The 124,731-nt window shown below is 37.6% G+C and overlaps 3 protein-coding genes across 4 annotated transcripts; 2 read left to right on the plus strand and 1 right to left on the minus strand.

Moving 5' to 3' along the window:
- Nucleotides 1–602: 602 nt before the first annotated feature.
- GOPC (golgi associated PDZ and coiled-coil motif containing) lies at nt 603–39,469 on the minus strand (the record flags this gene model as incomplete). 2 transcript variants are annotated; one of them, XM_079716593.1, is made up of 9 exons in its annotated part: nt 603–797; nt 3,528–3,708; nt 5,909–6,073; nt 7,211–7,306; nt 9,676–9,841; nt 10,832–11,007; nt 14,616–14,639; nt 16,205–16,369; nt 39,182–39,469. In XM_079716593.1, 9 exons carry the CDS (start codon nt 39,467–39,469, stop codon nt 667–669), a joined length of 1,392 nt encoding a protein of 463 aa, XP_079572719.1. In that variant the 3' UTR covers nt 603–666. The 2 variants fall into 2 exon arrangements, with proteins under 2 accessions (XP_079572719.1, XP_079572720.1); XM_079716594.1 differs by lacking the exon at nt 14,616–14,639.
- A 9,905-nt stretch (nt 39,470–49,374) lies between these two features.
- Nucleotides 49,375–65,880, plus strand: LOC307061635 (nephrocan-like; the record flags this gene model as incomplete). The annotated part of the gene is made up of 3 exons (XM_079716844.1): nt 49,375–49,563; nt 56,003–56,904; nt 65,433–65,880. The coding sequence occupies 3 exons, from the start codon at nt 49,375–49,377 to the stop codon at nt 65,878–65,880; spliced, it is 1,539 nt and encodes a 512-aa protein (XP_079572970.1).
- A 15,950-nt stretch (nt 65,881–81,830) lies between these two features.
- NUS1 (NUS1 dehydrodolichyl diphosphate synthase subunit) lies at nt 81,831–107,108 on the plus strand (the record flags this gene model as incomplete). The annotated part of the gene is made up of 5 exons (XM_079716535.1): nt 81,831–82,269; nt 96,831–96,956; nt 98,240–98,389; nt 102,460–102,559; nt 107,018–107,108. Exons 1-5 carry the CDS (start codon nt 81,846–81,848, stop codon nt 107,106–107,108), a joined length of 891 nt encoding a protein of 296 aa, XP_079572661.1. The 5' UTR covers nt 81,831–81,845.
- Nucleotides 107,109–124,731: the final 17,623 nt, after the last annotated feature.

The following is a 124,731-nucleotide window of genomic DNA, read 5'->3' on the forward strand; positions in this document are numbered from 1 at the left end:
AATAACTTTTCTGAAACTATTTCTAGTGCAGCACTGATTGATAAAGGATTGCTTAAAGAAAACTATTTTGTACTGAATGAATAACACTGAAAAGCAAACTCATAATAAATGATCATTAAGAACTGATTTAGATATCAGGAAGCATATTAAATTAAAAAAAAGAAAACACTAAAACCATTCTTTCAGTTAAAAAAATAGTTAAGTCAAGCCTACGTTTCTGCAATTCAAGTTCTGTCCTTTGAAACACCACACTTAACATTCTGGAATATACAATACGAATTCATTTATTCTCTTATATTTAAAGGCTATTTCTTAAAAAAATTCCAGTTAGCACTGTCCTTCTACTAAATGGAAAAGGAATCAAATAAAACAGTAGTGCTTCATTTAGTACTTAAGAGCCTAGTACTATCCTTTTGGGAAACACATGCTTTGGTGCTTTACAATATTAAGAAAATCAAAATTACTTTACATGCAATAGCTAATTATGGTATACCAGAGAAAATAGGGAGTTTTATGCATTTAGAATTGTTCATGTGAAGCCCTGAGGTACCCGCCTTTCATTTAGGCAACAGCCTCCCTTGATCTTGTACAGTCTTTGTCACCGTCTTCCCTAGTGCCCCAAATTCAGAATAGTCTGATTAACAATCTTGTCTGGAGATAGTCAGTTTAGTAAGATTTTTTATGATACAGACTGTGCAGATCATCTAATTTAGAAGCACCATCTTCGAGTGGAGTTTCACTTGAAGTTCCTAGGTCTCCATTTTCATGTCCATCAGTTACTGCTTTCTTATTAAATCCTGAAAGAAAGAGAAAAAAAACAGATACTTTCTAGTTAAAAAAAAAAAAAAGTCATACTTTTATTGAGCTATAACAAAGGAATGCCCACTGTAATTAATAATAATAATATGGAGCAAATAATGGGACCCTAGATTAATCAAGTCAGCAATCTCTGACAAAGGAATTCTTCCTTCTTATAGCAGATATCAAACACTGTACAGATTTTTTAATATTATCTATTGGACCTATCTAAAAATTATATAAAATTTCCTACCAAATTTTCTATGAAACTTAGAACTGATACACACAATCCCAAAATTCAGTAAGTTCTACTCACACAAATACCTGTTGAACTGTAAAGTGTATTTTTCTTTTACATTTTGCTTTCATATTATTTAACTTCAGTTCACTGAGGCACATACTAGTTTATCATTACATCTAATTTGTCCAATGTCCAGATAAAATTTAAAACTAATTTTGGTTAATCTACAAATAGTACACATATTTGAGTCACATTTTAAGTGGTTTGCAATTTACACAGGTGATAGAGAACCTTTTAGCCTCAGCTGCAAAAAGAAAGGGACAAGACCTCTAATCCTGTCAGAAAATAGAAGAAAGGGTGAAAGACAACAAAAGCAAAGGAAAAGCAGCTCAACAGTGCAAGGTTTTGACATGGTGCCACAATCGTTTTGTTCAAGATGCACGGGGAGAACGACACTGGGGAGACAGCTACTGCTGTCTTTGTATAGATAATTCACAACATATAGATTTACCAAAAGGGCAACAGTTCATCAGTTCACTATAAAACTATATGCCAGAAGTTCTCAAACTTTTTGGTCTCAGGATGCCTTTACACTCTTAATAAGTACTGAGAATTGCAAAGAGCTTTTGTTCATGTGGGTTATTAATGTTATGTGAGGTACTGAGGTTTACCATATTAGTGATTAAAACTGAGAAATCTAAAAAAAAATTACCACTTTATTAAATATGATAAACTCCATAAATGTTAACATAAATAACATATTTGTTTAGTGGAAATAATTCTACTTTCCAAAAAATTTAGTCAGAAGAATATCATTATTTTACAATTTTGCAAATATCCTTAATGTCTGGCTTTACAGCAGATAGCTGGATTCTCATATTTGCTTCTACTCAATGAGTTACAAGTATATGAAGAAAGTTCACCCTCACACAGATATATAGTTAGAAGAGGGAAGAGTAACTTAGCTTTTTCAGATAACTGTCAATATTCTTCTTTGATCATATACCAAAATTTTACAGTATAGAATCTAAAACCATATCAATGAACTTTCACACTCTGCTACATTAAAATCATTTGTCTATCTTGCACTTTGAATGGCTCTTTTACCCATGCAGGATTTAGTAACATCACGCACTGGTCATTTGAAAAATATTAGATCACTGAGTTACGTAGCAATTGCAAAAGCTGACACACTTCGTTTTACTGTATCAAAAAAATCACATTCGTTAATACCACCACCAATCTTATTAGAAAAGTTCTTTAAGTGTCAGGAAGCTGTTGAGCTCATGGTGGTTGATGCGTGTTTTACAAAATTCTAATTTTCACTTGAAAGCTCACGTTTTATCACTGGCAATAAATAGTCAGTTGTTCTCTTTGAAGTGATGGATTCACTTTGTTCATTTTAAAGAAAATGGCTGCCAAATAGTCTGAACAACCATAATTTGTCAGTCATTCTCTCAAGTAAAAATTGTCATGTTGTCATCCATGAAAAAAATGACTAGTTCAGCTAGCAAATTAATCATTTAAGTACTTTTCCTCAAGACCAGCATCTTTGTTCAGCATACACTCAGTAATACAATGCATACTTCCCATTTCATCACACAGAGTATTAAAAAGTCATATACTCAAGATTTAATAAAATTAGCAGTTTTTACTATTTCATCAAGGATATTCTTAAGAGAAACTGGCATTTTCTTCTTCTTCTTTTTCATTCTGAGTGGATGGCAAGGAAGAACACAGTGATCACTAGTAAAGTGGTGCTACTGCTTTGACTTGCACTAAACTATCAATAGTTTTACCCCCATTGCTTTTGTACCATCAGTGCAAATATCAACACAGCAAAAAAAGACAAACAATGCCTTAGTATTATTATGAAAAGTTTTGACCTCAAGAACCCCTTGAAAGGTCTCAGGGTCCCCCAAAGATCCATGTATCACAATTTAAGAACCACTGCTCCAGGTAAAAGAAAGTGCTAGAATTTTTCTTTAAAATATGTATAAATGATAGCAAAGGAACTAAACCAAAAATCCTCAAGATCACATACCCTATTCTATTAATAACAACCATAAGATAACAGTCTAATCACTTATTCATATTTAGCCTGTAAAATCATTGCATTATGAGAGAAGAATGCACATTAAAACAGCAAGATGACATTAAGATTTATCTACTCTAAAAGGCATGTTGGTCTTTGTTTCAGAGTCTAGAAAACTTGAATTTTATTTATCTTTCAAGGATCAGTTATAGTTTAGTAATTGGTCACGTACTTGTCCAAGATGACTCCAGAACAACTTACATGTAAATAAAATTTTGGCATAGTTACTGGTGTACAATAAAACTATAATTTAGCAAGGGAAAGCTATCTATTTTGTTAATGATGGTTTCCCCATCATTAAAACAGTGTTACTAAAGAACAGCTAAGGCTTTTATATTTTTAAAGTTTATTAATAATAAATACATTAATTATAACTTTTAGAGTAATTTTTACCTTGTAACCCTTTGATTTCCCCACTTGTGTCTTTGCAACTAGCACCAGGATTACTACTTCCCTCTAACTCATCAAGGTACAAACGGTAACGATGTCCACTCTCATCTTCATATTCCACATTTTCATCATCAGAATCCACTTCAGGAGCCACATAAACTACTTCAAATTCAATCTCTCCTCTCTAAAATGGGGAAAGAAAATGAGGAAACCAAGTTACTGTAATTATCATTTTAAAAGATTTCCAAATTCTTTGCAGTGAGAAGTAGTAGTTGGACCTCAGATGTATCTCCTTTCAAGACAACAAATAATGAAATTTTAGAATCTCAAGAGGTAAAAGTAATTTCCTTTTAATATTATAGATTTTTCTACTGATCAAAATATTTTTGTTAACAGACCTAAAATAAAAAAGGATGTTTATGCAATTTACAGAATTTTGGAACAAATGTTCAGTTTAAAAGTCATTTTGCCATTTTATACTTTCCATAATAGCAATTCAGCAAATCCATCTAAATAGTCAGATATTAAAGTTGCACCTAAGGGTACCACACAAACTTTTCTCTAATTCAAGAAACCTCTACACAATGATTTCTTGTTTCTTACTCAATAGGTCTTGAGCCTTTCCTTAACTTTCACCCAGTGCCAAAGTGTTAAGGTATTCTGTTCAGTAGTAATAGTAATTACTGTATTTATTGTACAAAATTATTATCTTTCAATCCTCAGAATAACACTATTATAGTCCCTTGTACATGAATGAGAAACCTGAGTTAGTCCTGGAGAGAGCAGGTAACTCTCTCAATAAGATGAACAAGTAAAACAGAAAAACAGAAATTTGACTCCAAAGTCCTTGCTTTTTCTACTATACTAGACTAAATGTGTAGTATTTATATTGTAATTCTTTAATAACAACTTTATGTTCAGGTAAAAAGTTACAGATTATTTCATGTTAAAAAAATTACAAGCTACAACTGTCATTTAATAAGAGACTACAATCACTATACCCAAGTCTGGTATTTATAATTCTCTGAAAATTATAGCCTGTCTTTGCTCAAAAGAAAGCATGCCTTTTTTTTTTTTTTATTGCTACTCACTAAGTTAGTCTCTGCTGCTCCTCTTTCCCAGCAGTTTAAGGTTATACTTCAGAATTTTAACATGCGCTTAGTGTTTCCATACAACTTTGTATCTCATGAACTGCATCTCATGCACTGCCTGTTTACATCTCCTTTACCACAGCTGCTGTTCATCTCACTCTTATGCTACTGGATGACAGCCAAGTTGGGCTGAGAAAACACCAACTTAAAGAGACTAGCACTGCATTCTTAGATCTCCCTCATCAGGCAATGCTTTAAAAATACCATTTTGGGGGAGATGGTAAATGCAGTGGTCTTCAGTAAAGTTCTCTAGATGACAGAATCCGGTCTGTGGGTAGTTGTCATGAAGAAACAGATTTTGCGCTTAATATGAGGAAGAGCTTTCTAAAAATCAGCAACGTACAACAATGAAATGGACTGTTTTATCAGCAACAAATCCTCCCTTTAATACAATTATTTAATTAGTGATATTGTAGATATTTATGCATCATGTAAAGTTGAACTAAATGAGCTATAAATTCACTTGCAACTCTGAGATTCAATTCTACCCTGGCATACTACGCTGATGATCCAACAAATATCTCAATGTACTAACCAACACCTCTCTAATTCCCTCAACCTTATTCTTGAAGGAAAAAAACAAAATAAAACAAAACAAAAAAACATTGTAAGTACTCTGGATAACAAATATGACTCCTGGATATGACTCTCAACTCTTTATATATTCTGCAACCTTAAGCAAATCATTTAATTTCTAAGAACCTTAGTTCACTCATTTTAAATAAGGGGGTTGGGCTAAATGATTTCTAAGGACCCTTGAGTGCTAATATTTATGACTGTAAAATCAATCCACTTCTAACATTGTTTTTTCTATAGTACTTCATATTTGTATAGCGTTTTAGTCATGAATAATGTTTTGCCTTCTAAGAGCCAAGTCCTGTTCTGAACACTTTATATGTATTAGCATACTTAATCCTTACAGCTCTCAGATGAGGACACTGCAGCATAAAGGACTTAAGTAACTTGCTCAAAACTATACAGCTGTGAAGAAGAGCAAATCTTTTTCAGTAAATCTGGCTGAATGTCTTCTGTAATAGGAAACTATATATATATATATATATATATATATATATGTCTTCTGTAATAGGAAACTATATATATATATATATATATATATATATATATATATACACTTTACTACTTGAGAAACCTCCTAGGGAAGTATAAAATATTCAACAGATTCAAAAAGGAACAATCAACAGATCCAGTTTTAGTTACATAAGGGGAACTTACCTGCTGGGAAAGAATGGTTACAGCTTCTTTATGCTTTGTGTCCCTTAGGTTAACTCCATTAACAGCCAGAATAGCATCTCCAACATGCAGCCCTCCACATCTATCAGCAGGTTGCCCTGGGTGGATCTCAGAAATGAGGATTGGAACACCATGTTCCTTTCCACCCTAACCGAAAAAAGCAGTAAATTAGTTTACCTTTGTATAGTCACAGACTATTCTACTGGTATTTTCCTAAAAACATTTCAGTAAGCACCTGTACTATCTCTTATTATAAATACTGAGTGAAATCCTATTTGCTATTATATTTAGGTAATGGTAAATCAAATTATTATGAGTATCAAAGTTATTTCTAAATAAAACAATTAATAATATACATGTGCTTTTTCTTTTTCTTTTTTTTTTTTTTTGCAGCACGCAGGCCTCTCACTGCTGTGGCCTCTCCCGTTGAGGAGCACAGGCTCCAGATGCGCAGGCTCAGCGGCCATAGCTCACAGGCCCAGCCACTCCACGGCACGTGGGATCCTCCCAGACCAGGGCATGATCCTGTGTCCCCTGCATCAGCAGGCAGACTCTCAACCACTGCGCCACCAGGGAAGCCCTACATGTGCTTTTTATTTATTTATTTTTTTTTTTGCGGTACGCGGGCCTCTCACTGTTGTGGCCTCTCCCGTTGTGGAGCACAGGCTCCGGACGCTCAGGCCCAGCGGCCATGGCTCACGGGCCCAGCCGCTCTGCGGCATGTGGGATCTTCCCGGACCAGGGCACAAACCCGTGTCCCCTGCATCGGCAGGCGGACTCTCAACCACTGCGCCACCAGGGAAGCCCTACATGTGCTTTTTAAAACGCATTCTAGAGCCAAAAAAAAAAAAAAAAGAACCCTAAAAAACCAAAAAAAAAAAAACAATTAGCTATTCTCGTAAATAAATAAATAAATAAATAAATAAAAATATTTTATGTATTAGTAGTCCGCAGCACTATTAGATTTTATCAAATCTGAGTCACCATGAACGGTAAGACAAATCATTATTTTATGTTCCACAAAAATAATTATAAGATGAATCTCAATTTCACAGATGTTAAAATGTGAAAAAATATGCAACACAAAGTTGATGAAATGCAATATTTGGTACATTTCACCTTGTAGCTTTTAATCATAATTGTGTGTGTGTTGTTACCCATGGGGATAAATTTAGTTATTTAGAAGATATATTCAGAATACTTTATTTCCCAATGATGTCCAACAAAGGAGGATGATTATACTAGACAACTGTAGAAAAGAAGACTGGAAGCACTACTTCTTACTGTAATTGAAATGCCAAGGCCTTCATGATCTTCCTTAAGGAGGAGAACTTTTCTAATTGGACCAACACCTTGGCTTTTCTTTAAAGAGTCTTGATCCTTATTGAAGGAAAAAAAGAAGAAAAATTAGTACTACTTAAATAATATACCATATAGAATAAACCCATACTATTATAACTTGCTTTTAGGAATCTTTATTAGTTGCCTGTAATGGATACACAGTATAGTGTTAAGAAACTAATTAATAAATAGATAAAATGGGAAAGCAAAAATAGTTCTTCTGTTAACATGGTGAAATACAGATGATTTTCTCACGCTCTTATTAACTTCTTTAATACATCTGGTACATCTCTTTTTAAATTGTAGGACATTACAAAAGAAATCACTGCCAGGAACTGATAAACAAATATCTTCAAAAAATGAAAGGAGGTACCTTTATCTTAACTGGAAAAATACCTTAAAGATCTATATCCACTTTAACTGATTGTAGAACTGAAAAACATAATGCCAACTGGATCATTAATTACTTTTTCATTTCTTTGCGTTCTGGAGTCTACCTCTTAACTAAAGGACCTTGTTCCATTAATAATTCTTTTTCTGGTACCTTTACTCTTTCCCTCTCTCTAAAAGCTCCTTCCCTAATTCAGCACATGAAAAAACTACAGGTCTCATCCAGCTTTAAAATACTGACCATGTACAAACACAAAACAACACAGATAAAAACCCTTCAATCACCCACTATCTTCTTTACCTACTATCCTCCCTCATCTTTCCTGAACTGGCACACACAGTTAATCCTAACTGTAGTTACTTCCTTGCCTCCTACATTCAGTACTCCAACCACCATAATTAGGGTTTTGCCCCCACTTGCTCCAATGAAACTGTCTTCTCTACAGTCACTGGTAACGAATGTGGCTACTTCCAATGAATACGTTTGTTAGTCACTGCCCTTCTGAACCTTGCAGAAAGTTGATACTGTTCACTATCCCCTCCTTGAAACCTTCTCTTTTCTTTGGTGTCTATTATACTAGTACTTTCCTAGATGGCCTATATCTGACAGCTCCACCTCAGGCTCCTTCCTTTGGTGATCCATTTCCGTCCCTCACTCCATAAAAGTCTCCTTCCATCTTTTTACTTTCTATATATTTCCCCTGGGTGACTTAATCAATTCCATGGTTCAGAGGATGATTTACCTAATAATCTTCAACTCAGAATTCTCTCTATAATTCCAGAGCCATATGTCTAATTGGATATAACTTGGCCGTCCCACTGGCACCTCAAACACTACATGTCTAAAACTGATATCATCTTTCTGCCAATATCTTCCTTTCCCTCTATTTGCTTTATCAATGCATGCCATCTCACTGTTTCCCAAACCAAAAATCCACACTTCCTTCTCACTTACCTACTTAACCAAAAGCAGTTAGTCACCAAATCCTCTTGACTGTACTTCTCTCAAACCTGTTCTTCCTCTAACCACTTTCTCCTTATTTTATTATCTTTCTAAATGTAACTCTCCGACTTCAATTAGGCCCTCTTCCAATATATCCTCTTCACTATACCAAAGTAATTGTCAAACAAATATTAAATCTTATTAGTCCACTATTTTATTGAAAAACCTCATGATTATCAGGTTAAGGTTCAAATTCCTTTATTTAGCATAAAATAACATTTATGATCTGGCCACTGCCTAGAAGTTAATGGGGACCAACAGTGTCCCAAAGAAGACAATGGCATAAGTGCTTATTGCAATCGCCACTCCTCTCCCACCAACTAGACGTACATATCAATTTTTCTTGCAGTAATCTTTTCAGAGGCAACAAATAATTTTACTATTCAAGGTCAGGCTTTATGTGATACTAAGATATGTGATCCACTGGGTAGGAGTTAGATATGATTTTATTATATTAAGGTTTCTATCATTAGGCTGCTGTTGTAGTGAAATTTAATAAATTTTTATCCAGGTAGAAAGAAAACCTCCTGTACGGTGGTGGCTACAGAAGCAGATAGTTGGACACAGATCTCAAATTCCATCTTAATGCAAGACCAAACTGTTATAAATGTTAGTTCAGAAACTACAAATAAATCTAGTTACTAAAAGTCCCCCTGTAAAGAACTATCCAAAAATAATTTGCCAATTTATCAATAGGATCACACACTCTCTGCTTAGCTTAAAATATTTGTAAACATGCCTAATCAAGATTCAGGAAAATTCTGAAATATGAGCCAAAGCAACATGCATTTGCTAGCAATAGTTCACTGTCTTCAGAAATATCATTTTCGGGCATTAGTAAATCTGTAAAGAGCTATATGGGTTGCTGAAACTTTAAATATGTACCTATTTTAAATAAGTTTAATTCACTTCTAAATAAAGGTTTTAAACACTAGTAGAATTTTTTTAAATGCAAAGGACTTGTGATTAAAGAAAGGGCAAGGCTGAGTGAGAAACAGCAGCGAAGCAAACATACATGGCCTGGTGGTGCATGCATTGGTCGCTTCAGGTCATTACGCCCTCTACAGGCTCTGATAACAGTTTTGTGACGATGCAAATGTATTTCAGCTTCCAACTGGTTCCAAAGCTTATCATGAGCAGGTCCCTTCATATCTCGTCCTAGTAATTGTATTTGTTGGACCCTTCATATTGGGAAAAGAATTAATTCAGTTAGTTTTTCATTATACATACTATAGAAAGAATTCAGAAGAATTACTGAACACAAGTAGTTTTTGCATAAATCTAATTCAGTAATAAAACTAATACTCAGGAACCTCCTGATGTGTCTCAGATTTAGAGACATGAAAATTCTGAAAGAGACAGGTGTCTTCAAGGGAAAAGCAGTTTAAAAAAAAAGGATGACTGAGACCTTCTTTAGTCACATACTTAATTCATATACATCTTAGAAACAATTTATGAGACTAATGTCAATTAACATGTTTCATGTCTTGCATGCAATCACACTAGTCTTTAGGTGAGGCTAACTGTACAAAACATTTTTTCCAATGACAGTATCTTTTTACAAAATGATTATTTCTTTAAATGTGGTAAAATTATTAGAAAATGTGCACTTCAAGATGATATAAATTATTTTTATTTGTTCCACATCAGTCCTTAATATGACATTAGAACAATAAGCAGAAAATTACTTAGTAATAATAATGAATCACTAAAGTTTGTGAATAATTTACCATAAAAAATTAATGCAAGCAGAACTCTGTATTATTATGATAAAATCACTGTCATTCCAACATGTTTTTGAGGGGCAAGAAAGACTGGGTTTCAATGATCACGGAAAGTATTCTTACGGAAGTCCTGCCGTACATGGGAACATCATCTGTTACGGTGTCAAGGCAGGAAATGGTAAAAAGTGCAGCTCTAAGAGTTGTTAGCATTTCACAGTAATTTACTAGCAGTGTGTGTGTGTAAACCAGAAATACTTATTTAGTATGGCTAAATAAATCTGCAACATGTAATGCTATCAATATTAAGTTAACAGTAAGCTACAGTCAATGATAAAATCACTCTTAGGACAAAGATTAATATTTCATTTACCAAAAGAGATAAGAGTCAACCTCTTTAACTATGCAGTTGGTCACCTAAGAGCACAGGGGTACCCATTTTCCACGCACCTTCCTGCCAGTTCCTTATCCAAGTACTTGGCAGCTAGTCTTGCCCCATAAACTTCAGCCTGGAGAACAGCTATATGTCTACGAAGGGCTTCATTCTCTTTTCTCAGCAACTTCACTTCAGCTTCAAGTTGAGCTTCCTTCATTTTCTCTTTTTTGTTTGCTTCAAGCTCTCTTTCCTATTGCAATTAAAAAAAAATAATGCAATAAATATATTTTTAAGACTCTTTAGCAATAGACCATGTTCCTTAAAATACACAAAAGCACACAATCTATGATACCAACAATGAAAGCATATGATAAAAATTACCACTTCATTTCTATAAAATGGAACACAAAGATTTGGATCCAGTTTTTTTTAACTAGTACCAGAAGGTGTTGGAACCACTTCTAGGTAAGATAATAACATGGCTTGGGGCACCTTGATCCTGAGGATACTAAGATTAGTAGCCTTCTCTAAGCTCATGTTATCACATACTAATAGTAACGGCTTCAATGGATAATTAAATCTACTCCCTACTTCCTAAAAATGACTTTAAAACTAGACCAAAGTAATCACTCTGGTGGTTGTGCCCAAACATTTAATGAACTTTAATGCAGCAATTCTATAAACAGGTCAAAGCCATTCAGTGACACAGAGATACATTCTATGACCAATTTATCTTACAGCATTATAAGAAACTGACAATGCTTAAATTAGAACAGATATTCCAATTCTTTTAAAACATTTTATGGTCATGGAGAAATGCTGGTAACAACTGCATTAAAATATTTACACATTAAAAAATGTCTATACAGAGAACAGACTTGTGGTCACCAAGTGGGAGGGAGGGAGAGGGATGGAATGGGAGTTTGGGGTTAGTAGGTGCAAACTATCATGTACAGGATGGATAAACAACAAGGTCCTACTGTAGAGCACAGGGAACTATATCCAATCTCCTGGGATAAACCATAATGGAAAAGAATATAAAAAAAGAAGATATATGTGTGTATAACTGAGTCACTTTGCTGTACAGCAGAAATTAGCACATTGTAAATCAACTATACTTCAATTAAAAAAATATAGCTTATGGTAAAAAATATCTATAGCATAGATATCTATAGTATAGGATCTATGTATATATATCTATGGTATAGATTATCACTGAACTTTGGGATCTGGATCATCTATTTGTCCATATGTTAAAGTGACTGAAGAACTGTTTTCTGAGGAAAAATACTGGCCTCACTTGCCTACTATGAGATTGGATGGATATCCATTTTTACTCTCAAAAAAGGATGCCATCCTATGCTCCACTTGGTAGATAACCCATATATATGAATTTATAGGTGTTAGCCAGAGAATATAACTTTAAGATCTTTGCCATCAAATTTTTATCACCAGCTCAAATGTGAGAGAAATAATTTTCAATATACCTTCAAAGTGTAAAGTACAGTGTACCTATACATCAAGGGTTACAAATGTAAATACCTTTGGAATTCAAGCACAGAACAGATAGGCAGGTACAAGACAAAGTGGAGGGGAAAACAGAAGGTACAAAATCCTGACTAAAGGGAGTCAAATTCAAACACACACACACAGACTGTGTGGCAAAATAAAACCCTTCTGAGAGTTGGACAAGGGTCCTGAAAGATCTTTTAAGTGTTATTTTTGGATCAAGAGAACCACCCCAAGTTTGAGTGGAAGTGTTTTTACTGACTTAGAGAACTGCTTTCACTGACTCACTAATTTACAGAATCTATAAATCCTGTGAAAATGCAGTTATATTTATTGATGAGATGTGGATGACACTGTTCACTACACCATGTCCCCTTCAGGAGATTTAAATAAAGATTTACATCTCAGCACAAGAAGAATGTTTCTCTTGAGTGAATGGCAAATGATATTGTTCCTAATGTATGAGTAGTGATTATTATAATTATTTCCCTTTTTATCGTGACTATTAAGCTGAGAAACAAATGTAAGCAAACTTTTAACAATTAATGGAATGTATTTGGTAGTAATTTCAGTGTCTGCTTTGATCTACTGTTTTGACAACAGCATATCAATATATGACATATTTAAATACCAATATATGATATACTCAAATACAAGGCAGTGAGTACCACAATCATAAAAACAATAACAAAAAAATACAAACTAAAATGAATGATAACTACCAAATGTTGAATATATTTATCACTTCCTTGATTAAAAGATCTGTCATTATATATGTGATAAACAAAAGGAAGATTAATTAGCACACTTTTTCAACTTCTGTAAAAAACCAAATATAACCATTAGAACACAATTTGTAGATTTTTTTAAAAATTATTTTATTTTACATTTTTTGGCTGCACCCCACAGCCTGTGGGATCTCAGTGCCCCGACCAGGGATTGAACCCATGCCCCCTGCACTGGAAGCACGGAATCTTAACCACTGGAACACCAGGGAAGTCCCTAGATTTTTTTTTTTTTAATCTGAAGAACTAATAATCTAGAATCCTCTTTTTACAACAACTTTGGAATTCTTAACATCTCAATTTACTTCAGAATCTCTTTCCTAAAAGGGCAGGTATCAGTTCCAAAAGAAACCACAGTTTGGACAACATGAACAAAAATCTTTTTTTATGACATTTACTGAGGTTAATGCTGTTTGTTTCATAAAAAGAGTTCCTAGAAGACCAAGAATTTTTTCTTTATGGGCTAAATAAATTTTATGTTGAGGATTATCTACTTACAATCACTTTAATGAGCTATTTATATAATATTTATGAAATCTGAGAAACATATTAAGACACTACTTTGCTTTAATGATTTAAACCCCTAATGAATCTGACAAACTTGCAGACCTGAAATTAACAGATGCAAGCAAGAATAGGACTACGAACACTGAAGTTAATCACTTTTAGGTTTTTTTTTTTTTTTTTTTTTTTTTTTTCTGTACGCGGGCCTCTCACTGTTGTGGCCTCTCCCCTTGCGGAGCACAGGCTCTGGACGCGCAGGCTCGGCGGCCATGGCTCACGGGCCTAGCCGCTCCGCGGCATGTGGGATCTTCCCGGACTGGGGCACAAACCCGTGTCCCCTGCATCGGCAGGCGGACCCTCAACCACTGCGCCACCAGGGAAGCCCTTTTAGATTTAAAGGAAAAAACCTTTTTGTTTTAGTTAACCTGTTCATCATTAGGTAACAACAAAGAAGTTAATTTTGTATTCCAATATCCAAACAGTATATTTCCAAAGAAGAAATGTCATATGACAACTTAGAACCTGATTAGGTTGAGGTAGTGGGAAAAATATTAAGAATTTATATATTGTTATTTTCCAAAATAAATTCTAATAAAAGGTTTCAAAATTCAATTGTTTCAAAGGCCACACAATTATTCTCAAGACTGATGAAAAGTTATAACACATGCAGTGGATAAATAAGAAACCAACATGCACATTCGTTCTCTGGGAATAAATTCAAACAGAAAAGGAGGAAAGAGCTAGGCCTGCATAAGGAAAACCAATTGTTCTTTTGAAGTAGCATATGAGCAAGTTACAAAGCTCAGAAGTTGTCAAACACTGATGGGTTCTGCAAATAATGGCAACAAATCACAAACAAAAGAAAAATCTTTTAACAGCACAAGGTGAGAAAAGAGCAATGGGCTACTCACTGAACTCTTCACATATTGGCACATTAAAAAATTACCATCATTAATATCACTTTCAAATACATACAAAGTGACAACGTGTACTATGCAAATAAAGCGCTAAGAACATTTCAGCGTAACATATTAAAGCAAAACGGAAATGGCATACTTACCAGCTCCTCCACAGAGGGGACAGACTTGAGATATAAGAAAAAAGTTTTGTAATTAGAAAAACATCAAACAAATGAATTTACTTAGTGGTACAATCATTACAAGGAAAATTCCCATATGTTGAATATCACTTGGGTAAAGTTCATTAGAACAAATATATGTGCAAATCCATAAGCAATAGTAACTGCACAGGATTAGATTAAAAATGTTTGTTTTATCCAAATTAGTTAACACACCTGGTTCAGTGCCTTTCCACTAGAGCACCATGTTTCAAATCTAATGTTAAAATGTCAGGTGAATTCTTTTCTAGTGAAAATGTACATTGTTTCTCAATGTTAGTATCAAACATTCCAAAGAAGCAGTTATGAATCTGACTCATTTCAGTTAAATAAAATAACACTAATAATTTATATTTATAGAATTTCAGAATTTAAAAGGACTTTAGGAGAATGTAAATATTCATTTAAATAAATTCTAACATATCCGTATTAGAAACTAACCAATCAAACAGAATTAACTGAAAATGAGTAAAACTTTGAACTGTATTACTCTCATCATCAACATCATTTCATCTTCTGCCTCTCCCAAGCTTTATCTGTCTTATTTACTGCTGTGTCCCCTATAGTTAACAAAGTGCCTGGTACATAGTACACAATACATATGAGGCTAAACAGAAATGAGACTTAAAAAAAATTCTATTTAAACAACCTACATTGATTAAGAGGGCAATAGTTAATTATAGAACATTTATACAATGAACATTATGCAAACATGACAAAGCACTCAGTGAAAGGGAAAATACTTATATTAAGAGCAAAAGAAAAAATGTGCCACCGGTTGGCACCCCATTCCATTTTCTTCTTCTTCCTTATTAACAGAACTCCAATTTTACTGGAGGTGGTCATGTGACCAACTAAGGGCCTGACATGCAGCTAGGGATAGCCAGTGAGACGGCTAAATGATTGGCAAAAAGCTGAGGAGGATTTTGTGAAAAGGTCTTTAAAGAAAACTAATGCAGCTGGGAAGCATCGTTTTGCCCTTAGATCTTCCTTCTTCCTACCTGGAATGCAGATATGAAGAAATCCTGAAGACAGAAACCATGAGCTAAAGATGGCAGAGCAGAACAACAAAAGGAAACTGGATCCCTGATATCTGTGGAGCTGCCATATCAGCTCTCAATGCCTGTCTCAGGGCTTCTTTAACTGGGAGAAAATAATTTGTACTATTTAAGAATATTTCCAACGTTACTTGGGATTTCTGTTACATGTAACTGAACTTAATCTTAACTGATACAGTAGGACAAAAAAAAAGTTTATATGTTATAATCACAAATATCTTTTAAGTGTATTTATATAGATCTTTTTAAATAGGAAGAAGATACTATTCTAAGTACCAAATGGTTATTGATGTTATCACTGATCATCTCCAGGTGATAAGATTGTGGATGATTATGATGACCTTCACATTTCCTGTATTTTCTAAATTTCCCAGGAGCACATATTAACTTTTATAATTAAAAAGCCTCATTAAAGATTGTCCTTTTCACCCTCTAAAACACATATAAATATATGTTACCCTCTAAACTACTTACCAATTTTGCCTTAATGGTACCAGAGTCAACACTTTGACCAGTTTTAGCATGAAGCTGAAGCTGAATAGAGTGCAATTGTAAAAGCTGATCGTGTACTTCTTTCTCCAATACAACTTTCTCTGCTTGGGTCTCTGTCAGTTCAGATTTCAGATCCACCAACTGTGCCTTATAAAAACAGCAACAATAGCAGAAATTAACACAGCGTTGTAAATCAACTATACATCAATAAAAAAATTTTTTTAATAAAACAACTACAATAAAAAACATTAAGTATGCTTAATTTTCTTTATCTTGACTCTAATAATTATTATTCAAGAATGACATAGGCTATCTTTGAAATGAATAGATGAACACTATAAGTCCATTATTAACTGTAAGCTACAGCTAACTGTTACACTGTAGTAGAACAACTCATCAGAGCCACTCAGCCATTCAATCTGAAGCTTTTCATTTTTCACAATCGATACATTGGTTTACAATTGCAAACAGGACATATCCCTTGCGTGTGTTTGATCTTCCCAACTAACAAGTGGGTTAAAGACCAAGGCAAGGCCTTAGTTTTCTATTGAACATAATTTTACTAATACGTATCTATGGAGCCAACAAGTATGCTGGTTCAATGAGGGGGAAAAAAATTGTGGGGAATACTTTCTAAATTATAGGTGATAATTACTTATGTCCTTGAGAAGCTTTCTTATCAACTGAGGTAATAAATATGTATTCGAACCAACTAAAGAAAAATGTGTGGCAAGTTACAGATATATTTAGAATCGGTCCGGTCCCAAGAAATTCAAAGTAAAGGAAGGTTTAAAGAAGGTTAGTGAGGAAAAGAGAGTTTAGAAGGGCTTTGAAGTTAAATGACAACAAGGACAAATAGGAGCAGTAAAGCAGTCAAGAGATGAGAAGACTAGCAAGGGCAGACAGAGACTAGAAGCAACGTAGGTAAATTCCCTGAGTAGAGAGACCAGAGAATTAGAATCTACCTAAATCTCCCAACTGCACCAACTAGTGTCTACTACATAAAAGATGTTCAATAAGTATCTTGAAGTTGAAACAAATTCTAATACTAGCCCTGTGATTCCAGATAAATCACTCTGTGTCCATTCAAGTTTCCCTGATTTTAAAATAGGATAGTATCTACTAGGTATAAAATAAATAAGATACAAGGATGTAATATACAGCAACAAGGAATATAGATAATATTTTATAACTTTATATGGAGTATAATCTATAAAAATATCAAATCACTCTGTTGTTCATCTGAAATTAATGTAATATTGTAAGTCAACCATACTTCAAATAAGATGTTTTTTAATAAATAAAATAAAATAGGGATAACACCCATGGCTTTGACTATTTTCATATTATTAATCTTATATATGAAAGCACTTACTAGAATATGAAGATGTTATTAGCAAGGAGATTAGACTACTGAGAGGGGCTGTACATTGACAGACTGCACAAGACTGGATAGGAAAGTGAGGCTAGATACAACAAATGGCTTTGGATGATAAACCAAAACTGAGATTAAATCTGGTAGGAAATCACTACATGCTCTCAATGACATTTTTGGTTTTGTTTTTAATAACAGCTTTATTGAGATATAATTCACATACCATTAAAACACACTCTTTTAAAGTGTACCGTTCAGTGACTTTTAGTATAATCATAGAATTGTGCAACCATCAACACCATATAACCGTGGAATATTTTCTCTCAATGACATTTTAGCCACATGATATGTGCAGGTCAGGAGGTGAACACAGGTACACTAGCAACACCCTACATAGCTTTCTATGGAATACAGTTCTGGTGAGTATATATCTAGGAAGGAAACTTCTCGTTTACAGAGTATGAATATGTTAAACCTCAGCAGAAAAGGCCAGTCTTCCAAATGATTGTAGCAACTGACATGCCCACCATATATGAGAACTCTGATACTTTCACAACCTTGCCTTCATTTGGTATTGTGAGTTTTTTTAATTTTAGCCATTCTGGTAGGAATGTAGTGGCATTTCATTTTGGTTTTAATGAAAACTTCTTGATTACTAATTAGGTTGTCCATCTTTTCATATGTTTATTGACCATTTGGATATTCTCTTTTGTGAACTGCCTATTCAAGTCTCTTGCCTATTTTTCTACAGCATTATATACATTTTTTCTTATTGATTTATAGTTCTCTCTCTCTCTCGACACACACATACACACACAGATATACACACATATTATTATGAATATAAAGTCCTTTATTGGGTATGAGTTACAATTGCTTTCTTCCATTCTGTGGCTTGTCTTTTAACTTTCTGAAAGGTGTCTTTTGATGAACAGAGTGCTTAACTTCAATGTAGCTCAATATGTCAGTAGTTTCCTCCCCCACATTAAATGCTTTTTGACCTGAACTCTACCTTATCTGTTATCAAGTTTGCAACTCCTACTTTCATTTTATTTGCATCTACCTGGTATAATTTTGTCTCTTTTAACTTTTCATCGTATTTTTCATTTTATAGTTGTAAATAGCACATACACATGTAAGGTCTTAACTGCTTATTGCTAGATTTTAAAATATATATATTTTTTAGTATTCTGGAAGCTCTGTAACTTTGTTTCAATAATTACTTTTAGATAATATCCTTAATTTCCTCTTTAGATTATATTTAAGATAACATCCTTGCTATGAACAGTCACGAAACTATTAGCATTTTCTTCCCCCTTTTCTTACTCTTCTCCAGCATCTTAATAAAGCGTTATCTTGCTATTTCAGCTAATAACTATGAGCATTCATCAAGCTTATACTACTTTCAAGATACTCTTTTCTCCCATTTTCGGTAGTTGCACTATATTTATATTGCAGAGCATACAATATGTAATGTTTAAATATTTTCTCATCCTTAACACTGATAGTCTTAGTTCCACTATTAAATAAATTCTATGCTGACCACTAGACCTTTTACCAGAGCTGCTCCTATGAATTCAACTCATTCTCTAGCCTTGTAGATTTCTCAGAAAGCTCTCATAACAGTATTCCCTGATTTCTGGCATGTTCATAACTATTTATTTGTGGTCTTTATATCCGAAGTCAGTTTGGCTGGATATAAAATCTTTGGCTCATATTTTCTTTCCTTGAGTATTTTAAATATGTTGCTCCTTTGGCTTCTGGTATGAAATACTTCTATTTAAATGTCCAAAATCCTAATCTTTTCTGTCTCTTATAAGTGACTTGATCTTGTGTCTGCTTTATTTTTAGTCCCATATTTTACTAAAATGTAGCATGGTGTTAATCATTCTAGGTCCATGTGTACTCTTCTCAACATGCAGATTCAATGCTCTGTTATAGTTTTTAAGAGTGAATTGGTTGGTAATTTTTTTATTTTTTATTGAGGCAAAATTCATGTAACATTAAATTAACCATTTAAAGTGAACAATTCAGTGGCATTTATTATAATCACAATGTTGTGCCGTCACCATCTGTATCTAGTTCCAAAACATTTTCATCACGCCCAAAGAAAGCCTCGTACCTGTTAAGCAGTCACTCCCCACTCTCTCTGTCCCCAGCTTCTGGAAACCACCAATCCACATTTTGTCTCTATGGATTTAACTATTCCAGATATTTCACATAAATGGAAGCATTCAATATGTGACCTTTTGTGTCTGCCTTCTTTCACTCGGCATGTTTTCAAGGTTTATCCATATTATAGCATGTATCAGTACTTCTTCACTCCTTTTTAGAGCTGAATAATATATTTAACTATAAAAATTCAGCTATAATATATATAGTCCACTGTATGTATATACCACAACTTGTTTATCCATTCGTCAGTTGATGGACATTGGGCTCTTTCCATCTTTTGGCAATTATGTTCAGTGCTGCTATGAACATATGTGTACATACGTTTGTGTACGTGTGTTCAATTCTTTTGGGTATATACCTAGGAGTGGAATTGCTGAGTCATATGATAATTCTGTGTTTAACTTTTTAAGGAACCATCAAACTGTTTTCCATGGTGGCTGAACCATTTTACATTCCTACCAGCAATAAATGAGAGTTTGTTGATAGAAGTTTTAAATATTTGTTTTGTTTCATGCTTCTTCAGGGACTCCAATTATACTAATATTAATTATTCTTTCCCTATCTTTTATATTTGCAATTTCCTCTCAAATCCTTTCTGTTTTCCCCTTGTATATCCTCTTTCTCTTGCTGTACTTACAGCATTGCCTATTTTTTATGCTTCGTCCAAATTAGGGTCCCTTCTGAAATGATTTTTTTTCCTATTTTTTTCCCAAAGTTCTGCAAGTATTCTTTTTATTTATTACTTTACTTCTCAGTTTTCCTATTTCCAAATTATTCTGTTTTATTCATAGGTGAATAACATTATTAATTTCCTTTATTTTATAATACAGTTTACAGTTTCCAACTGCTTTGCAGCCTTATTTTTCTGATATGCCTTCGTTGCCTGTTGTCACATTATTCTATTAATTTTTTGCCTTTTCTGATTACAGTACATTTATATGGGGTTTAAATAAAATCCTTTTCTGTTACTCATGTTTAAATGAAATGGGTTTTCATGTAGTACATGTTAGGTAGGAGGAGACTTCCATGGAGGGGTTTGAGGTGAGCATAGGGAGCTTTCCTAGCTTCAGGCTAGCGGGCTCCCACCCCTGGCCTTAAACTGAACTATTTAAAACAATGGCCTGTCTGTAGGCAGAACTACTGTTTTGCAATCAACCTCCTATGTATGTATTCCTCCCCTATCTTGAATACAAACTCTCCTCACTTCAAACTTCATGTTTCTGCCCTGCTGAATTTGGATTCTATTTCTAGCGGTGTTTCTTTAGAATTGGACTGTCTTTCTCAAAAGCAGTTTTGTTAGAAATTTCTGAGATTCTGAAAGTCCACCCCCAGTACTTTCTAATCTTCCTGCTGCTGCTTAGTGTGTCCCCATGGTTGTTTTGCATTCTCCTGCAACCTGGTGGCAGTTTTGCCAGTTGTTCTTAGATTATTTGCTCAAGTTTCCCATCCAAAGTGATGTCTTCGCCTTTGGGGCTCTGTTAGTGATTTCTGTGCCTGGGTCCCCTTGCTATTATTTATTTCTTCTGCCCCACAGGTGCTCATCCACATGTAATCTGTGTTGGTCCTGCTACCCTGACCAACCCATGTTCTGGGGTGAGGATATGCCCTCCTCATCTAGTTTTGCTGAAGAGGCTATCACTGGGTTTTGTGGGGTGTTTTTGTTATTCTAGTTTTTCTGTTTTTACACAAGATTTTTTAAAAGTTAAAACTATCAATCCACTGTGATCCTTCTCAGACCAGAAATCCTCAGCTCATGTTTTCATTGCAATAGAAAAGCTGTGATATTCTAGTATAGCGCTCTGCCTAACAGAAATTCAATATGAACCACATATGTAACTAAAAATTTTCTAGTAGCCACATTTTATTTATTTATTATTTTATTTTGCTTTATTGTTTTGGCTGTGCCGCACAGCATGCAGAATCTTAGTTTCCCCACCAGGGACTGAACCCATGCTCCCTGCAATGGAAGCACAGAGACTTAACCACTGGACCTCCAGGGAAGTCCCCTAGCAGCCACATTTTAAAAAGTAAAATTAGGGACCTCCCTGGTGGTCCAGTGGTTAAGACTCCGTGCTCCCAATGCAGGGGAACTGGGTTCAATCCCTGGTCAGGGAATTAGGTCCTGCATGCCACAACTGAAGATCCCGCACACCACAAAAAGATCCCGCCTGCTGCAACTAAGACTTGGCACAGCCAAATAAATAAATAAATATTTTTTAAAGTGAAATTAAACAGGTGAAATCAATTTTTATAATATATTCTACTTAAGCCAACACATCTAAAATGTCATTCAAGCATATAATAATATAAAACAATGATTAAAATATTACATTCTTTTTTTGATACTCAGGCTTCAAACCCATTATGTATATTATACATACAGCACATCTGAATTTGGACCAGCCATATTTCAAACACACAATAGCCACATCAGGCTAGTAGCTGATGTATTGGGCTGGCCCTTTTATTATGAATCTGAAGCAGTAACAAATTTCATTAAGATTTAAATGCTAAAATAAATAATAATACTAGTACTTGACTCTGTTCTTTAAATATAATAAACATATGCAAGAGATTAAATAAAGCAGAACTTCACTTCTATTGCCTTCCAGAAAAGAATGTTAGTTTAACAGTTTTTACACATCTTTCACAAATACACCTAACCAAAAACCTTAGAAAAGAAAGAAAAAAAAAAGTTACATGTATGATAAAAATGTATTATAGACATGCATCAATTTAACAAATTGCCCACCAAAAAAAAAATTATAAAAATTTAAAATCACCTATTACTAGAATGTTCAGTATTCCCTGAAGACTGCACCTTTAAAGTACAAATGAGCCTGGTCTAGACAGTCCTTCTTAGTCAAAAAAACACCTATTGAGTTTTATAATCTTTGAAATAAAATAATCACAAAAGGAAAATACGTATTTGAATAATATGTACTTTTTGAGAATTATGAAGCTTATGCTAAAGTAAACCTACCCAGAAATAGTTTAAAATAAGCCATTTAATCTATAACAACCCTTACCTTTTTTTTTCATTACACTGACTTTCATTCTGTATCTGTCTTACTGTTTCTTTGCAGTGTTGTCTAATATATTCTTCTATTCCTTATATTTCCTATAAACTAGAAGTAGATCTAAAGGTTTAATTAGATTTACGGTCAGCCCTCCATACCTATGCAATCTGCATCCACAGATTCAACCAACTGTGGATCAAAAATATTCAGAAGAGAAAACTCCAGAAAGTTCCAAAAGGCAAAACTTAATTTGCCTCACGCTGGCAACTATTTACATAGCATTTACATTGTATTAGGTATTATAAGTTATCTAGGGATGATTTAAAATATACAGGAAGATGTGTGTTGCTTACATGCAAACACTATGCCATTTATAAAGGGGACTTTAGCTTCCATGGATTTTGGCATCTGCAGGGGTATGGGTGGGGAGGCCCAGAACCAATCCCCTGCAAATACTGAGGAACTATGGTACTTAAATGTCTGTGGCAAGAAGTACACTGTGTGTTTCAAGAGGTATATATTGTCTGGTTGTCCCACTATGATTTATGTTTCAAACCAAAAATCTCATGATTTACTAATAACTGGGTAAAACTGGCATTAAGAAAGATGCTAAAGAGGCACAAGTGGTATTCATTAATTAATCTGGCAGACTAATATTCAAATCAGAAGTGACTGTATTCTAAAAAGGCAAGGAAAAACAGGGTAGTATGGAGGTTTTCTGAAAGTGGCCTACTAGAAACAGGGACTCTTCATTAAGTGAAATGATTTCTCAAGAAGTCGCTCAAATTTTAAAAACTTAAGTAAAAATTCTTTACAAAGCAAGGATGCAGGTATCAAAATTCAAAGCCCAATTTAATTATTTTGGAACAAAACAAGTGTTTCAAGTTTACTCTAAACTTCATAATATTTAAATAACTCTTTTCTTGTCTATGGTATAAGCATTTTAGCTGCTAAGAAAAGTTAGTGAATGGTAAATTTTATGTGAAGATTAGAAATTTCCATATTTTATTCAATGGATAACCTCCTAATATCACAGAATTTTATAATCAAAGAGATCTTAGAGAACATAAAAACTATGATTATGACGATTACTATTTAGATAATAAAACCAAGGCCCATCAAAGCTGCTTTTATTTCTAGGGCTACGCAAATGGTCAGTAGCAAAACAGCACTTTGAACCCAATTCTTACTCCCAGGGCAAGGTAGTAAAAGTATTATCAAGCAGTTAGCCATAAGGAAAAATGTGTTTCTACAGCTACAATACCTATGTTTGACTTACTAGCAATATTCACAGCTACCATAAAGCAAGCATTTACCTACCATATGGCAAGCATTCACATACCATGCGCCATCTGTTAATTCTTATCATCATACTCTCTTTTTTTTTAATAGCTAAGGAAACTGGAAATCAGAGTTTAAGCAATTTGCCCAAGATCACACAGCTAGTAAATAACAGACTAAAAACTAGCTTGACCATAAAAAAAGGCGAGCATCTTTCACCTCACTGTCTTACCTTGGCAACACTATAATGAGCAAAGAGTGAAAATTAATAAACAGTTAATTTCAACCTTCAACTCTTAAATTTTCAAGTGATATCCAAAAAAATCTTTTAAAAAGCAAAATCAAAACCAGTTAATCAGCCAGTTAACCCAATCTCTTCACTTTCCTACATTTGATCGTGGATTCATTTACAGAAAAAATAAAATAAAATAAAATAAAACAAAGCTGACCATCAGGATATTCTTTCCCTAGAACTCATCAAGGACAAAATGACCTCACTCTAGGAGGATCTCTGAGCCTTAAGACCATGGCCGTCATTTAAAGGCCATTAAACAACCAATGGTGAGATTTTCTAAGGTAGTGATTCTCAAAATGTGGTCCCTGGGGACCTCCCTGGTGGTCCAGTGGGTAAGACTCTGAGCTCCCAATGCAGGGGGCCCTGGTTCGATCCCTGGTCAGGGAACTAGAGCCCATGTGCATGCTGCAACTAAGAGTCCGTATGCCACAACTAAGAGTCCGCATGCCACAACTAAGAAGTCTGCATGCCGCAACTAAGAGTCTGCATGCTGCAACTAAGACCCGGCACAGCCTAAGTAAAGTAAATAAATATTTTTTTAAAAAATTAGTTAAAAAAAAAATGTGGTCCCTGGATCTCCACCATCAGCTGGAATGGAGTGGGGAGATATATGAAACTTCAGGGCATATTCTGCAACATAGGAATGAAGTATTCCCAGGAATGAAAAAGACAGATAGAGAGGCAATGTATTTAAACAAATTTTGAGGATTATCATTACCATTTATTTGTAAATGCAGTCATTACTATTCTATTTCTTCTCTCAAACTCTTTTCCATCAGGATAATTCCTTTCTAATATAATTCTTAACTTCTGGATTCCACTCTGTGGCACCAAAATCTAAGTAATTTTTTATTCAGAGTTTCCTATTATTCTACTCTGTCTAGACCTTAATCCTCTGTCCATATAATCTTCTAAAAATACACAACAGGACTTCCCTGGTGGTGCAGTGGTTAAAGGTCCACCTGCCAATGCAGGGGACATGGGTTCGAGCCCTGGTTTGGGAAGATCCCACATGCCACAGAGCAGCTAAGCCCGTGTGCCACAATTACTGAGCTCGCGTGCTACAACTACTGAAGCCCACATGCCTCCGAAACAAGAGAGGCCACGGCAATGAGAAGCATGCGCGCCACAACGAAGAGTAGCCCCCGCTCGCTGCAACTAGAGAAAACCCGTGCATAGCAACAAAGACCCAACACAGCCAAAAATAAAATATAAATAAATTTATTTAAAAAACTACACAACAGCTGCACTTTTTCTTTCTAAACGAAGGCTAGTTTTTTTTCTCCCATTGCGGAGCACAGGCTCCAGATGCGCAGGCTCAGTGGCCATGGCTCACGGGCCCAGCCGCTCCGCGGCATGTGGGATCTTCCCGGACCGGGGCACGAACCCGTGTCCCCTGCATCGGCAGGTGGACTCTCAACCACTGCGCCACCAGGGAAGTCCGAAGGCTAGTTTTTATTTAACTGTCGTATAGATAAAAATGCCAATTACTTCACGTTAAGCACCCCTCAAAAACCTCTTGTTCTGGGGAGGATTAAACTAAGACAAGAAATTAGCAAACATCATACAGCAGGGAACTTGGATCTAGCTCACTCATTGGTTTTGGCATTTCATATAGCTCTTTTGATAACATTTTAGAAGATCTAAGAACCTAAATTAAAAATCTGGCAAAACATCTTTATTTTGCACATGAAGAATTGAGGCCCAAAGAGATTAGGTGAGTTGTCCTAAATTACAAATTGCATGGGATTAAAACTCAGACCTCCTGACATCCTTTATAATTCTGGCAGTAATAGGAAAAATGGAAAGGAAGGTGTCCATGAGTTCTGAATGAGATCACATTCCCAAATCTCAGAACTAGACAGGGCTCTAAGCAAGAGACAACTCTGAACATCACTCACCTAGCCAGCCCCACCCTTCACACACCCAAGTGCATGCACATACACATACACACACACACACACACACACTGTAACTCACGTGCATACAGACACACGTGTAGGCATGCACACGCATGCACACAAAAGCACACATACTCCAAGTTGTATTCTCTGTAAGAATTACAAAGAAAATAGTTGACTTCAAATAGCAGTTTAACTGTTATGAACCATAGCACAGAAAGCTGCTGATAAAGATGTAAATATTATCTCACATTTACCTACAAATTGCTTCCACACCTTTTGTTTTAAAATAGTGTACAGGGCTTCCCTGGTGGCGCAGTGGTTGAGAATCTGCCTGCCAATGCAGGGGACATGGGTTCGAGCCCTGGTCTGGGAGGATCCCACATGCCACAGAGCAACTAGGCCCGTGAGCCACAACTACCGAGCCTGCGCGTCTGGAGCCTGTGCTCCGCAACAAGAGGGGCCGCAAAAGTGAGAGGCCCGCGCACCGCGATGAAGAGTGGCCCCCGCTTGCCACAACTAGAGAAAGCCCTCACACAGAAATGAAGACGCAACATAGCAAAAATAAATAAATAAATAAATAAATAAACTCTTATCCCCAACATCTTCTAAAAATAAATAAAATAAAATAGTGTACAAAAGGTAATCACATCATTAAAAAGAAACAATTATGCTTTTAAATGTCTGTATGTTATTAATATTTGCAAATGCAGTTTAGGATGAAAAGTACAGACTGGAATTTAATCTCTAGCAATTATACCATTTAATGCCAATACCTAAAATTTATCATCTACACCCACCTACTTACCAAAAGGTTTTAAAGCTCATAAGAGCAATAAAACAAATGTAAAAAATAAAAATCATACAGAGATGGCAAGATATGACTGTAAAAAAAAAAGACATCTTATTACAGTTGAGTATTAAATACTGAGTCTCCTATTAATAGGAGAACCTTTACAGACTATAGAATTCTCCTTGCCTCATTTAAAGAAGCAACGCCATTTTACCTGATGAGACTGTCTTTTTTTTCTTCGATCGAAACTTTTAAAAGAATCTATTATAGAGATTCTTTTTTTTTTTTTTTTTTTTTGTGGTACGCGGGCTTCTCACTGCTGTGGCCTCTCCCGTTGCGGAGCACAGGCTCCGGATGCGCAGGCTCAGCGGCCATGGCTCACGGACCCAGCCGCTCCGCGGCATGTGGGATCTTCCCAGACCCGGGCACGAGCCTGCGTCCCCTGCATCGGCAGGCGGACTCGCAACCACTGCGCCACCAGGGAAGCCCTATTATAGAGATTCTTATATAAAAGATCCTAAGCTATTTATACCTGACAGACAGCAGAGGCAGAACCATTCTTCAAGGTGATAATGTAACTAATGAAAGCATTTTGATCCATTCTCTTTCTTTCTTCTACTTCTTCAAAATAGCTGAACAAAGTCTTAGAGCTCATTTAATTTAACCAACTCCTTTATAAAGAATCTTCCTCGGGCTTCCCTGGTGGCGCAGTGGTTGAGGGTCCGCCTGCCGATGCAGGGGACATGGGTTCGTGCCCCGGTCCAGGAAGATCCCACATGCTGCGGAGCGGCTGGGCCCGTGAGCCATGGCTGCTGAGCCTGCGCGTCCGGAGCCTGTGCTCCGCAACGGGAGAGGCCACAACAGTGAGAGGCCCGCATACCGCAAAAAAAAAAAAAAAAAAAAAAGAATCTTCCTCTATTTTGTCTTTTCTTCCTGTGCCCAGGATGGTTAGTGCTGCCCTACTATCGAAGATCATAAAAAGCCAATGAGCCTGTTCTAAAGCAAAGACTGCGACCAAACAGAAAATATATTCAAAGGTCAAAGATAAAAATCTCTGTCATCCCTCAAGATAAGAAATAATATTCTTTTTTATTACATGTCAGCTCTTGAAACAGTCTGTTCATTTGGCTTATGAAAGTTCTGTGAGAAAACTCCACCTATTTGCTCCAATTTCCAATCCGAGCATAAAGACCGCAAACTTCATCTGTCATTATTTCTCCCCAAAGTGTTCTACAGTTCAAGACAAGCAAACATATTTTTAGTTTTAGTCTCCCACACTATCACACATTCATTCAACATGTATTTATTAAGCACCAATGTATGCCAAGCAGGGTTCTGGGTTCTAGGGTTCTAGGCTGGGTTCTAGGGATACACTGGTAGACAAAACAAATGTGGATCCTGCCCTGCAGAGTTTCAGTGGCCTTGTGCAGGAGGCAGCTCATAAAGAAAATGAATGGCATATATAATAATAGTATTAACCGTGTGCCAGGCACTGTTTTGAACATATTCATGTTTTAATTGTCCTAATCCTCGCAATAATCCTCAAAGATACTTTTTGTATTGAGAAGGAAAGTGAAGCACAGAGGTTAGGTAACATGCCCGAGGTCATTACAAAGCCAGTAGTAATATACATAACTACAAACCATAATAAGCTATAGGAAAGCAAAGAGAATCAGAATTAGTGGGGTGGGAGTGTATGGCTATTCTTCTGGGAAGTGTTTCGGTTATTATCAGAGCAGCAGTTCTCACAGGTCTATGGGACCATTTCAGGGCATCCACAAGGTCAAAACTATTTTCATAATAATAAAATATTAATTGCCTTTTCCATTATAATAAAATATTAATTGCCTTTTTCATTGTGTTGACATTGTACTGAAGGTACAAAAGCAACTATGAATAGAATGCTTACAACACAAGTCAATGCAGTGGCACCAAACTACCAGCAGTCACTGTACTCTTCACTCTCATGCACTCGCAGTCAAAACAAAACAAAGACAAAAAACAAGGACTTCCCTGGTGGCACTGTGGTTAAGAATCCACCTGCCAATGCAGGGGACATGGGTTTGAGCCCTAGTCCGGGAAGATCCCACATGCTGCGGAGCAACTAAGCCCTTGCACCACAGCTACTGAGCCTGCACTCTAGAGCCCATGCGCCACAACTACTGAGCCCACGTGCTGCAACTACTGAAGTGCGTGCCTAAAGCCCGTGCTCCACAACAAGAGAAGCCACTGCTGGGCCTCCCTGGTGGCGCAGTGGTTGAGAGTCCGCCTGCCGATGCAGGGGATACGGGTTCGTGCCCCGGTCCGGGAGGATCCCATATGCCGCGGAGCGGCTGGGCCCATGAGCCATGGCCGCTGAGCCTGCGCATCCGGAGCCTGTGCTCCGCAACGGGAGAGGCCACAACAGTGAGAGGCCCGCATACCGCAAAAAAAAAAAAAAAAAAAAAAAAAAAAAGAGAGAAGCCACTGCAATGAGAAGCCCACCCACCGCAATGAAGAGTAGCCCCCGTTCACCGCAACTAGAGAAAGCCCAAGCGCAGCACTGAAGACCCAACACAGGCAAAAATAAATAAATAAATAAATTTATAAAAAACAAATAAACAAAAACAAACCCCAAAAAATCACTTAAGAATGTCCTTGATAAAGCAATAAAATTATTAATTTCTAAAAATCTCAACCTTGAGTAAGTCTTTTTAATATTCTGTGTGATGAAATGGGAAGCATACATAAAGCATACCTGCTGAATATCAAACTATGTTGTCTCAGGAAAAGCACTTATGCAACTGCTGGAGATGCAAAACGGAACATTTTTTTCTTGGAACACCATAATTATTTGAAAGAAGAACTGTGGTTATTAAGATTAATATATTTGGCAGACATGTTCTTGAGAATAAAGTGAATCTGTTATTTCAAGGAAAACAACTGAGAGCATTTGTTGGCAATGATAAGAACTTATACTTTCAAAGTGAAAATTAGAATTTTGGAAAATTGGAATCCATCACCATAAGCTTGACAGCTTCTTAATACTTGCAGATTTTTCTCATGAGACTGCAGATATTAACAAATGTGATTTTTTGATATTGTATAATGCGATGTGTCCACATTTGGAAGATCTGGATAACTCAGAAAACCACTATTTTCAAAATGACCAATGCACAATGTTAAAATCATGCCTTGGTAAAAGATCCATTCAAAGGCTACAAAGATAGACCAATGTATTTTAATGTAACGGTGTATGAAAAGTTCATTGATAGGGTTTCAGACTCCACATTGTAACTAACCTTTAAGAAACTACCTTTTACTATCAAAGAAGAATATCCACAGTTATCTGAAATGGCTACTAAAATACTCCTCCCTGATCGAGCTACTTCTCTGTGAGGTCAAATTTTCTTCCTATAACCAAAACCACATACCATAACTGTTTGAAAGCAGATGTGAGAGTCCAGCTATCTTCTATTAAACCAGATATATATTTTTTAATTTTTAATATAAAATAATACTACTCAGGGGCTTCCCTGGTGGCGCAGTGGTTGAGAGTCTGCCTGCCAATCCAGGGGACGCAGGTTCATGCCCTGGTCCGGGAAGATCCCACGTGCCGCGGAGCGGCTAGGCCCATGAGCCATGGCTGCTGAGCCTGCATGTCCGGAGCCTGTGCTCCGCAACGGGAGAGGCCCGTGTACCGCAAAAAATAAATAAATAAATAAATAAATAAATAAATAAATAAATAAATAAATAAATAAATAAAAATACTCATAATTTTTTGGAAAGTGTAGTTATTTTTTCACTAATAATGATATTAACATGTAATGGGTTTATTGGGTTTATTTATGGGTTTATTGTTGCCTTTTTTTTTTTTTTTGCGGTACATGGGCCTCTCACTGTTGTGGCCTCTCTTGCTGCGGAACACAGGCTCCGGACGCGCAGGCTCAGCGGCCATGGCTCACGGGCCTAGCCGCTCCGCGGCACATGGTATCTTCCTGGACCGGGGCACGAACCCGTGTCCCCTGCATCAGCAGGCGGACTCTCAACCACTGCGCCACCAGGGAAGCCCTACTGTTGCTATTTTTAACTGATGTAATATTTACAGTTTTCTCAGTTGTAATTTCTAACACAGTAAATACCAGTAGATACAACCCATATTTAGGGAAAAAAAAAAAAAAAAAAAAGCTCTTTGGGGATCTTATAATTTGTAGAATGTAAAGGGGTCCTAAGACCAAAAAGTTTAAGAATTATTTTCTTAGAGTTTCTGAAAGGAGACCCATGTGGCCTGGGCCATACAGAGTAAGAGGAAATAAGATATGTCATTGGAGGGCTATCCAGAGGTCAGATCACACAGAGCTTATCAGTGATAAGGAGCCTGAATTTATTCAAAGTACAATTGAGGAATTTAAAGCAGAATGACACGATCAACTTTATGTTTTAAAAACGGCAGCTGGACTTCCCTGCTGGCGCAGTGGTTAAGAATCCGCCTGCCAACGCAGGGGACACAGGTTTGAGCCCTGGTCCGGGAAGATCCCAGATGCCACGGAGCAACTAAGCCCATGTGCCACAACTACTGAGTCTGCGCTCTACAGCCCGTGAGCCACAACTACTGAGCCCACGTGCTGCAACTACTGAAGCCGTGCTCTGCAACGAGAAGCCACAGCAATGAGAAGCCCGCGTGCCGCAATGAAGAGTAGCCCCCACTCACAGCAACTAGAGGAAAGCCCACGTACAGCAATGAAGACCCAACACAGCCAAAAAAAAAAAAGGCAGCTGTGTGTAACATGGGAGACAATGTGACTGAACTAGAGTTGGGGAATTTGAAATGGAGACAAGTAGATAAGTCTATGATGTATTTTTAAAAGTTAAAGTACTTTAAACCTCAAAATGAAGTTCCAAACAAGATAAAATGTTTTCTGTTTTCATTTTAATGTTAAAGAATTCAGCTGCTCTATAATCAAACTCGAGGTGGGATGAGGAGAATCAAACTCGAGGTGGGATGAGGAGAATCAACCTACCAAATGTACTAGAAATGTCAAAAGTACACTAAATCCATACTCAATACTCTAATGTAATGATGTTTAAAGTTATTTTTAGTCAGTTTCAAATTTTTCTTAAAATGGAATACCATGAATATTAACTACCAAACCATATCTTTGTGATTGATTCAGTCTTTCACTAATATGGTGGGCCCTATGTTAGACAAAATGGATAGTAAAGTCAACAAGATAGACACCATCCCAGCTCTCATGAAACTTGTATTACAGAATGATTATTGATAAACTTTGAGGACTCATGGCAGAATGAGGCAACTAAAGTTGTTTCAAATAATTTATTCATTCAAATAAACATTTATTGAATATACACAGTGTGCCAGGATCTGGAGACAAAATGATGAATAAGACATGGATTCTGCCCTTGAGGATTTTACTGTCTAGTAGAAAGAGATAAAAAATAAATTTCCAATTATGATGTAAAGTGTTGTAAACACTAGTGTACAGGCATGTGTGATGAACCAATTCAAAAAGAAACAAAGGGAGTCAGAAAGGAGAAGTCTACCTGAATGTTGAACGGAGATCAGCTAATACATGGAGTAGGGAAAGGGAAAGGTCTGAGATGTGAAAACCCCTAGCAAGTGAGATAAGAATGTAAGTGGGTCAAAAAGGTTGGTGTTTAATGTGTGAGTTCCAAATTTCCAAAAATTGGCCCCTTTTTAAAAGTAATCCACATATAAATCAACTTGATATCATGGAGAAAAAAACTACCAACCAATTCTTAGAAACCAAAATGGGTTCACAAACAGATAATGCTACCACCAAAAGTCAGCTTTCACAAGCACTTGATAGTTCAGATTATTTCACTTATGACAAAGTCTTGGCCTTCAAAGAGCTTACCTTCTAGATGTAGAGAAATGTGGCAACCACAAGTTATAGTACAATATATAATAACAAATCTTGTAACAGCCCAAGCAAGTTCAAGGTGTTAAGACAGCCTCTGCCTATAGAGAGCAGAGAGGAGTTGGGTGAGGAAAGCCTTCACAGAGATGGTGATGTAAGTGGTGTGCTGAAAGATGAGTGGGTGTTTGACACTGTAGACAAAGGGGACAGAGAAGGTATTATACACAAAAGCCTGTGCCAAAGTAGAGATGCCATGAAAGAGCAGGCCTATTTAGAGAAATGCAAATAAACCAGTTTTATTTGAGGCAAAAGCAGCTAAGAAGGGGTGACAAGAGATGAGGACAGACAGACTGGACACTGATCAACACACTACAGAGTTTGAATTTTAGCCAGTAAGTAATAGGGAGGTATACAAAGAAGAGTGACATAGTCAGACTTGCCTTTTGATATGAACCATTAATATGAATCACTTTAGAATGATTTTGGCAATGAGAGGATGATTTGGAGGGGGTAAGAAGCAATTAGGAAGCTATGTTAGGAATATGCAAAAAAGGGATAAGGACCTTAACCATGCCTAACCTCCTAAACTCAACCCATTATCTTTCCTGCCAGACCCAGTCCTTCTCCTGGATTCCTTACTTCAGTGAATGGTGTAAGTCTCCTAGGGTTGTCATAACAAATTACCACAAACTTGGTGGCTTAAAAGAACAAAAATTTACTCTCTCACAGTTCAGGATGCAGGAGCCCCAAATCAAGGCACTGGCAGGGTTGGTGCCTTCTGGAGACCCTGAAGGAGAACTGTCCCATGCCTGTCTCCTAACACTGTGGTTGCCAGCAATCCTTGGCATTTCTTGGCTTGTAGACATGTCACTCCAATCTCTTATTCCATCCTCACAGAGCCTTCTTCTCTGTGTCCCTGTGTATCCTCGGAGGATACTCTCACTGGATTTAGGACCCACTGTAATCTGCTATGACCTCATCTCCATCCTTATATTAATTACATTTGTAAAGACCCTATTTCCAAATAAGGTCACATTCTGAGGTTCTGTGTAGACACAAATTTGGGCGGGGGAGCACTATTCAAGCCACTGTAGGTATCAACCAACATATTTCCCAAACAGAAATGTGGTATCATCCTTAACCATTCCTCTTCCTTTGCATCTAGATAATAATCAAATACTATTTCTACTCCTTTAAAGATTATCTCCTTTTCTTCATCCCCAATACCATTTTCATTTCAATAACACTCTTGTCTATATAGCAAACTCCTTGCCACAGCACTGGTTGAACTCAATTATTACTCTCATTACTGTGCCTGTATTGCCAGAGAAAGTCATACGACAGGGCAGACTGGTTGTACCATGAATTTATGATAACTCCAAATTAGTCCTCAGCATTGTCTGGCAGTCCTTCTATTTCTCTGGCTGACTTGCTCTCCCACTCTTCCATTACTATTTCAAATCTTTTTCACTCTCCTCGAGCTCTTACTTTCACCCACTTTCTGCAGTTGTCCCAGGCTCCTATTCTACAGAGAATAAAGAAGCCGTCACACAAAACACTCCCGCTTCTGTGCTTATCATCTCTCCTTTCCCTTTAAGTATAATAGCTGTCCTTTCAATATAAAGCCATTCTCTCTACATGTATTTTGGATTTTATCTTCACTCAGAAATCTTACTAATTATCCTCTCTTTCTCTAGAATATTCAGATTTTCCCTCAACTAGATGCTTCTCATTGGCTTGTAAACATGTTTAAGTTTATTTTTCCATTAAAAAAAAGAAGAAAACAATACCTCACTTGAACTCCCCCTCCCCCTCCTGGCTATCCAGCCACACTCAACTTTTCCTGCTTGTTTTTTTTCTCTCCACCTCCTCCTTCCCCAGCCAGACATAAATGTGTCTTTGGAGAGCTTGGTTTCTCTAGTTCTGTAGTCTTGGGCCCCTTACTTAATCCCTGTAAAATGGGAATAACAATACTAAACCTACCCCACAGGACTATTTTGAGAATTGGGTGAATCAATATATATAAAAGACCTAGCACAGAGCCTGGCCCATAGTAATTGATCAACAGTTAGCAATATAGTATTGCTAGCAATATATAATATCCATCCATTTATCCAGCCAACTGACACCTTGGAGTCATCCTGAATTCCCTCATCCCTCTGTTCCAACCCATCCCTAGATTTTATTTTTACTTCTCAAATCTCTCTTGTTCTGAACACTTTCCTCCACCTCTGCTATCCTACTCCCCTCATCTCACATGGATCAGAATTAAGAGCCCCCTAAATGGTTTTCTGCATTTATTCTTGTTATTTCCCCAAATTCTCTCTTATCATAGCCAGAGTAAACTATTCTAATCTCCTATCTGAGGTTACCACCTAATTTAAAACATTTCCCATTGTTATGATAAAGTCCTCAAATCTACTACATGGTCTAGAAAATCATGTAGATATTGTCCCTACCTACCTGTTCAAACTTATTTTGCATCTCACTTCTTTTGCCCTAAGCTCTTATAACACATACCAACTCTCAGTTCTTCAAATGCATTAGCACTCGCCCATCACAGGTGCCTTCTACATCGTGTTCTCTCTCTACCAGAATGTTGAACGATGCTCCTATTTCTCTTGGCCTAATTAATTCCTACTCATCCTTTATGTCTTAACTCAATAGTCTTCCTCAAAGAAGACTTTCTTGATGCCCCAGAATAGGTTCTCATTACTCTATGTACCTCAAAGTTGGAATTTCACATTTATATGATAATTATTTCAACAAATTCCAATAAAATCCAAAAACAGTGATGATTATGTCCGTTTTTGCTCTCCATTGTAACTCAAGTGTCCAACACAGCATATGGTGCATAATTAGCACTCAATAAATACATATTGGAGCAATATTAAACTTCAAGTTCAATGCTGCAAAACAGCCTCATCGCTTGTTTAAAAACAGAATAGCTTTCCTATACTAGTCTAGAATGCTGCCCAGTTCATCCAAGTACGAAACTAAATATGAATAGCCTTGGTATAAGTAAGTAAGTAGAAGGGCAAAGGGAAATCGATGTAGTAATTATTGAAAAAAAGAGCAAGGATGGGGAATTCCCTGGCGGTTCAGTGGTTAGGATTAGGAGCTGTTACTGCCAGGGGCCCAGGTTCGATCGATCCCTGGTTGGGGAACTAATATCCCACAAACCGAGTGGCCAAGAAAAAAAAAAACCAAGGATGGACAGGTGAGAATGGGGGCAGATTATGGGGGGGGGATACTATTTTTGAAACCTACCATTTTATGGCACTGAAACTGTTCAATGAGCGGTTAACAGCCAATGTTAAACAAATTGCAATAAAACTGATACACTAAAAAAAAAAAAAAACCAAAATCAGAATAGCTTTAAAGCAGTAAAAGGGTAGTATATCATTAGTTCTTTTTCAATGTGGCTCTAGATGGCTGTGAACAGTAAATCACTTTTAAAAAAGATACTTATTCAGCAATTGCTGAGGGAAAGGAGGACATGACAGAAGATATATTGTTTTGCTGTTATTTTGAAGAAGGGGTGAACAGGCAGAAAACCGTACTTCAAGGAAGAGAGGTGAGTTTTTCTAAAGCACTGGTTCTCATCCTTTGTTCTACTCCAACACACCTACTACTGCTACTATTACTATTACTGCTACTACTTTCCCAATCAGTACCTGTGACTCCAGCACAGCTATCACCAAGTGGCTCATCATAGCAGGGATTCTCAAGCAGGTGGGAAGTATAAAAGAGATGTGAGTAATTTGAAATGCACTACCTCAAAACATTCTGAATTCTCTGCCTTCCCCTTCCCCTTATAGATATCCCTCTCCCAAAATATAATTTATGGAAAAAAGCAGTCACATAGATGTCACTTATATGTAATTTTTTAATGTAACCTTTGACTTTTTTTGTAGCAAAATTGTTTTCCTAACTACTATATTAATATTAAATTAACTACCTAAAGACAATGAGCAGAAGAAGGGCAATCTGGAAGGATACTCAAGACCAATTTAAATATATCATAAGTTACTCATACTGGAGGTACCTCTCTTGATTATAAAAATATTTTATTATGGTAATATGGTTTAAGGTATTAATCTCTAAAACCACCAAACTTTGGTGCACATCTGCTATATCAAACTGTAAGTGACCTCAAATATTATGTCTTAATGTCCATATCCTTAAAACAATAGAACTAATTCAATTCACTTACTAAGAAATAAAACAGGGCAAGAAAGTATGGAAATCTTTTCTAAAATTTCAGGATCTCAAAAGATTGCTAACAGTACACAGGGCAACCTCTGAAATTCTGCAGATGATACAATGGCAGATCTACTTTGAAAAGCACTACTGACAATGAACCTCTCTCCTCAGCAATACACACAAATTCCATGAAAACTGTAGAAACTGCTAAATATAGAAAGAATAACCCCACAGACAGAGAAGTCAACTGTAACTGAAAAAACACACAAACAATCCCCATTTCCTAAGATCTTTAAATCAAAGGCTTCAAGCATGTTCAAAAAACATGCTCACATTGTGATAGGCTAGCATTTATTTTGAGAAATAATGCCACCTTCTAAGCCAGGACATGGAATCAGAATATGTAATTATAATTTCTAAAAAAGAACATGCATAATTTATTATAGCTCTGAGTACTCATTTAAAATATTTAAAGATGATAAAAACTGAGCATCACCTCCTGCTCATAGAACAATCATTTCTCCAAAATTAGGTTTTATATCTGACATCCAAATAGCACTTTAAAGTTTCCTTAAGTCATTTAAAAAATGAATTAGATCTTGTTTCACTTTTTAAAATCTGTTTATCTCCGTAAATACTCTCAGTTGTAGAGTAGCAAAAGCTACTCTTGCTCTGTTATTTAAAGCTGAAGTACTATTTCTAAAGACCAACAAATGCAATTTCACTACATGAATAACCATCTTCTAGAAACTACCACTAAAGCAAGAATTCAAGAGGCATTTTCATATACCTAGATTAAGAAGTGATTAGCTTCATATCAACACTTCCAACCTTTTCAGAAAGGATGAAAGAAATTAACAGTCCTTTCAGTGAACAAAAGTCACAAAATCTCCCATATGCAATTCTATGCTAATCAAAGCTAAATTATACCACCTTTTTCAGGACTGACAGGAAAGAGAAAGAATGCTACCCACTAAGCAAGGAGAGGATGCATTTCTGATATTCATATTGATTTGGATCCAATGGGCATTCTCAATCACCACAACTGATAGTAACGATGATTTCTCACAAAGTCTAATGTTCAAAGAGCTGTGCACATCATTTATTATCCTATTTTTACCTACTTTAAAATGAAAGACCCATTCTCTTATTTAAATTATCTAGTTAGAAAATGATCTTTATGTAATAATGGTAATCTATCATGATTTCTAAATACTGTAAAAATTTACTTTTCTGCAAAAATGGTAGGTTTGGGGTTTTTTTTGGAAGCACCACCACTGCACTCACACCCACAACCAAGATTAGAGACTAAAGCAAATGATCATCCTTCACACACTCTCAAAAATAAACCCAGACTTTGGGAAAGATAGTAAAGTACAGACAAAATCTCAATGTTAGAAGTCAGCTGAATAATTGTAGGGCGCTCTGGAGGGATGTGCCTGTAACTTAAGGACCAACTAACTGTAAACTGAAATAGACACTGATATCGTCTTGCTTATCCCACTAACTTTTCTTAAGAGCTTTGATCATATTCCCCTAAATAGTTCGTGCAGGCAAGGAACAGTACGTCTGTGTACAACAACAGAAATTGACCTGAAATAGTTAAAAATAAACAGGACTGTGTCTGTCTGGTGACATACAAACCTAGTTTACCAATGTGAAAGTAGATCTAAAAACTCAAATGTTAAAAGGTGAGCTGAAGTATTCTTATGACAGAATCTCTGAGCTTCAGTTAAGTCTGAGATCTGTTAACGTAACAGGCACAAGTAGGCTGGAGTAATTAGTTCCTGCTTCCTCCTCACAGAGATATAAGGAAGGTGGACGACAGGATCCCGGGAGACCCACACGTCAGTCCACACACCTTTTTCTGCTCTAACCTCACCTCACTCCTTTCCTGCGCGCGCGCGCACTCCCCCGTCACGTAGGAAGCCCAGGTGCGCCGGCTGGCAGTTTTCTAGGGTCGTTTCACAGGTGCGTTAAATGAGGTCTGATGACTGGAGTTGAATGCCACCCCCTCCAGCGCCCACAGCTCACCTCTAGCTTGTGGTTGATTTGGGACACAGTCTGGGCTTTGTGGCAAAGCTGCGCAAAGCAGGAGCTCAGGCTGGTCATCTTCTGTCTCCCCTCATAAGTGATGTCCGCCTGGTCCGGATCGATCTCGCCCAGGAGCAGATCCACATCCACGAAGGCCTTGTCGAACTCCTTCTCCAGCACCTCCAGCCACCGGAACATGGATACCCCGCCGGGGGAGACCCCCACGGCGCATGAGGCGCCTCCTGGGCCCCCGCCGGCTCCTGCCGGGCATGGGCCGCCCGCCGACATGGCGCCGTCTATGGCCTCCCCCGACTGCTGCTGACCTCGCAGTCCACCCGCGAGAGGAACTGATGGGCCTGCGGGAACCCCCGCGCACGCACGCTCCGTCGGTCCCCTCTCTTAACCCTTGCGCGGCTATGCAGCCCCGGAGGGGAAGGAGCGGCGAAGCTGAGGCGGCGGCGGTGGCGGCGGCACACGGAAGACGCGGGCCGTCCCACCTCTCGGCCCGCCTTCGCCGCGCATGCGTATCGAAGGCCTCGGCGGACGCAGCCAGGAGGGATGAAATGGGCGGGGCTGGGGTGCGACCTTGGCCTATGAAAAGCCTCTGCTTGGGACCGCTTGTCAGCGGCCATATTGACATCTGGCAAATTCCTGCTTGAATCCCCGAGAAACCGAGGCGCGTGGTGTTGGGTTTCAAGTTGGAAAGGCCCTAGGAAGAGAAGGTTGTCCACGTCGCAGAGAGGAACAGCTTCCACCCGTTTGACTTAATAGTGGGTGGGAGCCGTTCTAGAGTCGTCCGGGAAAGTTGCCGCGGTGACGTCCGGGAGCAGGGAAGGAAGAGTGAGGAAGGGATGTTTGAGCCTGCGCAGTGGCCACGTTTTACCTTGTCCAGTCCAGTTCTTGTTTAGGGTGAGGTGCGTAGGGTGTGTGGACACACTCGTTCTTCTCGGTAAACCAGGCCTTAAATTCCGGGTGGAACCTGCCTAGAACTGCAAGTTGAAGGGCAGCGGCTCACCAAGTTTTGCTGAATTAATATGAGGTCTTTTCTCTTGTGATTAAAAGTCAGGCAGCCTTGGGTTCAAGTTTTAAACTCTGTCCCCTATTAGCTGTGCCATCTTAGTTGTATTCTTTGTGTGTGTGTGTGGTACGTGGGCCTCTCACTGTTGTGGCCTCTCCCGTTGCGGAGCACAGGCTCCAGACACGCAGGCTCAGTGGCCATGGCTTACGGGCCCAGCCGCTCCGCGGCATGTGGGCTCTTCCCGGACCGGGGCGCGAACCTGTGTCCCCTGCATCGGCAGACGGACTCTCAACCACTGCGCCACCAGGGAGGCCCCCTAGTTGTATTCTTTAATGTCGAAGCCTCAGTTTCCATAATTTACTTCACTCAGTAGTAAGGTAAAATGCTTAGCTCCAGTGATTGGCACTTGGTGTGCCTCATTATTCACACCACAGGTCATACATTTCCAAAACAACTATCTAAAAAGGTGTACTTATTTTAAAAACTGGAGTAGTGTTCCTACACGTGACAATTAGGTAAAAAAAAATTATGAGGATTCATATATTCATAATTATATTGAATGCAGAACCCTGTTGAGGCATCGGGGGCACAAAAATGAATGAGGCATGACCCTTAGCAGAACTCATAGGCTACTGAGTCTAACCCTTATAGCTGCAACTTTAATTTGAATACTCACTCTCAGCCCCCTTCCACTTCAATAGTAGCCCAGTCTTGAAAACAGAAGGAGAACCCAGTCTGATAGAGTAGAAACTGCCCCTCCTAGGAGACTTGCCTAAGGGAATATTTTACTGGCTGACGACAGGCTCTTCCCGTTAATCTCCACCAAAGCCTGCACTGTGGGCCCCTCACTAATGCTATGCCAATGAGGAATAAGAAATCATAGCTTTAGTTTGCTCTCTGGGTCAGGGCAGACTGTTTAGCATAAAGTCCTTTGGCTTCAACAAACTTAGCTAAGCAAAACTACTCAGAGATCCTTGCCTTGAGCTTAAGTAGGCACATTCACACAGGTTTTACCCAGAAATAATATAAAACTAAGATTTGCATCTTCCCCCTGCTCCCTTCCAAATTAACTTTTTTTTATCCGCAGTATTTGCAAGAACATCATTACTACAGCTACTAAGCTCCCACCACTTTCTCTATTCATAATATAGTTAGCAATTCCATTTTCAGGAATTTAAAGTCCGAAAATAATTTAAAGTTGGGGTTGAGGGGCCCACGTACATATGGAATCACAATAATAGCTTTCAGTTATTGAATACATACTATGTGCTAAACATTGTGCTATCTGCTTTACTTCTTTGACTCTCACAAAATCCTGTCAGTTAGCTGTGGTCAGTTTTTTATAGACGAGTCACAGAGAATTTAAGTATCTTGATAAGCTTGGTATACAGCTAAAGATGCACTGAGGTGAGATTTCGATCTAGGTGTCTTTTTCTCCCAAGTCTTAGCTGTTAATCACGGGGTATAGAAGGATGAGGAAATCCATTTCTTCATGTTTAAGTTACCAGTGTAATAAATTGGCAAATTTATTACAAATAAAAGTTTTTTTCAAAAAATAATTTTTTCCCAATTATAAGCCATATACAAATCTATTAATATATAAGAACTATTATCCAAAAAATTAACTGTAATACTCATTTTCTATTACTTAGCACTTTCTTTTGTTTATATGAACTACATTTGAAAACAAATTTCATTTCTTTAAAAAAATATATCATTCAACTTCCTGCTATATTGTGTGGGTACAACTGAAATGCATTTTAAGTGTTTATATGTATCCAGTGCTCTGATCCTTGGTGAATACCCCCATTTTCGGGATTGAAGAGCCCGAGTCCATTTCTGTGTACAATTTTTACAACTCCCAAGTCACACCCTCTATCTCAGAACACTTTCATCTCATATTGTCCCTTCTCATTACCATGCGATGTAACAACTTCCGCATCCCTGTGTGCTTGCTGCTTGGTGCTATGTGACTATTTCAAATGCTCATGAGGAACCCTCTAGGTATACATTATCTTTTGCCCACCTTGACTGGGGTTCTGCATTTTTGCAAGTCACAGCCTAACATGGAAGTGAAAGGCAGGGTTTGATGTTCTAGTGCTGCCATCTGTTGTCAGTGTGCTCTATCTACACTTATTGCCTTGTTTTGGTCTACTTTGGAATTTGGAATAGTATGTAATCTCAATACTTGTGGGACTTATTTTCCTAGGGATAATAAAATCTTGATACTTCTGTTTGCAATTGCACTGGCAGAAGCCTCCAAAAACTGTTTCATGAATCATGTTTGTGTGATTAAAAATTTCTTGTATAACTTAAATGTGACAGTCTTGTTTTAAGAATTTAAGGGTTTTACCATAAGGTATTACTAAGAATACAGTGGGGGACTGAGGAAACTGGGAAAAAAAGGAAGATGCTAAAGATTTCTTTGGTGGGTAGTGGTAATTAGCTGTGAGGTTAGTGTAGAGTTCAAACATTTATTAGCACATCGTTAATTGCAAAGGCACTGTAGTGAATGGGCATAGAAGTCTCCCTCTCCTTGGACTGGAGAGGGAGATTATCACTTACTGAACGCTACTGTGTGCCAGGCCCTGCACTAAGCTTCACATGTTTCATTTACTCTCCGGTAATCCTACAAGGAAAAGGAAAAGATATTAAGTAAGTATTATACCATTGGTCACTAGAAACAATTGTATAAAGAGGGCCAGGGAAAACCTGCTACCATTTTATTTGGGCAATGTGGGGAAAGTCTTGGAATATCATAGTCATATGTATTATTTATATTTATTCATATTTGCTAACAATCTGAAATTCTGTGATACACATGCTGAAGAAGTTTGGGCATTCCAAGGTGATTTATTAGCTTCATTCTCCTGATTATTTCTCTTGCATACACATATGGAACAACTGTTTGCCCTCTTGTTCTTAGAACTTGAGAATTTTGGTGCAGTGATGTAGGATTAGCTAAGAAACCTCTTCCAAGAGGCCTTCCTTTATTCTCATTTGGAACTATTGACTCCATCCCTGTTCAGTTTCCTGCAAATACCTGCTATAGTATTTATCATACATTTTTTGGAGCCCCTTGGACTGTGAGCTCCTTGGCAATAATAATGGTATCTTGCTTATCTTTGAATCCCAGGTCCTAACACAAGATCTTGAATATAGTAGGAATGCTGAAAATATTTGTGCGGTCAGTTAAAAAATTAAGACATTACAACAGTCTACCTAGGAAATTCTAAAGAATTAGAATTTGCTGCTAGAGAGCATAGCTAAACATATTTTTTTATATTGGCTCAGGAGTTAGGAATATCTATAAAATATATGTTAAATATCTATAAAATACATATTCCTTTAAAATCCAAGGAATATTTTTCCCAACCTAAAGAGAAAGGTTCATTTAACAGTGATGGTTGATTTGACCAATAAATCCAGTATAATTTAGGCATCAAAAATTATTTTACCTATTCCATAGTTAAAATTTATAAGATACTACATTTGGTATGGTGTACCCAAACGTAAAAACAAAACACAGCAAAAAACAATTTGAAAAAGTCCTATTACTTATTGTTAAAATTGTCATATTACTCAAAGCAATCTACAGATTTAACGCAATCCCTATCAAATTTCCCACGACATTTTCCCCAGAACTAGAATAAATAATCCTAAAATTTATATGGAACCATAAAAGACCCAGAATTGCCAAAGCAATCTTGAGGAAAAAGAACACAGCAGGAGGCGTAACCCTCCCAGACTTCAGACAATACTACAAAGCTACAATAATCAAAACAGCATGGTATTGGCACAAAAACAGACATATGGATCAATGGAATAGAACAAAGAGCCCAGAAATAAACCCACATGTCTATGGTCAATTAATTTTCAACAAAGGAGGCAAGAATATACAATGTGGAGAAGACAATCTCTTTAGCAAGTGGTGTTGGGAAGTTGGACAGCTGCATGTAAATCAATGAAGTTAGAACACACCCTCACACCATACACAAAAATAAACTCAAAATGGCTTAAAGACTTAAATATAAGACATGACCCCATAAAACTCCTGGAAGAGAACATAGGCAAAACATTGTCTGACACAAATTTTGGCAATGTTTTCTTAGGTCAGTCTCCCAAGGCAATAGAAATAAAAGCAAAAGTAAACAAATGGGATCAAATCAAACTTACAAGCTTTTGCACAGCAAAGGAAATCATAAATAAAATGAAAAGACAGCCTACAGACTAGGAGAAAATATCTGCAAATGATGTGACTGACAACGGATTAATCTCCAAAATATACAAACAGCTCATACAATTCAATAACAAAAAACAACCCAATCAAAAAATGGGCAGAAGATCCACATGAAAAGATGCCCATCATCGCTAATTATTAGAGAAATGCAAATCAAAACTACAATGAGGTACCACCTCACACCACAGGATGGCCATCATTAAAAAGTCTACAAATAATAAATGATGGAGAGGGTGTGGAGAAAAGGGAACCCTCTTACACTGTTGGTGGGAATGTAAATTGGTGCAGTCACTATGGAAAACAGTATGGACAATATGGAGTTTCCTCAAAAGACTAAAAATAGAGTTGCCGTATGATCCAGCAGTCCCATTCCTGGGCATATATCCAGACAAAACTATAATTTGAAAAGATACTTGCAGCCCTATGTTCATAGCAGCACTATTTACAATAGCCAAGACACGGAAACAATCTAAATGTCCATCGATAGATAAATGGATAAAGAAGATATGGTATATATACACAATGGAATACTACTTAGCCATAAAAAAGAATGAAATCATGCCATTTTACAGCAACATGGGTGGACCTAGAGATTATCATACTAAGTCAGACAGAGAAAGACAAATATCATATAATATCACTTATATGTGGAATCTAAAAAAAGTGATCCAAATGAACATATCTACGAAACAGAAACAGACTCACAGACATAGAGAACAGGCCTATGGTTGACAAGGGGGAAGGGGGGTGGGGGAGGGAAGAATTGGGAGTTTGGTATTAGCAGATGCAAACTAATGTACAGGATGGATAAACAACAAGGTCCTACTGTATAGCATAGGGAATTATATTCAATATCCTGTGATAAACCATAATGGAAAAGGATATGAAAAATAATATATATATAGGTATAACTGAATCACTTTGTTGTACAGCAGAAATTAACACAACATTGTAAATAAATTATACTTAAATAAAAATTTTTTTAAATCCCTATTACTATATTTTTATTCCCTAACACTCTCAGACTGCCTATAACTGCTTTTCCACTGTTACCTGAGCTACATTCTTCATTTACCCTTTCCCACAGCTCCAGGTTTGGGTCAGCACTATCTAAAACCACCATTTATCAACCACGCTATCAGAGTTTACTGATCATTGATGCTTCCTCTTTCATCCACTGTCAAGTTACTGTTTACTTCTCAGATTATCAGACCTTACAGATCAAACAGACTCCCCCTCATTAGCCTCTGTCATTTATTATATTTCTTCCACATTAGTTCTAAAAGGGGCCCAAAACAATTGCATTCTGAACGCCATTTAACATTAATTATCTTTTCTTTGCATGTATATTTAAAAGTATAAAAATATTTTAAATGATTGCATTAGAATTTTTGTAGTCTTCTAAATGAACAAATCAGAAAAGTATAGTGAAACAATTACACAAAAAGCCATGTCACAACCATTGTTAGAAATATAATTTGTTTGGTCCTTGGTTGCAACTCGCTCAAATCTCATTTGGCTTTTGTGGTCATGATGAGCAGGAGTGAGGGTGAAAAGATTTCTATAGTGGACATTTGTCACTACAAATAGGGGACTGTCCATATTTGAACCCCTTTCCTTTGTTTAGGGAATTCCCTTCCTTATGTGACTGGAATATCGGAAATAGTGTCCTCCTCCCATAATGAACTGAAAACATAAGATAATCACTTGCCCAGCTCTGTGACAGATAGAGCACAGGTATATGACCTGGGTTCACCTGACCAAAATCATCCACCTAAAATTTTTAACGTGGAGATAGTGAGGCAGGGATTGAAAGAATTCTTGTTGGTAGGGAGTAGAGAGAGATGGGGTGGGGGTTAGCTGCATCCTTTCTCAGTAGCCAACAGTGCAGACAACGGTATCCAATTTCCAGTTCAATGGTGGAGGCCAGGGCATCCATGTTGTGCGGTGACACTCACTGAAGTGTGTGATTCTGGCTATACAGCCTTCCTTTATCCTTGTCCATTTCCAAATCTGGTTCTCCAGGTTTTCCTACAATTCTGTGTGCTACCCAATTTTCTTTCAATAATTCCTTTTCTTCTTAAGTCGGCCAGAAATTCGTTTCCATTGCTTGCAACTAATAACCCAAACCCAAACTGATACAGCCATCCTTTTTTTTTTTTTTTTTTGCCACACCACATGGCTTCCAGGATCTTAGTTCCCCAACCAGGGATGGAACCCGTGCCCCCTGCAGTGGAAGTGCAGAGTCCTAACCACTGGACCACCAGGGAATTCCCACAACTATCATTTACTGAGACCCTATTTTTGCCTATGGACTTGACATGTCTTAGTACATTTCCTCTCTTTCTTCTGTAAAATTGAAATTATTTCCCCCATTTAATCTTCATTCTACAGAAGAAAACACTGAGGTGTAGAGAGGTTAAGTAGTAGAAAATTTTATTTTTTCTTTTATTTTAAATGTATGCTGTTTTTGCAAAGAAGAAGCAAACAAGTTAAAAAAATCATATTCACGATTATTTTATTCTTTAAAATTTATTTTGTCTCAGAAAGAGATTTTAATAAATTAAAGTCTTCCGTTTAGCTCTTGGTTGATCAGTTTTATAATAAGAATCGCAAGCTAATCTAAAGTCAGGGAGAATTTGGGTTAGTCAGTTTCTTCTCTGGAATTCAGTTGCCCTTTGCTTTTAATACACCAAGGAAGGCCAATATCTAGTGCATAGAAGCACACATTTGTGTTTATTGCAGGGTTTCTTAACAATGACACTACTGACATTTTGGACTGCATGATTCCTTGTGGTGCGGGCCGTCCTGTGTGTTGTAGGGTGTTCAGTAGCATCCCGGCCATTACCTTCTAGATGTCAGTAGCACTGCCTACCAACCCACTCCCATCCTTTTATTGTCATCAAAAATGTTTCCAGGGCTTCCCTGGTGGCACAGTGGTTGAGAGTCCGCCTTCCAATGCAGGGGACACGGGTTCGTGCCCCGGGTCCGGGAGGATCCCACATACCGCGGAGCGGCTAGGCCCGTGAGCCATGGCCGCTGAGCCTGCGCGTCCGGAGCCTGTGCTCCGCAACGGGAGAGGCCACAACAGTGAGAGGCCCGCGTACTGCAAAAAAAAAAAAAAAAAAAAAAAAAATGTTTCCAGATATTGCCAAATTGCCCCTGGTTAAGAACCACTGGGTTATAGGAGGGAAGAAAGGATTATAACTATTGGGTTATAGGAGGGAAGAAACCTGACAAAACTATTCACATTGTAAAGGAGTAATATATTAGAGATAATGCCAAAATTGCAGGAAAGCTATAGAAATACCATGGAAAAGAAGAAAAATATATTACACAGTATAATTTCAAGGATTAATCAAAGACAAGGGAATCCCATGGCTACCAACAGAGGATAGAAAGTGAAATTCATCGCTATGCTGCATAACAGAAAAATTAGCTGTCATTAATGGTAGATGAAAGGTTAGGATTTTATAGGCATTTCATTTCAAGTAACTAAATATGAACTTACCTTCTTAGCAACACAGGAAGTAAGTGTTCAATGAGTATTTCTCTTTACCGTTTCAAAGTCTAGGCTGAGAAAAAAATTGTCTGATTTGGAGAAAAGGTTTGATTTGGAGACAGGACTGAAGTTTTTTTTTCCCGTCCTTGCTCCTTTTTCCAAATTTTCTTTTATTGAGCATTACTTTGCTATTTGAAAATTCTAAAAACTAAAAAATAATTCTATTAGTGGACAAAAGAAATAAATAATAAAGCTTCTTAAAAATCAGAATATTGACAGAAAAGAAATCTCTTATCACTTCTTGTCTCTGATAGGAAAAGAAAACAGAAGGTAAACAATCAGAAAAGAGGAGTAGACAAGTCTTTTGGGAAAAGCACACAAAAATCCTTTCTCTGGAAATAGAATGAATTGATTACTAAAGTAAAGAAACTTTTGCCTTCAAAATGAAAATTGTAGCAAAGAGAGGTAAGGTTGAAGAGGAGATCTGAGAAGCTTTTCAATATTAGAAAGGGTTTCTTTAGAGCAATCTGCTGAGGCCAACCAGCATGGGGAAATTTAGGTCTTCCATTTACGGGGAAAGAGCTTCTCTATATAATCTTTTGCTTAAAATGCTTTTAAATTCCTTCAGCAGGGATGATCACAGCAAGACAAAAAGCCACAACAAAGGGGCACCCAGGACAAGGGAAACCTTCCCTCGCTGGTAGGAATTCACAGCCAAGTTCCTCTGAAGAAACTAGAATCCTTTTCTTCCATTATTACAAATAAATAAAGATAATAGACCTAGTTTTATGTTTTATTCTCATTTGAGTCAACAATATTTTTGAATGACAAAATATTTTCTATATATGATATTTGAGTGATCAAGTGACAGATGAATTGAACAAGTTATCTGTGGCTCTAAATATCTCTCCATTGTACCCCCATTGTTTTACTAGCAATAAAATGTTACTGAAACAACAATAATAAATAGAAAACCTGCCTATTTTCCCATACTAGTTAATGTGAGAAGAAAACACCTGCCCGTTGCAGTTCCACAAAAATGGTTTTAATATAGGGTCACAGAAAATTCAAAGGTTTTATAGCCCACTATAAAACAGCCCTTTGTCTTTTCCCACTAATTCCTTAGTGTCACATTTAACAAAACAAGGAAACTACAGATAATAGAGGTGTTTGCAGATTAGCCTTCCAAGCCATAAATAACATAGGGTTTTGCTCACCTACAAATATTAAGGCAGCTTATCAATGTTTAAGCGCTTTCCTCTTTGTAATGGTCGCTAACATTTTAACCCAGGCAAATTGAGAATTTTTTCTTTCCTGTCTTCTTACATTGACAGAGTACACATTCATAAGATTCTATAATCAGATTTCACAGTATAAAGAGTGAGACATCACCTAAACACTCGCCTGCGACCTGAAAGGCCCTGTTTTGGAAGATGTGTCTGCTTTATGCTTTCTTTGTTTTGCTCTCTCTTAGCTATGGTTTCGATCCTAACTGTCCTGGAAGATGCAGCTGTGATTCAGAGCAGTCGGTGCAATGCTACAGGCTAACGGAGGTGCCGTCAGGTATTCCTTCCACCACCAAGAAGCTCTACGTCAGTCATAGCAAAATTCAGCACCTTCAGGTAATTACCCATTCTACACTCAAGTTACTGCAATTTTATTTTGTGAGATAGGGTGAGGGGCAAGTGTGGGTTTGTTAAACTTGATTTAAATAATCAAAACCTAAAGTGATGGTTATGAAGTCAGGTAGTTGCACTAGCTACCTGTTTGCTCTGTATACTGAGATGGGTATATGCTTCTGGATATTGCTTTTTAGGAAAGTAGCCCCCCAAAAATCGGAGTCTATAATTAATTTTTTATTTTCGAAAATTCTAATTATGTTGTTGCAGAGTAAAAGTAAAGAAATGACTCTTTTTTAACAAAAAGAGTTTGAGATCATATGGCCCCTTTGTCTCCCCATATTGAAAAGAAGTCCTTTTAGGGGAAAAGTAGTTTTGTATGTGCCATAGAAGGCAGATGATACTTAGAACATTATAAGACTATCAAGGTGAATGCAGCATATGAGAATTATTCATACAAACTCTACAAACCAGCCAGGCATCAGTGTCTTTGTGGAAACCTATACAGAAGAAATACGTGTTTTTGTTTTGCCACATTACTGCAATTCTCATTCTATGTGCTTTTAATTATGATGTCTATTTTCATGCTTACCTATTCAGAGGGCACTGAAAAGAGTGCTATAGATTTGTCTGACTTGTATAACACAAAGAAACTTTTAAAAAATTTTTACTTATTTATTTTTGGCTGCGTTGGGTCTTCGTTGCTGCGCGCAGGCTTCCTCTAGTTGCAGCGAGCAGGGGTCGCTCTTTGTTGCGGTGCGTGGGCTTCTCAGCGCGGTGGCTTCTTTTGTTGCCAAGCACAGGCTCTAGGCACGCGGGATTCAGTAGCTGTGGTGCACGGGCTTAGTTGCTCCATGGCATGTGGGATCCTCCAGGACCAGGGTTCAAACCCGTATCCCCTGCATTGGCAGGCGGATTCTTAACCACTGCGCCACCAGGGAAGCCCGAAACTTTTGTTTTTGACCTTTGGTATTTTGAAAGGCATCAAGAGACTAGAGTTCTCATTCTAGTTTTCTCATTAACTAGAGATAGAACTACCTTAGACAAGCAGTTAAAAAAATCTGCAGACCTCATTTGTTACCTTTATGACATGAGAAGGCTGGATTAGATTGGGGATCCCAGGAACTTTCTAGATGGAAAATTCTATGACTCTGAGTTTGCCTTTACTGGTCACTGCTTCTCCCTCATTGACCCAAATCTTAAGATAAGGAAATGCCTGCCTGTGATCCAGGTGCAGAGAGTCAGCTGGTGAATGTACTTTTCCTTCAAACAGAGACACTCCCCCCTCCCTTTTTATTTGGTTAAGAAATTTTAATGTAGGTGCACATAAACACAGGGAGTTTAAAGTATGTGGCATGGTATTTATTTCGAGGCTCAATAAGTACAATTGCCTGGTCATCATCTGTTTACCTTCCTCTTCCAATCCAGTAGTGCCTAATGCCAGAGAGCAGGTCTGACCCTGTCAGTTCTCAGCATTCAAGCAAGACACCTGGTTAAAGGGCAAGATGCTTAAATATTTGTCCTGAGGACTTGAGATACCGAGAGCTGGAGTATCAACTAAGCCTGGTAATGATCCCACACTGCTGCTTTGCAGCCAATAAGATGAAATTATGCCTCTCGTCACTTATTGGATGAGTTCATTTGTCATTGGTTTAAGTTCACTGAACAGCAATACTGCCACTTCCCTGACTTTAACCCAGTTAATTATCTCTAGGAAGCACAGTTCACAGCAGAAAGGTTGGTGAAAGAGAGGATTGTTTTGTGAAGGAAGTAGAAAGCTCTGACCAATAATCCTTCTCTTTTCTCTTTTAAAAATCCTTAGGCTTTAAATGACCATAGTTTACTTGCATTTGGTGAATGCAATGTATATTCTGTTTATTTGGTTTGAACTACAGAATTGGGTGCCTATATTTAAAGTAAAAAGTCTTAAAATGGATCTTCAGATTAATAGCGATAGAAATTATATATATACACACACACATATATGTGCACATATATACACATACATCACATATATGCACATATGCACAACATATATATATATATATATACACACACACACATATGTGTATATACACCACAATTTTAAATGTTTCAGTTACTTGTTTATATAATTCAACTGTCTTTGGGTCTGTGAATGCTGTGTTTGAGACTGGGGATAAAAGATGAAAAATTCAGTTCTAGGAGTTCCCTGGTGGCCTAGTGGTTAGGATTCTGGGCTTTCACTGCCATGGCCCAGGTTCAATCTCTGGTCAGGGAATTAAGATCCTGCAAGCCATGCAGCACAGCTGGGAAAAAAAATAAAAATTCATAGTTCCTACCCTCAAGAGGGACTTTATTTTCCATTTATCTGCAAAAATCCCTACTTCTTTGAGGTGCATGCCATCAGACTGTAACACTCTGTTCCTCTGTGTGTCTTATACTGTGCCCCTGGTCCCTTCCATACTGGCTCCTACTCTTCCTCTCCATCTTAAGTCCTGCATCTTTTGGTGTGCCTTCAGTGTCCAATATCCTAGTCCCATTCCTTGAACTCATAAAAAAGTATCTATCTACATTTCCACTTCACCACAGCCGTCTACTCTCTTGCTTATATCATAATCCTCATTATACCTGAAACTTCTGCACTCAAAAATCTTGAATTCCCATACCCACTCTCTGGTCATCATGTCCTTTCCCTTCAGCTGCCATACTCTGCACTTATCTTTCCACTTCACGGAGACATCTAATCCTAGATCTACCCACTTTCTCTCAGATAATCAGTTCATTTCTTATCTATCTTCTTTCCCTACCCCTTCCCTCTTTGCATCCCACAATTAATTATCTCAACACCTATTCAGCAAAGCCTCAGTCTTAGGGTGATCATTTTCCTTTGTTTCTCCTATATCTGGACAGCTGGGTGCTGCTGGAGAGGATTACACCTGGTGTCATATCCAAGATAGCTTTTACCAAACCCAAGGTCATGAAAATGTATGCCTATATTTTCTTCTAAGAGTTTTATAGTTTTAGCTCTAATGTTTAGAGGACAAATAGAAATGTCTTTATGGTGGCAGTCAATTAAAATAATTGCACTTTACATCTTTTGTGGAGAAAAGAAGCTACTTCAAATTCCTCTTGGGTAAGAAATATATAGTTTATCAACAAGTGGGGGAGGATTACAGATTCTTTTTATATTCTCTCCATACTTTCCAGATTTTTTAATTGTTTACAGAGAACAAGTGTTGCTTTGATCATCAGGAAAAAAATTCCAACATAGTTTACAAACTCCTTGCTGGCTTGGTTCACACATGTCTGAGGCAGTCACTGTGAGGGTGTGTGAGTTTCCTGTGTGCATTGGACCTATAAGGTGACTAAGAAAGGCAGGTAACCTTCTAATGCTTGAAGTAGGGCCTGCCCAGCATTAAAACCTGAAACAAAGCCTTTTCATGGGGAAACCAGCAGAAGTTGCCCCTCTACTCTATTTCATTTTACTTGGTTTGCTTTTTTTTTCCTTTTTAAACTTTTCTTATTATATAGTAACTTTTATTTACATAAGTATTAGGCTTACTAAACTGTACAACTGTGATGGCAGGAATTTTACTTAGCTGAGCTTCCTAAGCCTAATTGTTAACACCAAGCCATACTTGCCTTGCTTTTTAAGCAATGTTGAAAAACTGCCAGCAGCCCCAGGGTTAGCTGCAGGGCAAAAGCATCTCTTTCTACATCTCTTGAGTAAAACCCTGCTTAGGCCATGGAAATGGAAAAACAGGTCTGGCAGAATTTTTTTCCCTTTGTCAGCTCTGCAAACTCAACTGATAAGTTGAAAATCATTGGGTGTCTTCCTCACTGTTTGTGGCACCAGAACTCTATACTCTTCAGCTAAATGCATGTTATAAACACTAAGGTTAAAAATATATGTGTTGGGGTAAGGTAAACCTGGGTTGGAAGCCCAACTTTTCCACTTACTAGCAAGACATACTTGGACATTTTGTTTTGCCTTCTTGAGTTTACCTCATTGAAAAGGGAATAATCATGCTTACACATAGATCTTTGTAAAGATAAGGATAGTAAATACTTAGAAAATGGTGGCCATTTTAACTAATAATAATCAAAAGTAATCTGCATTGACCTGATAAAGAGCACAGGTTCTCTATGCTTAATAATAGGAAACAACTATTCATTGGATTCAGTTAAGAAAATGACCTATATTTACTATTAGCTAGTCTATATACTTTACAAATAGAAATGAAGACCAAGTGAAGCTCTAACACCACTCTTTGTCTAGTCCCCATAGAAATTGCCCATTCAGATCCATGTCTTCTCTGAGACTTGCTACATAGTCAGCAATCTTTTAAGGTCTGTGGTCACTCAGATAGAAGTAGAAGCATTTGCAACACCAAGGTCTTTTTGGGGGGAGATCAACAGTGCCAAAGGTGAAGAGCTATGTGTAGAGTCAAATATGACTTTACATGAAAGAAAGCCTAGAAAAAGGTACTTCAGAATGAAGAATAGATTAAACAACACTGAATCTTGGACAGGTCATTTAATTTTTTTTTTTTGGCCTCATTCCTTGTATGGAAGATTTGGACTAGATAATCTCTAAAATTTCTGCTTTTCTAAAACTCTATGATCTGTGTCCAGATCTTGAGTCTTTTTTGAAAAACATTAATTATAGACCACAGGCAATGGAAAGTGTATTAGAAAATGATGAGTTGAGGAAGAAAGGGCTTTGGAGTCCAATGGACTTTGTTGAAATTCTCAACTCTTTCAAGTTTGACGATACCAAACTTTCAGGGTTATTAGGAGAATTAATGATAACACATAAAAAAGTACTTGGGGGGCTTCCCTGGTGGCGCAGTAGTTGAGAGTCCGCCTGCCGGTGCAGGAGAAACGGGTTCGTGCCCCGGTCTGGGAGGATCCCACATGCCGCGGAGCGGCTGGGCCCGTGAGCCATGGCCGCTGGGCCTGTGCGTCCGGAGCCTGTGCTCCGCAACGGGAGAGGCCACAACAGTGAGAGGCCCACATACCGCAAAAAAAAAAAAAAAAGTACTTGGAACTTGTAGATGCTCAACAAATGCAAAAAAAAAAAGCTATTGATCTTGGGATTAAGACTAATTAATACATCTGATTAATCATTAAGAAAATATCAAATGTTAGTAGCAATATATAAGCCAAGGCAGCTATCAAAACTATTATAATTAAAAACATCTGTTTATGGAGTTTTTAACATGAGATTCTTCAACTAGAATATCATATATAGGAGATACTTTAAAATATACCATAATTCACATCACGTGTCTTCCCAGAATATAAATACCTGTAACAAATATGTGATGCAAAATTAACCCACTTTTAAGGTATTAATCATGTATTGATGTTACAAAAGAGCTCAACTTCACAATTAAATCAAACATTTAGAAACTGTAGATAGTAAGACATAAAAGTGTGCACTGAAAATTCCAGCTTAATTGAATTCTAAAGCAGGTTGAAAGTTTTGTGAAGATTTATCAAGCTCAGGAAAATCTGGAACAATTCCTCTTTTTGCCTAAACATGATTTTATTCTGAGAACCAAATACCAAATTACATCATCCTAGAAAAGAGGTGGATGTCCACCTAGGAGGAGTTTGGAGGATATGTGGAGAGATGGGGTGCTTGAACTTGCAAACCATGGAGAAAGTACAGCAGATTTGGTAATTTCTAAAATCTAGGAGAGGAATAGCATTAGGTCTGGGATATATGCATGAATGGACTCCTTGCTCTACAGAGATGGAGACACATGTATCCTGTTTGTTTCTTCATGAACCTGTTTCATCAGTGAAGCATAAATTGGCCGGTAGGAACAACGAGGCTAGTTTTCCAAACTATTATACAGTTGAAAATGTTTTTCTGATAGGCCCATTCTACTGATAGCAGTATCTAGGACATTAAATTTTTTTTACTTTTAATGCTTAAATCGTTAAAAAGGTAATTTATAATTTTAAAAAATCTAAACATTGCAAAATGTAGATAGATAATGAAAATTCCTTATAATTTTATCCCCTAGAGTTAGAAGCTCTAGTTAATAGTTTGGTGAAATATTTCCAGATTGTTTCTTTTTTGGCTATTACATGATGATGCAACCAAGAACACCCTATTGCATAAATCATTGTGCAATTTGTAAGTACTTCTACCTAGAAGTAAATTTGCTGGGTCAAAGAATACGCAGCAAAAGTTGGCCAACTTTATGGCTACCAATAGTGTGTGAAAGTGCTTAAAATATTTTAGACATTTTATACTGTTAACAAGTGAATAAAAATGGTCAGAATCTGAGTTTCTATCCTCTTCCAAGAGATTTTTATATAGATCCTGAAGGGAAATCTGAAGTATCATTAGTATTGAATGATAATGTATATGGCTTTTTTTTTCTTACAATAATCCTAACTTACTGCTTTTCTCCCCCATTCCCCATCCCTGCATTTTTTGTAGCTGTCTAACTTCACCCAAATGTCAGCTCTAGAAGATTTTATTCTGCTGGCCAGTGGAACAGAGTCGGTAGAAAATGACACTTTCAAGACTTTGAGTACTTTGAAGACCTTGGAACTCTGGAAAAATAAGTTAAGACAGGTCCCCAGTGCTCTCCCAGCCAGTCTTGAAGTGTTAAAACTAAATGATAATTCAATATATGCCCTTCACGGATCTGATTTTGAAGGACTGAAGAAATTAAAAATCCTTGAACTGAAAAACAATCTGATCTCTTCTCTCCCTCCCAGCATGCTCTCCTCTCTTGTCAGTTTGCAAAGCTTGGCGTTGGACAGCAACAATATCGAGTCTGTGAATGGACCACTGGCACTTCCCCATCTGAAACATCTGAGCATGGAGAATAATAAGCTACATCTCATACCAGCTAGCTTCTTCACTTCTCTTCAGTCTTTGCAGTTTCTCAGTTTCAGTAGTAACTTTCTGACTAAAATTCCTATTAACCTGCCTAAATCCTTGCTCTCACTAAAAATGGAGAGAAACCGGCTCAAAGTGGTAAGGTTTCGAGATATGAAACATTTGGAGAATCTTTCGCATCTTTACCTGTCAGAAAACTCACTCTCTTCCATCGATGGGGCACAGCTCCTTGCCAATTTAACTACCCTTGAGCTGTCCCGAAACCAACTTCAAACGTTGCCCCTCAGACTACCAGCAAGGCTACAAAAGCTTGATATCAGCAACAATCTGATTCAGAAAGTTACAGCACAAGACTTCCAGGACGTCCGAGATTTGAAACATTTGTTTCTGGACAACAACATTGTCAGCTTGTTTGAAGCTGGAGCCCTGCAAAGGTGTTCCCAGCTCTCCAACCTGGCCCTGGAGCAGAACCTGCTCTTGTCTATACCTCTACGGTAAGTAAGCGTTTTCATTTACAGTAACAACTAAAAAAGTTTTCCAAAAACTGGGACAACTAAGTACATTATACAAGCAAGAAAAGTCATCCAAGCAAACATAAAGTATCTGATCAAGGCTATCCAAGGGTTCAGGGGTGGAAGATTTAAACAGGGGTTTGGAATCTCCAGCCCTCAAGCTGACCCCTGCACTAACTTAACTTATCTTGCCTGTAGGACAAGACACCAACAGGGGACATCTGTATTTGAAAATATGCAATGTCACTTTGGGGACGTATGGTAACAAACATCGTAGGGGGATGTTACTTGTAAAACTGTGTTCTGGTTTCTAAGTATATGGCCTGGATCTAGCAACAGGCTGATTAGGCATGTGCTTAACCATTAGCAAAGCAGGACACCAGGAAAAAATGAGGTGGGGCGGGGTGGGGGGGAATGTAGTAAGACATTTATGTTTTAAAAAAGCATTGAAGTAGTATTTATGGGGAAAAAATCAAAACTCTGTAATCTAACATTGTATTTATTTTGAATTATGTATTGGGAACCTCATGTTCTTCTCAGTGCTGTGATTTTTAAAGGGCTTAAGGGATGCTGCTTATTTCTCTGGGTGTCTGTCTGTGAGTGTGTGAGACAATTTGTGTCCATCTTACTTTCTGTTTTTGGTTGTTTCTTCTGTTCTCTTTCTCTCTCACACAAACACACACACCCTCATACTCTGACACTTAATTTCTCTTCCAAATATCCCTCCTTCTATACCCAACCCACTGTACCTGTTCCCCCTAACCAGTCATAATCTATAACTAATGTACATGCTTACATTAATTGATCCTATTTATTTAAACTTTATCACATGTTCCACATTTTAAAGTAGAATTAAAAAACAGTAGAATAAGTACTATTATTCTCCTAAAAAAGATATTATGTTGCTTATTAAATGTGTCTATCAGTGGATTTTTTTCCTTTCAGCACTATAGAAAAAAAGGCTTCCTGCCCTATTATTATCATCAAATTTCTCATAATTAATGTACCAGCTTCTGGCTTCTGTAGAATCCTGTGGTGCTTGATTTACTTATTATCAGTGTTCATTATGATAATTTTTCTTATCAATGAGAAAGGAAAAAATTATCTGATATGGACAGATGTTCATTTTTTTTGCACTGTACCCAATGCAAAACATCAAAAGGTGATTTTTCGAACTGAAATCAGTATTTTAAATTATATATTGAGGATGATTTGAAAGTAATCAATTTCTCTTAATGCCTAAGCATGTGCATACAATTAATTTAATTCAACAAGTATGTTTTGAGCATTCACCATGTGCCAGGTACTTTACCAGGCACTTGGGATACATCAGTGTAACAAAAGAGGTAAAACTTCTTGTTCTGTACAGCTTAAATTCTAGCAGGGAAAGAGTGACAACATAATATGTAAGTAAAGTATATAATATTTAGATAGTGTTAGGTGTTATAATTAACAACAAAAAGGGGCAGGATTACCAGGTTCAGGACTACAGTGAACGAGGGTGGCTGGTTGCAATTTTCAATAAGGTAGCATGGTAACCCTCCTGAAAAGGTAAGCTCTGAGCAAAGACTGGAAGGAGGTGAGGGATTTAGCTGTGAAGCTGTCTGGGGGAAAAAGTGTTCTAGACAGAACAGCCCTGAAGGCAAGAACATGCGGGCAGTATTTCAGGACTCTAATTCTTGTTGTTATTTAAATAATTTCTCTACTATGTTCAAGCCTTATTTTCTATTACTACATGCTCCTCCTCCAAACAAAAAATCGTGTATAAAAAAAAACTCATGGGGCTTCCCTGGTGGTGCAGTGGTTGAGACTCCGCCTGCCGATGCTGGGGACATGGGTTCATGCCCCGGTCTGGAAAGATCCCAGATGCCGCGGAGCGGCTGGGCCCGTGAGCCATGGCCGCTGAGCCTGCGCGTCTGGAGCCTGTGCTCCGCAACGGGAGAGACCACAACAGTGAGAGGCCCGCGTACCGCAAAAAAACAAAACAAACAAACAAACAAAAACAAAACAAAACAAACAAACAAAACTCATCAAACAGGTTAGGGAGTGACTGTATCACAGAAGGGTTCTCAGCAGGCTATGACAGCCACGGACAAAACTGTGAACTCGGTGGGCTTTTCTATTCGGGTGACCTTTAGAAAGCATTTGGTGAAGTAATCCTGCTAAGTTTAATGAGTGAAAAATAGCTTAATTATTTACTCCTGCCAGGGTATTTGTGTTTTAATAAGTGACTACAGAAAGCACAAAGTTTCTACCCAACAGAGTGTATAATGGAATTGCAAGCCTGAGCTAACCCTAATTTTCAAGTCTGACTTTACGATGGATTATCTGGAGAACTTTTAAAAAGCCTACCCATGCCTAGACCTCATTTCAAACCAATTAAATCAGACACCCTAGGGTTGTGGCCCAGGCATCGGTATTTTTTAAAAGCTCCCCAGATGAATTTAATGTGTAGCCAGGTTTGAGAACTACTGGGAAAGGACAATGGGGCAAGAAACAAGATACCAGGGGTCTTTTCCTATGAGGCTTAAATGAAACAACACAACTGTCTGCTTTGTCAAAGAACCTGGCCTGTTATGAGGCCCACATACCGCAAAAAAAAAAAAAAAAATATATATATATATATATATAGCCCATTTGCCTAAATATGCTAACTGAGATAGAAACAATACCTAACATTTATTAAGTGCTTACTAAGCTCAGCAGTGAATGAATATACATGTTATTCCCTGTTACTCCCTTACAACAATCCTGTGAAGGTAGGTACGCTGTTTTACCTATTATTTTACAGATTAGAAATTAAGGTTAAGAGGTATCAAGAAACTTGCTGGAAGTCACATGGTCAATAAATTTTGGAGTCAGGGTTAAACACAGTAGTCTAACCCCAGGACCTGGGAATTTTAGGCACTGCACCCTCGCCCTCTGAGGTTTACTCTGCTATCAACAATACACTCCACTACTTGGAATTTAGTCTACCCAAGACCTGGGTCTTGCTTCTTGCTGCTTCTCATTTCACCAAGCTGCAGCTCGGGGAACAAATATAAGTTACATCACCCCTTCTTTATTCACAATCTGGATAATTGAAATCCAGAATAGCTTTCTACAACCTGATGAAGCCAGTCAGCATTTTCTCTTACTCAAGTGCCATCTACAGACAAAATGGGGGTGTGCCCCTTTTTTACTATAAAAAGCGACACTGCCGAAAGAAGAAATAGCATTTCTAGACACATGTTTGTCTTAAAATCAGGGCTACCTTTTTGTATAAATCAGACTTATAAAGATAAATTATATGAAAGCAATAAATGACTACCCAAAGGTCACAGAAGGAGGAAATTACTGATTTCTCTTACAGTGCCATTTTGGTTATCCATAGAAACATGAAAGAAAAAAAAAGGTACTCCTAAGACCAGGTACAGTTTTTGGCTGCCCAGCCCAGAACTGAATAACTGTATTTGTTTAAAAGAAAGCTTGGCTTGCTCATTTTCATTACTAACATTTTTATATAACTTCTGTGTACTGAGCACTTTCATCTATATAGTGGAAAATCAGAAGCTTTAAAGAGCTAAATAACTTACCTAAAGTCACATGCTGGTGAATAGAATAGCCAAAGTTAGAACTCGAGTCTTAATAAGTAGACTTGACTCTTTGGTTTACTCCGCCGTATCTTTCATCCGCTGTACTCCCTGTACTCTCAATAGTTACAGAGTCCCGCTTACCGCCTCACCACCTATTAACAGGCCATTTTTCCTTGAAAAAAAAAAAAGATATGCATAAGAGATTTTCTGTATAACTTTAAGAGATGTACCTTGTATAAGCTGGTGTGTGCACAAAATTACATTGTCTTAGGGATTAACTTCAAATTCAATTTAAACTGTGGATACCAATTTGAAAATTGTTAGTGGTATTCACAGTAAACCAACTGAGAGAAATGTCTTTGCAGAAGCTTTTATCAAACTGTTGAAATGTGTGAAGTGATTTTCTCTGGTAAATTAATCTGCTTTGTTAGGTAAATTTAATTCCAATGAAAAAGAAAGCACTTTAAACAAGTAAGACTTTAAAATACTCAAAAGCACAAGTACTTATGTATGTATATGTATTATATGGTTTAGGAGAGGAATACAAATATAAAATACATGAACATAAATATATATAAATATAAAATGTAAGTATCAAAGAAAAAAAACAAGGGCAAAATTTAGGTTAAGTGCCAATAACCTAAAAGATTAACGTTTCAGGGGTTTCCCTGGTGGCGCAGTGGTTGAGAGAGCGCCTGCCGATGCAGGGGACGTGGGTTCGTGCCCCGGTCCAGGAAGATCCCACATGCCACGGACCGGCTGGGCCCGTGAGCCATTGCCGCTGAGCCTGCGCATCTGGAGCCTGTGCTCCGCAATGGGAGAGGCCACAACAGTGAGAGGCCCGAGTACCGCAAAAAAAAAAAAAAAAAAGATTAACGTTTCAGAATGAAATTCATATAAGAATAATACTATAACAAACAAAAGGTAATATTGTCATAAAATATGTTTAAATTCATTTGCTTTTTTCTCTTTGACATAGCAATCATGTGACGGGGACCACCACAAAAAAAATCACTAAATACTAAAAAGAATGAAATGTACATCTAATATGTTCACACTGTATGAAGATAGCATTCAGATGGTATTTCAAGGGACTTTTTTTCCTATAAAGCTTTCTCACTTCTTGTACTTCACAAAGAGAATAGCACTTAATATAAAGTTGTTGACTAGCAGAAAGATTTTCAGTTCACAATTGTGATTATTATTTATTTTTTATCAACAGGTGTTAGCATGACATTTTTCAAATTGGTATCCACAGTTAAAAATTTTTTTCCTGATTATAAAGAAATAACTGTTCAAGTTGAAAACTTAGTGTGCTGAAAAATAAAAAAGTCACCCATAACTGTTCAACCAGAACCTATGCCTAGCGATAATTTGTTTTTATGTATTTGAGATCAGTCAACTTTTTTTCTATTTTTTCCATTTAACATTATAGTGTGGTTTTTCTCTCCATTTTCCCTTTTCTATTTTTTCCAAGTATCACTATGGACCCAGGGATCTTAATTCATTCAGTGTGTTATGATCATTTATAGTTGCTAGTCTCTTTTGATGCTCAAATTTCCCCAAATTTGGCTAGTGGGAGCCCCTCCAAGCTGGTTCTTATGTTCATGAGACATGATTCCATTACCTCTCTTTTTTAAAAATTGTGGTAAAATACACATAACATAAAATTTATGTGTACAATTATTAATTTTTACGTGTACAATTCAATATTGTTAAGTATCTTCACATTGTTGTGCAACCAGTCTCCAGAACTTTTTCATCTTGCAAAACCGAAACTCTGCACCCATTAAACAACTCCTCATTTCTCTCCTCCCCTCACCCCCTGACAACCACCATTCTACTTCCTGTTTCTATGAATCTGACTACTCTAGATATCTTATGTAATAAGTAATCATATCTTATGTAATAAGGAATCATACAGTAGTTACCTTTTTGTGACAGGCTTTTTTCATTTAGCATAATATCCTTATTCATGTTGTAGCATGCGTCAGAATTTCCTTCCTTTCAAGGCTGAATAATATTCCATTGTATGTACTTGTATTTTGTATTTTGCTTATTCATTCATCCATCAGTGGGCACTTGGATTGCTTCCACATTTTAACTATTGTGAATTCAATATGGTAGTATAACATGGGTGTATAAATGTCTCTTTGAGACCTTGCTTTCAATTCTTTTGGGTATATATGCAGAAGTGTAATTGCTGGATCATATGCAAGTATAGTTTTAATTTTGGGGGGAACCACCCATATTGTGTTCCATATTGACTGTACCATTTTACACTCCCATCAACAGGGTACAAAGCTTCCAATTTCTCCACATTCTTGTTAACACTTGTTATTTTCTGGATTTTTGATAGCAACCATCATGATAGGTGTTACACTAATCTTTGAACACTTCATTGCATTCCAGTTCAGACATTTCACCTTACCTTGCCCCAGACATGGAATTAGCCATTTTTCCAAGAAGTCTTGCTTCTTTTTTTTTTTAATTTTATCGAAGTATAGTTGATTTATAATGTTGTGTTAATTTCTGCTGTCCTGCAAAGTGATTCAGTTATACATATATATATTCCTTTCCATATTTTTTCCATTATAGTTTATCACAGGATATTGATTATAGTTCCCTGTGTTAAACAGTAGGAACTTGTTGTTTATTGAAGCCTTGCTTCTTTTAAGTAGAGACTGGAATTCTGAAACTAGGATGTGTGTGTTCAGTGAGCTTATGCTATTGGGATCACATTGCTACTAGTGTGTAATATTGCTTTTAGGTTCTTTCAGTATACAGAGATAGAAGATATATATTTTTTTAAATCATAAATTCACATTGGTATTTCCAATTCATATTAACATTAGAGAGAGCTTTTTCTTCTCTTATTTTATATTTGTATCTTTTTCTCTTACAATGAAAATCTTGGCTCCTAATAAGATTGATATGTTTATTTATTTTCTTTATCTTACAGTATTCATTAAAAAGTTTCGAAATTGTATTACTAAGAAATATACTGCGAGAAATTTCTTTGCAGATCCTTTTGTCTTTAGAGTCTAAGGCTTAGCTATCTCTACTAATGCTATTCAGAGTACATTTTCCTTATTTTATATGGCTACATTACCAACATAAACATTCGATTAGTTAATTAGATTTGTTTGTTTTGGCTTGTGTTCAATTTTAGGGCTTGGTTTTGTTTTTATTTGTTTTAAGTAAAACGTTAACATGATTCAAAAGTTAAAACCATAAGGAACCAAACACTCCCTATAAGTAAATATTTTAATTCACTTCTGGTTTATCTTTTTTCTTTTTTTCAAAGACAAGCAAAATGTGTACATGTATTCTTATTTCCCTCTTACACAAAAACTAAGATACTACATACACTATTCCACTTCTTTTTTTTTTCCCCCTTTAACAATACTTTCTAGAAATCATTTTATGGGTAATTCATAGAGACCAGCCTCTTTCTTTTTCAAGGCTGCATAGTAGTTCTTTACTGTTGTACTGGGTTGTTTACAGTCTTTTGCTATTATAAATAATACCATAAGAAATACACATGTGCTGTTTTATGTTTGTGGATATAAAATATGGATATGTTTGTGGATATAAAATATCACATCTTCAGAGATTTTACCTAGAAATGAAATTGCTGGGTCGAAGGGTAAATGCACGTTATTTTGTTAGGCTTTGCTAAATTCTCCACAGGAGCTGTGCCATTTTCAGCTCCCACCGAGCTATGTATGAGATTGTCTGCTTCTTCATGGCTTTGCCCACAGAATGTTTTGCTAGGGATTAAGATTTTTTACCAATCTGATAGGTGAGAAATGGAATCTCTGTGTGGTTTTTTTCTTCATTTCTCTATTCTGAGTATGGCTGAAGACTTAAAGGCTTTGCTTTTATGTGGATTTCCATTCATACTTTATGCTCACTTTCAGACTTATTTTAAAACCTTTTCTTCTCAACTTGTAAGAGTCCTTTACATATTAGGGAGATTGGCTCTTTCTCTGGGATATAAAGTGCAGATATTTCCCCCAGTTTATCATTTGTTTTTTGACCTTGCATATGTCTTTTGCCATACACAATTTCTTTTTCTATGATTTTTAATGTAGTTGATTTATTGATCTTTTATAGCTTCTGGATTTTTAAGCCAGGCTTAAAAGGCTTTATATAGAACTGGTATTTTTAAAATTATTTGAAAATATGGTTTTTATGATCACATAATAGTCCATTATCTCTTAATTTCCATATTAGTGGACATTAGCCCTTTATCATTTTTTTGCTGTTATAAATATGATCAAATATATGACAAACATATTTTAAAATAAATCTCTATTCACTTCTATTATCTCCTACACTGAAAGGCATGACGTTATTTAAATTCGATACATGTTACCAAATTGTTTCCAAAATGGTACCACTTTATACTCCCACTAGCAGAGTTTAAGTTCTTACCTCACTACACCCTCATCAGAAATGAATTTTAAAATGTAAATTCAAAATGATGCTCTAATTTCTAACATTGCATCATTTTTCATTACCTTTTATATTCATGAAGAACAACGTTTTTCATATTTTTATTCAATATTTTTACCTTTCCTATAAATTATTGATTCATGGCATCTGCCAACTAAAAAGTTGGAAACTTACTATTTTCCTTATCAATTTGTTACATGATCCAATTTGAAATGAAAAATTAAAGAGTTTTATGGCTAGGAACCAGAAAAATCAGAGGGCTAGAAAATAAGACCTATGAGAAAGTGTTAAGGACCTATAGACACGACTGAGGTTTGCACTTTTAATTAACTTTACAAAATAAAGCTAGTTTTCTAGCTTCAGAGGGAACAGAATGGTACAGAAAAGGTGGGTGTTGCTCAATCTGAGTTGCCTAGGCAGTTATGGAATGATGGTCACAGCCTCCTCTCACATCCTGTTTCCATGCTTTTGCAGGCTCCCAGCAACCTTAGCAAGGCTGGACCTAAAAGGCAATGCCATCCAGGATATTGCTGAGAGGGAGCTCAAGGATCTGAAGCAGCTTCAAGTTCTAAACCTTAGGAACAACAAGATCTCTGCCTTAGACCTCAAAGCCTTGGAGGTGTTGCCTCGCCTCAGGCACCTGTATCTGGATGGAAATCCGTGGAATTGCACCTGCAGTCTCCTGAGAGCCAGGGAGGTCCTGAAGGCCAAGGGCACAGATGTGAGGGGAGGACAATGTGCAGCACCAGCTGAACGACAAGGGGAGAGCTGGATGTCTTCCAAGAAGATAATGAGGCAATGTGAGCATCACTTGCATCTGACCGAGAAAAGCAAAGAGACCAAAAAGAAACCAAAGCCTGAAGAGCACTCCAGCATCAGAATCAATGTGGATGATGATTATTATGATTATGAGATAGATTAAGGATGAGCTTAGTTTACAGTTTAGAAAAAGGTTTTGTTTCTTTCTTTTTTTAAAATAGACTTCATTTTTAGAGCAGTTTTAGGTTCATAGCAGAATTGAGAGGAAGGTACAGAGATTTCCTATATACCTCCTACCCCTACACAAACATAGCCTCCCCCATTACAACATGTCCCACCAGAATGGAACATTTGTTACAGCTGATGGATCTCTATTGACAGGTCATAATCACCTAAAGTCCATAGTTTACATTAGGGTTCACTCTTGGTGTTGTACATACTCTGGGTTTGGACAAATATATAATGACATGTATTTACCACTATAATATCACACAGAGTAGTTTCACTGCCCTAAAAATCCTCTGTGCTCCAGAAAAAAAGTTTTTTAATGTTCAATATCTTAAGCAGAAATATATAATACATTTAGATATACAAGATTCTTTTTATCAGTTTTTCTCTTTCTTTTTAAGAATGAAGTGAGGGTTAAGACAAGTTGAGGTGGGGGGGAAGTAGAAACGAATGGTCAGAAGATGTAAGATTCCTTCCATGTTAAAAGTAATTTGTTTGTATTTTATACTGAAACCTAGACAAATAGTAATGCCCAATAAAATCTCTATCTAACTAACTTCCTGCAAATAGAGTAGTTCATTTTATCAAATAAAAAGTGATGATTTTGTGTATGAAGCTGGTACCTATAGACCTACACTACAGGCTTTTGTTTATAAGTAATAAAAACTGACTCCAACTTAAGCAAGAAAGAATTTATTGGAAAGGTTGGGAATAGCTCACAGAATCAAAGGAAAATCTGGAGAATCTGGAAAGGATGGGGATCAGACCTGCTCCTGGGCCCCAGGCAGAAGAAGTCATGAAGAGTCCCTAAGCTTCTTCAGGGTTCTCTGCAGAATGAAGTGTTCCCGCTATTAGCAGCCTTAGCTTCCCTCTTCTCAAGAGTCACATCCCCAGAGGGAAAGGCTAATTGTTCCAGCTTGAGTCACATGTTTGCCTTTGGCTAAGGGACAGTAGCCAAGGCTACTCTTTGACAGTCTCACCAAGACCAAAGAGAAACCAGAAGGGGAAATGTAAACTGGCACTGTAATTATCACAGATGTCCCTACAATAGCCTTCCTGAAAAGAGCTGTGCTCTGGTTACATTCAGTTTTCTCCAAGGACCAGAATCCCTGCAGTGCCTTTCTTTTGATTAACTGCATGCTTTTGAGAGTTGCCTGATTGGGGACAGAGGTGTGACTGTAGAATAATTTTTTTTCCTCTCTATCAATCTACTTGTGAAAATGATCTACTTGCAAATAAATCTAAAACCCCATCCAAATCAGTTGCTGTTCTAATTAGTAAGACTTATCAGCTGTAGTATTTTACAAGGCTTTTCATCAAAATATCCCCAATGGCAGAGAAAGAAACAGTAGAGATTTGAGTGGATGAGCAAAGATGCCCATCAGAAACTAAAACTTTCTCCAGAGTGCCATGTTTTAGCTTAAACTTCTGTGCAAATTTTACATTACTTGCTTTATGTCCATATTTTCTTCTCCCCAAATCTTTATAACATTGATAATCCTTGGAGAAAAGCCTGTTAATATTGTGGTTTCTAGTACTTCTTGGCATATTGACAGATATCCCAAGTATGTATGCACAGATGCACAGAAATAAGGGAACTCATGTGATTTTCCTTGCTATCGTGTGGGGCTTCAATTCTTCTAATGTGTTAGACCACAGTTCTCTCTAACAAAGATTAATGATGCTTGATGTGTAATCATTTACACCCACTGACATTGCCTGGCTATTTATAATCAGAATTCTCAAGCTGTGAGTGCCCTGAGACAGAATCTAGTCTTTTACAGGTGAGGGAGCTCAGGCTTATAGGGGTGAAGTGACTGTCAGGTTCACACATATAGGAAGTGGCAGAACCAGAACTGATTGCACCTGGGTCAATCAATTTTTTATTTTGGTCCAGTACTCTTTCTCCTATAGCATTCAAAGCTACGTAAGATTCCCATAGCACATTCTACTCACAAACAACGTCTAGAATGGTAATAGGTTCAATAAAGTATTTGTATTCATCTGCTTGGGCAGCCATAACAAAATGCCACGGGCTGGGTGACTTAAACAACAGAAAATTAGTTCTGGAAGCTAGAAGCCCAAGATCAAGATGCTGTAAGGGCTGGATTTTGGTGAGGCCTCTCTTCCTCAATTGCAGAGAACTGCCTTCTCACCGTGTCCACACATGGCCTCTCGTCTGTGTGCACACACATGGAAAGAGGAGATATCTCTGGTGTCTCTTCTTCTTAGGACACCAGTCCTGTTAAATTAAGGCCCCACCTTTTTGACCTCACTTGACATTCATTACCTCCCTAGTGGTCTTATCTCCAAATACAATCACATTGGAGGTTAAGGCTTAACATATGAAGGAATCTTGGTGGGCACAGTTCAGTCCATGACAGTTTCCTTCCTTCCTTCCTTCCTTCCTTCCTTCCTTCCTTCCTTCCTTCCTTCCTTCCTTTCTCTCTCTCTCCCCTCCCTCTCTCCCTCTCTCTCTCTCTTTCTTTCCTTTCTTTCTTTCTCTTTCTTTCTTTCTTTTTCTCTACCTATTTATCTCAATTTCTGGCTCTTGATTTAAGTTTTTTGATGAATTTACACACAAAAAAGAAAAAGATAAAAGGTGGAAAGGACAAAGAAAGGGATAAGGAAATTTTAAGGCCCAATTATTATATTTTGACACTTATGAAGAGATTTTTAAAAATCAGATAATTAGCTATTAATCATGGAAAACAGCTAGAGACCAGGGTTGAGATACAGGACAAGTGAAATTTGGAAGGGAGAATAAAGTATGGAATATGAGATACTGATTCACAATCCTAGAAGGTGGGTGTAGGTTGAGTGTCACTGGAGTTGGAGAAGGGGCAGTCACCTGGGCACATGCCTGAGAAAAGGGTTACTTGGTAGGTAAAGAAAAGGGTAGATAAACTGTCAGACACCAGTCTTCCTTCTGTTAACTTCCAGTGCCTCTGTTTCTTCATCTGTAAAATGGGTATTACATACTACCTCCCAGAGTTAATTCTTTTGAATTAAACCTATATGGAAGAAAGTCATTTTCCTAACTACCCAATAATTTGCAAACCTGCCTCTCTCTCCAAATGGAGACCTTGCTCTATACTCCAGGTGCCAATCATATGGTGGCATCTGTAAATGGCACCTGCTAGGGTTATGCAGTGGCCAGCGTGTGTCCATACTGAAGCCCTTCTCTTCCCTCACTGGGTCTTCCCAACAATTCAAATCATGCCTGTTTAGTCCTGCCAAGCGTCAGAACCGAGCCACTCACTGCCTGGTCACACACTTCCTACTGGCTGCTCCCTTGGCAATACAAATCCTGGTTGAAGACTTTAAATTGCGCCCGGTAAGGGCTTGATTGTTCTCAGATAAAAGACCAGTCTCCCGCTCAGCCCTTGGGGAAGGCGGCGAGAACTTCATCACAGTTTGGAACCCCAGAAGGAATAACTGAACTGAGTAAATCTGAAAAGAAAGCACTGGTGCTCCTTTTTGGCACACGCTCACATGGTCACACGCGAATATACTGCTTTTTTTGTTTCCCCAATTTTGATGACTTATTTATTTACTTAAAGATTGTTCTATAGCCATGTTCTTTCCCCCGCCCCCCGAATAAACTGCTTTTATCAGAGCTGATATTTTCATTCAGGAGCATTTTTAGTTTCTACTCAGAATTGCTTAGAATTTATAAAGTTTAAAGAGTTTTTCCCTACAGACTTTATAAATTTCTTTTATGCCATACATGCAACAGCAGGAAAGTGTAAACTTGTCTTCTTTTGATATGTAGGCTTTCTGCTAATGCCTTGGCAACGGGGTTCACAAGTCTTCTCAAAAATCTCTGCTTGGTTGCACCTGTGAATGCCTCCCTCACTTCAGAGGGAGGAGGTTCATGGATGTCCTGGTTTTAGATGGGAACTATGTCTTCAAGGCTGATGCTGGGAAAATCCTCCTTCCTCTGAAGGAGGCCTTCTTTTTTTTCCTCTATAGTTTTTTTTTTTTTTTTTTTACTAGATCCCATCATCAAAAAATGCTCTGGTATTGAGGCTATAGCCCAAAATTCTCCTTTTTCTAAAACAGGCATTCATATGTGTGTGTGTGTGTATGTGTGTGTGTGTGTGTGTGTACATGTGTGTGTGTAAGGAGTGAAGGTTGGATGGGGTGGGTTTGTTGACATTTAACTGTTTCATACCTTTTATATATAGGTTATATAGAATTCACCAGCCCTGAGAAACTGAATGATAATAATGATTTTTGTTAAGTTCTAGTTTGCCAGGGGTCATGGTTCAGTTATGTCATTCATCACTTGGTTAATTAGATATTTTGCTCTTAGCTAAATTTGCTTAAACAAATATGTACCCAAATGAAATAATTACTATCTTTACAAGTCAGCCAGAAACTTGATGTTTTCGCATCATATAATTATGCAGTGAATGCTAAAAATTGGATTTTTGCCAGATTATCAGTCTGAAACCTCAGGGAATGGTAAAAGTGTCCAAAAGCACAGTTTTATGAGAATAAACTTCATGGAACTGCCATCATTCCAGTAACAATAATGGCTCATCTTAACATTTTGATTGAGGAACATCACTAGCACTATCTCTGAGCCCTAGGTTTGCCTGTATTCTGGATAGTATCTGGTTTTGACAGGGAATAACTGTTATGATGGATTCCCCTATCTTTCTTTCTCTCTAAGGCAAAATATTGTTTCTAATATTCTCTGTAAGCTTTCACAAAACACTGTTTTTAGGAATCCAGTATAAAGGGTTTGATTTAATAGCCATTATGCAACGTTCAAGACAGTAAGTGACAATTGCCTTTAGAGTGATCCCAATCTATCTTAGTTTCCAGAAAATACTTAATATAGTCCTTCCTTCCCCGCCTTCTCTCCCCACAACACAAACCCTCACAAGCTCCCCGACCCAGGGTTGGATCATTGTTATTCAGGCTTATAGTACTCATTTCTGCTTTAGAACTTATCAACCACATTTTCCTTTCTTAAGAAATCACAAGTGCCACTGAAAATAATACTGTCTAAAGAGACAAAATATAGTCCACGTATCATATGAAAAGTAGCTCATGATAATTATTCATTTGGAAATGGAATTCCTAAATAAGATCCCTGTGCTGCAGACTATGTGTATTTTTTTAAATTAGAAAAAAATTTAAAGGTTACTTTCCATTTACAGGTATTAAAAAATATTGGCTATATTCCCCGAGTTGTACAATACATCCTTGAACCTATCTTACTGATCAGCCATAAAGAAGTTCAAAATTTTGCCATTTGCAGCAACATGGGTGGACTTGGAGGGCATTACAGTGTAATAAGTCAGACAGAGAAAGATAAATACTGTATGATATCACTTATATGTGGAATCTAAAAAATACAACAAGCTGGTGACTATAACAAAAAAGAAGCAGACTCAGAAATAGAGAGCAAACGCGTGGTTACCAGTAGGAGTCGGGGGAAGGGCAGAGTAGGGGTGGGAGAGTGGGAGGTACAGACTTTTGAGTGTAAGACAGGCTATGTGTATTTTTAATTATAACTGATACCAACAGATTATTCTACAAAGATTACTTCCTTCCAATGTTGTATAAGCTTAACAGCAATGTTTATAGATACTTGTTTCTAAACAAGCATCAGCATTTAGCCTCAGTCTTTACATTTTGCCCATCTGACTGGTGAAAAAACTGTATCTCATTGTTTTGATTTTCACTTTCCCGACTACTAGTGAGGTTGAGCATGTTTTTTATATATTTGTTTGCCTTTACGTTTCCTCTTCTGTTTATGACCTGTTCATATACGTTGCTCATTTTTAAAAATTCAGTTCTTTTTTTTAGTCTAAAAATCAGTGTGCAGGGTTGCTTTGTATAGCAGAGATATTATCTCTATTTTGTCAGCTATATTACGCATAGTTTCTCCCAGACCATCATTCTTCTTTCAGCTTGGTTTATGATGTCTTTTGCCTTACAGAAAATTTTAACCTTCAGTCAAATCAGTCAATCTTTTATGTATAAAGTATAAACATGTATGTATATGTACACACACTAAAGTATATTTTAGTGTATTTATATATGTGTGTGTTTATGTAATATATTGTATATATGCATATATATATAGTGTGTATATATAAGACATGTATTATCTCTGTGGTATAGATATACCTATCACTATGAAACATAGTGACCTATGTTTCAGTTTTCTATGTTACTTAGAAGTTATCTATGGAACGCCTATAAATTAATCAATTAACCTGATTTAATATTATTTCCAACAGTTAAAGTTAACTCAAGATCTTGGAGATTCTATTTAAAATGACACACTACAGATCATAATTAACGCTGACATAAAAAATTCATCAGAATTTATATACGGTTGATCCTTGAACAGTGGGGGTACTGCTTACATGAGGATTTTCTCAGTAAATAATACAGTGCTACATGATTGATAGTTCGTTGAATCCACCGACGTGAAACTGTGGAAACAGAAAGCCAGTGATGGGACTTGAGCATCGTCGGATTTTGGTTTCCTTAGTGGGTCCTGGAACCAATCCCCCTTGGAGAGTGAGGGATGACTATAGTTCTAAATTGTTGAACATATAATTTTACATTTTTCCTAATTTTAACATTATGTGGGAGTAAACTTATCTGATCGATAACCTAGTATAAGAAGTTCGGGAAGTTCAGATTAACTAGTCTCTTTATGAGAAGACAAATCCAGGAAATAAATTTACAGATTAAAAAAAAAAAATCCAAACTGTCAAACAAGGATAATTCCTCCAAGGATTTTGGATTCTTGTATAAAAATGATTACAATCTAGCAGTTTCTGTGAGAAAGTGACTTTTTTTTTCCTTAAAAAGCTAGTACATAGTTCAGTTTCTTTATTTTCTGGGAATTCTAGTAATATCAGATTTATGTAAGCACTTTTTAGCCTCTATAAACCAATCTGAATAAGGCTCCTTTTACTTAAGGGATTTTGTAATTTAAGTCAGGTGTTGGCCAACTTTTTACGTAAATGACCAGATAGTATATATTTTAGACTTTGTGGGCCTTGTGGTCTCTGTTGCAACTACTCAACTCTGCCAGAGACAATTCATAAATGGATGGACATGGCTATCTTCCAATAAAACTTTTTAAAAAAATGGTGGTAGGGCTTCCCTGGTGGCACAGTGGTTGGGAATCTGCCTGCCAATTCAGGGGACACGGGTTCGAGCCCTGGTCTGGGAAGTTCCCACATGCCGCGGAGCAACTAGGCCCGTGAGCCACAACTAGTGAGCCTGCGCGTCTGGAGCCTGTGCTCCGCAACGGGAGAGGCCGCGACAGTGAGAGGCCCGCGCAACGCGATGAAGAGTGGCCCCCGCTTGCCGCAACTGGAGAAAGCCCTCGCACAGAAACGAAGACCCAACACAGCCAAAAAAAAAAAAAAAAAATGGTGGTAGACTTCCAGTTTATGATCCAGCATGTAAGGAGTTTGGAAGTTGTTAATCTGTTGTAACAAGGGAAAGCTAGACAAACTGAAAAATCAACAACTCTTCGTAGATCCGTAAGGGAAGTGAGGTCAGAGGGCAAACTGCTGCTCTCCAAATTGGAGAGACAGGCAGGGGAATACAGAGAATTACAACTTATTGGAGCCGAAACCTCCACGGGAGCCAGTGGTGTGGTAGGAAAACCTGAACTATAATTGAATTGCTGGAGGCTCAGAGTGGACAGGTCTGAGAATTAAAAACTCTGGGGGCCCCAGACATCGGGAGCCTCCCCCCTTTTGTGAGTTTTACCTCCAGGAACTCAACCAGGTGCTCAACTGAACACTGGAGAAAAATTCCCTCATGCTTCTGGCAATAGGAGGGGGAAAGGGACCATTTTGAAATATGCAAGAGCATTCTGTTCTTCTTAACAAGACGGGCTCTCAAGAGAAACTATTTTACCAGAGCCTAAACTGTTGGGGATTTATCAGAGCCTAACCCACCTAGGGGAAGACAAATACCCAACCCCAGCCCACTCTAGCCTTTCATGTGGGGGAAGGGAAATACAGTTGGCCCTCTGCATTTACTGGTTCCACATCCATGGATTCAACCAACTGCGGATAGAAAATATTCGAAAAAAAAAAAAATCCAGAAAGTTCAAAAAAGCAAACCTTGACCCTTTGCTGCACTCCAGCAACTATTTACATTGCATTTACATTGTATTTACAACTATTTACATAACATTTACATTGTATGAGGTATTATAATAATCTAGAGATGACAAAGTATATGGGAGAATGTGCTTAGGTTATATATAAATCCTATACCATTTTACATAAGGCATTGAGCATCTGAGGACTTTGGTATCCACGGGTCCTGGAACCAATCCCCTGTGGATACCGAGGGATGACTGTACCCAACTCTAGCCCACTCTAGCTCCCCAAAAATGAAATACTTAGGTATAAATCTAACAAAATATATATAAGATCTCTATGAGTAAAACTACAAAACACTGATGAAAGAAATCAAAGAGGAACTAAATAAATGGAGAGATATATTCCATGTTCATGTATAGGAAGACTCAATACTGTTAAGATGTTTTCCTTCACAACTTGACCTGTAGATTCAATGCAATCCCAATCAAAATCCCAGCAAGTCAATTTTTGGATATCAAAAAATACATCCAAATATGTATTTGATAATTCTAAGGTTTATATAGAGGGGCAAAAGACCCAGAATAACCACCTAAATATTAAAGGAGAAGAACAAAATTGAAGGACTGACACTGTCCAACATTACAGCTTACTATAAAGGCACACTAATCATGACAATGTGGTAGTCATGAAAGAATAGACAAATAGATCAATAGAACAAGATAGAGAACCCAGAAATAAATCCATATAGTCAACTGATCTCTGACACAGGAGGAAAGGCAATACAGTGAAGAAAAGATAGTCTTTTTATCAAATGGTGCTGAAACAACAGGACATCCACATGCAAAATTTGAATACAGAAACAGACTTCACACCCTTTGCAAAAATTAACTCAAAGTATATCACAAACCTAAATGTAAAACATAAAGCTATGAATAACACATAGGAGAACACATAGTTCGCCTTGGGTATGGCAATTACTTTTTAGATGCAACATGAACATGTGATCCATAAGAGAAATAATTTGTAAGCTGGACTTCATAATATTAAAAACTTCTGCTCTGCAAAAGATAGTGTCAAGAGAATGAGGAGACAAGCCACAGACTGGTGGAAAATGTTTACAAAAGACTCATCTGCTAAAGGACTGTTATTCAAAACATACAAAGAACACAACACTCAACAACAAGAAAACGAACAACCTGATTTTAAAATGGGCCAAAGACCTTAACAGACACTTTACTAAGTAAGATATACAGATGGCAAATAAACATATGAAAAGATGCATCATGTAGTATCAGGGAAATGCAAACTAAAGCAACGAGATGCCACTACACACCTATTAGAATGCCCAAAATCTGGAACACTGACAACGCCAAATGCTAGCAAGAATGTGGAACAACAGGATGTGAAAACAACCTAAATGTCCATTGACAGATGGATAAAGAAGATGTGGTACATATACACAATGGAATACTACTCAGCTATAAAAAAGAATGAAATAATGCCATTTGCAGCAACATGGATGGACTTAGAGTTTATCATACTAAGTGAAGTAAGTCAGTCAGAGAAAGACAAATACCATATGATATCACTTATATGTGGAGCCTAAAATATGATACAAATGAACTTATTTAAGAAACAGAAACAGACTCATAGACATAGAAAACAAATTTATGGTTACCAAGGGGGAAAGTGGGTGGGAGAGGGATAAATTAGGAGTTTGGGATTATCAGATACAAACTACTATGTATAAAATAGATAAACAAGGTCCTACTGTATAGCACAGGGAACTCTATTCAGTACCCTGTAATAAACCAAAAGAAAAGAATATGAAAAAGAATATATATATACACACATATATATGTCAAATTGAATCACATTGCTGTACACCAGAAACTAACACAACATTGTAAATCCACTATACGTCAATGAAAAAAGAAAAAAAGGAATTGGAGCAGCAGGAATGTTCAGTCTTAATGGCGGGAATGCACATGGTACAGCCACTTTGAAAGACAGTTTGGTAGCATCTCACAAAGCTAAACATACTCTTACCACACAATCCAGTAATTGTGCTCCTTGGTATTTACCCAAAGGAACTGAAAACTATGTCCACACAGAAACTTGCACACAGGCTTTTATGGCAGCTCTATTCATAACTGCCAAAACCTGAAGCAAACAAGATGTCTTTCAGTAGGTGAACAGATAAATTGTGGTACATCTAGACAATGAAATATTAGCACTAAAAAGAAATGAGCTATCAAGCCATGAAAAACATGGAGGAACCTTAAATGCATATTGCTAAGTGAAATAAGCCAGTGTGAAAAAGCTTCATACTGTATGATTCTAACTATACAGCAATTCTGGAAAAAGCAAAACTATAGAGACAGCAATAAGATCTGCGATTGTGAGGAACTGGGAGTGGGGGGAGGATGGGAAGGATATACAGGTGAAGCACAGAGAAGCTTTAGGGCAGTGAAAATACTCTGTATGATACCATAATGATGGGTACAGGTCATTATTCATTTGCCCAAACCCATAGAACATACAATACAAAGAATGAACTGTAATGTAGACTAAAATCCTTGGATGATAACGCACGTTCATCAATTGTAACAAATGTCCCAGTCTCGTGGGGTGTTGTAACGGAGGAGGCTATGCATGTGGGATGCAGGAGGTAGATGGGAAATCTTTGTACCTTCCTCCCAATTTCGCTGTGAACCTAAAACTGCTCTAAAAATAGCCTAGATATAAAGACAAAATACAATAATGTCCTGTGGGATTTAAAACATATGTGCAAGTAAGTACCTTGCAACAATTGTATAAAAGGCAGTAGGGGGTAAGTGGGTTTGTGTTAGTCTGGGTCCTCTAAAAGCAGATGCACAGACTGGAGTAGCCATGCAGGAGATGCGTTAGGTCAAGGCCTGTGAGGGGACATAGGGAGGGAGCTGGGGAAGGACAAGAGAGCTGTCAGGTCAAATTGTACATTCCATGTGCCTTTCAAGGGCATGTGGCACATTTACCAAGATTGACTGCATGTTGGGCCATAAAATATGTCAAATAATGGAAATCGTTCATATATGTTTTCTGGACACTGCAATTACGCTAGAAATTGATAACAAAGAAAAATCTCCCAAATGGCTGGACATTAAGCAATGCATTTCTGAAAAACGCATGTTAAAAACATCATATTGGAAATAAAATATTTGTAATTGAAGGATAATGAAATATTACATATCTGGAATGTCAGAAGGAATGGAGTTTGTTGGGTTCTTTACGTTTTATGCAGACAGTTTCAAACAGATTAAAGTGTAATGGGACCCCTTGGTACTCTCTGTTATATTTTGCTGTGAACGTAAAACTGCTCTAAAAAATAAAGTCTATTTTTAAAAAATAAATAAACAGGGAATGGGACAGATTTGGTTCGTGGCCATTGTCTGTTGACCCTTGGTCTAAATTTTTAATATCCTACAAAGGATGTGGGAACATACAAAACTACACCAAAATACAGACAGCGGGAAACTCCACAGGACAATCTGGTTTCTTCATATATTAATTGGAAAGGAAAACAAAGAGAAGGAGGTGGGACGAATAGATTGAAAGAGACCTAGAGGTATATCAATCAGTTGAAAGTGTGGCTCTCACATGGATCCTGATTCAAACTGCAAAATATAAAAATTTAAAAAACTTTAGGATTATATAAACAACTGAAAATTTGAACACTGATTTGATGTTTAATGATTCAGGAAATATTGCTAACTTTTTAGGTATGATAACGTACTGTGGTTATATATTCAAAAAGCTCATCATTTGAGGTATGATGAAATTTTATGATGTGTAGGATTTGTTTAAAAATATTATGAGGGGGCTTCCCTGGTGGCGCAGTGGTTGAGAGTTTGCCTGCCGATGCAGGGGACACAGGTTCGTGCCCCGGTCCGGGAAGATCCCACATGCCGTGGAGCGGCTAGGCTCGTGAGCCATGGCTGCTGAGCCTGCGCGTCTGGAGCCTGTGCTCCGCAGCGGGAGAGGCCACAACAGCGAGAGGCCAGCGTACCGCAAAAAAAAAAAAAAAAAAAAAAAAAAAAAAAAAAAAAAATATATATATATATATATATATATATATATATTATGAGGGATTTAGCTCTGTATTTGGGGGAAGTGAATGGGGATATAGGTTTGTTCATGAATCAGTCACTGTTTAAGCTGGGTGATGATACATGGAAGTTCATCATGCTTTAACATATTTGAAATTGTTCACATAAAAGTTAAAGCAAACAAACTCCACTACATTTCCCAGCCATATTTGCTTCTTCATCACCTGCAATTTCCTTACATTATTTTCCAGTTTATTATATACTTAAAGTGCACTTTTTTCAAACTAACTACATATATCTAATCTAGTTAGCTGTGGGATTAAATTTAGACAACACAACCCATCTTTTATAAAAATGCATTGTCACATTCTTTTTTTTTTTTTTTTTTTTTTTGCGGTACGCAGGCATCTCACTGTTGTGGCCTCTCCCGCCGCGGAGCACAGGCTCCGGACGCGCAGGCTCAGCGGCCATGGCTCACGGGCCCAGCCACTCGTGGCATGTGGGATCTTCCCGGACCAGGGCATGAACCCGTGTCCCCTGCATTGGCAGGCGGACTCTCAACCACTGCGCCACCAGGGAAGCCCCTGAGCCAACATTTTTTTCTTAATATTGTCATTCTTTATGCTTCAAGATCCAGCGGTTGAACCTGGACCAGGCCTAGGTATTTTTTACTTAAAGAGGCTTTTACCTTTTAATGAGAAAATGATCCATTTTAGGGGCTATTTGTATTAGCTCAACCACAAGGTTATAACTGCCAATAATGAAAACTGTAGTAAATGATAATGTCCTTTCTAAAAAAAAAAAAATACTGAAATTTTGTCTCTTTTTTTCTGCAGTAGATTAAATTACTGAGCTCTTACTACTGAGCAGACATTATGCTAAACACTTCACATACACTATTGCCCTAATTCTTACAACAATCAAATGAGGACTGGAATAGCATCACCTCCATGGTGCCATTGCCACACTACAGTTAAGGATACAGGGAAGGGAGTAAGTGGATGAGCTAGCCAAAAGGATCTTCCTTAGAGCCCAGCCTCTTACACATTATCCTGAATTGTTCATCTCTAATAGTTTTCTGTAAAATTGAGATGGTTCTACCTGGCCTAGACAGATCATATGTTTAGTTGTGAAGATTAAGTAAAACTTAAAATATTTTTGTAAACTGAAAAGAAATCAAATACTGTTCCCATAATGTTTGGGATATAACATCTTTCTGAGGCTGTGCAACTCTTTCTGCATTTTTCTGTACATGGTAGAATTTGAGGAGTTTAGATATGCTTACGTCCAAAATTTGTATTCTGAACCCTTAAAGTTCCTGAAAGTGCCACATTTACCCCTTTTGGGGGGGAGAATGATGAATAAGAAATCATTTAGAAAAGAAAGAAGTTCATAAAATTCTTTGGATTGAATGTACAAATATATCTCTCTATATATAATAGGACATGCAGTGCAGTTTTCCTGTTGTCCCAGAATTGTGGCCGAAAACAAAAGGCAATGAATCTATCTCCTTCTAAGCACAGAGATGCAGCCTGAAATGGGAGTAACCACAGGGCACCTTCATTCTTAGCCCACTGAAAGGTGCCAAAGGAGAGAAATGGGCCCCCATCTTTTCCCACCTCCTCTTAGGAGGCTGAACCTCCCTTAAGCCAGGAGATCTGCTAACCTACCTCTGGCTTTCTAGGAGGAAACAAACAAACAACAGGAGAGATGCCAGGATCTGCATACTGGGGGTGGTGGTAGAGTCTGTCAGATGGAGATGGTTTGCTTAAGCTTTCAATTCAAAGAAGTAGAAAAGTTGCAGTCTGCATGTGCCTTCACACCTGAGTTGGCCATGGGGAGATGGGATTGATGCCTCTAATCATGGCAGAAGAGGCAAACAGTGGGACAAAAAGGTGAGGATAGCAGAGAAATGTGGCAGGGTGTCACCTGGGGGTGCGGGGGTGCCCTGTGGAATATGTAGCCAAATTTCAAAGGGATGCTGGTGCCCGGGGAGCTTCCTTAGCAGGGCATCCTGGAGTCCCATAAGCAACAGCAATGGCCAGTGAGGAAGAAGACTACAGGCTTTCCTGGTCATGGCCTTTCCCCACCCCCCTCTTCTCTGCCCATCACCAGAGGAGCAGGTGCAGAGGAGACCGAGGGAGGTCAAAGAGTGTGAAGGGGGTGCCTGTTGCCCAGCCCTCACTTCCTCGGGCTGAGCTGCCAAAGGGAGGAAAATTTTGAGACGAACATGAGATTCAAGTTTTAAAATAAAGTGAAGTGAGTCTTAGAAATGAAAAGGAGACTAGTTGAAAAAGTGACAATGATTGAAACATGAAGGCATGGAGCCAAGGTGTTAACAGATGTTTCCCAGTGGAAAAAGGGGGCCTGAAAAAACAAGGATTAGGTAGGTATCACAAAAAATTGCAATTTCATATATAGGTTATGTATATGTATATATAATAAAATGTATAATATATAACACGTAATAATATTATATATACAGACCCACATATTTAGGAAGGTGAGAAGTACTATAAATGGAGCCATGAAATTTATGAGGAGCCATGAGATTTACAAGGAGGGAGTGAGAACTTCAGGTTAGGGAATCGGGGAAGTTATACTGAGGAGGTGGCATATAGGATGAACCTTGAGAAATGGGTCGGGATTTGGGCAATACTTAGTTGGGAAACAGGAATTCGGGAGAAGGGAAGATCTTGTGCAAAAGGGGCAAAAATGGTAAAGAACTGCTGCAGGGAAGTACAGAACTGGCCTGGAGGACCACTTTGGAGTCCCGATTGGCTGTGTGAAGGGGATGATACCGCAGTATGGGCAGTTTACATCAAATAGAGGTGGTGACTGAGGTCAATCGTGTTGGTAGTTAATAATCGCTGAATGAACGAATGAATGAATTGAAGAATGCAGTGACTGGAGCGCCAGGCGATGTAGCCTCTGTTTTACGAACTAAGCAATGAACGAATGACGTGGGCAGAAATCATTGTGTTTCAGGAACATTACTAAATATCCTCATTGCCACTCTTGGAAGAATTAGCCTCGGCTAGAAGATTTGACCGAAGTACATACCTCTCTACGGGACACACTTCCGCCTCTGAAGGTACTTCCTTCTGGCAACCCTTGGTTGACCTCCAACACATGCTGAGGGCTACTTTCTACCCCTAGGTTCCTTCTGGCATTTGTAATTTCCAATCCACTTGGGCCATTTTTGCTCTTTGGAAGCCGTGTCTGGGGGGACTATGAGAAGAGACAGACCGTTTAAGATGCCCAGGATCCGAGGGACGCGGGTTCCCCGGAATCGCCCATTCTAACCAAGAAGACGCGGGCCTGACTGACGTCCTGCTCCAGGTGTTGCCGGCGTCTGCTCTTCGCCCTCCACGCGACCAGGGGGCGCGCTCGGCCTCCGGCCCAGCTAGTTCGCAGCCGCACGCCGTCCCTCCCCGCGCCGGGCTAGGCCACATCCTCGGACCCAAAGGCCGCGTCAGAGTTCCACGTCGACCAATTAGAACTGTCCATGTACTAGCGGGGGCGCGGCTGCCGAGGCAAGAGGAAGATGGCGGCGGGGGCGAGGTGAGGTGTTGGCAGTAGAAAGGGGTTCGGGTGCGGGGGGCGGGAGAACGCGGAGAGATGGCCCGCGCCGGCTGCAGGGCCGGATGAGAAGCGGTCGCGCCGCGGGTGTAGGAGAGAGGAGGGCGCCCGGGCGCCACGAGAGTATGACGGGGCTGTACGAGCTGGTGTGGCGGGTGCTGCACGCTCTGCTCTGCCTGCACCGCACGCTCACCTCCTGGCTCCGTGTTCGGTTCGGTACTTGGAACTGGATCTGGCGGCGCTGCTGTCGGGCCGCCTCCGCCGCGGTCCTAGCGCCGCTCGGCTTCACGCTCCCCAAGCTCCTGGTTGTCGGCAGGAACGGCAGGAACCGCCGTCACCACCGGCATCCGCGCGGGGGGCCGACCCCGGCCGCCGCCCACCCGCGGCTACGCTGGCGCGCGGACGGCCGTTCCCTGGAGAAGCTGCCTGTGCACATGGGCCTGGTGGTCACCGAGGAGGAGCAGGAGCCCAGCTTCTCGGACATCGCAAGCCTCGTGGTGTGGTGTATGGCCGTGGGCATTTCTTACATTAGCGTCTACGACCACCAAGGTGAGACCGGGAGCGGGTAGGGCGGCCAGGGCATCTCCCGCCGCGGGTACCGCGCATCGGGCAGGTGGACCCGGGGCGCGTCGCTCGGCACAGCCATCCCGGCTCCGCGAGTTACCTCGTCCGGAGGCCCTTAAGTGTAAATTATGGTGCTGGCGCTTTCGAGGAAGGGAGATAGGCTTAATTGGACACCTACTAAGTTCCTGAATTCGGTTCAGTCGCCTTCTACATATTTAAAAATATTTCTTATTCGTTATAATGTCCCACTAAGGTGGCTGATGTTTCTGTACCCTTGTTTCACAAATGAGGGAGCTGAGATAACAACATTCATTGATTTGTCCAAAGTTAGAGAGGTAGTAATAGGAGGATTGAAATTTTAGCCAGTCTGTGCCTTTCCACAGATTTACCTTTTTGTTACACCGCAGTGGTTCTTCAGAGAGGCTCAAGGCACTGTTCTTAAGTCACAGCAGGCTGTGGAGGATTTATGCATAAGCTAAGTGGTTGGGGACAGGTGGCATTTGAAGTGAGTTTATGAAGAGTACGTGAGAGACTGGATAGACAGAAAGGAAAGTGGTCACCGTCTGTCTTCGGAAGTCTAGGATGTTGTGCGGTCCTTGATCCCCAGGGGCCAACACAGTACTTGTCCTCCCATAAGTTTTGGTTGAGGAAATTTTCACTGTAGGGAATTTTTGTAGGTACAAGACTTCAACATTGTTCGCGTAGCTACAAACCTAAAGCACAGTGCTAGGCATATTGCTTGGATGTTTACATTTAATTTCATGGATTCTCAGGCTTGTGGGGTGGAGGGTAGACACACTCACATGAGTGGCATGGGTAGCAATAAATGTTGGGAGTTAGTAACTGCTGTGAGAAGGGGGAAGAGAAATTCTCACTGGAGAAACTTGAGAAGTTCCTCCAGAGGAGATGGCGTTTAAGCCGGATGTTGAAGAATGAGTAGGAGATCAGGTTGGGGAAGGCTCTAGATGTCATGTTTAGGTTTCAGTCAAATCCTGAAAGTAATGGTATTTCCTTAAAGATAAGAATGGTTTAGGAGTATTGGTATGAAGGAAAGAAAACTAGTGTTTTAGGCTCTGTTCAGTACCTTAAATTACTGGTATGCTCACAGAAGCTACAACTTGATTTTTAATCTTTAAGTCTTTGTTAGACAGGCAGGTTTAAGTGTGACATTTTGTCAGAAAGGTTAGGTTGAGGTCAGACAGCACCTCTTGCAGGCTATTAGAGTAATCTTTGGTTGACTGATTGCCTTCCTTGCAGCCAGCAAGGAATATGGTGACTCATAGCCTGTTATCATCAAATGAAAATTTACCCTGAAAGGTAAAGTTTAATATACTCAGGGGCTGACATTTTATGGAGCTTGCCAGAACAGTAGAAATCACAAGACTGTTATAAGGCGATGCACTCTTTGCTTAAGCAATGCAGCAGAAACGTTGGGGGAAAAAAAAGTAAGTGAAGCAGAAACGGAAATTAATTAAAGCTGTTGAGCAATGTGGTGAATTCACTTTAAGTGAGTCACTTATATCCAGGGCATTCTTTTAAAGCAAGTACCTTTACCTTCTAGTAGAGAAGGAAAATGAATAGTTGAATAGTTTAAATTGGTGGCTGCCTACGAACGCAGATTATAATACTGCCACACTTCCTTGTTCTGGCAATTCCTGTTCTTAAATTGCTGAAGTGATTCAGAAATAGCCTGTGTCATATTCACTAAAAGAAAAATGATTGGTAATGAAAAGGAAGAAGTCAAGCTAAGCAAAAGGAGTTGTACGGAGCATTTTCAGTGCATGGACTCAAGAGCATTTTGTGTCTACTGGAAAAGCAATTTCAATTATTTTTTAAGGGATTAAGGTTAATTTCATTGTTTGAAATAAGAGGCTTTCAATTTACTCATCCTTGGTTTTGACTGATTGATTCATTCATTTAACAGGTGACAGATTGGGTGTGTGTTAAGTACCAGATACTGTTCTAGGCATGAGAGTGCCCCAGTGAAAAAAAACAGGCAAAAATTCCTACTCTCATGGAACTTACAATATTATAAACGAGTAAAATGTATTAGATCATAAAAGCAAAGAGGAAAAATAAAGCAGGGGACGTGGAGAGGAATGTTGAAAGTCAGTGGTGGAGTAGGGGGTGCAGTTTTAAATAGAGTGGCCAAAGAAAGCCTCCGTGACTTTCCATGACTTTTGAGTAGACCTGAAAGAGGTGAGTGATCAAGCCATGTGGATATGTGAGAAAAATTATTCCTTTTTCAGGGGAACTGTAAATACTTAAGCTATATTCGGTTTTCCCAAACTTTCACTTAAACCTATTTCTATGTAAATATTTAACTGATTTTAAAAATCCTATTGACATACTCTTAAACGTCAATTTATTGAGTACCTACTGGGATACAAAGAAGTAGAAGAAATTGTCTCAAAGAGTTTATACTCAAGTTAGGGATAGTTACTAAAAATTAATGCAAGCTAATATATAAATGCTAGTGAATGGAAGAGACTTTAAGGAGAAAAAAAGAGAAAAATCCCTGAGGAGCAAGGTAACCTCCATATGTCCATAGGAGGTGACATCTGAGATGGGCCTTGCAAAAATAGGTAGAATTTGGATTAGCATAATCAGTACAGTGTTCTTTGTGTGTGCGTGTGTGTGACAAAGAGAAAGAGAGAGAGAATGGGGAATTCCCCATTGGCAGCATTCCCATTAGAGTAGATTGAACAACAGCATCGAGCAGTGTGTTGGGATCAGTAAATATAATAGGTAAGTTTATGTAATGAAAGGTTGAGAAATGAGGTAGGATGAAGGCTTGGCCACCTGTTCTGGTTATCTGTAGCTTTGTAGCCTACTCCAAAGCATAGTGTTTTAAAACAATGTATGAGTTGACTCGGTTCAGGTGGACAGTTCTTCCTTGGGGTTGGTTCTACTCACAAGGTTACAGTCAGGTAGCAGCTGGGACATAAAGGCTTCTTATCATATATATAGTGCCTGGTTTGTGATGGCTGGAATAGATGAGGACAGGTTGGTCATCTGTCTTCACATGGCTAGCTTAAGTTTCCTCATTTAATAGTGGCCTTGGGGTAGTCATACTTCTTTTATAGGCGTTCCCAAAGAATTAGCCAAAGGTCAAAGCTGCAAGACTTCTTATGACCTAGCTTAGGAGATCATACAGTGTTACTTCTGCTGTATTCTCTTGGTCTGAGAAGTCACAGGTCTGCCCCAAATCACAAAAATAGAGAGGTAGACTTTACCTCTCGATGAGAAAATGGCTTATGCAGCAGGAGTCGGGGCTGGGGCTGGTGGCAGCCATCTAGGAGATGAGCTACTGTACCACCTTCCATTTTCCCCTGTCTTGTACCCCTTAACCTCCCAAATTTGTATCTAAATCAGTGTTCATTCTAATTATAGTTGGATTTAGATTATATTTAATTCTTAAACTAAAAAAAAATCCACTGATATTTACCTTGGTTTGACTCTGCCAACAGACTGATCTTTTCATTTTCATCTACCTGCACTCTTTCTTGATTATAGTCAAGAATTTCTGCAAGTAATAATTTCATCTGTCAGAAATTGGAGTTGTTTTCTCAGGTATTTCTTGAGCTCAGAATTCTAGAAGGGAGATTTGGCTATTTTGTCTACATTATTATAATTTAAGACCATAATTGGGCTGGTACAAAAATTCGAGTTTGGGGCTTTTGGTGCTGTAGCCTTAGGGGTGTTATGCTTGCCTGGGTTCACTTGAAGTACGCCTAGATCCAAGTTACCTACAGATACATTATTATCTTCAGTGATGGAACCTGTTCATGTTGCTCAGCTGTATTGGTGCCATGCTGAGAACCTTGCTGTAGGGCAGCAGTTTTCAAAACATGGTCTGTGGACCATCTGTGAATGAGTCATTGGGGGTGTTTATAAAAAATACAGATTCAGCACAGTTATTGAACAGACCAAATTAGGGGAGTGGGACCTGAGCATCTCTATTTTTATTAAGCTACTTATATGATACATTTGCACATTTTTTTTTTTTAGAACAGGAACCTTTTTTTTTTTTTTACAGTTTTTTGTTTGTTTTTAAATGTTATTTATTTATTTATTTATGGCTGTGTTGGGTCTTCATTTCTGTGTGAGGGCTTTCTCTAGTTGCGGCAAGTGGGGGCCACTTTTCATCACGGTGCGCGGGCCTCTCACTATTGCGGCCTCTCTCGTTGCAGAGCACAGGCTCCAGACGCGCAGGCTCAGTAATTGTGGCTCACGGGCCTAGTTGCTCCGCGGCATGTGGGATCTTCCCAAACCAGGGCTTGAACCCGTGTCCCCTGCATTGGCAGGCAGATTCCCAACCACTGCGCCACCAGGGAAGCCCTACATTTGCACATTGAAGTTTGACCCTAACACAAATGAAAGGATACCCTACTACTTGTATTACATCAAATTATTCATTCATCCTTCATGTTCCTTTTCATAAGTGAAGATAATCTTGGGTGGGTCTTAATATTAATTATTACTTAATATTACTTTTTTCTTTCTATTTTATTTTATTTTTTAATTAATTTTTTTGGAGTATAGTTGATTTATAATGTTGTGTTAGTTTCTGCTCTACAGCAAAGGGAATCTGTTATACATATACATATATCCACTCTTTTTCAGATTCTTTTCTCATATAAGTCATTACAGAGTACTGAGTAGAGTTCCCTGTGCTATACAATATGTCCTTATTATTTTATATATAGTAGTGTGTATATGTCAATCTCCTAATTTATCCCTCCCCCACCCTTTCCCCCCCGTAACCATAAGTTTGTTTTCTACATCTGTGACTTTATTTCCATTTTGTAAATAAGTTCATTTGTACCATTTTTGTAGATTCCACATATAAGCAATCATATGATATTTGTCTTTCTCTGACTGACTTCACTCAGTATGCCAATCTCTAGGGCCATCCATGTTGCTGCAAATGGCATTATTTCATTCTTTTTTAATAGCTGAGCAATATTCCATTGTATATATGTACTGTATATTCTTTATCCATTCCTCTGTCCATGGACATTTAGGTTGCTTCCATGTCTTGGCTGTTGTAAATAGTGCTGCAGTTAATTATTACTTAATATTACTGTAAATTGGAGTGATCCAGAATAAGGCATTGCCTTCTATGTGAGAATTCAGCAACAAAACAAATCTTTTGTGTTGCTCTTTTTAGTGTTATTTCCATAGTTGTAAATCTATACTAGGTATCGTAGGAAATGGATTTTGGATCCAGATTTCTTACACTAGAATTAAAAAGATCTGCCCTGTGTACTCCCAGCCTTCTCAACATATTTCTCACTATTTTACATGCCTTTTGCTGCATCCATAATTAGGTTACTTGATGTTTCCTCCTTCTGGAGGGTCCTTTTCTCCTTTTCTTGGCAAAGGGCTATCTAGCTGTCAAAAGGCTATCATTGATCCTTTTAAGTCTATCAAGACTGTCACCTCTTAGGTAGTCTCTCTCGGCTATTCCATTCCTAGTCTTGCTCTGTCCTTGAATCTCCTTAAATATTGTGCATCTTTAAAGGTACTTCCATTCTCCATTTTGTGAAGTAGTAGTCGTATGTATATGTGCCCGAACTTTCTTACTAGATTGTAAGCTTTGCAGATGCTAGCTGTCCTCATTGTTGCTTCACCTACAGATTGTAGCTTGGTGTTTGCATGTAATGAGTAGGTCACTATATATTCCTTGAATTGGAAGAAGGGGCTGCATTTCTCTTAGATAAGAATGATGAACTGAGTTGTAATTTGTTTCCGAACACCAGTACCCAGAAGCCTTAATTAAAATAGTGGGGGGAAATGAACATAGTTTGCCCTAGTTTACTTATTTGGCACACTGACACAGATGCTGTTGGGAAATATAATTTTATCAAGTGTTGTTCTCCTTACGCTGAAATACAGAGTTGCCAGAAGTGTTGAAAGTCTAAATATAAATGTGATTAGATTTGATATACAAACAATACACACTAGAGTACTTGTCTTCCCTCATGTGGAAACTCATGTAAGGGGACATTCTATTTCTAATCTTCACCTTTGTATAGTACATTTCAAAAATATACAGAATTTCACATTTATCTTAACATCCTGGGATGTCCTCTTCCCTTTTTCTACCAAAGGGCTAGCTACCTGTCAAAAGCTATCAGTAGATCCTGTACATCATTCTCACTATTACCTGCTAAGTAGCCTCTCTTGACTGTTCCATCCCCAGTTTTGCTTCGTCTTTGAAAAGCTCTATCCTGCTTTTGAACTGACTTTATTCTCTGAGTACCTTTCTATTTAACCGCACTGGATTTATGTATGAAAATAAACCTTTCCTTAATAGTAATAATTACTCTTTGTTGCGCTCTTACTATGCACTAGATGCTATGCAAAGAAGTGAATTAAATCCTTAGCACTTTTAGCAGTCAAGAAACTGAGACTTAGAAAACCAAGAACCCATATATAGGAAGGGGCAGATCTAGAATTTGAATCAGATTTTATTCCAAAGCTTTGGTACTTAAGCATTATGCTGTACTGACTTCCACTGAGAAGTGAATGTAACCACAGTACAGTCATGTTAGTACTCTTCCTGATTATGTTGTGTCATCTTAAAGTCTTGGTAAACTGGGTACTTATCTAGAGGTAGTAGAAATAATTTGTAAAAGATATTTAAAGGTAAATAGAATTTTCTTCATACTAATATAAACGTTCATCCTTTGAGTCGTAGGACACACTTGACTTTTTTGATCAACTACATTTAATTTTATGGAGCTCCTGCTCTGTACTGAACTGTTTCCTTGTCAGGTAAGCAGAGTCTGGGAAGACATTCTCATTTTAAAAATATGCAGCCAGAGGCTGAGAAAGCCCACTTGGCTAGTTTATTTTACACATCTCTCTTGCTAAAGAACTGGGACTTAAAACTTAGCCAGCGCTCGTTCCCGTATGCTGTGCCACCGTCACACATATCTTTCTTGGTACAACATGCTCATTCCACTATAATTGTTGTTCTGTGAGGTATCTTGGGGCTCTCTCTCTCTCTCTCTCTCTCTTTTTAACTTATGTATTTTATTTATTTATTTTTGGCTGCATTGGGTCTTCGTTGCTGCGCACGGTCTTTCTCTAGTTGCCGTGAGCGGGGGCTACTCTTCTGTTGTGGTGCGCGGGCTTCTCATTGCGGTGGCTTCTCTTGTTACAGAGCACAGTCTCTAGGCACGCGGGCTTCGGTAGCTGTGGCTCATGGGCTTTAGAGCGCAGGCTCAGTAGTTGTGGTGCACGGGCTTAGTTGCTCTGCGGCATGTGGGATCTTCCCGGACCAGGGCTCAAACCTGTGTCCCTTCCATTGGCAGGTGGATTCTTAATCACTGCATCACCAGGGAAGCCCTCCTGGGGCTCTCTCTTGAAATATAATTGTTTAATGGCTTGATTTATTTTGTTATGACTACTTCAGTCATGTAAAATTTTATTGGTAGATTTTTTAAAATTATTGTTCCATAAGTATGTTTTTTTCTCTGAAGGTTGCCTCTAATAGTGTTATAATTGGATTGTTAGAGAATTAAATGAGGGTAACCACCAGATAACTTACTTAGGTGTCTTGTTTAAAAGAAGAAGGTAGACTATTTCGAACGATGGGCTTTTATTTGCAAAAAAGTATTACTTTAATTCCTTAGCTGGTGAGATGCTTTGTAACCAGAGAGATTGGTTCAGTGTTTATCTCACTTTTCTTCCCTTCCTTTCCCTTGTTCTTATAAACACTTGCTGTTAGATATTTCTTTAAAAATCTGTTTCTATAGAAGGGAAGGAATAATCACGTAAAAGTTCAAATTTCAGATCTAAAAGAAATATTAAACGTGTATTTTGAAAGTCTGATTTTCTAGAATTGATTATTCAGTTCACGTAAATTTTAGAAGAAGCATTATTTAAGGGATACAGGTAAAATTTACTGATTGAATACTTGTTTAATTAAACTCTTACTTGGTTCCCTTAATTTGAAAAAACTATTACATCATGGCGTTATTACCCAGTTAATGTGTACATAGTTGATTGTTAGGGTAGACTGAATATTGAAACTTATAAATAATTCTAAAATGTAATTTTAACTACTAAAGACCCCAATAAGGTCTTTATATCCCGAACAATATATAACCTGATTGGTGGATAGGACATACTTAATTCCACTCTCTTTGAAATATTTTCTCTCCTGGCTTCCATGACGTCATGTGTGGTTGGATTTCTTCCTATCTTGCTGACTGTTCCTTCTGAGCCTTATGTCTGCCTGTTTTCTCCACTTCTAAAAGTTGAGATGTCCTAGAATTTTGTGCTGTATGTGTGCCCTTGTCTTTCTGATGTTCACCCTATCTCCTAGATCAGGGGTCAGAAAACTTTTTCTTAAAGGGCCAGCTAGTAAATATTTTAGACTTAGTGGGCTGTATGGCCCCTGTCACAAATACTCAACTTTGCCAATATAGTCAGAAAGTGGCCATAAAGGAATGGTGTGACTCTGTTCCAGTAGCAGTAGTTTGCTGACTCCTGTCCCAGATGGTTTTTCCAATCCTTTGGCTTTAACTGTCACCTGTATGCTCACACTCAGGTTTGAATCTCCAGTCCTTCTCTCTCCTATAATTCCAGGCTCCTGTATCTCACCCTACCTAACATCTCCACTTTGATTTCTTTAGGCATCTCAAATGCTTAACATGTCCAAAACAGTACTCTTGAATTTCCCCCCCTAAACCTGCCTTGCTCAGCTTTTTTCCCATCTCAGAAAATACTACTACCTTCCAACCAACTGCTCAAGCTAAAAATTTAGATGTGAGTCTTCTACATCATCTTCTACCTCTAATCTTGATCTTCTAGAATATATCCCAAATTTGCCACTTGTTTTGGTTCTTCATTGTAGCCGTCCAAGTTTGAGTTTTCATTATTTTTCACCTGGATTATTGCTGTAGTAGCCTCTTAATTTATCTTCAGTTCTGTTCTGACCCCTGTATAATCCATTCTTCACCCACCAGCAAAGTGATCTTTTTTGGTAATACTATTCAAACTGAATAAAACCTTCCAACGGCTTCCCATTGTACTTGGAATGTTTTTTGAATTCAGAGACCTTTATTGTTAAATAATGCAATTGTTAAAATAATCATGAGACTACCACCAAAGAAGGATACATGTTATACAAGTGAAAAAAGCAGGATACAAAGTTGCATGGTCATATATGCCAAGATTACACATGCATGTGGACAAAGGCCAGGAGATGTTAAAAACCAGAAATAATTGTATTATGATGGTAAGATTAAGGGACATTCAATTTATTAGGAAGGATGGTTAGGGGACATATCCTTATTGTCTAAACTTTGAACATCTTACACAGTTTTTAATACTAGGATTAAAAAAGGATATTTCTTAGGATATAAAAAGAAATCTACATTTGGTATAGTTAGTGTTTATCAAAAACACCAAAAACATTGTTGTCTTTCTGAGGTCCAGCTTTCCTAGCATAATATTTTATTCTTTCATGGAAATTGTAGGTTTTTCTGGGTGTGTGCATGTGTGTGTTTTAAAAAATTTCGGCTCTTTCATGTAGCTTTTCTATATATGTTTCCAGTTAGCTTACATGTGGGAAATTGAGAGTGCATGAGATATAGTTGTAGAGCAACAAGCATAATGTAAAATTCTTTAAGTCATTATTGCAAAAACATATTTTATATTCCCAAGTCTTTTTTTTTTTTTTTTTTTTTTTTTTTGCGTTACGCGGGCCTCTCACTGTTGTGGCCTCTCCCCTTGTGGGGCGCAGGCTCTGGACGCACAGGCTCAGCGGCCATGGCTCGGGCCCAGCCGCTCTGCGGCATGTGGGATCTTCCCGGACCGGGGCACGAACCCGTGTCCCCTGCATCGGCAGGCGGACTCTCAACCACTGCGCCACCAGGGAAGCCCTCAAGTCATTCTTAAAGAATTCAAATATCTGTTACCTTGTGACTTCTTAAAAGCCTTTTTAAAGAGAGCTCTAGTCTTAGTTTTTTTCAAAACATTCTGCTCATTTGGAAAGGGGTCAGCTTTATTTATTTTATGAAGTTTAACTTTTGGGGGAGGGAAATTCAAAATTTAATAGTAAGATGGATTTAGCATTGGTTATCAGCATTAGAAATAGTTACTGAACTGAATAATTAGCAGCCAGGAGACCTGGATTTCAGTCCAAAGTCTTAGACTCTTGACCAAGGACAATTGCTTGACCTTTCTGGGTCTATTTCCTCATCTGTAAAAGGATGGGATAAAATAATTCTTGCAGTTCATTATTATATAACTCTGTAAAATACAGGTTTCTCAAAAATTTGAGTATTTGCTAATGTTTTTCCCTTAGATTAGTTATTTCTAAATGAATACAATCTCAACTTCCTTTTGCATAAAATGACTTTTGTTATAGTTTCTTTACTTTTATTGATATTACATCATTTTGGCTTTAGTTTAGATTCTGTGAAGGCAAACAAGATTAATTATGATATGAGAAAAAGACTCTTCCACATATCAATATATTATGATATTGCCACAGGAGTTGCCTGTCTCAGTCAAAGGCATTCTTACAACTTGTTGCATTTCTTGTGATGTGAAGTGTGTAAGTGTAGACTTTGAATCCTGAAGAAAATTATAAGCTGAGAATATTGCTTATGGGAAATAAGATAAGTACCATAGAGTATAATCAGATTTCTGGATGGGGGTCAAGCTGTGAGGTATCAGGAATTATTTTGCTGGTAATCTATCTTATTTATGCATTTAGCACTTCTCAGAAGCTATACTTTTTAATTTCATGTCTTCATCCAAAGAAGCCAAGACAAAGGTTCAGTTTAAAATAACTTTATGGAGGTCTTCTTTATAGAAGGTACTTTGTGCGTCTAATATTTTTTCTTTTTAACAGAATTTCTGCCTGTATGCAATAAGGAAGTGTCTCCTTTTATTGTGAGAGTTTCCTGGAAATTTCTTTAAAATTCCATTCAGTGACATGTCCTTTTAGGTTTTGTTGTTGTTAGGTGGCACTCTGTGCACTGATAATTCAGTTTATTAAGTAAACGTTGAACTCCTGCTATGTGGAAGGTGCCTTAGGGGAAAAGAAATGGGTAAGACCCAAGTGCACAAGTAAGACTACAGTACAGTGGGGTGGGGGAGAGTTCAGCTGTAACTAATAAAAAGTAGAATATTGGTTTGTTAATGAATTTGAGCAAAATGTGGGTATTTGGAGGGAGTGAGGTAAGTCAGAAGAGAAATTGAGCCTGGCTCAATCTGGCTGGGGAACTCAGAGTTTTCTTGAGGGTAAATGACATTTCAGCTGGCCTGTGAAGAATTAGAATTTTATAGGTGTGGGGCTGGGGAGGTAACAAAGGATGAAGGTTGGAGTCACTCCAGGTGTTTGGCGGGGGGGCAGTATAAGGCAATCTAATTTGCTGGGGATAGAGTACTGTAGAGAAATTGGAAGCTTCAATTATTTCATAAACATACATTATTTCTACGTACCGAGTATGGAAGCGTAAGATGGAATGTTAATGCTGATCTGAGCAGTTTGTTCTTGATACATTAAGCATTTTGGGAGCCATTGAAGATAATAAAGTTGGAATGTGCCAGGATTACAGATGTACCCTAGGAAGATCAATCTGGTACTTAATCTAGTGATCCATGCTAGAAGGGGCAGGAAGACCCATTAGAAGGTGGTTCTGATATTACAAAGAAGACTATCGCTTGAAACAGTGGGGACAATGGACAAAGGGAAATGGGTACAGGGAAACATTGCTGTAGAAGAGTAAAGGGCTTAGTGTCTTAATAGGGCATTGGGGGTGGTGGTGATAATGCTAGAGAGTAGGGAGGATGCCTGGTTGACTGAGCAGGTAGTGATGTCTTTATTAGAAATAGAACAACAAGAAGAAGGGCTAAGGTTTTTTTTGTTGTTGTTTTTTTTTTTTTTTTTTTTTTTGCGGTACACTGTTGTGGCCTCTCCCGTTGTGGAGCACAGGCTCCGGGCGCGCAGCCTTAGCGGCCATGGCTCACGGGCCTAGCCGCTCCGCGGCATGTGGGATCTTCCTGGACCAGGGCACGAACCCATGTCCCCTGCATCGGCAGGCGGACTCAACCACTGCGCCATCAGGGAAGCCCAAGTTTTTTGTTTTTAAACAAAAATATAAACAGCTTTACAGCAGTTATGATTTTAAATCACCTATTGTCCCATCAACCTTACATATTTACTGTTCTCATATTACCTGTTCTCTTTTAGGCCTTATCCCTAAGTGCATATAAGTTTCACACTTACAGTACTGTTTCTTTCTTTTTTTTTAACCTGATGTAATATAAGTGTGTGAGAGCTAGCTTTAAAAGATAAGCTGCCAAGTTTTAGATTTGTTCATTTTCAGATACTTACAGAACTTCAAGGTAAGATTAGATGTTTGAATGAACTGAAAATGTTAGGAGCAAAATACTGATCCTGTTTTCACTTAAAATTTTAATATTTTGTTCATCATGGATGTTTTGCATTAATTTTAATTTTTAAAGACAGTTATGTAGATAACTTTACACCAAGTTATTATTAATCTTAATTACTGGGGTTTTTTTGTAAACTACCCTCCACCCCGTCCCCCCAGTTTTGTCTTATTCATATTACCCTGGTCCTGACGCTGAGTGGTATTAAAGTCCCGTAAGTGACTAGAACCAGAGAGGGAGGAGCACATGGACACGAAGAGGGCTGAAGAAGGAACTCTGAGGAATAATCTTCATTTAGAGGGAACGAGGAAAAGGATTCAGTGCAGAGTGAGAAGCGGCCATTCAAGGAGCAGATTGGGAGTTGATCCAAGGGAAGATACTCACAGGAGCTGGCATGAGGATAGGACTTTGAGAAGGAAACAGGTCTCTGACCTGTCATGGTCTTGCTGCCGACATTTATTTGTTGAGTGTCTGTTCTGTGCTAGCCTCAGGGCCCCTGTGTTTGTAAGCAAAACAGTAAGAGCCCTCCCCACGTGGTGCTTATATGACCTCTTTTGAACACCCTTTCCTCATGTCTCTTAATCACTTTTACAGTAACCCCACTTAAATATTCTATCATCACCTGTCTAAAACTAAACTTGTCTTTTCCTTCAAACCAGTTCTTTGTAGAATTTCCCTTCTTTTTAAAAATGTTATCATTTTCTGTTATCCAGGATTAAAGCCACAGAATTTTCTCTTTGCACCTCTAATCAAGTCATATTCTTTATTCTCTCAACTCGTCTTTTGTAGTGAATCCTTTTCCACAGCTTTATCAAATTATATGTGGAATATTGCAGTAGTCTGCTGCCAGGCTTTCTCTATCACCAAAAACCAAACTGTCACCAGGTTGGTTTTCCTAAATATAAAGATTTCCACACATTTCCACAGGAAATGAGTGGTTACCCATTGGGTAGGCAAAATGAATAAAAATTAGGCTTATTCCCTTGCCCCTTTAGTCAAATCATTTGTACCAGCAGCATTTGTCTGCCTTTTGAGCATTCAGTGCTTTTTTTCTTAAGCATCTTCCCCATCTAACTATCCTCTCCATTTTCTTCTCTTTAACTTTCTGAAGTCAGCTCAGCTTAAGTCTTGCTTGTTTTTTTTACAAAGTGTTTCCCTACCGAAGGAGACTGCTTTCATCCTTGAACTGCTATTACACATATTCAACCGAGTTGCCACTATACAGCATATTCAGCAGATTCTGTGCTATTTTATATATATACTTATTATGTTCTCTCTCCCAGTTAATCTTTGAACTGTTTTAAAGACAGGACTGAGAATACAGAGAAGGAACACTTGATAAAGATCAAAAAGGCAGTGGCCACTAGAAAGCTGGCCTCTCTGAAAATAGCCAAATTGTTTTTAATTAGAGCTCTCTGTATTAGTTTTATACTAAATGTATGTCACATAGTTCCTTCATCTTTCTCAGTGATATGATAGTAATTATAGTTTTAATTTTTCTGTGCATGGTTGGAGGATCAGAAACAATTTTATGTAATATATTTTCATGCTTTGTTTGAATTTACTAAATTTTGCTTTCTGTACTTTTGTCTATTCTCTACTTTTTACATAATTCATATTATTTATTCTTACCATAAAAACAAATGAATCAAATTGAGGTGATGGTATTGTGTGCACAGAGTAAATCTGTAGGGGAATTACATTAGGCTGGGAGAGAGGAAGATAGAAGCTTTGGATCACTGCTGCAGTTTATAAGTTCTCTGACAAGTCTCTTAATGGTCTTACTGAGACTTGGGTATCAGTTTCTTAATCTGTAAATAAAGGTGTCAAGTAAATGGTCTCTTAAAATTTCTTTCTAGGTCTAAATTTCTCTCATATTCATATTGACACAAAGTTGTTACCCCTGTCCTTTTTTTGACTTTAGCCCAAAGCCAGACTTTTGTAATAACAGAGTTTTGTTGTCATGTTTTCCTTTCAGATTCTAGTTGAGGATTAGTCATCAGTGATTCATTTGGAAATTGTTCAGTTCTGGATCCAGTGTTGTTTTCACAACAAGCATCCGTTAATCACTGAAGAGGATAAATTAACCTAGTTGGGATTCCCTTTTTTTTCTTTTTAAGGTATTTTCAAAAGAAATAATTCCAGATTGATGGATGAAATTTTAAAACAACAGCAGGAACTCCTGGGCTTAGATTGTTCCAAATACTCACCAGAGTTTGCAAATAGTAATGACAAAGATGATCAAGGTAAGCGTTAGTGTAAAATTGAATATTTAACATATGCAGATATGTTTTGTGTTTCAAGGCAGATTCTGTTACTCATTCATTTACTTATTAATTTTACCCTGTTAGTCTTTATTATCACCATCTTTAATCATCAGAGTTAGACTTTTCCTTCTTCATCTTGTTAAAAGATAATATTCAGAAAAAGATAAAATCATGACTCATGGATATTAAAAAATAAACACGTTAAAGATTTTATTTAACTCAAACAACCAGGAACCAGGTAGATTTTACAGCCAATTCAAAGAGAATCCAAAGAATGGAGATATTTATAGATCAGAAATATTGAAATAAATATGTGAATAGAGGCAAAACTTGTTTTTCAATGGGATTAGAATGAACATAACTGAACCTCTACCAGGCAAAGAATTGCATAAACAAGAATTGGACATTGGGACTTCACTGGTGGTGCAGTGGTTAAGAATCTGCCTGCCAATGCAGGGGGACACGGGTTCGAGCCCTGGTCTGGGAAGATCGCACGTGCTGCGGAGTAGCTAAGCCTGTGCGCTACAACTACTGAAGCCCCTGCGGCTAGAGCCTGTGCTCCACAACAAGAGAAGCCACCGCAATGAGAAGCCCGCCTAGTGCAATGAAGAGTAGCCCCTGCTTGCCGCAACTAGAGAAAGCCCACACACAGCAACGAAGACCCAACACAGCCAAAAATTAATTAATTAATTTTAAAAATTTAAAAAAGAATTGGGCATTGCTATCGGTTACCTAGAATCCTATCAATTGTAAAACAGCTCCACAGAATCAGAATTTGATAAGGTGGATGTGTGTGCTATAGACAATTCATATTCTATTGAAGCACATTTTTTTCCTATAGTCTTCATTTTTGTCTTCTATCTGTGTTATTGCTGACTGTACTATAATTGTAGATGGCATTTTGAGTAGGAAATTGTAAGTTACCCTATAATTAAAATTTCTGTTTTCTAGAGGGTTTATTCACAGATACAAGGTCATTCTGAGCACTTTGAAAAGAAGGCTGTATGTAAATATATACACAAATGTTATATATTGGTTCTTCAGAGGAGAGTAGCCAGGTATGTTTTGATATTGAAATTGAAGGGCTTAAAAGATTCTTGTTTACTATAAGAACTGTAGTTTTATTTTAGTCTGAGCTTAATATTTCTTAATATCATAGGTTGTAGACCCATGATAAATGAAAATGTACATAGTCCTTAAGTTATTTTGAAATATATCTGAAAGAGGGTATTTTTTAAAATATCTTGTTTTTTTTTCTCCAGTTTTAAATTGCCAATCGGCAGTGAAGGTGCTGTCCCCAGAAGATGGAAAAGCAGATATTGTGAGAGCTGCTCAAGACTTCTGCCAGTTAGTAGCCCAGCAGCAAAAGAAATGCACAGATTTGGATGTAGAAATGTTAGACAGTTTACTTAGTAAGTCATATATGGTTGTTCTTAGTTTTGTCCCACAAGGATACAGTATGAAGGAGACTAAGTTCCATTTTATTGTTGTTGTCATTATACTTGTTATGTTTCTGAAGTCTAGAGACACACATGTGAAAATAGTTTTGAGATAATGAAATTTGTATTCCCCTCACTTGCATGAGGAATTATTGGTAAAGGAGAGGATCCATCTAAAAGGATTTGGGGGGAAGTGATGAATATTCTTAAAAATAGGTCTTCTGCTTCTGCCTCCCTCTTCTAAAATTTATTTTGATTTATTTTTTTCCAGTTTTATTGAGATATAATTGACATACAGTGTTCCTCATTCTTTTTAGTTTGAACTCTCTTGAATATTAAGTTTGAACTTAATAGCTATTTAGGAAACAATCCCGAGAATATTATACTGCTATCATCCGTGACTCCTTTTTTAGTATTCCTTCTCTTATGTTATACCAACTTTACCACTATATTTGTCACGTTATACCAAGTGTAACATTATATTTTATCTGTTTTTCTTCAATTGTTTATAAAAGCCTTTAGTTTGCTTATTCTCTCTAAAGTTCCCTAGGAACTTTTTGCCTTAACTTTATGGTCTTTTTTGCTTATTAACATTATCCTTGATCCTTTTGAAGAAAGGCAATATTTCTAACAAATTCATGTCTGTTGATAGCTTCTATGGCCATACAATTTCAGACATATTTTTCATTCATTCACATAGGTGAATACTTTTTAATCATCCATTTTCTAATTCTCAGTCATTTATTTAACTCTTAGTTCTTTGTTTCTTCTGCTTTGACATGTCCATTACAGAGCACAGTCCCTCTCTGGCCTCTTGGTCTCACTAACTCCCTACTTTCATTGACTATTCACTTCTTACCCTACTTTCCTATTCTCTGCTCTGTCATTGCCTAACTATTCAGGCTGAATGAATAGGCTTCACGTAAACCATTGTAGGAGTTCTCGAGGCAGAGGTTACTGGGGTGTTAACTGTTTCCTGTTTCCTATAAGGCCCCAACCAGAGAGTAGTTTTGAGGATGTCCTAAAAGTGATGCAGGGACCAAAGGTAGTCCTTCAGATAGCCTTTGGAGACCATGTATTGACTGCAGGGGTTTTAGACCCATGATAAACAAAAATATACATAATCCTTAAGTTAACTCATTAATCTGACAGAAGCAAACCCTCAGTATTGTCGCCCCCAAAAGTTCCCTTGTGACTGCAATTAATCTCCACTCTTATTGCCAATATGAAGCAACTGCTTTGTTTTCTTCTAGAATTTTTATAGCTTTAGCTATTATATTAAGTCTAATCCATTTTAACTTAATTTTTGTGAATGATGTGAGGTAAGGGATACCAGTTATTTATCCACTACCACTTGTTGAAAAGACTGTGTTTTCCTCCTTTAATTACTGTGGCTCCTTTATTGAAAATCAGTTTTTCATGAATCTCTTGAGTTTTTTCCTGGACTTTCTATTCTATTCCATTGGTCTCTTTGTCTGTCCGTAAAATGCTGCAGTGTCTTGATTACTATAGCCTACCGTAATAAACTTTGAAATTCAAGTAGTGTAAATCTTTCAACTTTGATTTTCTTTTTCAAAGTTTTAGCTATTCAGGGTCCTTTACATCTTCATATACATTTCAAGATGAGTTTGTCAATTAAAAAAAACAAACTGTTTTAATAGGGATTGAGTTGAATCTGTAGCTCAATTTGGGGAGAATTGCCATCTTCACAGTCTTCACTATGTTCATCTTCCGATCCATGAACATAGTATATCTCTCCATTTATTTGGGTCCTAATTTTCCTCATAACAATGTTTTATAATTTCAGGGTATAGAGTTCTACCTTTTTCAGTTTATTCCTAAGGCTTTTATTCTTTTTGATGCTACTGTTAATGAGATTTTTTCTTAACTTTATTTTCAGATTGTTTGTTGATAATATATGGAAATACAGGTTGGTTTTTTTAATACTGATTTTGTATCCTGCTTTGCTGAAATTCACTTAGTAGTTCTAGTAGTTGTTTTTGTAGAGTCTTAGAATTTTCTAAATACAGGATCATATTGTCTATAAATACAGATGACTACTGCTGTCTCTGCTCAGTTTTTCTATTTTTAATTTTATTCTTTAGTCTGGCATTCTGTGTCTGCATAGTTTAATGTGTCAGACAGTGGTTTGCACACTGGTTGTGCTCAAACACCTTAAATTTGTAAGGCTTCCAAGATCTTTGTGTGATGTTGGAGGGTGCATTCAAGTCAGTTCTTAGGTCTCCTTGGCTGTTACCTTTCACTGGACTTTCTTGCCACCCTGTCCTGCCTGCCCTCCTTCTTCCCTTGCATTTGGTATTTTCCTAGTCAGCCTGGATATATGGAGAGCTTAAATGAACCAGTGTTTCCAGCATCTCCTTGTTAAATTTCTGTCCATTGTTCTGCTTGCCCTAATGGGGGGCTACAACCTCGGGGTAACAAAGCTGTGGGTTTTCCTCATTTGTTTCCTTTTGAGTCCATAGGTTTTCACCATTGCTCCCTCCCTCCTGCCCACAACCTCCAAATTGAGTCCATATATTTCGGCTACAGCAGCAAATCTGCTAGCTTTTGCTGTCAGTCCCCTGCTGGTAAAACTGCTGTTTCCTTCAGTTGATGGAGATAGAGACATGGGGGTTGGGAGCATTCCCAGGCAGGAAGACCAAAAGACCTACAGTTCTTACCTGAAGCTCTAGCTGGTGTTTTGTTTTTTAAAAGAATAGTAATCTGCTCTGGTTAATATCCAGTGCTCTTAAGTGGTTGGTTTTGTCCAGTTTAATACGTGTTATCTTTGGAGAGGATTCGTCACCCTCTTCACACCACTATTAGCCAGAAGTCCCTTCTTGCCTTTTCGTTGTGTGTGTACTAAAGAGGATTTGCTTTTTTAGCAGGAAGAAGAGTACGTGTTCTACTTAGTCTATTCACTCTGCCAACATAGACTTTTTTTGTGTGTGTGTGTGTGTGGTACGCGGGCCTCTCACTGTTGTGGCCTCTCCCGTTGCGGAGCACAGGCTCTGGACGCGCAGGCTCAGCGGCCATGGCTCACGGGCCCAGCCGCTCCGCGGCATGTGGGATCTTCCCGGACCGGGGCACGAACCCACGTCCCCTGCATCGGCAGGCGGACTCTCAACCACTGTGCCACCAGGGAAGCCCAACATAGACTTTGTTATGGAAATAATTCTTTATTACTGATGAAGGGACCTGTCTAATCCAGTCTCCTTATTTAACAAATGAGGAACTAAGCCCTGGAGAGACTGTGTGACCAGAAAATTAGTGGCTGAACTGAGGTTATTAGAAGCTGTTAAAACCTAGGTCTCTTGGATTAAAGCATCTTTTCTGTTATACCAGTGATTCTTTATTTTAAGATTTATTTTACTTTATTTTTAAGCCGTTGAAATATTTCTATCCCATTTTTCTCTCAAGCCAGATCTTATATGGAAACCAGTCTGTGAAGCAAAAAATGGCCAGAACTTGGTTGAGGCAGGTGTACAGTCTCCTTTTCCCCTCCTAGGGAGCTTGGGCTCTGGGGAATACTGAGAACATTTGTACTATATAGCTAGAAGTTGGTCTTTCTGGAGTTGGTCTTGCTCTGTAAAATCAGAGCATGGGGAAGGAAGGAGAGTCGATAACTTTTAAAGTTTCTTTTCATCTCTGAAGTTATTTAGTTCTGTGGCCAGAATAAATATTAAGTCCTTAAAGCAGTGAGGGTCCCAGGATGTGAAGAGAACACTTAAGTTGAGTCTTGAAAGATAGATGGGATTTGGGGGCTACTTGTAGGGTTTAGGGTGGGAGTTGTGTTACCTCTCCTTATCAGGTAATCAATCCAGTTAAATGGCCTTTAGAGAAAACTTCCACATTTGGAAATAACATAGATATAAAAGTATATGTTGGGCCGTGGAATAGGGGTATGGAAACATACAAATAAAGCTTCTGAAGAGAACAGATACATAAAGCATAAGAAACCAATTTGATGAACAGATTTTGCCATTGGTCGTTTTTTGGTAAGCAATGTGTATTAAGTTCATGTGTCTTTTTATCTTTCCAAGGTTCAAATGGTTTCCCTGATCCTGATTTAGTATTGAAGTTTGGTCCTGTGGACAGCACACTAGGCTTTCTTCCCTGGCACATCAGGTTGACTGAGATTGTGTAAGTAATTAAAAGTGTACTGACTTTGGTTTGATCCAGCAAGAGTTTCTTGAACCCAGCACTGTGCTAGATGTGGTGGGAATTCCCAAAGAATTATAATACTGGATCCTTTCCCTCAGGTATTTGACCGTATCAGTGGTCAAATAAAAACCTGTATCAATGGCTCAGACACAAGAGAGCATGTGGTTGTGCAAATGTTTGGTATTGAAACTAATCATCGTAGGAGATCAGGAGTGAGAGAGAAAGCTGTGGGCCAGAGTTGTTGATTCCACAGAAAAGATGTGACTTGATCCAGGGTATATAAAATGGGTAGAATTTTTGTAATTAAAGAAAAGGTGGGAAGTGTAGGGGGTGAGCAAGGAAAAAAAAAAGAAAAGCTGGGGGGGAGGGGCAGGGCGTGAACATCACGTTTGAAAGAAATAGGGAACTGGCCACACCAGCACAGAGAGTTAGTGTTAGAAAGCAGTATAAGGTGAAATCAAATTATTTGGAGGTGTTGACATTGGGAGTGCTTTAAATATCAGCATAAGGAATGTGTATAATTGTTTAGAGAGGCAGTAGGAAATTGATGAGCCTGTGGGTAATGTGGGAATGGTGATTCTGGAAGATTTGTTGGGCAACTATGTACTAGAGTAGATTGGGTTTGGGCAAGGGTGAGGTAAAAAGACAAGTGATGAGGCCATGCCTATAATTTATGGGAGAATACGTTGATGAGAATGTAACTGCTTATTTGGCAAACTTTTTGTATAAAGGGCCAGAGGGTAAACATTTTAGGCCTTGGGGGCTGTATAGTCTCTTGGAACTGCTCTTCTCTGTTGCCACTAAACACTTGCTAGTATAGCTAAACAAGCATGGACAGTATGTCAACAAATGTGTGTGACTGTGTTCTAATAAAACCTTGTTTACAAAAAACAGGTGGCAGGCTCCTGGGCTGTAATTGCAGACCCCTGATTTAAAATAAAGGAGAGACTTAGGAGCCTTAGAATATATTTAAATTCTGGGTCTTAGGAGGAATATACTACAAAGTTTCTTTCTCATGAGAACTAATTACCAAGTATACTTGCAGGCGTAGCACTTTACTCTCAATAATTGCAGTAAAAACTAGAGTAGAAATGAAATGATTCCTAAGTTCTTAAGCCTAAGTGACTGGGTGAATTGTGGTGTTATTGAGACAAATGGGAAAGTCAAGGGACCATTGATTTTGAAGGGAAGATGTTGAATTCAGGAATAAGAAGATTTTGAGGCCAGAGTCTGTTTAGATGGAAATACTTAAGAGGGCAGATGAAGATGTCGAATTGATGCTTGGATGAGATGTCAAGGCTAAGGATGGATCTTTGGGAGTTGTCAGTACCTAGGAAGTAGAAGTAGTTGAACCTGTGAGAATAGAGGACTTCCCTAATGTGTTCATAGAAGAGAACAGTACCAAGGGGTCCTGTATGAAATGCTTCAAGCTGGGGGCAGGAGGGAGACGAAAAGAACACATAGCATGTTAGAGTCAGAAAGGGCTGTAGGTCATCCGGTACTGCCTCCTTATTTCATAGACCAGGAAAATGGGGAAGAGACATTACTCAGGCTTGTAATAAAGTGGAATTAGAACCCAAATCTCCAAACTCTGGGTTTCTTTATGGTGATATGTGTTTCTCTTATCTCTTCCTCCCCCCACCCCAAGGGGTTTTCCAAGTCATTTCAGGTGCCTTTCAGGTGGGCTCTAAGAAAGGTAGCAGTGATATTTTGTGAGGTTGGGAGTGGTTTGGTAGGAAGAGTATGTCTTAGAACGTAGATCTTGGTTTGAATCTTGGCTATGCAGCTTGGTAACATGACTTTGGAAAGCTATTGAAACTTCTCTATATTTGTAAAATGGGCATTTTAATTCAGAGTTGAGGATTTAAATCTGATCATGGGCATCAGATCCTGGCACCTAACAGGCTTTCCCACAGATCTTTGTACATATGTCTGTTATAGCTGTATAATGTTATTTTGAGGTTTGCTCTATATTTGTCTTCTGTCCACCAGACTGTAAGCACCGTGATGACAGGAAAGGTGTCTTAATCACAATGTAGAGAAGAAGACTGGAGCCCTAACGGGACAGACCAGGAAATAACAAGACTGCTTCTGAGTCACTGAGGGGTAGTGACACTAAGTGCTTCTTGAGGAGTGATAGAAGATGAGGCTGTTGATAAAGGGGGTAAAGTGAAGACAACCTAGGAAAGTGGGTAGTTTGAAGAAGACATTGGCAGCAAGCTTTTAGCAAAAAGAAAGTCGTTACATTTGTCCTTGAGAATATCATTTCAGTAGAGTGAATAAGATAAAAGATTGATAGCAGAGATTATTGAGAGATAAGGAAATGGAGGGAAACTGGAGGTTTATTTCAGAATTCTTAGCAGTAAGAGGAAGGATAAAGATTATATGTCAGTTATATCTCAATAAACCTGGCGAGGGAAGAAAAGGAAGGATAATGAAAACATAGCTGAAGAGAACCACAGGGTCAGGCAGGAGTTCATTATGGTAGGTTTGTTTAGTCCTTTTCTTCTGTTCATGTTACTGTAGAATTCTTAATGTGAGTCTTGTAATTTGACTGGATTTTGGCTCTGATACTGTTTGAAATGTCCAAAACATCAAAGTAAAACTGTATAAATTAGAGATTTTTTTTAATGTTAACTATTGAAAATTATTTTAAGTCTTTAAAATACTTAAGGGGAAACCCTCTAACTGTATATTCACTTTGTCTTAAAAGAGCTTGTCTTCACATTGTAGTTGCCCCCTTGAGCAATCGAAAATGATGGAGATAAATATTGTTCATTTATTGGTTGCTCACCACATGGCTTCAGTAATCATCATGTGGGGAAGCTGTGTTGCTCTGCCAGCATTCAGCCTGACTTTTGTAAACTGTTCAAGTAACACTGGCTTTACTCTGACAAAGCCGAGTTCTTGAAGTAAATTTGAGTGAGATCCTTTATTAGCTCTCCAGTTTTGCATTAATCTGGACTTATGCTTTAATAGATTCTGAATCTCTCTAGCCCTACACTGTGCCTTCATCTTGGAGGATAAAAGAATATTCCAAAGTATAAAAGTGTCAGAATTGAAAATGGTCTAACATTCCAATGAATTCATTGTAAATTATGTCTGTTAGTAATTTTCACTTTATCCTTAGAATTAGAAATATAATGTAAACCAACAAGGACCTACTGTATATATAGCACAGGGGACTCTACCTGATATTCTGTGATAACCTATATGAGAAAAGAATCTAAAAAAGAATGACTGGGCTTCCCTGGTGGCGCAGTGCTTGAGAGTCCGCCTGCTGATGCAGGGGATGCAGGTTCGTGCCCCGGTCCAGGGAGATCCCACATGCCGCGGAGCGGCTAAGCCCGTGAGCCCTGGCAGCTGAGCCTGCGCGTCTGGAGCCTGTGCTCCGCAACGGGAAAGGCCACAACAGTGAGAGGCCCACGTACTGCAAAAAAAAAAAAAAAGAATGACTATATGTATATGTTTAACTGAATCACGTTGCTATGTACCTGAAACTAACACAACACTGTAAATAAACTATACTCCAATAAAATTAAAATACTTTAAAAAAATCCCTTTAAAATCTCAAAAAAAAAATAAAAGAAATGTAATGTATAAATTTTTTGTTCAAATGGTCCATAGATCTGTGTGAGCAAAGGGTAAGTCTTATCATCCTAAGTAGATTGCCTTCAGAAAGGTTGAAGTCCAGTGCAACGTTTATGGTACTTTGCCACTTTCGTGCTTGCTTTAGTCTTTTGTAGACTTACCTACCAGTTGTGTTTTTGTTTGTTTGTTTTTTTGCGGTACATGGGCCTCTCACTGTTGTGGCCTCTCCCGTTGCAGAGCACAGGCTCCGGACGCGCAGTCTCAGCGGCCACGGCTCACGGGCCTAGCCACTCCACGGCATGTGGGATCTTCCCGGACCTGGGCACGAACCCGTGTCCCCTGCAACGGCAGGCGGACTCTCAACCACTGCGCCACCAGGGAAGCCCTCACCTACCAGTTTTAATAAATTTAAATAAATTTCATCAGCAGAATCTTGCCTTGTGTTCTTTAAGAGTAGTATAGAAATTCATGGTTTAGACACAAGTTTTTTCAAAGGAGGGAGATGAGATCTATCAGATGACATTTATGCCTTAGATGCCTGGTGGTGCAAGATTGTTAGGGAGCCTCAAAAATAAAAATTAGAAACTTGGAAATAAAAAAACGTTCTGAATCTCCATCTCACTACAAGTTGCTTTTCTCTTCTTGTGGAAGGAGGAATTATTTTTTATTTGAACTGTTTCACAGTGAGTTTAACAATCATTTAGTAGAAATAGTTTGACGTACTCTAGGCTTATAATTTACTTTCTTCTGTCCTTAATCTTTTTGGTCATTATCCATCTGGTTCCCCCTCCAAATTACAGCATATCATCTAATTGCTTTTTTTCTCCTTTTATTTTTTTTTTTCAGCTCTTTGCCTTCCCACCTGAACATCAGTTATGAGGACTTTTTCTCTGCCCTTTGTCAATATGCAGCCTGTGAACAGCGTCTGGGAAAGTAGTGATCCCTGGTTGTGTAATTTGATTTCAGGCTTTTGGAGAAAAGGACTCAAGTGACTCTGATGTTTACAAAGCACCTATGAAACCCTGTACACACCTAGTTCATAATCCTCATAATTTATCAACAAACACAAAAAAGTGTCTTACTTGAGAGTAAGAGTACATGTGAGTGAGTGTGAGTGTGTGAGTGTGTGTGTGCACGCGCGTGTGCGTGTGCATGCGTGTGTGGAAATAAACTTATAAATGGGGGAAGTATTGGAGAAGGAAATATGTGGACTTGCACCTTTGAGCAAATAGCAGCGATGTTTTAGGAGCTGAAATTTCAGATTTACAGGCTTCAGCCCCAACTACTTCCCTTTTTTGTGGGGAGAGAAAGGGGTGATTAAAGCTGTTTTGTTGTTGTTTTGGGGGGGGGATAACTTTTGTTCAGTCTTTGCAAGTGACCAAACTTTAATTTTTAAGAATAGTATATTGACATATTAAACGGAAGCATTCTGAGTTTGAGGGATCTCCAGAGGAATGGAGTTCTGTGTTGTTCACATGTTAAAAGTTTGCTCACCTTTGGAGCAGAGGGAATACCTATTTTCAGACATCCGTCCATTTTCATCTCTTCGTTATTGTCAAACAGTGTGACTTGAAAATGTCGCTCTGTTATCTGTGTTCTGGGTTGTGAAGATCAATTGAAAAAGAACTCTTACAACATTGAAATGCAGAATTTTAAAAATTTTAAATATTGTATGAGGCAGTCATAAAAGGTGAAAAGGTTGTAATCTTAAAAGTAAAGGTGAAACTTTCCTGAATAAGGAAAGACAGTTTTGATCTCCTTTTCTGTTTGGTGGGCAGTGGGCTAGATAGTACCTGAAGCTGGTTTAAAAAATTTCCATTAACTGTGTTTATTTAAATAAGCATTTGAGGGAAATTACCAAGGCAGCTCTTTTCCTCAAAAGTAACCTGTTCCTCTTTGGAATAGCACATTTAGGACCATGTTAGTACCCAGGATTTTTACTTAATAAATCCTGACGGTGACTTTGCATAAAAATATGATCTTTAAGTAAGATTGAGGCCTGTGTAGGTAATAAAACATTACCAAAGTCTACAAAAGTAATTTAATTTTGCATGTTCTCTTTCATGGCAGAGAACAACACTGGTTCTGTTACCTTTTAAATGAAGAAATGATTTTTTGATAGGTGTTTAGTTTTTCTTCCCTCACTGCTGACACTCGGTCAGAAACCATTATTCTTTATATTTGATGGGCTGTTTTCAGAAGAATCTTATTAACAAGTGCACAATCGTTATCCAAAATTGTATGTTTAGAATGGAGTAGTTTAAAAGCTAGGTCTCAGAATCTGAAAAATAGCAAAGAAGACTGGATTTGGAAAGCAAGGTCTGGAATTGCTTGCCAAATTCTGAGGCTACAAAGAATAAATGTTTTGACTTTGGATTCCAAAACCCCATTTATGATTTTAAAAACACTTGAAATAAAATGATTATAAACTAAATTTGGTTCAGTGACATTACTTTGCACATTGTAGTTCTTTTGTACATTGTGAGACTTTTTTTTTAAGTCTTAATTTATTGCTAAAAGTTTTGTGTGATGCTATAGCATATCTCTAAACTTTACCAGAGAATTTTTTATTTCTGTTCCCCTGTACTGTCATGCATGTTCTATTGAGGCTTTTTGGCCTTAGTTGAAGACTGAATTTATGCCTTTTATAAACATGTGTTTTTTTTAAACATTCTGGAATATATAGGGTTTTAACGAATTAAATTTAATGGGCCCGATTGAAGTGAAGGGATTTAATATTTGTTAAAATGAAGTTAGTCAAATAAATTATCCACTGGGTTATAGCCAAAGCCACTAAAGGTTTAATAGTTGAGTCTCTGTATTTTTATTTCTCCTTATATTTAACAGCAGTGTAGTGTTACACATTACAGTAAATCTGTAACCTGTGACCTGAGTCTGTTATAGTCCTAAGTAGGAAGAGACCCTTAAAACAAGTTGCTGAGGATTCTGATTTCAGATATAGGCATTCCAGATCCTTCCCATGAGTTTAACTTTAGTACAGTCTCTACAATTTGAATGACATCAGTCATTCTGTAATTCCTGCCCAAATCATCTACTATGCGTTATCAGTGGTCCCTTTGCACTCCCAAGAAGAACTGATAAAAACTTTAAAGAAACATGTTGTTTGTCTTGATGTGTTTTGAAGAATATTGTCTTTAAATTGTTTCTTCTTGACACTGCCCACAATGGAAAAATTATCAAATTAAACCTACCTTATGGATGGCAGCTTGGAGCTTAGCAAGAGGTTGGAGGGTTTGAATTCCATTCCCAATTCTGGTTGTGTTTTGTTTCTTAACACTGATTACTGTTAGAAAGTTTGAAAGCTGGTTTTGATGTGAATAGCAAATTCTGGTAGATTGTGACTAAGGCTTAATGATGCCTATCTTAAGAGAAGAATGTGTTATAATGTTAATGAACAGTGCCAAATACACTGTACACATCTACAATTTAATCTTTGAATGTATGTTACTTGATTAGTTCCCTCCTGTGTGATGGTACCATGCATAGAGTCAAATCCTTGTGATGTTTTGTATGGCTGTAGACTTTGGCAACATGTAAATAATGTGTAAAGCAAGTTTTTATGATTAAGGAATCAAATTTATTGAATTTTACTATTGAAAGTTGAAACGACATGTATGGACAAAAACAATAAAAGAATATACACTTTTCATGGACTATAGTATTATGTGAATGCTACATTCTAAACATGTAGGGACTGCAAAAATGTAATGAGAAACTCATATGACAAGATAGCAATACTATATTTTTGGATGGTAAGTTGTTGATTGAAGTATATTCTCATTTTTACCAGATTAAACATTTGGAACCGTAAAATGTTATTTGCTTTTTGCTAGGTAACAGTGAGGTAAAATTCAGCTTCGCCATTGGTAAAATTGTCAAAATTCCACAGTAATTAAAATCTGAACAGTTTTTTACTGAATATGGAATGCCAAGTTGAAAATGTATATGTGTACTCTTTTAAAAAGGAATTTGACGTTCTCGTTAAACCAAGAAATAGAAGGGTAAGAGCTATGGTTTGTCTTACGTTGCATAGAGTATTCACTTTCTAACTCGAGGATCTAATGATAAGATAGCTGGCTTTTTATGCATAATTTTTATCTGAAATTGTTTTTCAAAGGTCACCTTTTAACTTTAGTTAATAGGAAATGCCTTTAACAAAAGTTAGTGTAGGAAAAGTTCAAGGTAGTTCGAAATAAAACCCAGGAAACAAGAATACGGCCAGCAGTTGTCCAAGAATCCTAGTCGATACGACATAAACTGTGATAAAATTAGTCGAAAAGGGAAGTGCAAAAAATTTGCTTGCGACTTGAATAAAAAATACACATTCATTCTAAAAAAAAAAAAAGATTAGAGAATTCAGAGAAGCAGATGTAAAGGAAAATAACTTCTAATACCATCGCTCATTGATTACGTTTTTGGTGACAATCCTAGAACTTTTTTGTATTTATATTTTAAAACGTGGATCCTACTGTAACAGGTTTAATAAAGAGATTCTTTTTAAACTACAAACCATAAATTGAGTCTTGCATTCTATTTTGTATTTGGTTATTGTATCTGGATATAAACAATTACATCACATGAAAATGTTTGGAAAAAATTATAGTTCACATTCAGTTGTCCTTAATGAGTATTTAACCTTGGCCCAAATTCTTCAAGTAATTTAATACTCATCTCTCTTACCTCCATCTTCTAGAGATTCAGGTACTATAAATTAATTTTAGCATCTGGATTCATATCCAGATGATTGCAAAAATAATAAAAACTATATGTCCTCCCAGATCAAACTATTTGGATTCTATGCTATTGACCATGTTTACACTTTCCTTCATTAGCATTAATAATTTAACTTGCTTTTATGAGGACAAGAAAAAAAATCTGTCTCAGGGAAGGAAAGCCTGATCAAAATGATAAAATCAGAATTAGGTGAGTGCTAACAGCATAGTTCTACTTGCACAAAGTATTTAATATTTCCTTTCTGATGATTGATTTCAACTGCTAAATCTTTTATGCATTTGGTTCTGTGAACTATTCCTTTATTTTGATAAGTGTATTTTGCCATTTTATTCCCCAGTAGTAGATGTACATAACAACTAAATTTCTTATTTGTACAAAATTTAGTGAAGTAGATGGGTAATGGTAATAGTAACCAACTGTTTTCCCCAGAGAGGAACCTATATTTTAATTAGGTTTCAGATAATTAGAAAATGGAACATAAAAATGTGGAAGGTACTTAACTGGAGATGTTTGGCAGCATTTATCCAGTGTAGTTGTACTCAACTGGAGTGATTATGCCTGACAGTGGACATTTGCTAATGTATGGAGACATTTTTTATTTGTCACAACTGGGGGAGGAGAGGCCAAGGATGCTGCTAAAAGTGCTGCAGTTCATCCGACAGCCTTCAAAACAATTATCCGGCCTTAACTGTCAGTCAGTGGTGCTGAGGCTCAGAATCTTTGGTCTAGTGTAGTTTATTTGAAGAGAGGTGATGAGGATGTTGCCTAAAATATGCTATATGGTAATTGTAAAAAAAAAAAAAAGTTTGTTTAGATTTGACTATAGACCATAGTTTAGAGGTGAAACGTTATATATGCATATTTTAATTATATGAAATGATATACTAAGTTTTTTCCACTCATGAGTTCTATTTATTATTTTTACATTTATCTTTGGCATTTTGAGATACCTACCAATTTTCCAAAGCTTGTCAGCTTGTTGCCTGAATTTATTTGAGAGAGAGTAATGTTTTTTGAAAGATAGTAATGTTTTACACAGGTATGGTGTTATAAGAAATCTCATGCTTCAAATTACTCATTGTATAAACAGATATCAAGTTAGCAATTTCTTTTATGCATCCTGTAGGTAATTGATTTCCACATTATATAACCATTTATATTGTTCTTAAAAATTATCTTTAAAATGCTTGTCGTATGTATGTCCCGTGCTTATTTTTGAGATATATCTCCAAGAATAATAACTAAATCATTGTTATATTTCTTTACCTCTTCCTTTTTTAGCCCTCTGAAAGTGACATTGATAGAAGTGGCTTCAGTCTAATGTGATTTTCCCAAATATTACCTGCAATTCAAATAAGTAATTGAGAGTGCTTCTTGTAAAGAGGTTTTGCTTGGCCTGGACCTCAAAGAGGACTTTTCTGAGGGATAATTATAGAGGTATAAACCTGCTTATGTTCAGGTGTACATGGGATATATGTATACGTGAAAATAGTCCTGGTAAGTCTGTCATTAATTTTGGAGTGTGAGGTACAACAATATAGAGTCTTCAGGAGATTAATAGGAATGCATAAGAAATATCCAGGCAAATGATTTCATTACATATTAATTTATGGATTACTTGGAAGCTGAAGTTCATCTGTATGTAGATATGCAGAATATCAAGTTTGCAAAATCAGACTTTATCAGTTATACTCTTGAGATCCTCAGCTTATCAGATGGAATATAAGACCAGCCACGATGCTCAGCATCAGTTGATGATGCTTTTAATTATTTTAAAAGAAAGAAAAACATAGCTTCCTTACTGCTTACTCGTCTGCGCCCAGGGAAAGAAAAGCGAAGTTAACACAACCAGCATGTGTACATATTCTATTCATGCAGGTAGAAGTAGGATTGTGATTGCTGTGTCCAAGGGTAATCATTGCCAAATTCCCCTTTGTAGGTCCTATACCATATTCTATTATACTTCCACTTGCAGTGTATGAGATTGCCTATTTCTTTATAGAGTCTGCCGCCATCAACTTTTAGATTTTTGCAATTTGATGGATGAGAAGTGTTTTTTGTAGTTTTAATTTGCATTTTATGGTAGATTGTGTTTGCAAAGATGGTGTAACAATAGTTCCCATTCCACATGCTTTTTTTTTTTTTTTTCACATGCTTTTTTACTGTGTTACTTTGCCAGTTTTTCATAATGCGATAGAGTCTATTTCCCTGTTCCTTGAATCTGGGCTGGCCCTGTGACTGACTGTGATTAATAGTATGTGTCAGAAGTGCCACTCAGCTTGCAAGGCTGCATCTTAAAGATCTTGCTTCTTCCTCCTTGTTCTTGGAGCACTGAGCCATCACATAATGAGGTATGTCTTGCTGGAGAGACCACATGGAGGGGAGGGGGGAGGGTCCCAGTGGGAGGAGGAGGGCGAGGGAGAGAGACAAGAGGGGCTATAAATGGAAAGAGATTTAGAAGACATCAGTCAATTACCTTAGGTAGACCTTATTTTAATCCAAACTTCTGTTTGTTATTTTTATTTGTTTCAGGTTAAATTTATATATTAACTTGGAGAGAACTGACATTTTTATGATGTTGAATTGACCAAGAACAAAGGATATCATGCCACTTGTTCAAGTTTACTCTTGAATTTTTCAGTCTTTCAAGAGGGTTTTAAAATTTTATTCATGTAAGTGTTGCAAATTTCTAAGTTTACACTCAAATATTTAATCTTGGTTTCTTTTTCTTTTGTATTGATTTTTGTATGTTGATTTTATATTCCACTACCTCACTGAATTCTCATATTGTTTATATTAGCTTTACTTTTGTTTTTCTTAGATTTTCTAGGTATTCTATCATCAGCAAATAGAGATAATTTTACCACTTCCTTTGCAATTCTTATGTTTTTAACTGTTTTTTCTTTTCTAATTATGTTTACTAATACCTCCAATGTAATAAGTGATGGAGATAATGGGTAACCAAGCCTTAAACTTGACTTCAGTGAGAATGCCCGTACTGTTTCCCCTCTTATCAGATGCTGATTTGGAAGCTAAGCATATGTGTATATTTATACATATAAATTGTGATAAGAAAGTATTCATCATTTCCTATTTAAATCCTTGATTAAATATTAAATCAAGAATTGATGCTAAATTTTGTTCAAGACTTTTTAGGATATATGGAGATGATTGTATGATTTTACTTCTTAGATCTTCTAATATGGTAAATTATGCTAATGGTTTCCTAATATTAAATCTTCATTGTATTCCTGGAATAAACCACACGGAGATGTATTGTTCTTTTTTAAAAACTGAGCTTTTGGATTCTATTTGCTGATATTTTAATTATAATTTTGCATTGATGTTCATAAGTGAGCTATGTCTGAAGTTTTCTTTCCTTTGCAATGTAATTCAGGTTTTGGAATCAATGTTATATTTTACAAAAATACATTGGAAGTTTCTCTTCTTTTAGAACAGTTTAATAGGGTTGGGATTATTTGATCTTTGAAGATTTGATAGAATTCCCCTCTGAAACCACCTAGACCTGGTGCTTGTTTTGGGGTTAGTTCTTTGATAAGTTTTTAATTTCAGTTTATATTTTCTATCTCAGTAGAGGCCAAATTTGGTAAAATATATTTTCTTAGGATACCTATTCCAGTTTTCAACTTTATTTGTAAAGACATGTACTAAGTAATCTTTCAGTGTTTTCTTTTTTTTTAATATAGCCTTTGTTTCTAAGTTATTTTCCCCTTTTCATTTCTATGTTGTGTATTTGTGTTTTCTTTTTCTTTTTTTGATTAGTTATCTAGTGGCCTCATTTATTTTGTTGATTAATTTTTAAGAACCAGCTTTTTAATTTGTTAGTTCTATTATTTCATTTTGTTTCTAAACCATTATTTGTGCCTTATCTGTATTATTGCATTTCCTCTTTCAGTTTTCTCTGTTGCTATTTTTATAGCTTTTGAAGTGCATATTTAATGCAGTATATTTATTCTTTATTTTTCTTAGTATAAGTATATATATAAGCTCTAGATTTCCCACCAATCACTGATTTAGTTGTATCCTATACATCCTTTTTTTATTATAATTTTTAAAGAAATTTGGCGATTTTGGCTTGTCTTTTTGCTCTTACCTAAGTTGTGTGTTTAATAAGTGGTTTTTAAATTTTTCCTGTTAAAATGACATTTTTGGCTTTAAAAACTTGTTTATTGGCTTCTAATTTTACCATATTGTGATCAAAGAAATATTGTTTGTATTTTCCTACTTTATACAACTTTTTGAGGTATTCTTTTTGACATAATAGTCAGTTTCCTCAACTGTTTCATGTTTCTTGAAAAGAAGATAGATTCTTTAATATCAGGGTACAGATTTTGATATATATTCATATATATAAGTATCTACCTTACTGAGTATGTTATTTAGGACTTTTATATACTTAGTGTATTTATTTTTATTTTGTCTTGGACTAATAATGATGTATTATTAATATGTGTGTCAATTTGTCCCTGCATCTTCTCATGTTTCTGCTTTATGAAGGTGGCCACTATGTTATTTGGTATAGAGATATTCAAAACTGCTATATTTTCATTATGAATTGTGAACTTAATGTTACAAAGTGTCCTTCTTTGTCTTTGTTCAGTGCTTTGGGGCCTGAATTCATCTTGTTAGATATTATGCTCACAGCCCTGCTTTACTTTTGTTTGCAATTGCCTAGTCTATTTTGCCTATTTCTCTATTTTTAGCCTTGTTTTAGAGGTGTCTCTTGAATACAGCATAAGCTTGGATTTTGCTTTATTAAACTACGTGGGAAAAGATAAATGGTTATGTTAAGCCTATTTATATTTATTGGTATAACTCACTTGGTGAGTCTATGCATTGCTGTGGAGACAGTCCGGCTAAGACTTACAAATTCATGCTTCCTAAGTTTTCAGTAATGTGTATTATTTTTATAAATGAACACCTACATAGAGTAAACTTTTATATTAAAAAAGCCAGGGTTTTATATTTTATGTGTATGGTATATATTTTGTTTTACTTACATAGAATTTTCGTATAATGTTTTTTATTTCAGAATATTCTACGTGACTTTATTTTTCTTTGATTGACAGTGTTGACCTGAAATAAATAGACTCACAGATATTTCTCCAGGAAAGGTAGGTTTATTTGGGATCAGCAGAGAATTGCAATTCTGGGTCTGCACCCACAGCAAGCTTTGTTCAAGCCCCCGCCACAGCAAAGGAAGGAGGATGCTTTTACAGAGAGGAAAAGGAAGTTGGTAGGGCTGTAGTAAACAGAGTCCGTGGCTTTTCATTGTCTGAGTCCTTGTCAGGAAAGGAGTCTTCCTTCTTCCTGTTGGCTCTGCTATCGTTTCAGAGCGTGAGAGCTCCCCCTTCTGGTTGCCCAACTCTATTCAATTGAGGTTTCTGTGTATTAATTTTTTTTTTTTTGCAACAGTTTAAAAAATCAAATGCACTTGGTATTTTCATTGACATTTTCTTTTGTTCTTTCTTTGTTGTACTGTCTCCCCCACCCCATAATAGTAATCTGCTCATAGTGGGCACTTGGTGAATACTAGGTACAACAAATGACTGTCCCTAGGCAACTTTAATCTGTGTTTGAATGTGTCTACTGGAACCAAATCTGTGATCTAGAGACCATCAACACTGTGCGGCTCAACATGATCTAGCCATTCTGTTTTCAAGCAGAATTTAAAACACTACTGTTCATCATTTCCTTGAACCCAATTTCCCCTTAAGCCAAATGTGTCATTCTTATTTTACTGGGCACTTTTGTCTTTGGTATTCATATAAAATGTTGAGTAAAATGGAAATTTAAACAATACTATTTAGCGACAGCTTATGATGGTGTTCTAAGTTGAATAATGGCCACCCAAAGATAGCAAGTCCTAAACCCTGGAATTTATAAACGTTACCTTAAAATTTGGAAAGAGGGTTTTGCAGATGTAATCAAATTAAGAATTTTGGGAAGAGGGGATTGCCCTAGATTATCTGGGTGGGCCCTAAATGCCGTCAAAGTAGCTTTAAAAGAGTGAGGAAAAGGGAGATAACACAGACACAGAGGAAAGGACATGCGGATCAAGGAAGCAGTGTGATCATGGAGGCACAGATTGGAGTGATTCTTTCCCAAGCCACAGAATGCCTAGAACCACCAGAGCCTGGAAGAGGCAAGGCATGCATTCTCCCCTAGATTCTTCAGAGGGAATGTAGCCCTGCGGACACCTTGATTCAGACTTCAGTCCTCCAGAACTGCGAGAGAAAAAAATTTCTGTTGTTGTAAGTCACCAAGTCTATAATATGTCACAACAGCCACAGAAAACTAATATAGATGGAAAAGTTACTAAAGCCGTATGAAAATGGCTATTGTAGGAGATAGCCTGGCTGTTGCTATTTGTCTATAATCTCTGAATTGACTCAAACTATTGTGCCAGGAAGACAAAGTTTTTAAGGCTAACTACTTAAAAGGCAGAGTGCATTTAAGGCTGAAGGATGTGAATTTGGCTAAGTAATGTATGTTTTGCCCTCAAAGATCATTGAGCTGACAACCACCTGGTAAAACCCAAATTTTTGAACAACTGGTTATAAGCGACCAGTCTCATGTTGCTATGTCTGACAATTCAAAGGTGTAGTGGACTGTCAGCATTTCTACGGCTGTCTACCTTCCAAACTTTCCCTCCTTTCTGGGATAATCCACCATGAGTCTCAGTGGAACACAGGGTGCTACCTCCAATGATAGTTAATGGTTAATTTGTCCCTCTCCTCTTCTTCTTGGAGCCAGGACTTGGTCATATGACCAGGGCTTAGTTAATTAAACATTCCAACTCAGGACCCTGAATCTTCAGTGACTGCCATATACATAGGGACAGTTAGGCAGGATTCACAGCAGCAGGGGCAGCTGTTTCTGCTAAAAGCGCCCTGTTTCCTCACTTCAACGCTGTCTTGGTGTTGGCTCCTAGTCAAAGTCTGGCGCCCCCCCAGCATCCCACCAATAATGTGAATTCCCAATATCCTTCCAGTAATTTCCCTTTTTACTTAAGAGAACTGGTGTCAGTTTCTGCTACTTTTAGTTTGAAGGTTTCTAACAGATGTATTGGCTCTTCTTAATGTCTTAGTATCTATCTTACTATCTTAGTATTTTCTTAAGAATTCAGGCTTCTTTAATCCAATAGGATTTCTGACTCGAGAGTGAAAGTGAGCCTTGGACAGCCTTAAAATACTACTGTTGATTATCTTTTCAAGACATACCAAATTGTATAAAGTAATCAAAACACCTAAGGAGGTCTTTGTGACAAGTTAGCTAGTGTTTTAGCATCCTTATTATCCCCAGGATAATTAGAATTCTGCTCGATACTTTAAGGTAAAACTGATAAGTTTTTTTGTTAATTAATTAATTATATAGCACATACAGAAAAAATTATAAAATTTATTATTGATTGCTTCATGCCAATCATTGTTTTATGCGTTTTATATGTTATCTTATTTAATCCTCATTAAAATATTATGAGTCAGGTACCATTAAAATTTCTAGATAAGGAAATGGAGACATTGGCAAAAGAAAAAAGAGGGGGCATCTGATAGTTTTGTTCCCCTCTAAACAACTTCAACCATCACTAGTAAGTCAAGTACAGTGAAGTCCAGACAATCCAGTCACTGCAAGACTTAATGCATCCTTTATTTGTGACTTAAGTGTGGCTCTCAAAACAGTACCACATATAGATGGTGCAGTTGGCGTAGCAGATGTAGATTGAAGCCAGCTGCAGAATTGCACAAATGAATCTATAGTTTAATTTGATATATATGTATATATAAAATTGTATAATTGTATAACATAAATATAATTTTTTTAAGGAGCACCTTCCTCATCTAGAAAATCATTTGGGATTACTTAAGGCAATCTCAACTTCATAGTTTAGCTGAAAACCATATGGAGAATCTTGATATAGAGGTAGAGAGTAAAAATAACTTTTAAAGAAGTTAGTATGGCTTACATTTCATGATCAAGCTGGCAGAAATAACTAACTTTTTAGGCTGTTCTCTTCTTGTACCATACTTTGTCCCAGTGATATTTTACCTCTTTATCGTGGCACATCTCATGCCTCCAAGTGGAAGTCTCCAATGGTGAGGGCCTGAATGACTCTGCTGGGGTTATATGTTTAGTGCCTGTTTTTCCTGTTGGCTAGGTTCCTCACCTCTTCTCCCTGTAATCTCATGACCTCTCCCTCTCCACGTGGTGTCTTCAACTTGCCTCTATATATGGTGTTTCCAGTAGAGTAGCCAGACCTCTGACATGGCAGCTCAGGGCTCCCAAGAGTGCAAAAGCAAAAGCTGCCAGGGCTTCTTCCTTATTGTATTGGTTAAAGCAGGTCACTGGGCCAGCTCAGATTCAGGGGGAGGAGATTACAGAAGGACTACTTTGGGAGTCACCAAAGAAAGAGTGGAGCACATGGTGTAAAGGCCATGTTTGTGTCCAGCCATTATGTGCATGCACATGCTGGACGTTTGATGAAAGATTTTTCTCCCTTCTCCTTGCATCACGTCAGATCCTTATTTCAACTACCTATGCATAGATGCAAAAATAAGGACCTCACATCCCATATTTATCATGCTATTAGTATTTCTTTGTGTTAGGTCAGATTTGTAATAATTTTCATCAGAGGTTAATGCAGAATTTAGAAAGCAATGAATTGTGCCTTATCGTCAAAATAAAGATCAGATCAGAACAGAATGAGAATAATTTTCTGAGAAAAAGAATAGGTACATCCTATTGGTTGATTTTTTTTAAACCAGCATTCTTAAGGTATAATTTATGTAATACAATTTAAGGTATAATTAACATAAATAAAATGCATAGATCTTAAGTGTTGTTTTACTGAGTTTTGACAATTTTATACACCTACCCAAAACGACATAAATCATTTCTATCACCAGAGAAAGTGTTCTCATGCCCCTTTCCAGTCAGTTCTCTCTCACCTCCAGGAGCAGCTATTGTTATGATATCTGTTACCATAGATTCGTTTTGCTGGTTCTTAAATTTCATGTAAATTGTATAGATTATACAACCTGTTGTGTCTAGATTTATTTACTTACCATGATGTTTTTGAAATTCTTCCGTTTAGTTGAGTATATCAGTAGTTCCCTTTATTAAATAATGAGTAGTTTTCCATTGGATGGATATACCACATTTTGTTTATCCATGCTCCTGTTGATTGATTGACACTTTGGTTATTTCCAGTTTTTGGCTACTATAAATAAGGATGCTATAAACACTCTTGTATCTCTCTCTCTCTCACCCTCTCTTTCCCTCCCCCCATACATACTTGCTGAATCAAAGAGTAAATGTATATTTAAGTTGTAATAAATTGCCAAACGGTTCTCTAAAGTGGCAGTAGGGAATTCCCTGGTGGCACAGTGGTTAAGAATCCGCCTGCCAATGCAGGGGACATGGGTTCAAGCCCTGGTCTGGGAAGATCCCACATGCCACGGAGCAACTAAGCCCGTGTGCCACAACTACTGACCCTGTGCTCTAGAGCCCGCGAGCCACAACTACTGAAGCCCGTGCACCTAGAGCCCGTGCTCTGCAACAAGAGAAGCCACTGCAATGAGAAGCCCACACACTGCAGCAAAGAGTAGCCCCCACTCGCTGCAGCTAGAGAAAGCCCATGCAGCAATGAAGACCCAATGTGGCCACAAATAAATAAATAAATAAATAAATAAATAAAATTTAAAAAAGTGGTAGTAATAAAGAGAGTTTTAGTCACTTCCTATCATCACTAATGTTTGGTGTTGCCAGTCTTTTTAGCATTCTAATGGATGTGAAATGGTGTCTCATAGTTTTATTTTGCATTTCTCTTACGACTAAAGATGTTGGACACATTTTCATGCACTCATTGTCCATTCATACACCTTCTCCTGTCAAGTGGCTTTAAGACGTTTTCCCACTTGTATAATTCTTTATATATTCTGATACCAGTACTTTGTCAGATCAATGTGTTAAGATTATTTTTATCCTCAGTCTATGGCTTGTCTATTCATTTTCTTAATGATATCTTTTGATGAGCAAAAATGTTTACTTGTGATTAAATTCAAGTTATCAATTTTTAAAATTTTATGGTTAGTCCTTTTTGTCTTATCTAAAAATATTTTAATGGTCCAAGGTCACAAAAGGTATTTTCCTATGTTTTTTAGTAGATATTCTATGGTTTTAGCTTTTATATTTAGGTCAACTTCCATTTGAACTGTAGTCAGAAAAGATACTTGTTATGATTTCAATCTTAAATTTTTCAGACTTGTTTTGTGGCCTAACATATGATCTCTCCTGGAGAATGTTTCATGCAGACTTGAAAAAAATTTGTCTTCTGTTGCCGTTGGATAGAATGTTCTGTGTGTGTATGTTAGACCTATTTGGTTTATATTATTGTTCAAGTCCACTGTTACCTTATTGATTTTCTGACTAAATCATCTATCTGTTATTGAAAGTAGGGGTACAATTATTGTATTGCTGTCTATTTCTTCCTGCAGTCCTATTAATATTTGCTTTATATATTTTTGTTCTCCTATATTGGGGTGCATATATATTTACAATTGTTATATCCCCTTGATGAATTGACCCCATTGTCATTATATAGTGCCGTTATTTGTCTTTTTTGATAGTTTATGACTTAAAGTCTATTTTGTCTGATACAAGTATAGTCATTTCTCTCTCTTTTGGTTATCATTTACATGGAATATCTTTTTCCACCCCTTCACTTTCAGCCTATGTGTGTCATTAAAGCTAACGTGACTCTCTTGTAGGCGCCAAATTGTTGGTCACTAGGGCAGGCCAGGTACTGGAGTCTACCATGACATTCACTTCATTCTGTCACTCTGCCGTGCTGCCTAGGCTTCAAGTGGGGTGAAGGGTGTAATGTGAAACTGTCCTTCCTACCCTCTTCATTGCATCTTTTCTTATTTCCGCGCTCCATCCAGGTGCTGTAATCTCTCACCTGGAACCCTTCACTCTTGTGAAGGTATTTTTGTGAGTGGTTAGTTGTTCAAATTGACGTTTCTGTGAGGGCACCAGTGGTGGAAACTCCTGTCTCACCATCTTGCTGACTTCACTTCAAACTATTTTAAAACTAGACGAAATAAGAGCCACTTTTTGTTGCAGTAATCTTGTTGCTATCCATGGCTTGTTGTTATAAGTCCCATTTCTCAAAAAGAGTTGCAGCATCAGCAGATTTCAACTCAGCGGTTGTTAAGCATATTTGGCTCATGAAGGCCAATTCCCTTCCTAGTGATCTTTATCAAATTGAGAATAGCAGTCTTTGAATTTGCTAGTCTTTGTGTAGTGAATATTAATGTTTTCTTTATTTCTCCCAGTGATATTGTGTCAAAACAGCATTTGACAAATCAGTCAACTGAAGCAAAATTCTGGGGTCACTTGAATGCCTATTTATTTCATTAGGGGTGGAGTCACATCCATTGTGTTCACTTTTCCTGTTTTATTTTCATAGCTAGATACATGATTTAAGGGCAATTTACTTGGAGGAATCACATTTCTCTTACATAGGTTACGTGAAATAGGAGAAACCTAATTCTTCCATCAGAATATAGGAATCTATTAGACATATACCCCCCCTACTTCATAGGAATGAAAAGCTTCCTTTTGTGTCTCCTGAAAATATTCAGGTATGGGGCTTCTGGAATGAAGAATTTGTTGTACTTCTGAGTTACTAGTTGGTTTCTTCTATCTGCACTGTACATCTTCATGCAACACATCCTGTTTCTCCCTTTGCATTGATTACTAGGGTGCTCAGAACCAAATGGGTATTCTACTTCTACTGAATATGAGTATCAATTCTGCTTTCACATTATAATTTTTAGACTTATCTTTCACTAAGTCCAATTTCCTCATTTACTTAGTTTTTAAAAAGCTTAACTGGCCATTTTTAGGTTGTCCTAAAACAGTGGATCTCACTTTTGCCTATATTAAATCACAAAGTTTTGAGGATGGGGTGAGGGTGTTACCCAGGCTCCATCAGAAAGGATAACCCAGGTCTTGCTGGCTCTTGCCCTTGCACTTCTTCTGTCCTCTGGGCTCTGACCTCTGTCCACCTGTTGACAGATACATGCTCTCTCTCTCCTTCCCCATGCACCTGAGCACAAGCTTCTCTGGCAGATGTTCTCCACCCACCCCCTCCCCTATTCAGATCATCTCATGCAAATAAATATCACAGGCTTGCAAATGCACTACTTCATAAAAATTCCTGAAATCCTTTTAGCTCAACCCAGATCCACACTACAGATTTATTCAACCTAGGAAGCCAGGAAATGTACAGAGCACAGGGGAGTGACCAGACTTGCTCTATTATTTCCACTTCTGTTTTGTTTCTCTGCAGCCCCATTCCAGGTACTCCAAACATTTTTACTGCTCTCTTTTCTACAGTCAGTCAGGTCACAGCCAGGATTCACCCGTGCTGGTGATACCCTCTCATGAAGGCTTCCTATCCATGATTTTCTTGCCTCTGATGCACATGCTATTCATGCAATGTAGATGGAAATTGCTCCATTAATTTCCTGACACTTGTTTGAATATGTGCTTCTTGAGAAAAACAGTGTGCACCAATAATTGGGAAACGTACAGGGGTCCTATGCCCTTTATGGCTTCAAAGAAAAGAGCATTAATTAAGGAAATTATTCTCCTTTTTTAAAAAAAATTTTTTTAATACCACAGGTTCTTATTATTCATCCATTTTATACACATCAGTGTATACATGTCAGTCCCAATCGCCAAATTCATCACACCACCACCCCCACCCCTGCCGCTTTCCCCGCTTGGTGTCCATTCGTTTCTTCTCTACATCTGTTTCTTAATTTCTGCCCTGCAAACCTGTTCATCTGTACCATTTTTCTAGGTTCCACATATATGCGTTAATATACGATATTTGTTTTTCTCTTTGACTTACTTCACTCTGTATGACAGTCTCTAGATCCATCCATGTCTCTACAAATGACCCAATTTTGTTCCTTTTTATGGCTGAGTAATATTCCATTGTATATATGTACCACATCTTCTTTATCCATTCGTCTGTCGATGGGCATTTAGGTTGCTTCCATGACCTGGCTATTATAAATAGTGCTGCAATGAACATTGGGGTGCATGTGTCTTTTTGAATTATGGTCTTCTCTGGGTATACGCCCAGTAGTGGGATTTCTGGATCATATGGTAATTCTATTTTTAGTTTTTTAAGGAACCTACATACTGTTCTCCATAGTGGCTGTATCAATTTACATTCCCACCAACAGTGCAAGAGGGTTCCCTTTTCTCCATACCCTCTTCAGCATTTGTTGTTTGTAGATTTTCTGTTGATACCCATTCTAACTGGTGTGAGGTGATACCTCACTGTAGTTTTGATTTGCATTTCTCTAATAATTAGTGATGTTGAGCAGCTTTTCATGTGCTTCTTGGCCATCTGTATGTCTTCTTTGGAGAAATGTCTATTTAGTTCTTCTGCCCATTTTTGGATTGGGTTGTTTGTTTTTTTAATATTGAGCTGCATGAGCTATTTATATATTTTGGAGATTAATCCTTTGTCCGTTGATTCGTTTGCAAATATTTTCTCCCATTCTGAGGGTTGTCTTTTCGTCTTCCTTATGGTTTCCTTTGCTGTGCAAAAGCTTTTAAGTTTCATTCGGTCCCATTTGTTTCTTTTTGTTTTTATTTCCATTACTCTAGGAGGTGGATCAAAAAAGATCTTGCTGTGATTTATGTCAAAGAGTGTTCTTCCTATGTTCTCCTCTGACAGTTTTATAGTGTCCGGTCTTACA

This window comes from Hyperoodon ampullatus (genome assembly GCF_949752795.1).
Source record: "Hyperoodon ampullatus genome assembly, chromosome: 12".
Classification (NCBI taxonomy): Eukaryota; Metazoa; Chordata; class Mammalia; order Artiodactyla; family Ziphiidae; genus Hyperoodon; species Hyperoodon ampullatus.